The 143,545-nt window shown below is 31.7% G+C and overlaps 14 protein-coding genes, 1 non-coding gene and 1 pseudogene across 32 annotated transcripts; 4 read left to right on the forward strand and 12 right to left on the reverse strand.

The window, feature by feature from the left end:
• Window positions 1-1,508: 1,508 nt before the first annotated feature.
• Window positions 1,509-3,779, reverse strand: LOC114185043 (F-box/kelch-repeat protein At5g60570-like). 2 transcript variants are annotated; one of them, XM_028072534.2, is made up of 3 exons: window positions 3,590-3,774; window positions 3,290-3,372; window positions 1,509-2,953 (listed from the first exon to the last, which is right to left on the reverse strand). In XM_028072534.2, exon 3 carries the CDS (start codon window positions 2,912-2,914, stop codon window positions 1,820-1,822), a length of 1,095 nt encoding a protein of 364 aa, XP_027928335.1. In that variant the 5' UTR covers window positions 2,915-2,953; window positions 3,290-3,372; window positions 3,590-3,774; the 3' UTR covers window positions 1,509-1,819. The 2 variants fall into 2 exon arrangements, with proteins under 2 accessions (XP_027928335.1, XP_027928334.1); XM_028072533.2 differs by having other exon boundaries at window positions 1,509-3,372; window positions 3,590-3,779.
• An 11,910-nt stretch (window positions 3,780-15,689) lies between these two features.
• LOC114185167 (serine/threonine-protein kinase GRIK2-like) lies at window positions 15,690-21,441 on the reverse strand. Of its 3 annotated transcripts, none has more exons than XM_028072729.2 (13): window positions 21,033-21,439; window positions 20,655-20,846; window positions 20,148-20,533; window positions 19,547-19,621; window positions 19,421-19,465; window positions 19,060-19,134; window positions 18,155-18,242; window positions 17,886-18,010; window positions 17,326-17,421; window positions 16,675-16,741; window positions 16,467-16,582; window positions 16,282-16,360; window positions 15,690-16,171 (listed from the first exon to the last, which is right to left on the reverse strand). In XM_028072729.2, the coding sequence occupies exons 3-13, from the start codon at window positions 20,463-20,465 to the stop codon at window positions 16,014-16,016; spliced, it is 1,242 nt and encodes a 413-aa protein (XP_027928530.1). In that variant the 5' UTR covers window positions 20,466-20,533; window positions 20,655-20,846; window positions 21,033-21,439; the 3' UTR covers window positions 15,690-16,013. The 3 variants fall into 3 exon arrangements, with proteins under 3 accessions (XP_027928530.1, XP_027928531.1, XP_027928532.1); XM_028072730.2 differs by having other exon boundaries at window positions 20,148-20,543; XM_028072731.2 differs by lacking the exon at window positions 19,060-19,134 and having other exon boundaries at window positions 21,033-21,441.
• A 683-nt stretch (window positions 21,442-22,124) lies between these two features.
• On the reverse strand, window positions 22,125-28,254 carry LOC114185367 (beta-galactosidase 8-like). Its single transcript, XM_028073053.2, has 19 exons — window positions 27,797-28,254; window positions 27,627-27,722; window positions 27,362-27,474; window positions 27,220-27,286; window positions 27,055-27,147; window positions 26,659-26,802; window positions 26,428-26,516; window positions 26,148-26,253; window positions 25,967-26,054; window positions 25,623-25,741; window positions 25,195-25,356; window positions 24,776-24,978; window positions 24,591-24,685; window positions 24,216-24,325; window positions 23,926-24,039; window positions 23,527-23,628; window positions 23,131-23,342; window positions 22,704-23,040; window positions 22,125-22,620 (listed from the first exon to the last, which is right to left on the reverse strand). Exons 1-19 carry the CDS (start codon window positions 27,959-27,961, stop codon window positions 22,513-22,515), a joined length of 2,523 nt encoding a protein of 840 aa, XP_027928854.1. The 5' UTR covers window positions 27,962-28,254; the 3' UTR covers window positions 22,125-22,512.
• Window positions 28,255-35,315: 7,061 nt separating this feature from the next.
• Window positions 35,316-36,385, forward strand: LOC114183648 (fasciclin-like arabinogalactan protein 11 pseudogene; annotated as a pseudogene).
• Window positions 36,386-46,760: 10,375 nt separating this feature from the next.
• LOC114185598 (fasciclin-like arabinogalactan protein 11) lies at window positions 46,761-47,838 on the forward strand. Its single transcript, XM_028073429.2, has one exon. It carries the CDS (start codon window positions 46,856-46,858, stop codon window positions 47,687-47,689), a length of 834 nt encoding a protein of 277 aa, XP_027929230.1. The 5' UTR covers window positions 46,761-46,855; the 3' UTR covers window positions 47,690-47,838.
• Window positions 47,839-53,607: 5,769 nt separating this feature from the next.
• Window positions 53,608-56,286, reverse strand: LOC114183080 (uncharacterized). 5 transcript variants are annotated; one of them, XM_028069932.2, is made up of 4 exons: window positions 56,113-56,286; window positions 55,715-55,973; window positions 55,172-55,571; window positions 53,608-54,932 (listed from the first exon to the last, which is right to left on the reverse strand). In XM_028069932.2, exons 2-4 carry the CDS (start codon window positions 55,866-55,868, stop codon window positions 54,029-54,031), a joined length of 1,458 nt encoding a protein of 485 aa, XP_027925733.1. In that variant the 5' UTR covers window positions 55,869-55,973; window positions 56,113-56,286; the 3' UTR covers window positions 53,608-54,028. The 5 variants fall into 5 exon arrangements, with proteins under 5 accessions (XP_027925733.1, XP_027925731.1, XP_027925729.1 ...); XM_028069930.2 differs by having other exon boundaries at window positions 55,172-55,574; XM_028069928.2 differs by having other exon boundaries at window positions 55,172-55,574; window positions 56,069-56,272.
• Window positions 56,287-65,177: 8,891 nt separating this feature from the next.
• On the forward strand, window positions 65,178-67,822 carry LOC114184067 (NAC transcription factor 56-like). The gene is made up of 3 exons (XM_028071303.2): window positions 65,178-65,513; window positions 65,825-66,111; window positions 66,858-67,822. The coding sequence occupies exons 1-3, from the start codon at window positions 65,339-65,341 to the stop codon at window positions 67,431-67,433; spliced, it is 1,038 nt and encodes a 345-aa protein (XP_027927104.1). The 5' UTR covers window positions 65,178-65,338; the 3' UTR covers window positions 67,434-67,822.
• A 265-nt stretch (window positions 67,823-68,087) lies between these two features.
• Window positions 68,088-71,136, reverse strand: LOC114183243 (syntaxin-71-like). 4 transcript variants are annotated; one of them, XM_028070180.2, is made up of 9 exons: window positions 70,481-71,136; window positions 70,271-70,396; window positions 69,408-69,567; window positions 69,230-69,315; window positions 69,055-69,123; window positions 68,909-68,953; window positions 68,757-68,819; window positions 68,589-68,665; window positions 68,088-68,467 (listed from the first exon to the last, which is right to left on the reverse strand). In XM_028070180.2, the coding sequence occupies exons 1-9, from the start codon at window positions 70,634-70,636 to the stop codon at window positions 68,455-68,457; spliced, it is 795 nt and encodes a 264-aa protein (XP_027925981.1). In that variant the 5' UTR covers window positions 70,637-71,136; the 3' UTR covers window positions 68,088-68,454. The 4 variants fall into 4 exon arrangements, with proteins under 4 accessions (XP_027925981.1, XP_027925980.1, XP_085528972.1 ...); XM_028070179.2 differs by having other exon boundaries at window positions 70,271-71,136; XM_085672846.1 differs by lacking the exon at window positions 68,088-68,467 and having other exon boundaries at window positions 68,585-68,665.
• A 262-nt stretch (window positions 71,137-71,398) lies between these two features.
• On the reverse strand, window positions 71,399-72,004 carry LOC114183244 (uncharacterized). Its single transcript, XM_028070181.2, has one exon. It carries the CDS (start codon window positions 71,884-71,886, stop codon window positions 71,572-71,574), a length of 315 nt encoding a protein of 104 aa, XP_027925982.1. The 5' UTR covers window positions 71,887-72,004; the 3' UTR covers window positions 71,399-71,571.
• Window positions 72,005-72,889: 885 nt separating this feature from the next.
• On the reverse strand, window positions 72,890-77,377 carry LOC114185948 (MLO-like protein 6). The gene is made up of 15 exons (XM_028073924.2): window positions 77,128-77,377; window positions 76,988-77,045; window positions 76,651-76,877; window positions 75,661-75,777; window positions 75,488-75,548; window positions 75,196-75,284; window positions 74,934-75,008; window positions 74,684-74,778; window positions 74,537-74,586; window positions 74,394-74,434; window positions 74,117-74,290; window positions 73,971-74,006; window positions 73,743-73,810; window positions 73,598-73,658; window positions 72,890-73,500 (listed from the first exon to the last, which is right to left on the reverse strand). Exons 1-15 carry the CDS (start codon window positions 77,236-77,238, stop codon window positions 73,117-73,119), a joined length of 1,647 nt encoding a protein of 548 aa, XP_027929725.1. The 5' UTR covers window positions 77,239-77,377; the 3' UTR covers window positions 72,890-73,116.
• Window positions 77,378-79,392: 2,015 nt separating this feature from the next.
• Window positions 79,393-81,083, reverse strand: LOC146886532 (uncharacterized). The gene is made up of 5 exons (XM_085673493.1): window positions 80,749-81,083; window positions 80,538-80,664; window positions 80,179-80,457; window positions 79,989-80,090; window positions 79,393-79,908 (listed from the first exon to the last, which is right to left on the reverse strand). Exons 1-5 carry the CDS (start codon window positions 81,081-81,083, stop codon window positions 79,393-79,395), a joined length of 1,359 nt encoding a protein of 452 aa, XP_085529619.1.
• Window positions 81,084-81,233: 150 nt separating this feature from the next.
• On the reverse strand, window positions 81,234-82,335 carry LOC146886533 (uncharacterized). The gene is made up of 2 exons (XM_085673494.1): window positions 82,268-82,335; window positions 81,234-81,870 (listed from the first exon to the last, which is right to left on the reverse strand). The coding sequence occupies exons 1-2, from the start codon at window positions 82,333-82,335 to the stop codon at window positions 81,234-81,236; spliced, it is 705 nt and encodes a 234-aa protein (XP_085529620.1).
• A 1,981-nt stretch (window positions 82,336-84,316) lies between these two features.
• On the reverse strand, window positions 84,317-89,079 carry LOC114184765 (MLO-like protein 6). Of its 2 annotated transcripts, none has more exons than XM_085672977.1 (15): window positions 88,831-89,079; window positions 88,677-88,734; window positions 88,384-88,598; window positions 86,961-87,077; window positions 86,812-86,906; window positions 86,507-86,600; window positions 86,326-86,400; window positions 86,039-86,133; window positions 85,900-85,949; window positions 85,762-85,802; window positions 85,497-85,670; window positions 85,348-85,383; window positions 85,205-85,272; window positions 85,052-85,112; window positions 84,317-84,973 (listed from the first exon to the last, which is right to left on the reverse strand). In XM_085672977.1, the coding sequence occupies exons 1-15, from the start codon at window positions 88,948-88,950 to the stop codon at window positions 84,551-84,553; spliced, it is 1,722 nt and encodes a 573-aa protein (XP_085529103.1). In that variant the 5' UTR covers window positions 88,951-89,079; the 3' UTR covers window positions 84,317-84,550. The 2 variants fall into 2 exon arrangements, with proteins under 2 accessions (XP_085529103.1, XP_027927877.2); XM_028072076.2 differs by having other exon boundaries at window positions 86,507-86,595; window positions 86,812-86,872; window positions 88,831-89,077.
• Window positions 89,080-90,126: 1,047 nt separating this feature from the next.
• Window positions 90,127-90,198, reverse strand: TRNAP-AGG (transfer RNA proline (anticodon AGG)). Its single transcript has one exon. It is a non-coding gene; the product is annotated as a tRNA-Pro (tRNA).
• Window positions 90,199-112,630: 22,432 nt separating this feature from the next.
• On the forward strand, window positions 112,631-118,275 carry LOC114185706 (auxin response factor 4-like). The gene is made up of 12 exons (XM_028073579.2): window positions 112,631-113,512; window positions 113,643-113,699; window positions 113,834-114,019; window positions 114,122-114,206; window positions 114,303-114,393; window positions 115,001-115,165; window positions 115,985-116,104; window positions 116,205-116,283; window positions 116,379-116,541; window positions 116,650-117,407; window positions 117,497-117,687; window positions 118,008-118,275. Exons 1-12 carry the CDS (start codon window positions 113,174-113,176, stop codon window positions 118,189-118,191), a joined length of 2,418 nt encoding a protein of 805 aa, XP_027929380.1. The 5' UTR covers window positions 112,631-113,173; the 3' UTR covers window positions 118,192-118,275.
• Window positions 118,276-119,903: 1,628 nt separating this feature from the next.
• Window positions 119,904-139,257, reverse strand: LOC114184847 (E3 SUMO-protein ligase SIZ1-like). 7 transcript variants are annotated; one of them, XM_028072192.2, is made up of 19 exons: window positions 139,028-139,257; window positions 138,703-138,799; window positions 138,230-138,310; window positions 137,607-137,649; window positions 133,921-133,993; window positions 133,273-133,432; window positions 132,954-133,084; window positions 132,342-132,410; window positions 131,693-131,780; window positions 131,537-131,612; window positions 131,253-131,326; window positions 130,965-131,072; window positions 128,300-128,461; window positions 128,097-128,201; window positions 127,934-128,014; window positions 127,403-127,832; window positions 126,602-127,312; window positions 120,599-120,699; window positions 119,904-120,487 (listed from the first exon to the last, which is right to left on the reverse strand). In XM_028072192.2, the coding sequence occupies exons 2-19, from the start codon at window positions 138,724-138,726 to the stop codon at window positions 120,437-120,439; spliced, it is 2,568 nt and encodes an 855-aa protein (XP_027927993.2). In that variant the 5' UTR covers window positions 138,727-138,799; window positions 139,028-139,257; the 3' UTR covers window positions 119,904-120,436. The 7 variants fall into 7 exon arrangements, with proteins under 7 accessions (XP_027927993.2, XP_027927992.2, XP_027927988.2 ...); XM_028072191.2 differs by having other exon boundaries at window positions 119,904-120,450; window positions 126,602-127,832; XM_028072187.2 differs by having other exon boundaries at window positions 126,602-127,832.
• Between the last annotated feature and the right edge of the window lie 4,288 nt (window positions 139,258-143,545).

A 143,545-nucleotide genomic window follows, 5' to 3' on the forward strand; every position in this document is an offset into this window, starting at 1 on the left:
GAGTAATTAAATCATTTAAAAAACGAATTTCAACAATTGAAAAAAATAAACGATTTATTAAAAATTAAGAATTTGGTCTATGAAGGAGGTTCCATTCTAATTAATATGAATTTAGAAGGAAGAAACAATAAGAATATTAAAAGAGAGATCGAGACGTGAACATATAAATAAGGACAATAACATTCTGATTTGTTATCTTGACTAGAACATGAATGATTTCTTATTTTGATAATCTGAACATTAAAGAACTGCATTTAAGTGTTTGACCTAATATTTATCCAATTTCATCTAAAGATTCCTAATGTGGTTCTTGGCTCAATTCTTTTTTTAACTTTGTCTATTGGATTTGCTAGTTTATTTAAAGCTTGGCATACAAAAACTTCTTGATTCATTACAATCCTTAATTTGCATTTTTTTAAAACCTAAAATAGAATCAAATAAGCAAAATAACAGTTAAATCTAACAAAACCAAAACAGGTAATCTCTTTAATACATGTCCCGTTAAAATAAAAGGAATTGGATTATGATATATGGACTAAGTTGCATCGTCATTTTATAGAACAGGATTCCAAATCACTTACTTGAAACAGTGAGCAATTTATTCACAAACTTTGAGTGGAGGGAAATTTTAGTTCTTTACAGTAAAAGTGAGCAGATTCCATTCTCAAATAATAATAATAACTAAAATGAATCCCATTCTCTAACTCACTGCTCTCTTACAGTGTGAATGAAAATAAAGATAAAGAATGAGAGTTACACTTCCAGAACATCTCATTACAGTAAAAGAAAAGTATGACAAAATTTAAAATGAGCGTGTAATATGCATGTGCAACTATGATTAATCAATAAATAAAGTGTTTGATGATAATTCACATAATCACGTAGTTGGTTGGCGGGGAAAGAGGTCAAACCATGTATTCATTCATATCTCAACATCAAATTGATGATGAAGAGTGTACACGATGTACTAAGGACTGTGAAGCATTAAATAATGACGCTGTGGACAAAGGGATGAAATAGAGTAATGAAGCATGGTCCCAATTAATCTTGCAAGGCTTGAGAAGACAAATCATTTTAACGTCACATTGTTGATTAAGTTCATACCACATAAATGGGAAGAAGAAAACTAGACCTTAATTCAGGAAGTACAGCTGGAGGGATAAACAAGGAGCAGGAACAGATTATAGACATGAGGGGACCTCGTTTTCATGTTACACAAAAAGGTAGCACCAAGAAAATGATATCAAAATAGCTGGTAACCTTGTTTTCACCTATGCTTCAAATGCAACATTCAAATTTTGAGCCAAATGGTGAGAAAAATACTAGCAGCGGTCTCTCTCATTTCACCTTTTCTGAACACCTTGGCTACAGCCTACAGTCCCAGAGAAACTAAACTCATAAAACTCTGGTCAGACAAAACAAATTTCCCCTACAACACACTAGATTTCTCTAGTCATCAACGACGGGCACGGATTGTGACAAACATACTATATATATATACAACATGATTGAAGCAACAAGCAATGAACATTAAACAATGAAAATCTTTCATTTATTGGTTTACATATTTGGCTAAAAAAGATAACAGAACATATCTATGTAAGCCTACTCAGTAATCTGAAAAGCAATTTAGAATTATGGACCAGGAATGTGAGAAATACATCCAAATAAACCGTGTTAAAAGAAAGAAACCAAATTTGGAAAGCTATCCCTGCAACAATTAACTCAGTAAATGAGGTGATTGAACATGGAGGCACCCTTCAAGGCTAAGTCAGATTGTGGATACCAGCATCCTCTGTTGAGTCAATCTAAAATTATCTCAACAACCCATAACAGCACAATTATACACGAAAACCCCGACGTTTTCCTTCACACCAAGTACCTGCCAATCTATGGTGCCATTCCTGACCCCTGACTTAGGACACCATGAACTCAGCACAATTGCTTCACCTTCTGGACCCCTTTGTCCACCCACAACCAAAAGTTGCTCTCCACAGGCCTTGAAAGCTAACCCCCAACCATTAGATGAATCTGCCCGGACCGGAAGCCTCCCCAACTCATTCCATGTGTTCTTTTCCTTGTCATATTTCTTCACCATGTTAGTTACATGCTCAACTGCGTATAACTGATTATCCACAACTGCCACAAGTGGCGGTGCCTGAACACCCTCGTTAACATATGGATACATACCCTCTATTTTCCGCCAATTCCTTGTCTTAAGGTCATATTCCTCTCCACAAGTTAATGAAACGGTTATACTCGACATTCCACCAATCACGTAGAATTTGCCATCCATAAAAAAACCAGAACACAATCTACGTGGAGTGTGCATGCTCGGTAGAAGTTCCCACATACCTGATGAAGAGTCATACAACTCAGCTGATTTTAGAACATTTCCATACTTATCACTTCCTCCAGCAATAATAGCAATTGAACCAAGACTACTAGATCCAAACAAACACCGAGGTTGGTTCATCCCCTGGCACTTCACCCAGCCACGGCAAACCATGCTATACTTCCAAATGGCAAACTCCATCATTTCCCGACCAAAGACTAACAGTTCGCAGCCCACGGCCAAGGACTCCTTGTCCGCATGGTTAAAGCACTCATCACAAGGTATCTTAGGTAATGACATCCACTTGTTTACTTTGGGGTCAAATGCCACCCACCCTCTCGGATCACAAACCATATACACCAAATGTTCCACAGCCTTCAATTGTTTCCTCAACCCATATAGATACCCACTATTGATCAATTTATTGAACCTTTTATTAATACACGATAGTGAGGTGTAATCGGATCCACTAACCCAGGCAAGACAATTCAAGGCAACATCATCAATTAGACCAGGGAGAAGCGAATCATTTGGTCCAGGTCCAGAAAAACCATCATTCACTCCTTCCCCCCTATCCATTTCCAAAAAGTTACTCACTTTCTCTCCATCCTCCTCCGCCTGCAAAGAACAACCCAAACGTAATTTCTTTGTCATGACAAGGAATCCTCAGCACACCCCAACACAACCATAGCAGATGGAAAATCAACCATGAAAGGCAGAAGAAGCAAAAACCATTATTACTATTATTATCCCCACAATCCCTTCAATTCATCCGCCGCTTTACCCACAAAAAAAAAAAACAAACTCATCACACAATCTACATGCACCAATCTTTAATCACTCCGCCTACTCCGTAATTGCCTTACAGTAAAAAACAAACCACCCCTCTTGAAACGAAGAAAAAAAAAGCACAACTCTGGCGAAAACAGAGAGAGAAAAACGCGAGGGCAATACCGAATGAATCACGCGAGGATTCGAAATTGAACGCCCCCCAGCAAATTCTCCTGCCTGATTCCAAGCTAGGGAGAGAGAAGCATCTGCAAAATTCAGGAGAATAGTAAATGAAGCAAGCTTGTGCGAAACGGTAAGGGCATGGTGAAAAAATGAAAATTGAGGAAAAGGGTGTGGTCTGATCCAATTGAAGTAGCGGGAGCCAGATTCGGATCCAAATAAAAAGATTAATTTAGAAAAAAAGAAAATGAATGATTTTGTGAAACGGGGAAGAGAGGAAATAGAAATGTGGAAGAAGGGTACCTTAGGATCTCAGAAATGGAGGAATTGGTGTGTGGGGCGTGAAGGCATGGTGTTGCCGGAAAGAGAAGAGAAGAGAAGAGAAGAAGAAGAAGAAAAAAAAAAAAAAGAGTGAAACAGAAAGTGGGCTTTGGCTTAGATAACTTGCAACTTTGGACACGGAATGGAATGAGTGAGGTACTATGTGCGAGTTACCAGCTATACCTTATAAACAAACAAATAAATATAATAACTCTAACACAACACATTTTTTCTTCTTTCCTTTTTTAACCCCACCTCTTCCTGTATTTCCACTTTCTCCTTCTTTTATTCTTATTATTATTTTTTATTCCTTTTTTTTTTCGCAGTAATAACAATAAATAGTGCAATTATATATGATATATAATTAACACAATGCTCGTATAGATAATAAAAAAAATTATATAATTAATATATATTCAATATATGTCACTAATACTGTACCTTAACTATTATGCATTGGGTGCGTTTAAAGGACACGTAATAATAATATTGATTGTATATATTGTATTTAATGTATCCCCTTAATATATGATGTATATTATATACTACAATTAATAAATAAACTTATGTTATTGATATATTATAAGACAAAAAGCAAATAATATTATTTTGTGTTTATTAAAGATAATATAGTATTTTAGATATAAATATATTTTAAAATTTTAAAATAAACAAACATTTAGTTACGAAATAGTTAACATATAATAAGTGAATTTATATTATAAATGTATATTATTCATAATTATTTTAATTAATAAAATATAGTATTATATTATTGGCATATTTTATATTTATATTTTAACTAATAATGATTTAAACATTTAAAAATATCACTTAAGTAAAACTATTTTGTTCTAGTGACTTATTAAAAAAATGTTACAACAACATCTTCATATATATTGTGTAATATTATTTTGAGTGAGAGTTTATCTAATTTGAGTGTCTTATCAACGTTTGAGCGATGGATTAATTAAAACACAATTTAATCTTAGATTTCTATAAAATATATTTTTTTAGAAAATATTTGGTTGTAAAATTTCAAGAAACAAAACTCTCTGAAAGTCCTTAAAACACAATAAATTGATGAGTTTCCTATGAAAGAGGATAATCACAATTTTTCATTTGCTTAGGTTTTTTCTTTTCCTAACCTGACCAAGGAAAACTATTATTCAAGTATCCAACACGATTCCAAATTTTTATTAGTTTTTTTTAAGTTTTTTTTTTTTGAGAATTAAAAATACACCGATGTTACTAACTTAATTTTTTAAAATATATTTTAAAAAAAATCAAAATTAGCGTCTATCGATATACTTTAAAAAACAATCCAGAAAAATTCAAAGAAAATCTAAATTCCAACTAGTCAATAATGTGATAACCTTCTTCATTTAAGGTTGAAGTCCTGGTTTAATCATTCTTTAAGCAACAACTCAGTATTCAAGTGAGACGTATAAAAACAATAGTTTATGTATAAAACTAAAAAACTAAATTTAACCAAACTAGTCATTTTAACAAGTTTAAAACTCAACTTTGATTCAAGAAAAACACATTTTATTTAAAAATAAACAAAAAATATTTAGTTTGATGATTCCAAATCATTTCCAAATTAAAAAAACAATCCAAACATCAACACTCATCAAATTAAATTTCAATACAAAAATTATAAATGTAGTATCAATAACTATTATACTCAAAATAATTTAAAATAATTCTTTATATGAAAAATTGTTTGTAATAGTACTTGTTTGAGTGGTCTTAAATTCACCCGTTATATAAGATTTTGTGTTTCTACTTAGAACATTAAAGTATTCAAATCACAAAGAAAACTTGTTAATTTAATTAATCATAATAAATAAATATGTTTCGTTTCATATTTTAAAATTATTCTTGTCATTAATATTATTCTTTCTCTTTTAATAGCTTGACAATACAACTTTTAATAGTACATAATAAAAACTAAGTCCACCTATGGTTATTTTGAAATGATTTTTATCTTAGCTCAATCAAAATATTTCAACTTTCCATTGACTAGAGTATTTTTAATTTAATTAGAATACATTTGGTTTAATCTTGAATAATTATAATTTAATCTTCATTAAAGCTATATGAGTTTGTCTTTACTAATAAGGAAGCCAACTTTGTTCACAAACTCAACATCAACTAAGACTTTTCTTTACTATTTAGTCAATATATCTTTTCAATAATTGGATTAATCTAACATGATTTATCTCTCGATCTCTCAATCTATATAATTCATGTCAAAACATATATATGAACAAAAATAAATATATAGTTATTAAAATTTAAAACCGATGAAACAACTTTAATCCACACAACATTAAGAAGTGTAATTGCAATGTACTATTCAATCTATTTATACAAGCCACTCCTAATCATCATTCAATACATTAACCTTATTAATAAAAAAATTGAATAGCAATTAGGTTAACGTATTTTGACCAGTTTTGAAGCGATAGGGTTTTGAAGTGAGCGAAACTTGACGAGGTCAAACAGTTGAAGTTGTTGGGTGAAAGTAATGGGTTGGGTTCAATTTTCAAAGGCTGTGTCGTTCATCAATAACATCAAAATTTTTGGTCAGCGTTCCAAGTGCTTCAATTCTTGGATTTCTGTTAATATGAAAAAAAAATATTTTTAAATACCATGTTGAATAAACTTAGGATCCAAGATATTAAGAATTTTGATGATTGAAACAATGGATGAGGCGTGTTAAAGAAAGGTACAGGTGCAAAAGATAATAACGTAAATGATTTGAATTTTGAAATAAAAGAGTGAACTTTGGTTTGGCACGGTACTTTGGATTTTGGGAGTAGAAAGCGATGAATAACATCGACAAGTAGTGTAACACATGGGATTGATGTTAAAAAAAAAAGAAAACACTTATTTGATAATTAATATAATATTGGAATGCGACATCATGCGAAAAAAGATTAAGATTGAAGATTGGAAATTGGAAATTGGCACCAAAGTTTTGACTAGTCGATACCTATGTCAGTTTGAGTCTCCATTGCTTTGCAAGCCCCAAATGTGTACCCAAAAAGTCATTCCCCAAACCTCATTTTCTTTTCGAAAAATGGAAAAACAACATACGTTTGTGTCTGCGTGAAATGAATCCCAACTTGCCACGTTTTTTCATAAACTTTGATAGCAATTGCCTACCCGAGGCCACTTTATACATATATACTTTATATTTTCGAATTTTCTAACATTATATTATATTATTATTTTTGTTTTCATATTTGTATGTGTTGGGTTTCTAAGGAGGGGATTTCACTACGGAGAACAAACATCAATGAGACATGAGTCCAACCATATAAGGTACTGAAACCATTCTCAACCAAAAACCTTAAGACAATGAGTTTATGAGTCATTATTCTTATATAATGTTCTACTTTCTTAATTTTTGTCAATGTGAGACTTAAACTCATCACTTAGATTTTTAATATGGTATTAAAATAGATGTATATGTAATCTATTATGCTTAAATATCTTATTGATAGGTATGTAATATATACATTACTTTTTATTTTAGTTTTTGTGTAATACTTTTATTTTATAGTACCTAAGAAATGTAATTTTATATTATTTTATTTTTCGGGTAATCTCATGGTGGAAGAAAAGGCAAATCTAGCAACATATCGAACAAGTATTTTTAAATAGCTATTACGTTAGGAACAATATTTTTCTCGATGACATGAAATATTGTTCAACATTAGCATGGGAGAGTTTTAGGAATAAAAGATATTGTAGAATCTATTTCACTTGTCATATGTAGAACCAAAATATTAAGAATACTAATAATAAAAATATTTAAACCATTTTAGAGACATGAGAATAAAAGTATTAATAAAATTTTGACAAACTTATCCAATTAAAGAGAGCAGGCGTGATGTTTCAGATTTTGTGTTGGTATGTCATGCCTTCAATAATAATAATAATTATTATTATTAAAAATGTAAATGATTATTTGGAAAAGAGAAAACAATCGTGCTTAAAAGAAATAATCTGAAAATTTGTAGGCAAAAAAATAGTCTGTCTTTTGTAATTTGTGGAATATTTATAAAAGAATCAATTTTTTTTTGTTAAATATGTTTTGGTCATTTAATTTTTAGTAAATTTTGAAATTAGTCTATTTTGAAACTTTAGATCAATTTAATCATTTATTTTTCAAAATATGTGAATTTAGTCATTTTAATCAAATTCTGCTAAGTTTATTTGATGTTTTGTACGTATTTCAGGATTGTATTTGAGTTCTTTATACAATTTGACACATTTTCGCTTTAATATTAATTCAAATACTATTATGAAACGTACTTGAACTGTCAAATAAACTTAATAAAATCTGATTAAAAAAGGACTAAATCCACATATTTTGAAAGATGAAGAATTAAATTAATCCAAAATTTCAAAATGAACTAATTCCAAAATTGACTGAAAGTTAAGGGACCAAAAATATATTTAACATTTTTTTTCAAGTAGATCTGTCAAATATTATTCTATTTACGAATAATATATATATATATATATATATATATATATATAATATTGAAAATAAATTATATAACTACAGATTCATGTTTAATTTACATAAACTTATACATAAATTACTAAAAATTATTCCTATAATAATTATTTATAATTTTCATCTAGATACTTATTTCAAATTTAAATCATGGAAGAAAGGGTTACTTAAGCATTATAAGCATTGAGTGGGGTATACCTTTTAAAAAACAAGTCAAGATACAAGGTATGGATGATCGATGAATGCGTGTTTGGATGTGGATGGAATTGAAATTTTAATTTTGGATGAAATTAAATTTACAAAAATAATTTTAGATAAAATCAAATTTGAAATTATATAATTAATATTTGAGAGTTTCTATTTTAGAAAAAAATTTCGTAAATCTTAATATAAAACAAAAGATTTATTTTACATAATTGATTTTTAAGGTGAAACGAAGTATATAAAAAATTGAAACTATGTTAACTGATAATTCAATATAATTATAATTATAACTCATTCAAGACACCTATGAAGTAGATATGTTAAAAACTCAAGATTTATGAATAGCAACTTTGAATTTGTAATTTTATTTATAAGTTTTTAATGAGAAGGATCTACGGAGTACTAAATTAAATATAATCTATTAATTGTTTTTTTTTTTTTTCATGATCTATTGACATTTTTTGTTATTCTATACTGACGTACTTGACACTAATTTTTTTTATATAATTTTATTTATAAGTTTATAACGTGGGCCCACAACATGATAAGAAAGTATTAAGCACTTCCCATTATCATTTTTCATTAGACGACGTCGTGGAAAGATTAATTAATAAATGTGATATCTGCATAAATAACACACCATAATGTTGATTTCCAAATTTAAGAAGATTTTCTCCTATAAAAATAGGAATTCCTATGTTATTATATAATTGGTATTATTTTAATACCAATATCAATAGAGAGGATGGACTAATATTCATTATTATTATTATAACAATTAAGTTTAACCAAATATATGAATACTTTTCAGTAACTTCACTTCTAGTTGAATAATGATATTTTATCACACGATACATTTGTGTATTTGATTTAATATTTAATTAGAGTTTGAATATCTCATTCAACTACTGAATCTAATACTTACACACATTTTAATATATGTCCTCAATAATCTTTCACACATATCACATGCGCACCATATAATCAATCACACCCAATACAAGTGATCATCAAATTATACTTGTTAGTTTACAATTTGTAATCACTAAAACACATCATATCTCAAATAATATATTTAAACCTTTTCATTCACTTATATACACATATACATACTATTTATCAACTTAAAAGCATATCAATATCATAATATAAAATCATTTAAGCAAAATTCGTGCAGACAAAAAAAGTTGCTCTATACATTATTCTTTTTAGAATGAGATAACCATTTTTTACACGATAAAAATTTACTCGAGTGAGAAAGACATAAGAGAAAATGATATATTCTTTTGTCTTCTTTTTCGAGATAAAATATATAAGAAAAAAAAACTTGTTTCAAGAGGATGTCATGTAACTGAAGTCATCATTATAAATTGCAAAAAATTTAATTCTCATGAATAGGATAATCATAAGTAAATTTCACAACAAATATTAAATAGAAATCCTTTAATAGATACTCATGAGTAATGAGTATGGATATATGATTATATATTGGTAATAGGATGAATACAAGTATCATGATATTCAATTATGAATTCGTTACATGGTAATAATTTTTAGTGCATTTTATTTAAGATTCTCTTAAAAATAAAGTTAGTAGTTAGAAAAATATTAACCATTGAATAATATTTTAAAACAAATTTTAAATATTTATACATTTTTATTTAGACCTATCAATTTGAAGTTATTTTAAAAAATATGAATTTTTATAAATTTGTATTTTAGTAGAACTCATATTTATTTTTAGAAAAGATTAATTTTATTTATATTAATATTTGATTGTAAAATTTTATCTTAATTTTACTTTAAAATTATTATTATTTTATCTAAGTCTTATTTTAAATAATTTTATTTAAATTATAAAAATAAAAATAACATTTATGGTTATTCATGAATATTCCCAAATATAAGAAAATCTGTGAATATTTTTTACATATACAATAAATAACAAGATGAATAATAAAATAGTTATTTTATACAAGACTATCTTTAATAACAATAAAAAAAAATAAAAGTGATAAATTTTGTAAATAAATAATTCTAATCGGATCTCAAATACCTCATATAACATTATCAAATATTAATTAGACACTAGTAAAATTTAACTTAATTTGAATTAATTTTTATTTACTATAATGTTTTATCTCATCAGATCCAAACTTAAACTTAAAAAAAGAAAATTAGGTTGGAATGAATTATTTAATGTATGGAGATCATATTTGTGTTCTTTCTTAACAGTATTTGTATAACTTACGATCAGTTTTTATTTTTCCCTCTACTTTCTATACCACCAAAACTGTTTTTTATTTCATTTTCCTTCACAAAGTAACATAAAAACCATAAACCTTCTATTTATTCAATTTCATTCCTTTTTCCTTCATTATTTTATTATATCTTTATTAAAAACCAAATAAAAGTGTATACATAATCTTTTTTTTCTGCACAGGAAATATATTATTCTGTGTTATCACATGCATAATTTTATTTTCACTTTTCTTCATGATATACCACATAATGTATTTATATGATTAGATACATATAATAGTTTTGTGAAGCATGAAAAAATATGAAGGGAGGAATCGGTAAAAGCAAGAGGAACATGAGAAGGTGGAAGAGAATCTAATACGTTTTCTTTATTCGAATAGAGTAGAGAATGTGAATGAAAAAAAATAAAATAAAATTATATATACACTAATAAACAAAGAGTCAGGATTATGTTAGAAATGAGCTTTAAGCTTAACTCAATATCATAAAATCTTGTACCTATTTATATATATTATGAATTAACTTTATCTCTAGTCGATGTGAGACTTCTAACACACTTTCTAATTAGTGGTCCAATATCGGGTAGAATAAAATGTCAAAAAAAAATCGTTAAGATAAACTTTAATTTTTGTGTAAACAATGACTTTGATACTATGTTAGAAATGAACTTTAAGTCTAACTTAATCCCACAAAACCGGTTTGTAAAATAAGAATTGCATCCACTTATATATTGTATATTGTGAATTGACCTTATCTGTAATTGATGTAACATTTTCAACAGTACCATTTGTCAAAGTTTGAAAAGGCTCTCGTTGCTTTTTGACAATTCATTGTGAAAATGAAAAAAATAAAAAGAAAAAGAAAAGTGATAAATGTGCAATAAAAGTTTAAAAATGTAGAATATCTGATATTTTAAAGGACAAGTTAAGATTTTATTGATTAATGGAATACATAGCAACATAGTTGAGCCACGATAGCGATACAACAACTGACATAATTATTTTTAGGAAAAGATGTTCACTCTGTCTCTCATGTCGGATCTCTAACTTTCTGCAAATACTATCTCTAAACACTAATCAATTTAATTAATCTTACCATTATTATTATTTTTTTTTTACTTTTTTACTTTTTTACTTTTCCAGTTTTAAACTATGTATCCAAATTTTAGTTCTATATCAAACAGGACATTTAAAAATGCTAATTTGTTGGATTTGTTTTTCATATTAAATATGAAAATCCAATATTTAATAAAGAGATGAGATAAAAATGATTATGTAAATGCAAGTAATAACTCCATTTTGTAATATCTATAGGATTCTACTTTTTTTGTGGATACATTATTTTTTACAAATTTATTCTTTCAGTAATGTTATTTTAAAAAATATTATATTTTTAGTTTTATTCTTTAAATAATCGTTAATTTAAATTTAATTATTTTTAAAATTAAAATTATTATTTATTTAAATTCAATTATTTTAAATTAAATTAATTATCTACAATAAAAGAGCAGGACACACATGCATGTGTTAGTGTTTTTACCAGTAATTATGAGGATGAATTAAATGAAAATTTATTTTTTAACAATAAATTATTTTAATAAATTCTGAATAGAGTTTACTAAAATAGTTTGTGGTTAAAGATTTTTCTAATGACTAACTAAATCAGTACACTTTTAAGCCTCCAAATGCACTATATGTTTTTTATATTTTATTTTCAGTGGATGATGTTGTCAATACATTTAATTCATTTGCTGTTTGGTTGATGCCCAGTAAGTTGTAAACAAGATTTAAAAAGTGTAAATGTGTTTGATATTTTATAAATAATGAATGAGAAATCTATTATTATTTTTTATATATAGATTACCACATGTAGTTTATTTTGATCGTTTGTTCAGTACCTCCAATTGTTAAAATTAAATCAACAAATTACCAATTTATTTTTTTTATTTAGTTTAGAACCGATCTACTATATTTTAATTCATCTTATTGGTTGAGAGTCTTTATTTTTTATTTTTAAATGGAATACAAATTCAAAACTCTAAGATAGAAGGGAGATATAATTAAATGTTATAAAATAAGACACTAATTTGGATATGAATTAAAATTATGAGTCATTATTATTGGACTAAACTTGGATACAATTTCAAGGTGCTTTTGGTATTGTTTTACTTAGATAAAAATTTAAATAACACTAAAAACACTTAAAAAAAACATATTATTTTTGTCCATTTTTATATCGATGCCATATTATTTTTTCAAAAAAGTCAGTTCCTAAAAAAAAAAATCTTTTAGATGCATTAAGTTAAGTGATTGAAAAGTCTCAAGGGATTGCGTGATTAACATAAATACCAAACAATGTGGTTAAGTACCTTGTACGAGAGATAAACTATTTTAATTAGGAAAGAAAGTGAAATGAATTTTCAGGTTGTATGAGGAAAAGATATTAAATGAAAGAAAAAATTTAATTTAATTTATTAGATTTTATAAAAAGTAAAAGAAAAGAAATTAGTACATAACATAACATTTTTAATAAAAATATGTAAAAATAATGATATTTTACTCCTTTATAGTAAAAAGCAATTCTCTCTCACTTTCTTTTTCTGATTTTGAACAGACTGCAAACAAATATGAGTCTCACCTTTATTTTTTCTTTTTAATCATTTAAGCTTCCTTGCAGATGATTCAAACACCAGAAAAACTATAAATACTACCACTTTCATCTTCTGTCTTTTTTTCCTCATTCATCCATTCAAAACAAACCCTAAAGTCAAAAGTATCACTACTAAAAATTCTCATAAAATTCTCATATTACATGAGAATTCTTTTGTGATTTGTTAAAAATATTTACAAGAAAAAGATTCTTTTCTACTATTTTTTCTAAGAATTTTAATTGACAGATAATTCTTTTGTGAATAATTGTTTCTTACAAAATTATAAAATTCGCAAGTATTTTTTACAAAATTTATTGCGAAAAATGTTTTATACAAAATATTTTACAAAAAATTCGCAACAATTTATTTTTCATAACAAAATTTATAAGTATTTTTTACAAAAAAATATTCAAAACAAAATTAGTAGGAAATATGAAATTTTTTTAGATACTTTAATATCATTTGTTTTATTAATCGTAAGTCATAAAAAAAGTATTTATTTATGAATTAAATATGTTTTTGATCGATATAAAATATTGATAGTCTTTAAACTTTAAAAATAAATAAATATAATTCATTTTTTTAATAACGTTAAGTCTTTATTATATGTTCAACGTTGTTTTAAATTGACATGTAAGTTTAAGTTGTTGAGGTGTCAAATGTTAAAAATAACTCAAAAGTCAATTCGAAAGAAATATCATTTAACATATCATAAAATAAAATTTTTATTAACAAATATTAGTCGTTAGTTTTTTATAAATGAATCCTCACTTCTAAATTAATCTTATTTTTCTAAATTATTAGTGATGGATCAAACCCACGACCTTTTCTCTTTTCTTTCTATCTAACAACTAAATAACACCCTTTGAATAAACTAGGTTTGATACTTGGACAGAAGAAGGTTTTATTTTAGATTTGTAGAAAGCTAAACGAAAGCATATATTATAGTGACAGAGAGACATGCATGGTAGTAGAAAAATGATCCATAAGGTTAGATGGTAGTAGCGTGCGTGAAATACTTAGTTACTAATACCTTCTTAAAAACAAAAAACCTTATCACTTGTTGTTCTAATCTAATCAGAACATTACAGACCACATGTTTGATATCCCCTTCATTTTGTTCAACTTTCGTTTTCATGTCAACATCATTCCACCATCCAACAACTTTATTCTTTCCAATTAACAAATTCGAAAACTCACTATTCTTCCTCTGCACCAATCTTCACTCATTATGTCACGTCAGTTCAAGAAGAACACAAACTGTAACTGCTGTAACTGTAACTGTAACTGTAACTGCTGTAATAACACATTGTACTTCCACCTGTCGTATTGCTAAACATTTTTTTACTGATAAGAAAATATTTTATTGTTCATATACTTTTTCTGTCGTCCAAATAAATCCTGAGATTGGAGGATTATTCAATCAGAATCCAGAACTTTAATTTAGAGTTAATGTGTGTTTGTCAAAACTGGATTATACTTTTCGTGTTTCACATTAAATTCACGTTCAGCATGTTTCAAAGTTGATTTAACAGGGTCTTGGTCAATGATAACGTTTATCCATATGCACATACAAATCTTACATTACAGATTACTGTTCTTTGGACAAGAAGCTTTTCACATAAACTTTTAAAATTGTGTTTGATAGATATAATTTATTAGATTTACTAAAATTAAAATTATGATGTATTTGAATGCAGAGAATGTTGATTCGGCTGACAGAAGTCTTATCAATCAGTCTCAGGTTGACGTGGTTCGTTCTCTTTTTTTATTCATCTACTTTTACCTTATCCCAACAACATCAATGATCATATACATTTATTTTTTTAGTTATTCTCAACGGCTCTTGTTTAATCCATTCTTTCAATTCTTCTATTCGTTGCACCTTCTAAATAGTTGTGTATGTACTGTTATGAAGGTTAAAGTATAGAGTAGAGAGGTGTTGATATTTGGTGAAGGAAGGTTTGAAAGTGAGGAAAAATGGAGGTTTGGATAGTGTTGAAACGATAGCATGCATCGGGTGAGGCAAGGGTGAGTGAGAGAGACGTAGAGAATGGGAGTTGCAGTTATGGTTGAAGATGTTTAAATTGGAAGTCAAATGGTAAAAACCCTAAATATAAAAAAAATGGGTCTACTCTTGTTTGTTTGCGTGGATGAAGAAGACTTTTGTTCAAGAGTACCACGCGTTTACGACAACCAGAACCGAACTTATGCAACGAATAACAACTTTATCCCATTACAATAATACCTTTTAAGTTGGAACTTCTCACTTCTCATCCAAAAGCAGATTAAAAGTAAATACAATACAGTTTGGCAATAATCCACTGTCAGAAAAAGACCTTAGGATAAATTTGACAATCAAAGCCTAAATTCAAGCTTAGCGTGGATCGTTGAACAATCAAATTCTTTGAATATTAAACCAAACCATGTAAGCAAAACACTCCAAGGAATGTAATATATGTATTATATATGAATAGAATATGAACTGAGCACAATTCGGCACGTGTTTGAGAAAAAAAAAAAAAACTCATTCTATGCGAAAGAGCCGTGTACAAGACCTCTATGTCCGCAGACACCAAATGCATCTTTTCATAACACAAAAATAAACATGATTTAGTTGGCTACTTATCGTCGACAACATGAGCTGTATTTGCTTAAATTCCAAGGGTCGATCCTTTGGAGATTTCCTTTAATCATAACATCGATAAACTAATGGGCCTTTTCAGACTGTACATAAGAAACCCAACTTAAAATCATTGTGGATCAAGCAAGGGTATATTGCTTTCATCAAAATCTGCAGCCATCAGGCTCTTGCGTTTGCACCAACATAAGTACCCAGGGAGTGGGCCATCATTTCCAATAACCCAGACATGCTCGGCAACATCGCCCAATGTCATCCTTTTTTCTGGGTCTGCATAAGTTGGGAACAATATAAAATGAATAAAAATTAGGATGATGATAAAATTACGTCACCGAAAATGATATATACAGTTAAGCCTGTGAAACTTGAATACTGCGTACCTTTGCACAGTAATCCTTCTATTAAGTTCTTTAACTGGGGATTAATGTCATCTGGCAGAACTAAAGGATCATTGACTATCTGTACAAGGAAGAAAACAGCAAGCTCAGATTTCTGTGATAGGATACAAACCCGTAACATGAATTCTACGTGATAATATCTGAGGTTAAGTTAATATATGTCATACTTTGTCATATGTATCTTGAAGTGTATCTCCAAGAAATGGGTATTCACCCAATATCATACAGTACAAAGTAACTCCTACGGCCCAAGTGTCAGAAGCTTTACCATGATAAGTAAGACCTAAATAATATCAACAAAACTGCAGTTAGAACATGTACTTTTCATATAGTCCATGGAGAAGGGTCTTGCAAGCTTGAAAGCAAACCTCTAACCTAAACAACATTCTGGTGCAGTGAAAACAGGAGTGCCAGGTGATCGACGAAGTTCATCATTTCCATCCTGCAAAATGAAATCAAGGTTAGGTATTGATTCCTAATTAGTTGAGATTATATCTACACTTGTGATGTCACCAATATACCACAGGAATGTGCTAGGAGATGTCAAACACATTAGTTAGGAGAAAAAAATTTCTCCCTGATTGATCACTTTCAACTTCCTAGGTTCTGCCCCCATTCTCATACCAGCTAGATTGTTATAGGTACCCCCAAGAAAGAAAACTAAGTGTCAAAATAACAGCTATGGACCTATTTCCAGCGATAGTTTCAAGAGTGGAGTCAGAATCCTATGGATTTGTTGCAAAGACATGCGCTATCAGCAAAATGAAGTAAAAGAATCAACAAAAATGAGGCTTCTGACTCTTAAATTATGTCATTCACATATTAATGACTTCCAGCTTTCAAGGACGCCTTAACAAGATACATTCACCAGCTTTCCTTCAACCAATCAAATTTCAAACTCCCTCATAAAATGATGTCCTTTCAAGTATCAAATTTCGAATACACAAGTAAAATAATATGAGAAGCCTGGAGTAAATAATCAGCTTTCACATCTTTTCAAGAATTTGAGTTTAGTAATTACATCACCTCAAAAGCCTGGCTGACACTGAAATCCACTATCTTTACTGTGCCATGACGAGTAATCAACAGATTATCAGGTTTTATATCCCCATGCACTATATTCTGCATTAAAACAAATATCGAATCACCATAGTAACATAGTCAAACTATTTTAAAGCATATAACATCAATGAGCCCGAGCGTGTCCAATAAATGAGATGCTGGTTCCAGTTTTTAAGCACGCATATCTAATATATGTATTTCTATTAATATGCAAAAATATACTTCAGCCAACTATAGGCAAACAAAAATAAATATTAACAGCTTCAAGTTGACAGAAAAAACTGATTTTAAGTCTGAGAAGAATAACATACATCAACGAACAAGAAACTGAGCAGTGTCTATTTGCAATTCAATTCGTAAATGTTTTTCTTTTTATACAGAAAAAGCATAGAAATGTGAAAGACATGAACTAAAGTAAATATAAAAACTACAGGCATATGATTGAAGATAAAAATGTGCGTTTGGGATAGAGGGGGGCACTGAGTCATCATTAACCACAATAAGATTTGGTTGAGAGATAATACGTGAGCATGGAGATATCTTAATCCTGAGACTATATCACGCAAGTATTTCCTAGCAGTCTCTTCACCTAATGCACAAGGACGACCTGTACCCTCACACACCCATTTGCTTTCCACATATTCAAGTACTGTAAAAGTAAAAAACAGTAGTTAAACCAAGTACTTAATAGAGATTCTTATTAAAACTTGAGGTTCAGGTTAAAAAAACATAAGAACAAATTACAGGAACAATCTTCTCTAAATTAAAAAACCAAGACACTAGTATTGGGTACCCATGTAGAAGTCGTCTGACTCTGGGTCATCAATAACTTCAATGAGATTGACTATATTAGGATGTTCCACCATTTTCATAATCAGTACCTGAAAATAACGTATGCCTATTAAAATACTGAAGAGACAGTAAAGAACATCCCAATAAATGAGTTAAACATTATAATAAATCATAAAATAAACAACATAACATAGGAAGAAAAATAAAAAGCGAACTCTTGGCAAAAGATTATAAATATTAAAATTTATTGGAAGAACCAAATTGCACATGACTAGCTTTTGGGGTTGAATTAGGTTAAGATTCAAAATTTAAGAACATATAAGAGCCTGTCCTAAATCCGACGTGGTCATTTACCATATTATCCGCACACCAAGCCCAATAATAAAAGGCGTGAGATGGAGTAGAAGTTAAAACTCAAGTCTCACATTAACTAGGAATAGTGCCTAAATAGAATTTATAAATGGGGAACAACCCTCATTCTATGAGCTAGCTTTTGGGGTTGTGTCAGACCCTAAGCTAAAATTCTAAGAAAATAGAACATAAAAAATTTGCACTCGGAAAGTTTCCATTTTCGAAAACTGACCTATATGCATACTTTGGTATAAAAAAGAATACAGACGAAAATATATTCCATAAGAACAGAAAATCTCTAGGAGCAGAAAATTTAGAAGTAGTTTCAATATACTGTTAGTGAAGTTAAAGAGCCATATGAAGCAGTTGGTGGCCAGCAAATAGCTGCCAGGTAATAACCAACATGTTATCAGGTTCAATGAAAATTCACACTTGGACTATATTTCTACCACAAATTATGATTGAAGGTGTTAAAAAGAAAAGGCCAATGATCCAACCATGAAATGAGAACTCCATACTTGTTCATAGAAAGATACTAAGGATATATGTATATACCTCCCTTAGAACATCAGTCATGGCAGTCTCAAAGGGTGCAACGCGAAGCTTTTGTAAATGAGATTTGTGAAAGGACTGCAGTTGAAAAAAGTTAACCTCAATAAATGACTATCTTTGCCCTTTTTCACGATAATGACATTTCACACATGCATGTTGCGATGAATAAGTGAGCTTTTTATTAGAGTTCTTATGTTCTTCTCAGTCTCTTAAAGTAATATAGTATGCAATTTCTCAGTCACACTAGCTGGCTGAATCATCTACCAGTGTCACACTTCCCGATTATCAGGAGCAGCGACTACTGCCCTGTTAAAAACCTTCTATAATAAAATAATCTGCATATTCACTCAAAAAGTGTTCATACCTTAATTGCATAGTGATTTCCGTCTAAGGAACTTCTATAAAGAGCCTGCAATTTGTATAAGGGAAGGGACTCAGGACAGTGGATCCAATGAGAATAGACGAAGCATAACTTAAAAACTAAGCTTACCACTTTGGCATAGCTTCCAGAACCAATTTTGTACTCTCGGATGTATTCATTTATCATCTTGTTCCCATATTCATCCTGAAGGAATGAAAGCATTTAAATAAAGACCGTGATAAAAAAAGACGAAGATATTCATCACAGTACAGACGTTTGCCCGAATACAGTTAACAACTGTCAGGTAAGGATAGACGAAAAATTCAAGACCAAGATTACCATGTAGGATGTAAAGTAATCTCTCTAAATCTATGGTTACAACTTGCAAATGCAGAAAAGTAGAATAAGTCAACAACTAGACATAAAAAAATTTACCCCAAGCATTTCAATGTTTAGTCTTAATACAATGTCATATGACCAAATATGTAAAATAGTGTCAAACCCAACTTCCCTTTATCATGTAGGGGTCATTCAAAAGTAAAAGCAATTCTTTTCTAACTATATTAAATAAATTTCACAAATATTCAGGCAAAGGTTTGGATACCATAAAGTGATGAAAACACACATGACTTCACTGTTCACTCGCATATCAAAACTAGTCAACCTAGTCTCGACGTTTTACGTTTGACTATAAACTGAGAAAAAACTAAAAAGCTATCTCCACATATACCTCTGAGCGAACAAGTTCAATAGTCTCCTTGACAGGAAATGGCCTACAAACCATGCCATTCTCAGCTCTAAAGTTCAAAATATCCTCGGAACGGTTCCGAACAACATGCGCCTCATTATCATCTCCACTGGTGGCGTTACTAGTAACATCACCACTAAACGACTCATCACCTTCAGTTTCTACATCATATAATAGGCCATGGGAGAGGAAATTGCTGATGCTACGCTTAGCCCGACGCCGTCTAGGTTTTTTCACAAATCCGAAGCAACCACAGCAGCCAATCATTTTGGAAAATGAAAATCTCTTATAATCTCCCATCACAGCAGTAACTCACCTCAAACGGCCAAAGCCAATATATCCTAATAACTAAATTGTCTCTGCTGACCCTGCAAATTGCTTTCACAATAGGAATCTCATCAAATGGGTAGGTTATCTCAACACAGCTGCAAGGATTAAGCACAATCATAAAACAGGATTGGACTTATCCCTTAAAGAGATGATGATTACCTGATACGAGAGGAAGAGAAGGGCCTCAAGCCCCGTTTATCATTACTATTCTAAGGGATGCCATTCGGCTAGGTGGAGAAAACGGCTACAGAAATTAAAGCCGCAGCGATTCACACCCAACATTGTGATAGCTCCAGTTTATAGTAACGGTTGCAGGCTCAGCCCACAACTCACCACCAACAATTCGTTGACCTTTTACACAAACAGGAACAGGAAAAAAATTTAAAAATGATTAAAAGTAAAAACTACAGATTAATAAAATAACATTGGGAAAATAGAAATAAGAAAAGAACAGAAGCCCATCAAAGAGAAACGTCAACGGCTGAGTCTATTATTATTATAATTATAAAAAATATAGATAAAAGTTCAATAATTTACCCCTCCCTCTTTTCCTCCAGGGGGAAAATGACAAAATGGAAGAACCCTATCCCTGCGGTTCCGAAAGTCTAGAATTCCAGCACGAATCGACGGCCTTTAGAGTAAGACTCGGAACCCTAAATCCAAAATTGAATCGAGAGAGTTGCAATTACCACAGAAGGAACCCGAAGGAAACGAAAACCCTATTACATTTGCAGTTGTGGATGGGGAGGAGAAAAGTTGGAATCGAAAATCGGAATGCGGAAAAACCCTAGGCGGAGGAAATCGATCGGTCGGGAAGGGAGAGAGTGAAGAAAAAATGAATAAATACAGGGTATTGTGAAAGTGCGAAGCTAAAAAGAGGGGCAGTATAGCAATTAAAAAATTTGTTCAATTTTTAGGAGGAATCCAACAACGGTAACAGGTTGGCCACATTGGGCATCACTCATTTTTTCAGACTATAAATACAATTTATAACTGTTTCTTGCATGCCATTTCTCATTATTAGAACACGCCATAAACGCATTTTTGTACTTTAAATAAATTTTAATAGTTCATCACAATTACAATCAAAATCCAATTTTTTCAACTATTAAATTTTAATAATAACTCATATCCATTTATATCTGTTTCTACCAAATCACTTTTTAGAGGTCGAAATTTTAATCTTGAAGTCAACTATTTGGGGAGTTTGGTTTTCTTTAAACTCAAATATAAGATTTTTTTTTCTGTGCAGCTTCTACCAGTAATGTAATATTTTGTTACACATGTCTCTATTATTTTTGTAAAAATAATCAATTGAAAAGTGAGTACATTTAATTTAATACTTCAAAAATATAAATCACATCTTATATAAGACATATTCTTCAGGAACAAATTGTTCACATGTTGTGTAATGCATATGTACGCCTCCAAGACAAATTAAGGGTGTACCATAATGTTTCTCATCGCAATAATTTGTTCAATGGAAGGTTCTTGTTTGGTACTGGTCACATGCACAAACGTTTTGCATTTATTATTCACCAATGGGAGGTTCTACTTGTTAGAAAATGCTCACAATTTCTTGATGACACTGCATCGCATGGTTTGATTTCTACTCATCAAACTCGTGAATTTCAAATGCTCAACACATCCTTTTACATTTCAGTAAATTTTTTACCATAGATTACGTCAATCCAACTTGTCTCATGAAGAAAAGTCTATATTCCTAAGTTTCAACATTTTACTGTTCACTTTCCTCACACCAATCATGAGAACAACTTGTCTTGCAAGTTGACAAATCAGTCATCTTTTTCAGTAAAAGCATAAATAAAAATGCCATTTGTGGCGTATCTTGCATCAGCCAAGACTTTTTTCTTTTATTGCACTTGACTTGAGACTAGACTGTTATACAGTTGACAATTTTTCATGGATGTTCCAAGATTGCAAATCTACCGTGACGTATTAGTAGGAATCATCTTGAGACAATTGAGGATTGTTCTTGTAGCAAAACATTCTCTGTCTATGCACAAGAAGCTTCAACAGCTAAACTCTTTGCAACTCCTCTACAAGGATCTCCAAATGTATCAGTTGACACTCCAACACTACAATTTCTTGATCCAATGCAGGCCTGTTTAAAATCATTTGATGAGTCAGTCTAAACCAAAGCAAAAAACATCAATGTCACAAGAGGAAGAGGAAGCTAAATAACACCTTCTGCACAATAGACAAAGTCTTGCTGCTGCTGCAGCGTCCATGGTAGAAGTTCCCACAAGTTCCAAGGGGGGTTCCGTAGCTTGCAAATTTAATGGAAGAGATGACCTGATTCTGCTGAGGGCATGTGAGTGATAGCACAGGACCTACTTCTCTTCCTGATTCTGTGTACGAGTTCCACAATTCTACTGGTGGTGGATGAGAATCAGATACATGTGCACACAAACTTTCTATCTGTTTTGTGACAAAAGATATTTGTGTTGGATCACCTCCCTTTTCCTCAAGCAAAACAAGGGTGTTGCCACTTGGTTTCAACCACGATCGTGGTACATGATACCTGCAGGATTGGTGAGTGCCTCAGTGATATCATCAACCAAAGATTATTTTCATTTTTCAACTTCACTCTTTTATGGTATCCAACACTCACAGTGTCTGTGATGGTTTTCCACAATTCCTGCGGCATTTGGATGCACTGTAAGGTCCTCTGTAATTGCAAGATTCTGTGCAACCAGCATCTGAAGCTACAAATATAGGCCAGTATCGGCCAATGCTTTGTCCATTCACCCAAGCCTCACCTTTCCTCATTCCAGTGAAGTCAATTGCAACTGGACTTGTGCCGGATGGAGCAGCAAAGGTTGTCTAATCCAACATGAACTACATTAGTTAGTAGCAGAAGTAGTGTTCCCAACATTTTAATTATTGTATGCTAATGCAAGTTGAAGATAGACATTGCTGGTAAAACTATATGAAGATATGGGAGTTGTAATAATTCTAAATTCCCTTATTCGTAACCAGTAAAACAAGGAAATGAAAATCAGATTACCTTGTACCAAGTCAAAGGTTGGTTCTTAGGGAAGGTAGACTGCGAATTCCACTGTCCAGAACTTCCACTAGACAGGCCTAAGTCTTCACCTTTAAGTCCAACCTGCATCAAAAAAATTAAGACTGCATTCTATGATTTTAACCAAAACAAAAATATGGAATCCAGTTGACCTCAGTTTTATATCTTCTAGTCTCTTGAACTAAAAAAATAGCACTATTCTTCTTCTGTCATGAACTTATTGATCTATGAAATTCATTGGCGGGAACAGAGAAAATGACTGTAACATACAAGTACACTTTATGGATAGATTTAAGTAATACATGAATCTCACCAATGTTTACTTGTTTAAGTTATGTACAAAGGAGAAAGAATGGAGTTTAACCAAAGGAGAAAACTGACTTGATATGTCCACTTCTGGGAGGAGAGATCAAGTGCACTGGCATTTGCCAAACCTTTCAGTATCACTGGACCAGTGATACCTGCTCCTGTTAAGTCAAAAAATGCTCCATAGTTCTGTTGTGTGTAAGGTTTAATTAATCGATGTTAGTGATCAATGATATAAATCACTGGACGAGCAAGTAAGATAATGTGGAACAGAAACTAACAAGCCAATGCATAATTGCATACTATAAAAAAATAATTTCATATCTTGTAAATTTGTATATGCAGTATGGTGTGGAAAATTTAACCTGAAGTCCCACAGTTAAACTCAAGAGATCAATTGTGTTCTTTCCAGCCACTAGGGTGACAGGGATGTCCACAGTGAACTTGGCTTTGCCACTGTTGCCTGCTTGACTCCCTGAGTAGTTTTCAATAATATGGCAGATAATTAAAATTAATTAATTCAAGAAGAACTTAATTGAAAGAGTAAACTCTGAACATTTCAGGAAAGAGCAACAACGAGCCTGCAGTCCTTAAAATGATACCAAGGTCAACATAACCAGCAATTAAATATGAATCTCAATTATATAAAACAATAACATAAGAACATTCAGGAAGAAAGAGTTGTAGATACATAGTTACCCCGATATATAATCAGTTCTAATTGTTTTACTATTATTTACCTGCAAGCTTCCCATTGATGAAAGCATGAAGACCATGACCAAGTGACTCAATATGAAGGGAAGTTTGAGAACTAGCACCATAGTTATGATCAATGCTTTAAGAAAGAACAAAGAACAGTGTTAACATGGTAGAGAGAACTATAGGTCAGAGGAAAAGTCTTTCAACATGTAGGCCTAATATCTACCTTAATGAGTACCACAAGTAATCACTTTTATCAGCTGTTGTATTTATTTGCTCCAATAATCCAGTTTGTGAGAATGGATCGGCCTTTGAAATACCCACTGGTTCACTTATCCAACTCCATCCTGCACTAGAAGTTTCTGAAGAACCAGCATCTTCTTTTGAAGATTCTTTTGTGAAGCTTGAAACTGAAGAAGCAGAATTAATCTGCCATGAAAAATGTGATTTTAAGTATATGCTACTTGCTTTTTGGACTAGCCAAAAACAATTTTTTTTTTACTATATTCATTACACTTTCATATTAACTCCAGCCAATTAAACTATTTATTAGATTGGGAAAATCAACCAACAACACATTTAATGTTTTGGAGCCACTAATTAGTGAAGACACGTTAAAATGAAAAAGAAGTTGATGAGATTAACCTTTGCAGTGTTAAGCACTACATTCTTGCAGTCTGGTAAGATGCTCACAGACCATGCAGGCAAGTGATATGAGTTGCCACTGAAATTTACGGTTGCATCAGATGTGGTGCCTACATTAGCAAGGAAGGCTGAGCATACAGATCCTGTCTTGTAAACTGCAGCCTGTGGTTTAGATAGTAAAAAATACATTATGGAGAGACAATTTTTTCATAAAGTATATACGTGGTAATGCAGAACAAAAAAAATAAGCATCAGTATGCAATGGCATTATTGCAAAAGGAGGTAACCAGTGTAACCTGTGACAATGTGTCAGTGTACCAATTCAAAATTAAGTTAGCATTTCACTATCACGGGGCATTTCAAGGGAAAGAAACTTACAAAAAATTTATATATAATGGACCAAAATTTTGAACATAAACCACTCATACCTCAAGGTTTGGACCAAGGGATACAATTGATGGATCAGTAGCTATCAATGCTTCTTCACAAAGCTTTATGGCCTTATGAACATCTTTAAGGTGACCCCATTTAGGCTGTCTAACAATTCCTGAAGCATATGGTAGAGATATTTTTTAAAATCCCACACAAATTTGTCGACTGTAATTTGTCTTACATAAATAATTAATAAATTGTACATCATACAATATTGTTCATCCAACTTCATCAATGCATATGGAAGCTAAGCTTCCCTCAACTGACAGTTAGTAGCACGATTGTGATGTCTGCAATATCAACAAAATAAATGCAATGTGAAGGAAGAGTGAGGGCATACCATACTCATCAATAGGTGCATCATAATCATAACTTGTAGCAATGAAAGGTCCACCAGAAGTTCGGTCAAAGTTGGTCCCTCCATGGTACTGTTTCAAAGCAAGCAATATTAACTGTATCATATTCTTTCTGGAAGTATCATATCAAATGAAATGCAGACACCACATTTAAGGTTGCATTACCATATAGTAATTTTGAAATGTTCCTCCTCGCTGAAAAAAGCGTGCCACAGCAAATGCAAGATCTTCCACAGGTCTGAAAGGGACAGCACCACCAAATGAAAGAAACCTACCGTTCCAAAGAATTTAAAACAACAGAAACAAAGCCTTATTCCAAAAAAGTTCAAAAGATAGAGGAAAATAAAGAAAAAAATAGACTCTAATATGAGATACAAAAACTAATCAGATGACATTTCAAGGTCATTGAAATAACTAACTGATTCAAATAGAAAAAGATGCTAACCATCCACTCCAATTCTCAGTCCACATTTTTGGTTTTGTGTTAGAGTTTGGTGTAAATTGATCGCAGTAAAATCCATTGCATGTATTAATCTGCGGGTTGTTACAGTATCAATAAAGTAAAAAGAATGTAGACAGAAGAACAACCTGCTTTCTCCTTCAAGGAAGACAAACAATCTAGTAAAACATAAACCACCAACCCTTGATGTTGAAAAAGAAACAGGAGAAAACTTACAATTGGATCAGGAGCATCAGCTTGTTGACACATGACCCATGGAACCCCTGTATCAAGAGATGTAGCCATAGTTGCTGCCCACTTGATGTAGGATTTGCCAGCAGCACCGTAGGAAGAATCAATGTTTCCATACTCATTTTCAATCTGGCAATTGAAAGTACTAATATTATCATATTGACAAACTATGGTAATTTACAGCCATACCTCAAAATCTGGATGTTAGTAATTCCTTTTAAACAAAAAGGTGTTTTCATTAAATGAGACTAATTTGTATGCACCACCAATGTAAAGATTTTTGCCCTTGATTAGAAAGTGTTAGGTATGACATAAAAGATAGTTATTATAACAATCAATCCAATTATGATTAAATTCTTGTTAGATTAAAAGAAGAAAAACCTGAGATAAAATAATAGGTCCTCCCTGTGACGCATATAGCTTCTCTTGCTTCATCATATCCACAATTTTGGCAGTGAACCGCTTCATTTCTGCCTGAATACAAAGTTGTTGATGAGTAAACTCGAATCCAAGGACAGCACCACAGAACAGAAGGAGGAGAGTTACCTTGAAGGGTTCATTATCAGTTCGGAACTTGATTCCAGGAATGAAGTGCAACCAAACAGGGAAACCACTGTTGAAAAATGAAATCCCCCAATTAGACATGAACACCCCCAGAAAATAGAACACAAAAAGGAACAAACTTTACCCATAGTTCCATTCAGCACAAACGTATGGACCAATGCGGAGATGCACATAGAGACCTGCCGCTGCCACTGTCTTCACAAATTTCACCAAGTCCTTCCTCCCATCAAAATCATACTGCCAATTTTTTCTTATTAGTCTTTTCATCCAAAACCACACAAAGAATCTGCTCAACATTTCATGCTTCAATAAATGCAATGCTGATACTGGAAGCCGTAGGAGAATGCAAAATTACAATAAATACAAAATGGAAAGCGAACAATCATAACCTGTCCTCGAACCGGTTCGTGTATGTTCCAAAAAACATAAGTCTCTATCATATCCAATCCTCCATCTTTGGATTTTTGAATAAGGTCTGGCCACATCTGCAACATTTCCCTTCTAAGTTCAAAAACCACGCAGAAGTCAGAGAGAGAGAGAGAGAGGGAAAGAAAAAAACCTCTGGAGTACTACGAGGGTAATGAATGGAACCGGAGATCAAGACCCTGCGTTTGCCATCGATAACTAATGCTCTGTGATCATACTGCACATTGGCACAGAACAACCCCGGAGTGTGAATACTGAGAAACCAAAACAGAGCCAACACAACATGCGTCGCTCTCATGTTTTGTCTTGTAGATTTTTGAACGGAGAGAAAGGAGAAAACCCAGAAGGAAAGGAGGAGGCTTTATTGAAACCAAAATGGCAACAAATAATGGGGTTGCCTTGTTTGTTAACACAATGCAAAGCGATCTTGCTTTGCTTGATTTGTTACTTGTGCCGGGCCTCACATGCGTGTGAAATGCAAATGCTGCTTTTCGGAGAGAGATATAAATGGGAAGTAAAAGTGGTTGAACTGAAAGAGGTAATAAAACTTGGAGAGAGGGAAGGGAATCAAATGGGAGAAGAAGTAGAGTGAAGAGTTGAGCTAACAAGAAGCTATATATGTAGATTAATGATTTATTTGTTATTTGTTATTTATTCTGCTTGAGAAAAGGACACTCCATGTGTCAGATTTGTGTGTCAACAAAGAACAAATGGTTGTCGGTGAGATTGTCGTTTTGGTCTGTCGGCGAGTCAATGGTGAAGAAGGGTGAAGCATAGGGATTGGGGTCTTACCAATGACGCATTTTATAGCAATGGCGGTCAAAAATGGTAGTTAAAAAGGAAAAAGTAGGATATGGTGGAGAAGGAGGAAACCGTAAATGGTGAATTTCATGACTCAGGACAATAATAAGAGGTATATGTTATACATTACAAATTGCTTAAGTTAAGATTTGTGACAAAATCTAAGTATGGTTTAGGTAAGAGAGACACAAACACAGGTATAGCAGCTGTAACGAGGAATGACCAACCTGTTTCAGACCATATTTATTCACCCAAGTTTTTTGTTCCTTTTACGGTATTTTTTTGGATTCAGTTGCATTGCATGAAGCAGCGTTTTGTTTGTCTTATGTTAACTTTACTTTCCTCAATCAAAAATAGTCTCTAACATTGAGTCTCTGCCAAAAACCACAGCTTAAAATAAAAACTAATTATTTTTCACCTTTTATTTCCTTTTATGTTCTCTTGTAACCAACCAACAGGGAAATAATAAAACACAACTATGTTAGAAATAGTTAGTATAAAAAAATATATAATCACTCTTACAATAAGTAGGGTAACATGATCTAATTAATTAGACTGGTAAGAGAAAGATGCAACTTTTATTCAATAATGACCCGATTGACTATAAAACTTATTAATCGCATTTTATACAAAAATTGTTTCTTTTATTTAGTAACAATATTTTTTGTTTTATTTCACACAACCAAATCATAATACTTATTATAAAAGTAAAATCTTCAAACACTTATTCATGTTTTTTATCAATAAAATTCATTAGACGAGAGTCTACACTTATTATTCTCATTCTCTAGTCGATAATTGACTAAACAAGAGAAATAGTTGACTGAGGAAGGAAATTTTTGAGCAAGAAATCATATTGACATGAATAGCTTTATTTCTTTCATGTTTTCATGTTTTTTTCCTTAAAATTAGGTTAAGCCAAAATAAAGAATTACTTAGCCACTCTTAGTATATTAATATCCTTATTTGATTTGCTTTTTTGTTACTCATATTTATCTTTGTTCTTATAACTTTTTTTCTTCACCAAATTATATGTTAGATGTGTTAGTAAAAAAGAGTATAATTAATCACCTTTTTTTTCTATAATCATATAAATTAAACATAAAACCCAGAAAGTTATACTAAATAGTATATATATGAATAATTGTAAAAATATAAAGACGAACGATTTATAAAAGAAAAAAATATGCACAACTCATGCATGAAATCACTATCAAAAAATGATAAGTCAAAGTTTCTTAACCATTTAATTGATTATTGGAATTGAACTAAACATCCAAAATGGTACCCACCATGACATCATGTTGTTGGAAGGAAAAAGAAAACATGGTTGTATATTTGTCTACTACGTACCCTCCACTCAAGACTTTATGGAACAAAACCAGATATTTCATATATGAAAGCAAAACACAACAAAAATTCATGACAATTTTACGTTATCTTTTATGAATTTAAATATAAGTTAAAAATCTCGTATTAATAAAAATTAAAAAGTTGATTACTATATAAAAAATAAAATAAAATTCACAAACATTAAACTTTGAGATTTTATATTAGAAGTTCTATCAATTCTCTTCTCTATAATCTTATCGATTTATCTCAATAAAAGAAATTCTAACTGAGACAACAAATTTCACCGAACAAAACTTTACAACAATATTTATACGTTGGTCTTTTAGTTTCTCAAAACAACCTCAAATATTGTTTTATTTGCTTAGCTCTGCAAATTTTTTAAATTCGCAATTGAAAACAGAAAATTATTAGATTAATAATTTTGTGATTTTATTTTAAAAAAATAATATAAAATGATATGATTTTATAATTTTATATTCTATTATATTTTCATATATATATATATATATATATTAATAAAAAATAAATAAATAAAATAAAATAATAAATTTCTCCCAATAACATATATTTTATATCTTTGATATATCTTATATCTCTCATATTTTCACAATCTCTACAAATTTTCAATATTCATATTATTCCATTCCATTTTGTAATAATATGGTTTTTAAAAAGTTATAAATCTATATTCCAATTAAGTTTGCATCAAATTCTTAATATCAAAATGCAAACTTAAAAATATTTAAAAATATTTACGTTCTTTTCTATTATTTTGATCAACTCTAAATCAACTTTTATTATTTATAAATGGAATAAAATTTATGTAAAATTAAAAGTAAGCACACTACTTATTTTGTATTAGAATAAATTAACTCAGTATTAAGATTTAAAAGTAAACACTAACTACTTTGGTATATACATGTATATTAAAAAGATTTAATATTTCAAATAAAGGTAAAAGTAAAATAAAGATATTCAAAATTTTACATTCTGAGTGGAATTTAAAATTTCAGAATAAAAAAATCATACTAGCAGGGTTGATCACTTACTTCAATTTCATTCATCTACTACCACACCTAAATGACAATGATCTCTTCCTTATCTTTTTTTTTTTTTTTTTCTGAATATCTTGAATTTATGATCTGAGTATGAAAGAGATTAATTTGCAAGAACCCATGGATGAGTATTTCTTAAGCAGCACACCCACCATTCAAATATTTTTATTATTAGGGTTCATACTTTATCACCTAATTAAATTAAAAAAAAAAAAAACGAGATCGTGGGACCATGAAATCAAAGCCACACAATTAAAAAAACAACTTCTCCTTCACAATCGCTTCTCACATCGTATTCAGCACTAAATTTTCTGCAATTCCGATATATTCATATTAAGAAGACTTAAATCTCTTGATTTCACACTGAGGTTCAGTTTATATCAAAACTAGAAATATCTTTTAGAATCTTTTTATTGAAAATCTTATTTTTTAACAGATAAGTTCTTCGAGATTTTTTAATTTTGTATCCAATAGTTTCACAATTGCATTTAAAATTGTTCACTAATCTTCAAAAACTGTGGTTTTAAAGTTTTGTAAACAAAACTTTGGAGTTCCTTTCAACCTTATAAATCCATTAAATTCTATCAGATCTTGTACTATATACATTTTTTATTTTTAAAAATTTCCAAATTACAACGTTCGTACATAAGATCTAAAATTACAATATATTTTTAATTACTTCAAAATACTTTTTAAAATGCACGACTTTAATTTTAAGGTTAAGATATCTTTTTTGTACTAATTTTCGTCAAGTTTTGTCAAATAAGTATGAATTTTGATTTTGTGTTCAAATAAGTCTCAATTTTCATTAATTTTGTTCAATTGGGTCATTTTTTTATAACATTGTTTAAATCATTAACGGCCGTGAACAGTGACTGTCATGTGTCACTTCGTGATTTTTTTGAATTTTTTAAATTTTTCTTTAAATATTTTATTTTTTTTAAATGTCCACGTGTCAACCCAACAGCGTGTCACGTGTCAAAGTCAATGTTCTATATATAATTTGGTGCTTATATTTGTTATTTTTATTTAATTTTTATATTAAAATTCACCAGTTTTATTAAATATTTTTATATAATATATTAAAATTCATATCATTATAACTTTGATATAAAAATTAAATTTGGTCACATCTTCAAAAGAGACAAAATTGATCAATTTTAAACAAAATTGAGACTAAATTGAACAAAAATAACAAATATAGAAACCAAATTAAATATAAAACATTAAATTTGACACATGGCACACTACTGGATTGACACGTGGACATTTTAAAAAAAATAAAAAAAATCTAAAAAAACCACGAAGTGACACGTGACTATAATTGTTCATGCTCGTTAATGATTTAAACGGTGTTAACAAAAAAGACACAATTAAGATTGATGAAAATTGAAACTTATTTAAACACAAAATCAAAATTATGACTTATTTAATGACGAAAATTAGAAAAGAAAAGTATTTTAACCTAATTTTAATTTGATGCATACATCACTGCAATTTTAATATACATGGATGGATTTACATGACAAATAACAACTCTGATGGAAATTTGGATAATTACCAAATGCAGTAGGGACAAAAATCAATGATATTCAATTTTACGTAGTTCAAAAAGCTATTAACATAGTTTTTTTTCTTTTTTTTCTTGACAAAGTTTTAAGCTATAACAAAAATATTTAAAATTTAAGAAATTAAAATAATAAAATAAGATAAAAAAGAGATATAATGTCTCTCTCGTTCTCGTACCAATTTTGAATACTTCCATTCTTGTATTCCTTCATTTCCGTCTCCTGATAAATATTTTGTATTTGACTGTTATTTTTAAAGTTTAAAATAACATTAATTATTTATTTATATTCTTACATTTATCTTATTTTTAATTAGTTTCATGTTATAAACATTTTATCAAAATAAAATTTTATTATACTGTATGATTATTCATAAAATTTTAAACTGGCATTTAAAAAAAGTAGCTTGGATATGAAACAAACTAACATAAAAGTATGAATTTTAAAATGCATTTCATTGACTTAAATGTCACTTCATTAAAGAAGCAAGTGTGTACCAGCCAACAATAGTTGTCATTTTTTTCTTCTTTCATTTTTCTTATTTTCGAATAATATTTGATTTCTTAAATTAAACATGGAAAAAGATGGATATCTATATTGCTCCTCTTAAATAACTCATTTTTAATGTTCTTTTTGCTTTTATTTTTCTTTTGTTTTATTTGAAGAATTCTCCTTTGTTACACAACTACCAATCATCTTTACAAATTGTTTAACTTATTCATTATTTATCAAGTTTACTTAGATCTTTAATTTATTCTTCCATTATAATTTCAATTATAATTTTTTTTCTTATGTAAACATTAATTTTATCAAATTAATTTTTTTAAAACATATATTTGATCCTTTTTGTTTTAAATTTTTATTTGTTGTTGATTTTATTATTTAGTAAAAATGTTTGAGTATCAATTTTAATTATTCAATGATGTAAATTCTTAGTTTATAAGGTAAACTTGAAAAATGTATTTTTTTTTTCTTTTCTCCTTAGTGTTTTAATTTTAATTACTCCTCTTTCACCGTACAAGTTTTCATTTTCTCTTCAAATTTTCCCTTCTCAACATTTACAAAGTAATATATATTATAGTTATTATTAAATTTCGTGTATTATGAGTTATCCGATCAAGAATGAAAGATGAGAACAATAATAAATGTGAAGTTTTACCATAAAGAAAGAAAGACTATAAATGATTATGGATATGAAGTAAAGAAAGAAAGACACAAAAAGCATAACAAATTTTGTTGGCTATAAAATAACCACAACAAGCTCATTTTAGTTTCAGATCATTTTATTTAATATAGAAACATCTAAGAGAAGTTCAATTTTTTATGTAATTGTCTGGGACCACACTTTTTTCCACCAATTGAAGTTGATCGAATACTTTCTTTCTTTTAAGTAATTCATGGTGTAAGCATTAAGCAAGTGAAGCAGACATGTCACATGACAAAACTCTGTTTGTTAAAACTTATGTTTTCTGGTTTGATTCCTCAAAAAGGAAAAAAAAAAAAATAACGGTTCTCTGCTTTGTAAAATATTCATTTACATTGCTATGGCCGCAACATTCTTATTGGGGCAGCTTCAGCAACTGTTTAGACTTTGATTACCTATTCCAACCAAATTTTGAAACCTTAATTATCTGAATTAGTCATCAAATTGGTTCTGATAATACCTATTCTTAAAACCCACTTACATTTTTAATCCAAACCAGGAGAAGCTTGTTACTGAATCTAATTTTATGTGAATCCCCTTTTCCGATTAAAATGGAGTGCAGCTGAAGAGTGGGATTCAGATCATTTCCTGTTCCTATATAATGAGATATGATTCGCTGTGCAGAGATACATTATTTCTATCTCATAAATCATTCATAATGAAAAGTGCTCGATTACCTGATACATTATTTCTCTCTCTTCACTATTGTTCTTTAAGAACATAAGATTCAAATTGGTGTCAACTCAAATCAAGCCTTTAAAGCATAGTTCGCTGACGTCTGACCAAGATAATTATATTTTATAAATGATTAAAGATGTAACTTTAAACCAGTTATAATTACTTTTATTTATATCAGTATCTTAATCAAATAACCACTATAGCGACTTAAATTTCCTTACTTGAACGGTGAAGATCAGGTCAAAATGAGTGCTTGTGGTGTTAGTTTTAGGTATATATCAAAGCAAACAGCAGTTGCTAATTTTAACATAACTAAGTTGTCAACCTTTCAAACCTCATTAAACTTTGTCTCATTGTTTTAGGGGCTGATGGCCATGATGTCAAAGTATCTATACTAGATCATATGATGCAAACAAAAGAAAAAGTTGCAGAGAGAACGGGTAAAATAACTACCACTTCCTTCTTTGTATATATGCATAGGACAATGAGAAAATTCTATGAACTAAAGCAAATAGCGCAATGACCCACAGGCATTCAACACCGACCAAGTAGCAATGCATCATAGGTTACATGTTACCGTCCATGTAAGATTCATCCAACTCTCTCCACCTGATGAATTCATCATTGTTAAAAAGTGAATTTTAAACTAATTCAACCTTACAAAATTTATCGATAAGATGAGAAAGTTCCAACGATAGTAAAACTTCCTCAAATCGGAAAAATAAAGAAATAAATTAGGGACTTGTTCCTTAAGATATCAGCAAAACAAACACTTTGATTCTCTTACCTATTTCAGAACAATTTCCAACTTACAAGCGAACGCAAAGCAATCATGGCCATCTTTTTTTGCCCCCACACCCCACTTGAGATTCCACTGTTTTTCCTGCATTTCCAAGCAAAATCCCTCTCCATTGACACACACACACCACCTTTCAATAATGTTCATAATCTAACACCAAAGCTTTGCTAAATGCTAACCAAACATTCCACCTAATTTCAACCTCATCCTCATGAACACCTCAATAAATTCCACTCTTCCATTCACTCACACACTCACTCACTCACTCACTGATTCTCATAACACAAAACATGGTGATGATCACGATGATGATCACGAAGATGAAGAAGAAACACCCTCTCCTCTCTCTCTCACTTCTCCTAACGCTTCTCTGCTACACCACCACCGTTTCAGCTCAAACCCCAGCACCAGCACCATCCTCATCCCCGACAGACATCATCAGAATCCTCAAAAAAGCAGGAGGCTTCACCACTCTAATCCGTCTTCTCACCACAACGCAGGTCTCAACCCAGATCAACGCCCAACTCCTCAACTCAAACAACGGTTTAACACTGTTTGCACCCAACGACAACTCCTTCCAAAGCCTCAAACCTGGCTTCCTCAACTCCCTCAACGACCAGCAGAAGAACGAGCTCATCCAATTCCACGTGCTTCCCACTTTTGTTTCCATCTCAAACTTCGACACTCTGAGCAACCCCGTCAGAACACAGGCCGGTGATGACCCTGATAGGTTGGCCTTGAACATCACCAGCTCCGGGAACCAAGTGAACTTGACAACGGGTGTTGTTAACGCCACTGTTGGTGGCAGTGTCTACTCTGATCACCAGCTTGCGATTTATCAAGTCGACAAGGTTCTTCTTCCCAGGGACTTCTTCGTTCCCAAGCCTCCACCACCTGCTCCTGCACCTGCAAAGGCTAAGGCTTCTTCTGCTAAGACTTCTTCTGCAGATGGTCCTGCTTCTGCTGATACCCACTCTTCTGCTATCAGTTTCAAACTCAAAATGTGGGTGTCTCTTGCAGTTGCAGTTGCAGCTGGAGTATTCTCGTTGTGACCGTGACACCTTCATGAACCACGTTACTTGGGTCCAATGTTGTTGTGCTTTTTGTTCATTTCCACCTGCTTTTTTGTGATTGGTTGGATTCATGGGGAATCGTGAACTTTTTGTAGCACTTTTCGATGATTTTCTTCTTTTTCATTTTTGTTTTTGTATTCGGTCCTGGTGAAATATGTATTCGATTTTGAAGGTATTTCTTTCTCTTTTTACTCGTTCGTGTCTCATGTTACGTACATCGAAATTTTTGTGTAGTCTTGGAAGATGCCAACAAGTAATCATGTTCAAATGCTTAAGCACCAAGTGTGTCTGTCTCGCTAAAAACCAGAACCATTTGTGTTTTCCACTTTTCAGAAAAACTAACTCTTTCTGATAAACATCGTATCGTTGGGTTGGAATATTTACACAAGCAAAATAATATTTTAACTACTAAATTTTTATAACTTTTTCTTACAACATTAAGTGGTATTTTTTAAATGGTTTCCTAACTTTTTATTTTTTTTATTCTCAATATTTCAAAATCATTTAGAATATAACACCTCATGTTATAAAAAAAAATTATTAAAATTTAATAGTTAAAATATATTTCTTTCCATAATCAATTTTTGTTGGATAGGAGAATAATGTTGACAAGTTTTCTAAGATAGTACAGTGATAACAAGTTTGGCTATTTAAGTTCCTTTTTAGTTTGAGAAAATATTCTCTGTTTTTTATAAGTTGTAATTTATGTTTTGAACGTGTCTTCTTCCTTTTTCCAATTACGAATTATTTGTATAAGTGTATATATAGGATGTTTGACTTAAACATGATTAGATTCAATCTCGTAATTGAAGTGGTAAACTTAATGTTGGTGAATGAATTAAAATATATTCAACATTCACTAAAAGTCGCAACGAAATTAAACTGTTTTTTTACCGTATTTATCCAATAGAATATAATATTTTAATAATTTTTTTTTTCATAAAATTTGACAAAGTTTATTTTTTAACATATATTAATTTTTTTTTCTTTTTTCCAAATCATATCAAACCTTTCTTTATTAATGTATTGTTACATACGTATTTTAAAAAAATTGTCCATAAAATTTTGTTAAAATTAATTTTCCTTATCTAAATCATCAATCCTATCATGACCATAAAATCTTAAACTGTTTCTTAAATATAGAAAGTAATCAACAGAGGGGAAAAGATACTGCTATGCTTATTTCAAATGTCCTTTAAGTATTTTTAAAAAATAAAAACATAACCGTTTTTAGATAATAAAAGAATATTATTAAAGACTTAAGTCTTACTAAATTTAGGTATTTTCGATTAAATCTTTATTAATTTTTTTAGTCTATTGAATACTTAATTTTTTTATTTATTTTTTAATTAAGTATATCTAATTTTAATCTCATTAATTTTCCATTAATTTGTATTAAAAATATATTAAATAATGAGATTATTAAATTTTCTTGTATGTCATCATCTACATTAATAAAAGAATATGTTATTTGGTATGTTTTCGATAGCATATTGTTATTTTCCATTAACTTATTATTTTATATTAAATATAATATCCCTTTTATTTAACAATTTAATTAAAAAATAAGTAAGATGATAATGCAAAAAGAAAAGTCACATTATTTCTATAACAAAAAAAATTAAACAATAGAAAAGTACAAAAATATTAGGTATTTGATAAAATAACAAAAATTAAATAAAAAATAATTAAATTTATCATATGAACTTAAAATTTAATTAAAAATATTTATTAAGCAAACATATTCTCATCTATCTAATTGAAAAAACAAAATATGTGTTGTGTCCTAAATGTATGAATCATTGAATTTTATGTATTTTATCAAACTGTATCTCCATTTCATTGTAATGGCCCATCTTCTCAAATTATTTGTGTGCCTACATAGAACACTTATTTGTTACCAAGCTGTATGAGGGCTCCACTGCTATTTTTGTTTCCTTTCTTTCTTTGCAGAAAAATTTCATAAACCGCAGCTCACCACCAAATCTGAATTTCATATTTTATACAGAGTTACATACCGCAATCTAAAATGCATGGCTAGAGGTATTAATTTAGCTCATAGTCTATGGATAAGCTCTAACCCACTCTTCATTAAATCCTTTTTTTATGGAGCACAAACGAGGGGACAAAAATAAATTTCCAGCTCCCAAAGCTCCCTTTTCAATGGCTTAGGGTCAGAATTAAGGTGGGTTAGGTCTCCAAAATAATACTAAATTAAGCCAGAGTTAATGATAGTCGAACGACTCGGACAAGTTCGAAGATCCAGACAGGCTCGTCAAGCAAGATGGGCACAATCACCCAGACAAGGTCGAGCCCTAGATGGGTATGATGACTCGGGCGGGCCCAAAGACCCGGACGGGTCAAACGATAAGGACAGGCCCAACAACCAAGACAAGCCCCACGAACTAAATGAGCCCGACAAACCGAACGGGCCCGACTATCCGACTGCGCCAAATGACCTGGACAAGCATGACGACCTAAACAAGCACGACGACCTGGACGGGTCTGACCATTCGGATGGGCCCAACGACTAGGATAAGCATGACGACGTGGACGAGCCAAACGAGCATAACAACCCAAACGAGGTCGACGGCCAGGACGAGCCTAACAACCTAAATGGGCTCGATGAGCCAGACAGGCCCGATGATCTAGACGGGTCGAATGAACTTAACGAGTCAGACAACCTCAACGAGTCAAACATAAACGACGAGACGGACGGGCTCGACGATCTGGACAGGTCTGACGAACCCAACGAGTCAGACGACCCCAACGACACAAATGGGTTTGACAACTAGGATGGGCCTAACAACTAGAACAGGCCCAAAGATCTGGACAGGCTGAATGAACCCAACGATTCGGACAACCCTAATGAGTCTGACAAACACGACAAGACGGACGAGCCCGACGATCTGGACCAGCCTAACAAATCCAACGAATCAGATGGGCCCGACGAGTTGGACGAACACAAAGAGACTGACGGGCACGACGATCCGGACGGATTGGAAGATCCGAACTGGCCCAATGACTCAGACCTGTCCGATAAACCGTACAAGCAAGACGACCCGAACGAGCTCAATGACAGGTACAGGTCCGACAACTCGAACGAGCTCGGCGTCCTAAACGAGCCCTAGGATCCGAACAGGCCCAACTATCTGGCCGGGCCCGACGATCCAGACGAACAAAATGACCAGGGTAAGCATGACGCATTTCAAGATTGTATTAGTTGTTTATACTATTTGGACACATTTTTACTTTAATGTTAAGTCAAATACTATTATGAAACACGCTTAAAATGTCAAATAAACTTAATAAAATTTGATTAAAAGGACTAAATCCACATATTTCGAAAGATGAAGGATTAAATTGGTCCAGAGTTTCAAAATGAACTAATTCCAAAATTCATTGAAAGTTAAAGGACCAAAAACATGTTCAACCCATTTAAATTTGATTGGAATCATTTGGCTATATTAGTTCAATTACATTTGTAGATCTAAGCTTTGTTAATAGGCCGACAACCATAAATGATACAACACAACACTTTTTTTTATTAACCTTATGAAGCGTCGCCTGAACAAACACAAAAGTTTTATTTTTTTTTATTTTGGTTAAAATACCTTTTTGTCCCAATTTTTGTCAAGTTTTTTCAAATAAGTCCTAATTTTGGTTTTCTGTTCAATTTGATCCCAATTTTTGAATTTTTTTTGAATTTTTTTTTTGAATTTTTTGAATTTTTTTAAATTTTTTTAAATGTACACGTGTTAACCCAGGAGTGTGCCACGTGTCACTTCGTGATTTTTCTGAATTTTTTTTAAATTTAAAAAAAAAAATTTTAAATGTCCGCGTGTCAACCCAATAACGTGCCACGTGTCAAAGTCAATGTTCTAAATTCAATTTGGTCCCTCTCCAAATTAAAACCAAATTTAATTTTTATATTAAAATTCACATTTTTTTTAAATATTTTTATATAATATATTAAAATTCACATCATTATAACTTTCATATAAAAATTTAATTTGGTCACATCTTTGATAGGGACCAAATTGGTTAATGTTAACAAAAATTGGGACCTAATTGAACAAAAATAATAAATATAGGGACCAAATTGAATATAGAATATTGACTTTAACATGTGGCACACTATTAGGTTGACACGTGAACTTTTAAAAAAAAATTCAAAAAAAATAAAATAAAAAATTCAGAAAAACCACGAAGTGACACGTGGCACGCTCTTGGGTTGACACGTGTACATTTAAAAAAGATATTAAAAAAATTTAAAATTTTTTTTTAAAAAAAATTAAAAAAAATAAAAATAAAAATAAAAATTCAAAAAAATCACGAAGTGACACGTGGCAGTCACTGTTCATGGCCGTTAATGATTTAAACAGTTTTAGCAAAAAAGAACCTAATTGAACAAAATTGACGAAAATTAGGACCTATTTGAACACAAAACCAAAATTAGAACTTATTTGAAAAAACTTGACGGAAATTGGGACTAAAAAAGTATTTTAATCTTTTATTTTTAAAAGTGTTGGTTTTTGGGTGGGTTAGGCCCACACTATTTTGAGTCCGATGTTATAGCCCACCCACAAAGTTAGATTGCTTCCATATATGGAGGGTGGGGTGAAAACTAACGGAGAACAGACGCATTTGCGTTTGTTTTCTCGTTTAGTTGTATTTTTAAGTTGGACTCTAAATTTTTGATTTTTTTATTTTTTATAGGGAAAAAATAGAGAATGTTGTACCTTTTTTTTCTTCAATAAGTTTTTATCCCAACAACTTTTTTCTTAATAAAAATTTGATGAGACACATTCTCTTATTAATAGACACATAAGAAAGATTATTATGAATTAATGGATATTATTAACAATTCTTGTATGTGATGAATCTAATATCTTCAAATTATATTTTATAAGTGTTTTGTGAACAAAGAATGAGAAGAAATTTTGGTAAATACTTTTGCTGTTCTTTACAAATAATTGTTTTTCAATAAAAATATTATTTTTTATTTGATATTGTTCTCTTCCTGCTTTCCCTTTTTTTGTCCCGGCAACCGTCTAAACGTTGCCGCCATGACATTCGTTCTCTCCCCAACCATCTTTTCGACGGGGACGACCATCCTTCCGATACTAACACGGGTGCGTTGATTAAAACTGTAACGTCTTTTCTTCAAGAAGCATTTGTGTACGACAAAGAAACCTATTGTCGTCAATGCAGAGAAAGTTCGACATAAGTGAAGATAGGTGCAATGATATGAAAACTCAACTCGAAAAAGCCAACGAAGAAAAGAAGTTACTGTCGTAACATTTGAAAGAGGCATGTTTCGGGTATAGGGACATAACACCTATCTAAAACACTCAATTTGTCTTAACTCTCTTCATGTTGCAACTTCTTCTGTTCGGTCTCATTTTTTTCTCTCCCGTTCAGTTGTACAGACGAAGTAAAAGTCATACGATAATAATTTTCAATTCATAAAAAAATCATGAAATATTAAAATAATAAACAAGGAAATTAATTAAATAAGAAAACCCATAACTGTATTTCTTTTTAGATACAAATACAAATATAATACTTGAATAACTAAAGGGATTTTTCGGTGTTTAAAAAAATAATATTTTTTATTATTAAAAATATATTTTTATTAGTTATTGAAAATAGTTTTTTAGTTGGCATAAGAAAATATTCAGTTTAACTTAGATTTGATTTCATATATTCTTAAATTTTTTTAATTTTTTTTATTATAAATAATTGTATTACAAAAGGGTTTGTGCATAATTTTCTCCCCCAGAGTTTTTTTCTATTTTCGAATTTTTCTATTTCTAAAATTTCTAGTTCTGTAATTTTAAATTGTTAGTGAGATGAAGATGTTTGATCCTTTGGACAATATTTATATTTGCATATCCTATAAGTAGTTATTAATAATCTTTCCAGGGATTCTTCAATTTTATTGTCAGCTTTACAGAACTATAAGATTCAGTTAGGTGAAAATATAACTAACACTAAATTAATGCGTATTATTTGAGAAGGTGTTATATTTAGGTTGCACCGCCGTGTGTTTATGGAAATTAAAAAAAAAAGTGTGACTACCTTCATATTATTTCAATTAATTTGATTTCAATTAAATTTGTAACACCCCATTTAATTAAAAAATAAAATTAAAGGAAGCATCACACTGATTAATAAAAGAAAAGCGGCTCCGGACATGTACATGTACAAAGGTAAACTACGGTAGTTGATGATACACCCAAAAGCTAAACCAGAACATGGACCGTGGTCCTAAAGGAAAGTCCAAATAAAAGAACTCCAGTTTAGGTAGACTATGCAGCGGCATTATCTCTCCTTTGTTGACCACGAGTATCTCTCGCATATGCTCCCATCAATAAATTGATGATTATTGCAAAGGTAGAAGAACAACATACAAAGCAATTAAACAAACAAAGGGTAAGCTAGAACAAAAAAGATTTTTATCATGCAATCAAATATGCCTTCACAGTCCAATATACATATATCATCCAAGCATGTTATGACATTTCAATCAATACACTAAGACTCGACTTGACTCATCCGGATACATACAACCTGGTCGGATTCAGCGGATGCTTGCACTTGTGGTGGATACCTCTGCTCACCCCCGAGCTATGTGTTACAAATGTTACAATGAATCAATTCCCTCACACACAAGGTTAGCCCTTAATGGGTTTCAGGCCTCCTACTACTCTCACCACAAGAGTCAGTCCGCTCTAAGTGAGACTAACTAACTCCTTAGAGTGTCAGGATGCAATCCTTATCTTGAATCCTTACCAAGTTATATAGATGGGGCACCACCATGGACACCCATAAATAGGGGCCATGAAATTACGTCCCTACCACTGAAGCACGACCCTGAAATCTCACCTAGAGATTCCAAGAAATTATGCACTGACACAGACCGATCATACTCAATCAATCAAGAAAGATTTATCATACATATACATATATACATGTCACATACCAGCTCTTCATAATCCACCTCTTTCATGTTTCCAGTGAATCCATACCAACTCGTTATTCTCAAACCATAAAATGTGGAATTTCATCTCATGCCAATACCATGCCACTTTAAATATCAACCATCTCATTTGTTTCACATGCCAAGATCACACATTCTCATCATTCACCATCCATGAATCACATCACTCATACATCACTGTTCATCACATATTTTACCATAACAATTATATCCAAGCAAGTGCCAACCATCCAAGAACAAGAAATAACCAAACACCACACTTCCCTCGCCCAACTCCTCGCTCAGGTTGAAGGATCTCGCTCAGGCGAGAGACTCTCGCTCAAGCGAGCCCCCTTCGCCTAGGCGAGGGCTCAAAAAGGGGGAACAGTAACCTCACGTGGGATCTCACTTAGGCGAGACCCCTCTCGCTTGGGCGAGATGTTCGCTCGCTCAGAAAGAACGTGGGTCGCCTGAGCGACTACTCGCGTGAAGTAGCTGCGACTACTCGCGTGAAGTAGCTTGGGCGAGCCTCTGTTGATCTCGCCTAGACGAGACATGCTCGCTTGGGCGAGAAAACCAGTGCTCACCACTGTTCTCTCGTGCAACAGTCCAATAACACAGCCCAAACAACACAATACGACATTTTATAAGCTCAAAGCAGTAAACAATCCATGAATCATGTAATATCATCAAAGACATCATGAAAAATCAAAGCTTTAACAAAATCCTAACTTTCCTTACCTGGAAATAAGCTAACAAGGACTTCTACACCCAATAGCCGAGCACGACAGCTCACAAAACAGATTTATGAACTGAACAAGATAGCGAAACAGATTTTTAAATGAGTTTACTACGAAACCTTAACTGGAAAATACGAAAATATGCCTAGAGAGGAGAAGTATGAGTTGGAGAATAACTTACATGGAGAAAGAAATGAGGTTGAGCTACTTGACCAAGATTGGGGCTAAAACCCTAGCAGAGCCTCTATAGGAAAAAGGGGGAATGTGAGAGTATTGTTTCTGCAAGAATGACATAAATGAGAGGAGTTTGGCTGTCTTAGAGGCCTTGGACACCCTAGGACAAGCCCTTAAGCCCATTAGATTAGGGACAATCCTTTAAAAATTAGGACAGAATAAAAAGAGAGTTTTACAAAATTCCTTTATTATAATAATAATAATAATAATAATAATAATAATAGTAATAATAATAATATCATCGTTAATTTGATAAAAAGATTATATTAACTCGATTAAAAAATCAAATCAAATTAAAAATATTGAAAACAAGAAGATAAAGTTGTAAAAAAAAACCCGTAATACTACGTAAGTACCCAAGGGATTGATCCAAATTTGAATGAAACAAATAAATAAATGAGACGGATGAAAAAAAAGTGAAAGCAAAAGTTTGGTAATGTGTGTTGTTTTAGGCTTTTTTCGTGATATTGATGTTCCATTCCTGATAAAACTTAAGATTGAACTGAGTGTTTTGTGAATTCCAAAAGAAAAAAAAGGATAATAAAAACCATAGCCGAAATCGGTTTACCTTTCGATGGGCCTAAAGCCATATACAACCTTCGCCACAACATGTAAACCTTCCCTATCTGCACATTGCATAAACACATGCGCATGAAGCATAAAATACACAAATCAAGGTGCAACAAATCTCACGTAAACATGGAGGGGAAGATTATGGGAGTTCACATTTTTTTTCCATTTCATCAAATGAAATTTGTATTTATATAAATCATGCACTTCACGTGTTTATGCACTTCACATATTGATTATGCTTTTTAATATTCAAATATTAAAGAAGTATTTGTTTATGCATTTAAATATTCAAAAATAAAAAAAGTACTTTGTAATTTCACGTGGATAATGTTATTTATATAGTTCTTCTAACAGTGTAATAGGACCCATCAACATTAATTAAAAGATTATTATATATTAGAAGAATGAAAACATTATTATATACTATAAAAATGAAAATAACAAAGAAAGAATCAATCTTTTATTGAATGCATAGCAAACTAATTATATTTTGGTTTGTCGTCATAGCAGCCTCAGTAGATCAACAGGGTACATGATGCAGAGCAAGAACCCTAATTGTTCAGTGAACACTTGATCTGAAAAGAAAAATAGAGAAAATTACAATTGGGAAGAAACATGAAGTTATAAAGTGATTGCTTATATAATCAATAATACCAGAAGAATGAAAAAAAAAATCAAGTTGACAGTGAGTGAGGAATGCAAATTTATCTGCTTGTTGAGTCACAATTGAAGTCGGTCCTTAAGTTGAGATGCAACGTCAATCTCCTTACCATTTGTAGTTAAGGTTAGGTTTTCATTTGCCAATCCATCAATGTTAGTTAAAAAAACAGCTCAACATTGCAAAGTCCAATATAATGTGTGTCATCATGTGAGTTGGTGACCCAACCTGGCCTACCACAGTTTTAACTTGGGTGAATAAACCATAATTACATTTGTAAAAATATAAGAGAAAGAAGAATAAGATGAGTAATATGTGTTGAGCACGCATCATGTACCTCATGGTGACATGTGTTAAATAATTCTTTAAGTCAAACAAATCATAACTTTATATTCTGCTTTTGTAGTAGATCTTTTCACAGTATTTTGTTTTGTGCTCTTTCAAGAGATCAAGTTATTATCAATGGAGACACAATATCTTAAAATATACACTCTATCAAAAGGAGATCCTACCTAATCAACATCTCAATAACAAACAATTTTAGTATGATTATTCGTGACCATATAACAAACCTTTTAACATAAAATCCTTTAATATACGAATATGTATGCATTCTAATGATATATACATGAAAAATTAAAAAATTGACACACCATATATTGAGTGCAAATGAAATATCACTACGAATAATAATAACATATATAATTCAATTTTTTGATTAATCTTTTTATAGTTCTGAATATCTAAAAAATACTCTCCTAAGTAGGAACTTGAAATTGAATTCATTAATATGTCAATATTTTGAGTTTATCAATCTAATATTCTTCCGAATATTTAATACATACTTCCTTTGAAATATAATTTGAAATATAACACAGTTATTTAAAAGCAACACATAATACTATGTTAATACTATATAACAACATTTATTCGTATCTCATCGTCCTTTCAACTTTTCTTTATCATTCAATATTTCTCTTATTTTTGTTGTAAATATGATATTTAGACACATTTGTTAAGACTACGAGATGATAAAAAAATGAAATAAAATCAGGATTTTCTTCATTACAAGAACTTAAAAGGGTTTATTTAGATTTTCATAACGCTTTCTAAATTAGACGCAATATATATGCATCTAATAACTCAATGTAATTTAATAGGGCCTTCTCAATCAAAATAAAACAAATAGAAAAGTGCTCCCTTGTTTCAATCCTAAATGACACCTTACCTTAATCTTTCCAACATAAACCATACACACATGCATCCAACTATTCTCACATCTTATTCACATATTCATCTCAAATGATCCAACACCTTAATTATATCCCAAAACAACAACACAACTCACAACAATCCACAATATATAAATCCCCTCCTTTCATCTCTCCAACACATCAACCAACCAACCAAACACACACTCATCATTACAACCACCCAACTAACACCCTCTCACAACCTTAATTTTTCCAAAATGACAAAACACCCTCCTTTTCCCACCTCACTTGCACTTCTCTTCTCCCTATTGCATGCAACCGCTCTAACAGCTCTATCTCCGACCACCGCACCCGCCGCCGCCCCAACCCTACCCCAGCCGCCTCCCACCGACAACAATCCCGGCGCCACCGACATAGCATCAATCCTAACACAAACGAACTCCTTCAACATCTTCCTCCGCCTCATGAAAACCACGCAACTGATCAACCAACTCAACTCCCAACTCCTAACCATAAAATCCGGTGGCTTAACCATTCTCGCACCCGAAGACGGCGCCTTCTCGGAGCTCCCACCGGGCTTCCTCAACACGCTCTCCGACGGTCAGAAACTGAAGCTCGTCCAGTTCCACGTCCTCCCGGACTTCATCTCCAGCGCCAGCTTCGACACCCTCACCAACCCCGTTCGAACCCTCGCCGGAAACAAGCCCGGGAAGGTGGAGCTCGACGTCATAAGTTACGGGGGCATCGTTAACATCTCTACGGGACAAGTTAACACCACCATCAATGGGATCGTATACATGGATAAGCATCTTGCTGTTTATAAGGTAGGTAAGGTGCTTCTTCCTTCCGAGTTTTTCGCTACTAAGAAGAAGACAATCGTTGCTGCACCAATTCACCCGCCGGCGCCGGTCACTGAAACGGCGAAGGCCCCTGAACCGGCAAAGGTGAAGCCGCCGTCCCCCGAAGCATCGCCGGCGTCGTCGACCCAGGTTGTTCCCACTGTGACCTCTGGAGGTGTGAGAATTGATGTAAGTGGAACTTGGGTGTTCCTTGTTCTTGATGTTGTCTTTTTGAGGTTTCTGAATATATAGGAATGTGATGTGTCTGAATATACCAACCAATTGAAGAACTAACTGTTATATATGTTTTGATGGGGTGATCCTTCTGTCTCTTTATGTATTTGAATCTTTATGAATTCATAACTCTTCAAATAAACGAGTGTTATGCTACTTTACTTCTATGCTTTGTCTTATTCTTCTAAAGTTTTGTTTTCTTCTTAGTAGCCGAAACAAAATTTATTTTGTTGAAATTCTTATGTTTGCCAACTCTAATATCTTCATTATTTCATATCACTAATGTTAGATGAATAACCATAAGAATTATTGAAAAATACTAGCTATTAAAACGAATTTATATTTTATTTTTTAATAAATAAATTTAGCAGTTGAAATTTTTTTCACACTTAACAACACTTCAAAATTAACTACATGTACACAACGTTTAAATTATTGAACATGTCGTGAGACGGAATTTGGTTAAAAATAAAAATAAATAAATTATTCACGAAGCTTAAACATATATTTCAATTTAACACTTGAATAAACTTATCTTAATTGAAAAACATAAAGAAAGATTTAACATACTAAAAAAAAAAAATCCACACTCTCCCTCACACACACCTCTCTCTATATGTGTGTGTGTATATATATATATATATATATATATATATATATATATATATATATATATATATATATATATATAACCGATTTCTCTTTTTCAATTTTAATTTACTTAGACCAGTTGATTTGTTACCATTAACTATAAGGTGATATTATAAAGTTAACTATATATTATTATTCTTAAACTATTTTTTTTTAAAAAAAGTTATGATCGTAAAACATCACTTTTAAATAATGGCACGTGAAGTGTTATCATATTTTATCATATGACAAAACAATGTTTCACACCACATTATAATATAATATCTAAATGTTATATGTTAAAAAGAATATTATACATATTTTTTATAAATTAAAAAAACTATATATATTTTAAGAATGAAACACAACTTACAAAAAATCATTAATTTGAAAATGAAAGATATATTTAATCCTTTTGATAAGTAGTTATTATGTTATTTAAAAAAGTGAAATTAATTTTTTATCAGCAATTAAATCTGATTAAACTTTCCATGCACAATGATCACCTGTAATTCCATATAACCATTTTCTCCTTATTGAAGCAAATTACTTAACCTATCTATATTTTTAATCATGTAATTTTTTCGGTGATAAAGTATTATATTTAGGTACAGTTAGATACTTTAACATAAAACATTATTAAAAATATTTGCATATAGGAGGATATGAAAAATATGGGTCATTTTCAAAATTTATTTCATATATATGATGCACTTCCTTTAAATAATATCCAAACGGTTCTGTGACTTGACCTCTAAACCATTAGCCATGGATGCATCACCTTTCATCCATTCTTTCTATATCAAGTTCCAACCATAAATTAATTATCATTATTCTCCCCTCCTAGACTTTATATAAAAAGAAAACCTATTTCCTCTTTTTTCATCACATAAAAAAAAAAACAAGCAACTTATCATTATTGTCAACAAAATACTTACCATTCTTTGTTTATTCTATCACTAACATGGTTAAATCTATCCTTTCTCAATTGTCCTATATTACACACTTTTTTGCAAACTCCAATGTATAAATTCTATAAGTTTTCTTGTGATTCACAAGTTGCTCAATTTCAAACTTATTTTTTTAGATACGGAATAAAGTTGATCATGTTTTTTAGATTAAAATAATAATAATGAAGTTGTCATTGTATTCAACCCACCAAATGGTGACATTTATTGTAACTGCTACAACAAAAATCATTTTAGACAACATAAAATTATGATCTAAATTATAAAAACCATGGTCTAAAGATTAGACCACATTTTTTTAGGTGTGGTATAGGTGAGTGTAGTTATAGGTAATAGACAACGGTTTTTAGTACGACAATGTTTTTGAAACCGTTGCTTAAAATCCTTACAATAGACAACAATTTTTCAGGTTGATTTTAGACCTCACTTATATTTTTAGACCACATTTTTACTGGTTTTGTCCACATAGTTTAAAACAACAGTTGTATAATCATGGGCTTTCATGATATTTATACAACATTTATAAAAATGTTGTTTATTATATGTTTAGGCCACATTTATTTAGTTGTTATCTAATTTAGTGTGGTCTAAACTACAAAATGTTGTAGTGTGCCCTTACTAAACCAACTGTAATAACAAACTATTACAACTAGTAAAACAAAATATTATTATGGTGTAAAAGAGAGAGAGAAAAAAATGAGAATAATTTTCATATTTCATTTAATAAAGTCCAATTTATTTGTGGTTGACCACAAAAATGACACGAAATGTAGTTTCTTTTCTAGACAACATAAACAATACATAGTGTCATGAATTCCTCTAATCCATTATAGCATTATATAAAAACATTAAATAATGTCATATATACAAAAAATAGTTTTAAAGCTTTAAGTCAAACCCATCATCTAGTGTAAACAACATTGGAATAATGATCCATTCTTCAAGAGCCGCATTTTGAAATTTTCAATTTAAATTATTTTTCTTAAATATTGGAGATTGAGAGATGAGAATAAAATATGAAATATGACAAGTAGACAAAGATTTTGAAGAAACCAGGGTACCCTCATTTTGTCTGTAAACTATAATAAAATTAATTATTGTACTAGACATTTATAGTCATTGATGCAACCACATATATATTCATGGAATAAAGGGCAATAAAGTACTGAAAAAGATTAATTAATAGTTGAATGTAGTTTATTCATCTTATAGGTATATGAATACTATTTTTTTCTATCTTTTGTCCTTGTTTCATTTTCAATCTGTGATACAATTAATCCACACCATTAGGATAAGGACTCGCTTCATGTTCTTGAAGACATCAATAGATGTTTCTGAAGATTATCACTCTGCATAAACTTGAAGACATGCAAACAAATCAACTTCGTATTTATGAAACAAGAGTTGACTCTGAATCATTTAGGACTTGTGAACCTAATTAATTTTACATCAACATCCACCAAGATTCTCACAGAAAATTATTAGAACCTTGAATTAATCTATAAGTCTTTCATTATTGCTATATAGAGCTTGAGAGAAATTTTTGTTGCTTGGGAGGACACTCATACATGTGGTGGTTAATTCTAAAAGGAGAAATCACTTAAACTAGTTTAGTAGTTTAGACTTTAATGAAAAAGGTAATATATTCTTTCCTTGTTATACCACAATGAGTCACATTTACATATAATTCATGCCAAGAAGACTTTTGATATAAAGAATCCTTGGATATAAGATTCTTCACTCATATTTATACCTCATGTAAACCGCACCAAGACATATTCTCCAATACCACTATTGAATTTATTGAGAAGAATTCAATGGAGATACACAATAATGATAAGATTTGAGTCCAACTAATATAAGGGTTAACACCACTTTCAATTCATGACCTTAGTATAATGCTTTTATGAGTTACTTACCTTCACTACAAAAAAATACCATATTATCAACAAAATTTTATTGACAAAAAAAAATTTGTAGGAAAAATTGGATTTGCGATGAATTTTACTAACGAAAAAAATCAATCAATAAAGTAGGATTTATCGATAAATTGTGTCGACAAATTTTAGGATTTTAATTACCAACAGATATTTTTGTCAGTAATCCTTTAGTAAAATATATTGATAATGCATAATTTTTATTATCAACAAATATTTTTTCTGATAAAATGGACGTCAAAGTTTTTGCTACAGCTTTGACTATGTCGTAGTAAAATCCATCTACAAATCAATCAATAATAATTTTTCTTTTTAAGTCTGTCAATGAATTCTTTGATAATTAAACTTTCTGAAATTTCATTGATAAATTTATTATTAGTTTAATTTATCGATAAATTGGTCAGTAATTGAATTTTTTTTTAAATCTGTCGATAACTCCATCAACAAAATGGCCGTCAATTTTGTCACAAAATCTGATGAGGAGTGTGTTATAAATTAAATGAAAATAGATGAGAAAAAGAAAACAAAAATGAAAATAGGGAGGAGAAAGAGGAAGTGGGGAAGAGGAGGAAGAGAAGGTGACAACAACAATTCCAACATAAACAACTTGAAAAATTAAAAAAACATTATGAAAATTTAATTTTTCGGAAGAAAAAGTTGTACTTGAACGGTAAAAAATAAAAGAGTGTAATTTGGGAAAAAAAAAATATTGATAGCATGCACGTCAATAAGATTCAAAAGTGATAAAACAAAGCCTCTTAATTATAAGTCACCTCTACCTTAATACATTTTCCTTCAAATGAAAATATTATCGATTAGGAGTAACTCGATCTTAAATTAATTAATTTCATAATTTTAAGAGTGTAGAATTACATTATATTCTCACCATTCATCTTTTTAAGACATCATAGTCAAGATTAGTTATCCTGAAAGCTTTCAAGAAATTAACGATGATAAAAAATAATTTATTGTAAGCAATGTTTTAAAAGAATTTCAACAGTAGAATAATTAAACTATACCAGAAAACAAACCGTGAACTGAAATATACTTAGTTTATGTTTAGGTCATAATATTTTATGACCTATTTTATATTTATGGTGATTTTCTTTCGAATCAAATCAAATGCTAATAAAGTTGACACTCAATAAGATATTCTCTAAACTAAATTTGACTGTTCATAATATATTAATTTATAAGCTACTTACCTAAGTTTATATTTTTAATTTGTTTTTTAGAAGAGTTTTGTATACTCGAAATTATGTATATACCTTTTAGATATACGATTTAATTGACTGGTTATTATTCAGATCATTCAAGCACTGTCTGCGAAAAAAACAAAACAAGAAAAGAAAAATCAGTAAGGTAAGCAAATTCTGTTACAGGCTGAAATGTCAGAGATTACGTGAAAAACTTTGTCATGGAGAGCTTTGAGAAAATGAAAGTGTATAAGAATCGTCTCCTCTCTTAAATTATCAAACGAAGGAGATGAGGAAGGTCATATACAAAATTTCCTTTATCTCATGTTCAAGTCTTGAAAATAAAATTTTACTCTGCAGGTCTAAAATTGTTGTCTAATCTCCATAATTAATATATTTGATATACTTATAATAATATCTTTAAATAAATTAAAAAAACTGCAACCGAAAAATTTAATTGCAACATTCTTGTTTTTTTCTTTACAAAGTTTGCATGCACGTATCATCTTGTTGGAAGTCTCACGTCGACCAGAAATAAAAATAATTCATAATATATAAATGGGTACCATTCTTATCTTTAAAACTGATTTTGTGAGATTGATTTAGGCTTTAAAATCTACTTTTAACATGGCATGAAAGTCATCTTAGAAAGTGAGATCTTGACAAATTAATTAATTATAAAACATAATTTTCTCTCAAATTTAAGTTTTATTGCAACAACGTCACCACAATTTTAATAATAATTAAGTATAATATTTGACACACTGTTTTGTTCGATACAACATACATAATATATATATAAGAGAAAAATAGAAATGAATTGATAGAAATATTGCTTAAATAAGAAAAGTAGTACACACATGACTTGGTTTAACTGTTAAATCAGTGGGCATGCTTTTGTACATGAGATAATATATTTGTGTGTGAAAAACAACAAAAATGAAATAGCTGGAAAGAAAGCTTTTGCCTCTTTGTGAGTATTTTATTGAGGGGAGAAGTAGTTCACGGCCTCCCAAAGGTCACTGAAAACAAATAAAAGTAGGTCATGGACAACACTTGCTGTAGCTGCTAAAGTTGCATCGTCGTAAAAACACGTAACAAGGCCTGTGTTTTTATTTTTAAAACACTGTAGTGGTAAAAACATCGTGTAACAGTGTTTCCAAAACCTATAACTTGGAAACTTGATAATGAAAGAGAATGAATCGTAAGCATAAAAGATTTTGAAAGTGGAAGTGTTTGAGCAGCATATATAAGATTGAGGGAGTGTGTGCGTGTGTGTAGTTATTGTTTGGCCTATAGTACACACAGCATTATGAAGTAGGATATGCAGAATGTATGAAACTTAAAGAGAAAGAGGGAAATAAAATTGTTACTTAGAATATACAATAGAAGAAGCTAGGTAGCATAGAATAGAGAGAATATATATTGTCTGTTCCAAAACGTAATGGCCCCCACATCCTTCACGGGATGCTTCTGTGATATCGATTTCATCACGTGATACCTCCCTGTTCACTGTGCATGCTCACCCAATCACTCGCTGCTCGCTACTATCGTCACTTTGAGGTACATATCTTCTGTTCATTCTATGCTCTCTCCATCGTCATCATCATCTTCATCATCATGCAATCAGTAGTGTCCACGGAACTGCCTTTGCACCTTCATCACTGACCCATCTCCCACACCCATGAAATCTTTCGTTTCGGTCTTTGAACTTGAATCTACTTGCTTCTCCATTATTTCTGCTTCTCCACTTTCCCACTCTTCGATCCTCGGCATCACCATATGCTCCAAACTCTTCCTGCAACTCAAGGAAAACCCACTTCCCATGTTGCTGCTTGCCTGGGAATTCACCATCAGGTTGAAGTTTTCAGACTCGTTTCCTTGCTTGAAAATCTTCTGAATTTCTACCACATTGTTGCTTGACGTCATGTTCGGGTCTAACAAGCCAAAGCTAGAGCTGTCGAAGGGTAAATTATCATTACCATTACCATTACCACTCATCCTAGTAGATTCCATGTGACATGGGTACAAAGAGCTCACGCTATGCGACAACTCCCCTTTGTTTTCTTCTTGCTCTAGCTTTAGTCCATGATGAGGCACAGAAACACTGGCACTTGTAAAAGATGCTTCTGGGTATCGGTAATTTGTCCACTGTGCCTGTGACGACGCTGTCCCGAACATGTTGTTTGTTTCCGGCAACGTTGTTCCAGGTGAGAATACACTTGAATTGCCGGGAACAAGGCCAAGAGGATGGTTCAGTTGAAGATTTGTCTGGTCTAGCCATATCGGTAATCTTAGCTTATGTTCAACATGTTCCGCGGCGTCACCAAAATTCCCCATGTATGATTCTGAACCTGGCCCACCAAACTCTGAATGAAACCCGTGTAATTGTAGACCCTGAGGCATTAGTCTCGGGCCTTGCGCGTTCATCAAAATATCGTTTCCGAGGTTTGATAAAATTGCCGGAAGTCTCCCACTTTGTTCCACCATAGCGTCACAGAAAGCTCTATGCGTTACAAAGCTGTCCTTCCTGATTTGTCAAACAACTACAATAATTAATTCCCCATCTACCTCAACATTCTCCACTTCTCACCTCAAAAACATTAATTGCATTTAATAAACGTCCCAACACATACATTAAATTCAAGAATTAACCATTTCATTTCCTGTCATATAATAATTAAACATGCAGCAAATGAAGTGGAGACATATAATTGAATGAGGTTGATATGATGATGAAGAATGTGTTAACAGTGATAGTGTAGATACCTGGAGAATATTGTGCCACAGTCACATTTGTACTGTCTAGTCCCACAAATCTTGTTATGGGCTTTCCAGTCAGATTGAACAGCGTATTTCTTGGAGCACTTTTCGCACTTCCACTTCTTCTCACCGTGCTTTCTGCTGAAGTGTTTCTTTATCCCAGTGAGGTCTCCCAAGGCTCTGCAAGGGTCATGGTGCACGCAACTCTTCTCTGGACACACGTACACCTTCTTCCTCACCACCTCTTCCTTCGATCTTTGCCGCAGCTTCCACGGCAGATTGTGCCCTCGCCGATGCAGCTGCAGGTTCTGGTCTCTCTGGAAACCCTTGTTGCACACTTCGCATATGAACCGGTTCGTCGCCATCAGCGACTTTGGCGACAGAGCAATCACTTCTGCATTCGGATCTGCTATATTGGGCCATTAATTTACCAACCCGTGATTAATTAATATAATTTTTTTTTTGAATTATATATAAAAAGAAAAAATAACATATACAAGACAAAGATGGAGATTGACATAAGAGAGAAGGACTTGGATGATAACTTGCCTGGTGTTCCGGGTAGGCTTCTTTTTCTCTTAGCTGATGATGAGTTTGGATTAGGGTTAAGATTAGGGTTTGAGTTTGGGTGGTGAACTTGAACTTGAACCGAGGAATCTCTGAGGTTGGAAGGGACAGTTGTTATTGCTTCACCAGACATCATGTTTGAAACCGAAGAGAATTGAAGTGTCCTAAACAAGCAACCTCGCAAATTCCGAAAGTACAAGCTAGCTCAAAAGTTTTGAAGCAGACAACGGTGACACAGGCACTGCAAAACAAAGTGGCATAACATGGAAGAAGTTAAAAAACAAAAAATTGGTTTAATTTTGCGATTTGAGACAAGAAAAAGGTACACATACATACATAGATATAGATGAGAAGAAATTGAAAATGGTTGTTTGACGTACATGTGAATTGCGGTGAGAGGAGAAATGTTAGAGAGTTTTTGGGTGAAATTGAAGAATTGTGAAAGAGAAGAGAGAATAAGGAAATAGTTAAAATGAATTGAATCTGATTTCTCTCCTTATCAACACGGCTGCTGAGGGTGTCAGTCAGCCATAGACTATGCTGGACCACTTTCTCTGTCTCTCGCTTTCGTGCACCATATATACCAATACCAATACATATACCTACTAATCAAACTAACACTGCTACTCTACCAAGTCAAATTAAACCACCTTCACACCGGTTTCTACCCTTCTTTGAGTTTTACCCGATTTACATTCACGTTAGATTAGAGATAAGATGATTTTATAATATATAAATATCGGTCTTTTTAGATTTAAAGTTAATTCTTAACATATATTTCTATTCATTTTAATCTCTTACACCTATCTATATATATATATATATTTTGTTCATTTTTGTTTATTCATGAAGCTTTGCTTCTTCAGCCTGCCATTTCCTAGACTGCTAATGTTGTTGGAAAAGAAACCTTCTTAAATTTCACATATTTAACTATTAGGTTTTCTCTCGTTAAAATATCATTTACCATAGTTTTTTTATTTCTAAATATACATATGATAGTTAATTTATGTTAGTTAAAGTGTCATCTCAGCAGTTCTTTAGATATTTTTGTTATGGCATGCAATAATCATTTCACTTCTCCACGTGGCTAAATATGGTAAAAGTTTAGATCTTTAAATAAAAAAATAAATAAAATGACAGATGCTCTATACTTGCACGCTGTGGCTAACAAATTGGTCCACGTGATAATATAATTAAACATGTATTTTATGAAGATATATATGAGTTGGAATCTTGTTATGTAGAAACCTTACTGTAAATATTCTGCATATATATATATATATATATATATATATATATATATATATATATATATATATATATATATATATATGCTCTAGCTGGTTGATGAAATCTGAGGTTTATAATTTCTGAGGAACACATATTCTGGGAGACAAATTTTCCAGCACAGACACTTTGGCAAAACATGGGATGTCATGTTTCTCATATTTTCTTTCGTGGCTGATGATGCAATCATCTTTTTTTATTCACCAGTTAACTGTTTTCTTGTTTCCCGGCGGTTCTGTCCTTTTTATACATAAAAAGATAAATTATAATCTTTTGTAAAAAAATTATAATATGATCAAAGCATTTTTTTTGTATATATATAAACTGTTACATCTAAGTACATGTACTACCTTTCAACATAAAATATGTATATTAATTTAATATACCTAAGTTGAATATAGAAACAAAGTTAAGTCCATTAGTTTCAGATTACATGCAACTATGAAAACATTAATTCATAATAATGTAATAGGAAATTTTAATCTGAAGAGAAAGAAGGAAGAGAGAGAAAGTGATGATGGTGTCCGTGAGGCTTAACTTGTTGGGAATGGGAATGGGAGCCCACAACACAAAACCATTCTGTGAGAGAGAGAGTTATGAATCTGAATATGAATTTTTGTGTCTATGGCTCAAAAGTTGAAACATGGTGGGCTAGCCAACATGAGACAATGATAAAGGATAAGAGTTTTCAATTTTTAATGAGAAAATTATACTTTCACAACTTTATTTTACAATCTAAAGTTATTGTTTTTTAATATTTTTTAAGTAATTTTTCATTTTTTCTATATTCCAAACTTACTTTTAAAATATATCAATTCAGAAAATTATCAAAATTTAGATATTATAATATTATTGTTCTTTTTGTTGTTACAACATGAAGTAAAATTTTAAAATTATAATAATAACGACAATAATAATTATCCACGCGCTTCTTTATTTCTACAGCCTCTCTAAAATATCAATATTTCAATGTAAATCAATTTAATGGATATTTTACAATTTAGATGCGGTTATGATTCTTAGATTCGATTCGATTCGAATAACCATGCTCACCAACTCTTCTTTCACCCGTGTTTGATTTCATACAAAATAAAAACTAAAAATTAATGATTAGTGAGTGATATAAATAAATAGAATTTCATTGTTATTTAGATAATAGTTAATAAACATGAAAAAATTGAAATTAGAATAATATAAATCAAACAAAATTATTAAATATGATAAATAATTTTTAAAACATCAAAATGAAAGTTATTTAAAAATAAAATAATTATTTTTGTAACAAATTTAAAATTATCCCATAGCTTTTAGTAATTTTTGTTTATATATATATCTTAGTTTAAAAATTTATATACTTATTTCATTGATAAACTCTTGAGCGAGTTGCTGTCTATTACTTCCCTTTTCTCTATAAATTCGCTCCTGTGGCCCACATCATCGATCTCGTCTCCTGCGGAATTTCTTGTCTTCTTTCTTTATCTTTTGCATGTTCAGAGAAAAAAAACAATGTATTGTGATAAAATATTTCTAAATTATATTTTTATAACGAGAGTATATGTAACTGTTCGAAAATTTTTCAATAACTCTTATTGAATTATAATTTTATTTTTATTTTTTATCAATAAAGTATATTGTTTATAAGATTTTTTATATACATGACAGTCTGTGTTATGATGATGCTTATCATGACACCTCTCTCACTAATATATATCTACAAGTTCTTTAACACAAAAAAACAAATTATACATTAACTCATGAATACTCTCTCCTTAGTTTATACAGGAGTGAAATTAACCAATCGTTACCATAATTGAAAATTTTATTTAATATTGACTATTTTAGAAACAAGTTTTTTTCAAATTGTCTTTTATTAGAACAAATTTTAAAAATAAAATCACTAACAAATTAAGATATTTATAAGATAACTAAATAACTAAAGTTTATATACTTTGGGTCTATTTTTTTTATAAATTGAATAAAACAGAGTCTTAAAAAAAATTTAAATTTAAATTTAAAAAGGTATTTATAACATTAAATTTTTCCCATTTACATAGCATAATTCACATCTATGTATGTGAATTTAAAAGAAAAAAAGTGTAACAACAGTGTCTTTACTGATTATGCTTAGGGAGGCAAAAATAATGTAAAATGGTAAAAAGATATAACTTTTGACAAAATTTTCCTCTTGTGGTTGAAAAAGCTCTTTGTCAAATTATTTACACTCTTCATGCACACGTAAAGCTTCTTTATTAGACTAAATCAAATGTCTTGTTTTTTTTCTTTTATAATTTCAAAATAAATTTAGGAGTGCTTCAATCCATATTTTTCTAATTTTTATTTTTAACTCCTGTGAGTATTGTAACTTTTTTTTTCTTGCATCAAATATGTGAAACATTACTACTCTTTTTACTTTTAAAAATTCTAACAATTTCAACAAATAAATAAAAATGAAAGGAAGATATTTTGACAAAAATGTCAGTAGCTGTCAGAAATCATATACCAGGAATATTGAGGGTTTGTCCTCTTCATAAGAAGAATATTAAAAAAAGGTAGGAAGGATGAAATATAGAGGATCCAATGCCATTTTAAATAATATTCAATTATTTAGCTATAATTATATGCAAATATTAATGCAGAAAAACGAAAAACGAAATCTTGTATTAAAAGAAAAACCGTAAGAAAATATTGTATGAAAGTTAAGTTAATCTATGGTACATGACAGCAACACTAGATGTGCACGTGAACTTCATAAATAAATTATTAACATTCTTAAAATGCTCCTTCTTGTCTGTCACGAGTTTCAAACAAATCCGAATTTTTTTCAAATTACAAAGAATATTCACATTTATGCATTCTAAACACTGTTCAAGTTAAAATATTTAATCTAAATCTAATGCATAGATGTATGCATCAGAATAAGTTAAAAAGCTGCTTTAAAAAATGCTACTAAATTAAATATGAGAAGGTTGGTAAGAAATTTCTTATATTCACATAAATAGTTTGCTACTTCATCAAATCTGCAATCAGACAATTAGTTATTGGTTATCTTTTATGTGAAGAAGCTAACAAATATGAGGTACATTTTTTTAACTGATTTTATTTATGCTATAGATAATGGCTTTCTTAATGCTATATTAGATGTTTTTCATATAGTTATTTATAATTATTTATAACTATAAATTACACCTAATTTACAGTTCAATATTATAAAAATATTTGATTGTATTTCAGTAATATTTTACGTAGTATAATATAAAACTGTTTCTGGTTAATATATTAATAATTATATAATTTAGAATATATATATATATATATATATATATATATATATATATATATATTATTGTTGCGGTGGCAGCAATTGTCCCGTGGCGGTGGACCGAGTCACAATTAAATCATGACGCTTGGGCTCATACGCTCTTAGGTAGAAAGAGTTGCGTCCTGACTAATAACTATGACTTTTGGTTAAGTGGTAAGTGCTCGATCCAACAATGTTGAGCGGAAGATTGTTGCGGGTAGTAGCAATTGTCCCGTGACGGTGGTCAAATGGTAAGCGCTTGATCCAACAATTATGACATTGGTCAATTGGTATTAGAACCAAGGTCATGAGTTCTATTTCCAATAGATAATTGCTGAGGGAGAGTGATCAAGTGGTAAACGCTCAATCCAACAATTATGACAACTTGAAGTAACCCATTTCAATTTTATCGAATGCTTGGTTTTGATGAATCCACCAAAAATTCAAATCAAACTATACTGATTAAATAGAATCAGTATCAATTTATCTTTACCCTAAATTTAAATAAATTAAAGTCATAAATACCTAAGAAATGTATCCACAATTTTCAGCCTCTAACAAATTACAAGAATTAGCCTAATACGGAAAATAGTAATATTAAACCGTCCCAATAGAAGATTCAATTCGTAAAAAGAAAAGGACTGGGTCACTTACAGAACCGGGCCTTATGGGCCATCACTTTTCAGAGCCTGGATTCTACATTTGGGTCAATATCCTTTTTTAATGCACCCACATACTTTTCATACGCATCATCATGGAGATGGTTAAACTGCCCTCGTAAAAATAAAAAATTTTAAGATTATACAATTTGAAAAGAAAAAATAATTTATAAAGTTCATAACCAAAATTTTTTTCGTATAAAAAGATAACTTAAAGATTACATGATACAAAATAATAAAAACTTCTACATTATACAAAGTAACACATATTTTTGTATTACATGATATATATATATATATATATATATATATATATATATATATATATATATATATATATATATTAACTATATATATATATATATTAACTTTTTGTTAAAATTAAAATTAGTCTATCTTCAAAACTTTAGACTAATTTAGTCTCTCATCTTTAAAAACATGATAAATTTAGTTATTTTAACAATACTTTATTAAGTTTATTTGACGTTTTATACGTATTTCTCAATCAACATTGAAGCAAAAATGATTTAAACGATATAAATAACTCAAATACTATCATGAAATGCATTTGAAATGTTAAATAAACTTAAATAAAATTAGTTAAAATGACTAAATACACACATTTGTAAGGTTGAGAGACTAAATTAGTCCAAAATTTCGAGGAATGACCATTTCTAATTTTCACGTTAAGAGACCAAAAATATATTTAACTAAAAAAAATTACAGAATGCCCAATCTAAATCATTTTTCAAAGATAAAATGAAAATTTTTATATTCATAAAAGTGCAAAAAGAAAATACCAAGTGGAAAAGGAAATTCACTCAGGTAAATATTGTTTGATTACGTTTAAAATTTAATTAACGGTGTTCATAATCATAAACACTCAACTTTAACGAAATACCTAAATATCATTATTACTTAGAATGAAGATATATCAATAGCAAGGGGCTTCAGTCATTTTTGGGAAGGACAGCATAAAAATGGATAATGAATTTCTCCATCTTTTGTCTTCTCAAGGTAACCATGTCTGCATTTAGAAAATGAATTATTAAGATTTTGAATAAAAAACGATCATTTTACGATTTAGGAAAAGTAAATAAGATTACTTTTGCGTAGGATGTAGTTGTCAACGAGTGGGGACACAAGAACATGGATTCCCAACAAAAAAAAATGAAAAATTGAAAAGGAGCTTGTAAAAAGTTATGAATCTTTTTCTTTTGGCCATTATGATAAATAATGATTTCAGATAAATGTAATGAAAATTGGAAATAGAGAGATTTGGGTGCAACCTCAATTTTCCTCCTATTTTGAATTTTGATTATGGCATAAAATTTACAAAATAACATAAATAAATTAATGTTCTATCACTATTAACGTGTTTTATTTTATTTATTTATTTAGGACTCAAAAGATAAGTATTGCTTTAAACATGATGAAGAAGAATTGTTTAGATAAAAAAAAAAAGAATATAACTTAAACCCAAAATTTTAGATTCTACCTCAAAAATAAAAAATAGAAAGAGTCTATTCACTGTATATCATATTATATTTTAATACATTATAAATTAAAATGTAAAATTTAAAAAATATATTTTTTCGTTCCACTATGATGGGAGGTGCAGGAAGAAATGATAAAGGTGTTGAAAGCAAACACATTAATATAATTTAATATAATTATTTTTACAAAACCTATAAACATCACTCTCACACATTAGCAACTGCTCTTCTTTCTCATCTTTCCTTTATTTTAAATTAATGATTTTAGTAACTTACTTTTAGGTTTTAGATTAAAATAAATAAATGATAAAGACTAAAAATAATCTTCTATACATATAGGAATTTGTATCTTTAGTGATATATTGAGTTAATCCAAAATTCATTTGTTATCACGTTAAAATTGATTAAAAAAAATAATACAAAACACGAGAAGACTAAACTAAAAATAATAAAAAAATACAATCCACAAAATATAGACAAAATATATTTATGATTTTTTTTTAAATAAATACATAAAGATAAAATATAAAACATTTATATTGTTACCTATAAATAAAATTATACTAATTAACTCATCGGCACAAAGATTTCTCTTACAAGAAATACGATAAAAAGTTTTGAATTGAATATGCTTAAAAAAATTGCAAACATTAAGATCATTTCATTCTAAGAATCCAAAGAATAATTTATTGATATAAGAAATCATAACAAACTAAAATATAATTACTCTATAACAAAAATCAAGATTATCGAGAATCTAATTAAGCATATTTTTATCTCATTAACTGTCAAATAAGAAAAAATACATAAATTGAAAAAAAAATGTTAAGTTAATCACTGATTTACCTTTTAATGATATTACAATGAACAGTTAGATTTAACTTTGAAATTAAATAAAAAAAGAAAAGAAAAACATTCTTGAAAATTAGTCTCTTCATAGTGTCATGTAATGTTAAAAATGTTAATTAATAAATTATACGTGTTTATTGGAGAAATAACAGCTGGAGAAAATCCAAGTTGTGTGAAAAGGACCATGCAGGGCTATAGTTTCATGATTATCGTGTTCATTTGCCATGTCAATTATATGGGTGCTTAATTAGTGGGTGTCACATGTTATAACTAATTGTTTTAAATGATAGTCTCATAATATCAACAAATGAAAACTAAATTCATCAATAATCTATAATTTGTAATATCTCTATACTTTTTTGTTAATATTTGGATGGAATATCTCTACACTTTCCAATATTTAATATATAAATATATGATTCATACTCATTAGATTCAAATGTCTCAAATTACATACCAAACTCGTAGAAACGTCAAATTCTTATAATTTCCATAATGATAATTTATTCGTTATTACTCAATAAAACTTTAACTATAATTGGCACCTATTAAATCAAGTCAGTGATCTGAGAAGCATATTTCTTATGCCATTAGAGTAGATACTTTTAATCATTAAAATTAAACCTATAAACCATGAAGTAAGGTTTGACCAGAGTAAAAAAAATAAAATGCTTGGCCACTAAAATAACTTAGTGATGGACGCATGAAAAAAACCTCCTAGGATTCGAGGTGTTTAAGGACAAAACATGAGGAAGAAACTCGATTGGAACTAAGTTTTGTGTGTCAACGTGAACCAGAATATTGATTATTTACAACTTATGCGAGGTAGGTTCCAAATCAAAAGCTGCTTTCGCTGGTGACGAACAAATTGAAAAACCTGGGTATCATCGGTTTTTGTTTGCGACCAAAATGTTTGTGAAAAAGTTTGAATGAAGGTAATACTTTCCCTGTTGCTTTTGATCAGCTCTATTTTTGTTAACGAGATTCTAGTTCAGCACGACTATTTTACATTTCTTAATTCGTTAGCATTTGAATAATGAAAAAACAATAATGTCACAGACTCATGTGTTGATGTAGTCCCCATTAGACTTGGTTTATGTTTCAGTGCTAGGAAATGGGAAAAAAAGGACAAGAAATGAGGACAAGGCTAATATAGAAATGAGGAAGTTTCAAGGCATTAGAAGACTTGACATTTGAAGTAGCTTTATTATGTCTTTGTAATAAGACAACTCGCGAAGTTCTCCAAGGACACAAGCTTAGCGCAGAAACCTATGCAATCAGACTCATCACCATGCCTTCAAGTTTAAATACTACATAGTTGTTTAGAGTTGAAGGGGGTTCTGTAACCTTAGCCAAACAAACAGTGAGAAAAACAAAAGCCTTAGGTACCCCTTTGGATTTTTTATTTTTTAGAAGAGGGAGGGAGTTATTATTTACTTTGATTAATAGAGAATCAGTATCAGAGGGTATTTAAATTTGTCGTCTGCATTGTGTAATCCAATCAAACAAGCAACGTATCTTAACCTGTTAATCTGCTTCATTTTGGATACATTTTTCTTTTTGCACAAGAGTCCTGTCTTGCGAAAGTGACACTAACTTATTATGTCACAAAATTAATTTTATATCTCAGTTTTAACTTTGTGCAAAGCTCAATTTATAGCAGAACTATGCATTGTGGTGATGAGGTGTTAAGCAGATTGTGCTTTATCTATCATGCGCAAGTTGCTATCTAGTACGTAGGTGAAGGTCAATTCATTGAGTAAAGCCAAATTGATGGGTTTCTCTGTCTTCTTCTCTCAAACTTTACTTGCAACTAATTGGTTCCTGTCCCTAGTATCTTCTCCACAATGTTGGTAATATCTGCATGGGACTGGAGCCATATTATATATAATGCGGATAACTAGATAAAACTTTACTCTCTTATTTAAACCCAGCCAAATTGGTATTATCGGCACTTGTTGATTCCCTTGGTCTCTCTCTCTTTCTCTCTCTTTTGCTAAGAGCAAAGTGTTCTTTGATGGAGGGAGATCAACTGGGTTCTGGTTACTCTTTTCCACCAGGCTTCAGATTCCACCCTTCTGATGAAGAACTCATAGTTCATTACTTGCAGAACAAAATCTGTTCACGTCCTCTTCCAGCATCTATTATAGCTGAGATAGATCTCTACAAGTATAACCCGTGGGAGCTACCCAGTTTGTCCTTCGCCATGCACTCACTCCTTCTGTTTACCAAGGGATTAGATAAACTTCTCCGAAATGCTTTCAAAGAGAAGAAAATAAAATGAAAATTTTAACTAAACTTTTCTGCATCTGTTAAACTTTATGCTTAAACTAGCTGCTTCAAAAGTTTATATTATAAACTAGTTTTAGCTTATGAGACTTTTTACTTTATTTTCTTCTCTTATAAATGTTTCTGAAAAAAGTTTATTGAGAGACTTCCTAAGTCATGTTGATGAATGCAGTTGAGAAAAATGAATCCTTTTTTTTTTTTTGTGATTTTGCAGATAAGTCTTTGTTTGGAGAAGAAGAGTGGTACTTCTTTAGTCCAAGAGACAGAAAGTACCCTAATGGATTGAGGCCAAACAGGGCAGCAGCATCAGGATACTGGAAGGCAACAGGAACTGACAAGCCAATTCTTTCTTCTAGTGGATCAAAGCGCATAGGAGTGAAGAAAGCTCTGGTGTTTTATTCAGGTCGACCTCCTAAGGGATCTAAGACGGATTGGATCATGAATGAGTATAGATTGATTGATACAATCACCAAATCCTCCAGGCTAAAAGGCTCCATGCGGGTAAGTATTCTTGTAAACAAAAATTTTGGTTCCATGGGAAGAAGAGTTTAAGATAACAGGATATTTATAGCAGAATTGCTTTCAAACAGGATCTTGAACCACACAAACTAGCAATTCCATTTGGTTTCGTTGTTCCTAGCAGTTGGTTTAAACACACATGATTACTACTAGTAACTTAAAATTGTTGAATAAAGAAATGCAGTATATTAAAGTCTAAATAAAAACAATATCTGCTCAAATCTTTCCACCGAATTAAATACTTGTTTGTCCAGCTAAAAGGGTCGGTCTGATATCCCTATGAAAATGGAGATAAAAATTCCATCATTAAAAACATCACTCCCAATTTTCAGGAGATATAAAACTATTGTAAGAATGAACAGTACTTTAACTTTTAACATAATTAAGTAAACTTCAACCATTCTGCTAAAAACTCGTAACAAAGCATAGTAAAGTATAATATAGATTCCATTGAGGAACAGCATGAAACGGGCAACTTCTCAAAGGTACGAATTTAGAGTTCAGTTTTATGCACTTACATTAGATTTACGGATTACTAAAATGCTATATGTTAATGGTGGACACACCAATCATTTTAAACCAAGAAAAAGATATCTAGGATCATTTTTCTACTAAGATAACTTGTGAGGTCTATTCAAACTATTTTCAAACGTGTTTCTGAAACTTCGATACCTTATTCATAGTACATGAACTTCATGCAATAATAAACTTGTCTCTTGTTGTCACAGCTGGATGACTGGGTACTTTGCCGGGTTCGACATAAAGGCTACTCTTCGAAGATATCAGGTGAAAATCAAGAGAATCCTAGTGAACTAAATCTGTCTGCAAAACTACCTAGGAGTGAAGAATATCCAACAAACATGAACTGTCGGGCTGACATGATCACTGATTATCAATACAAAGACTATCAGATCATAGCCTCTATTCTTGTTGGTGCACCTGTATCTCCCACTGAAAACATGCCAAATATGAGCTTTAAGGGCTGCAAAGGCACCAATCTAGTTTCAGTTTTTGAAGATGGTTTCACTAAAGTGAACTCTCAAACGACATTTCCTTCTTTCGACAGTTACTTCAACCCACTGACAAGAAAATCCAATGAAGATGAACCGTATGGAAATCTCATCTCTTTTAACAGGAAGTTCAACGCTGAGGACAAAATGGACGAATCACCTAGCAGTAGAGAATTGAACTGCTATAACCAAAACCAGCCTGAAGATGACATTTTCAGTGGTAACCCACCAGACAATGGCATCAATTTTCAAGAGCTTAACGATTTAGTCTTTACAGGAAGGTACCCTCAGTGATGAAAGTTCTTATTATAATTTATAAGACAGTTATTACTTCACAGGTATGACTTAGATGTAACCGGAAGGATGATAGCACCAAATATTCAAGCGAATGATTGATCTTTTTCTTTATGCATGGCTAACATGGGGCAGTATAGAAGTTTCCATGTATTCGTGAAATTACTAGGAATCAGTGTAAATAATGCCCCAGCCAATTAGCTTCTTGAGCGTGACCTGTGTCAGTTCAACCAGTACTTTATCCTACCTAGTATAATCATAGCGTGTAGAAACAATTTGTATCTATCCAACCCTCAGGAGTTGCTTTTTATTTAAAAGTCACATGTAAGTAACAAGAAAATCCACATGCTGCTGCGTATTGCAATACCTTCTCAGGAGTTTTTATTTTACTTCTAAATGACTTGTATCATTTCTCACACCACTTTTAATTTTGGCTTTTGTATGTTTTACTATAAAGGTCAAATTTTACAAAATTCCAATTTTTATAACTTTTCATTTGAACTTTAATTTTTACCACTCAAAATTAATTTAATTATTATAATCAATTTTATTTTTTTTATGAACCAGCATAAATCATCGTGATCTTCACGTAAATGATCGTATGCATTAAGAAAATTTTGCAGTTCACTTTGCACCATTTGTTTCGGTCACTGATTTAACATAAATGGTAATTGAGATCATATTTAATAATAAAAGTTGTTTTTGTGAGAGGTTATGTAAGAATGGTGTTAGAAGACTGGTGTGCCCCAAACATCAATCTTCTAACTTAGTATGCAGAGACTTACATGCCAAGAGAAATAGTAGGCCAGACTCATGAAATAGAGCGATGATATATTAAAGTGGCCATTAATACATCAAGGAGTTACAAAGCACATTGGTAAAGTATATGTTGCCATTCTCCAGCAGCTGAACCGTGATGTAGTGTTGGAAATTTACAGTGACAGCCCTCAGATAGCGCAAGGATGTAATACCATGTTACAACCGGATACCAGTACAATAAGGGAAATGATTCAAAATCAAGTCACCTCAGAGCACTGAAATAAAGAGAAGATACTGTGTTAGCCAGGAGATGAGGGAATACAGAATTAGCATAAATAAATAAATTAAGAAGCACTCTTGCTAGTTTCGGTTATGATGAACACAATCGCAGCTTACTTGTATAAATACATAACGATTCCAAGAAGAACACAGAGTAGAATGATGTCGATGATGAAGTTTCGACTAGACCTTATCTGGAGAGGAAACAAAAAATTGCAATTCAGTTGAAACTTGCAATTTGAAAGTTTTCACAGAAAGCAGAGTGCAATTAATCATGTCAATTACATCGTTGAGAGTTTTCTTCAGCTTCACGTTAGTGTTCCTCAGTTCGTTTGTTGTCTTATCCACCTGTGTAATCAGATCACGCACTTCATATGCATTCATGACAATATTATTCTGTGAAAACTACCTATCTGTCTATCTATCTGAACAGATACCTTTTTGTCAATTTCGTCCATTAGTGGAACTTGCCGATCCAATTCCTGAACATAGTTGGGGGAAATATGAGAAAAAGATTACCCTCTTAAAAAGCCGACATCTTTCAACAAAACTCAAACAGAGAAAGATGCATAACAGAACAAACCTCATTCATATCTTGGGCCAGATCCTTCAAGGTATCCAATCCCTCCGATATGATATCAAGTCCTTCATCCTGTACAAATAAAAATTTGACTCATCAAGACTATAGATCAATCTGTGGCAAATACCATAAAAAGACTACAACAAGGTAATTGGAATACTGAAGAAATCTTGCATACCTGTTTCTTCCTGCGCATTTCATACTCTTGTCGGAACTGACTGGATTCTTCACTTTGTTGGAAATATTCATCATCAAGTTGTCCTTCTGAGGTTAGGAATGAAAGAGGCGATCATAATTAACAATGAATTCAGATGCTGATGATGGTAAATGCATTCAATACTAGTAATGCCGATCACCTGAGTCAAACTTGACATAGGGCTGAGTTGAGTCAGCACCCCATGCTGCAGTTTGAATAGAAGCACCAGAAATACCATCAGGTATTGCTTGGATTCTCTCGGGCAATGCCAGAACAAGATCCTGACGAACGGCCATATCCTCTTTTGTGAGACCTTTAACCTGTTAATGTTAGCATTAGATTTTTAAATGCAACCAAACCCTTGCTTCCATTATTACTACTTGAAGATAGCATAGACCCAAGACACAAAGCAAATTGAAGCATATCTTCCCTCTTCTGAAAATAGATTTGAATAGCAGTTATTTTATTTTCATTCATCGATTTCTCGCTGAAACGTATATACCAATAGAAGGTGGACCATTAAGCACATTTGAAAGATTTCAGAAAGACAATATCTTGATTTAGCCAACCCTCAACCAGTGACAAAGGGACTCTAGTGAAAGCAAAACTCAAAAGAGTGGAACTTATTTCTTAAGCTTGTTCAACCAGACAAATAATTCAAATTCATTACCAGAATGATCTGCATCTCATCCTTCTGAATACTTTTATGTAACTTGCGTAACAAGTCATTCCTTTTTCTCTATTTGGTGTACAATAACTAAACGGGGATTTTTATGAAACTACTCAAATCTCCCACCACATTGGCCATTCCTTCTAAGGCCATAAAAAAAAATGTCAATATGGTATTTTTGTTTAAACCATGATCAGTTGGAATTAATTTTCCGTCTGATAGAAAAACAAGTCCTTTGTTTTAGCATACATTAAATGCTAATAAAACTGCACTTAATACGGCAAAAAAGGTGAAGAAACAAAAAAGAGAAACGTTAGAGCTGATGAACAGATTGTGAAAGAAGGTTGGTGGACCTTCTTATTCACCAATTTGCGCAGTCTTGGAATCTCGTCCATGAGTCTGCCCTTGGTCCGACGAACCTCCGCATTCAAAGCCGCAGAAACAGCCCTGTTGGACTCCGTGGAAGCAGCCTCCGATTTCTGCATTGAAGCAAAGAGGGTGAATTTCGAAGAAAAGCAAAGAGAAGAAGAAGAAAAAGAAAAGGGAAGGGAAGAGAAGGGAACGTTGAGAGCCGTCTGAATGCTGGATTCGACGGCTGCATAGAGACGAGCAAAGGCGTCGTCGCCATAGGCGTTTTGCTCGCGCTGCTTGTCGATGTCGTATTTGTCATATTTGTGACAAATGGAATCGACGCGGAAGAGAATGTCGATGACGGACATTGTTGCCGCTGTTGTGGATTCTCCTCAGGTTGATTCTGTGTGGGGGAAACTCTGCAAAATAAGGAATGGCAATGGATAGCGTGACACCATGGGGGAGAGAGAAAGTTGTTGAAGTTCTTCTTTTTGGTTACTCTCCACTCTTCCATCTCAAACGCTAACGCAAACCAGCCGTTCAACGCACAATTCGCTGCCACAACCCTTCTCCACACATTACCAATGTCAATGCATGCATATTCCTTTCTCTTACCTCATTATAGTTACCGTTACCTTATTATTAATAAAGTTAGTTAATTTATCTTCCTTTTTTTATAAATTTTACCAAGCAAAATAATGTATATATGAAGGTTATTTTGTTATCCTATAATAGGAAGTAATTTTGTAATAATTTTAGAAACTAAACCATTTCTTTTAATAAATTTCAGATTAGATTAACTTTAGATTTTTCTAATAATTATTTTAAAATATACTATAATATTTAATATTAGAAAAACTACCGAGTTTCACTCCGATTAAGAAAAAAACATCTTTCATTGTGTTGAGTTAGATTGAGTCTTCTGGAAACCAACCGCAAAAAGATCTCTATCCGCGTGTAACTCTATGACAAACATCAAATACATGTCTTTCTAAATGTGGATTTCTTCACCAAAAAACCTAGTTTAATTTCAAAGTCCCTCAATTGAGATTCAGTTTAACGGTGTGTTCTGAAACCATTCCTGCAGGAAAATATCTCAATTCGATTTCAGACTAGGAAAAAAAAAAACATAGCAAACTAATTGATATATATGATCAAAAAAAGAAACAACATAGATCGAAGTTTAAGGGCACATTTGACTTCACAAGAACAAAATACTGAAATTGAAAATGTGAATAAAAAGCCGAAATTAAAGCAGCCAGGGCGTGGATCAGACCCACAGATCCGAGAGAGGATCGTAAGATCAAGCGCCGCCAGATTTGGAGCGGTAGAGTTTGCCGAAGACGTGGAGGGCGGTGACGAAGCCGATGAAGCAGAGGCTCATCACCAGCACCACCGTCGGTGAAATCTTCAGCCCGGGAGCGTCGTCCGTGTAGAACCTCAGCATGTTGCCGCCTCCACCGCCGCCGACACTGGCGCTGGTGGAGCTGTTTCCACCAGCAAGGCGGCGACGGCGCATGCCGGCGGTGGCAGCAGCGGAACCGCGGGGAGCCGCGATTCCTGGTCGGGTGGCGGTCGTTGAAGTGGAGGACTGAGACTGAGAGGAACCTCTGGCCATGTCGCAAACACAAGGATGAAGAAGGAAACAGAGAAATTGGGAGAAGTGGAATTTGAGGAGAGAAGAAAAGGAAAGAAAGAATTAGGGTTACAATAGTAAAATTAAAAGGGCGTCATAAAAATTGGGATCTTTTTCATAATCATTTCATCTTAGTTTTGATAAGAAATTTAGTCTTTATTTGTAACAAGATAAATAGAATAAATTACACACTATTATCTTAATTATTTTGTTTTATGCGTGTATTAATGAACTATTTTTATTTTAAAACACGAAAGAGTTGGATTAAGAAATTATTAAATCGGGTAGATTTGGTAGTTGATCGGCCCCCATAAACTTGATTTGGATCTCCGCGAATAATTCTTCATAGATTTATTCTATTTAAAAATATTAAAAGAATATATTTCATTAATTTCAATGATTTAATTATTTTATGTTTTACCCTTTTCTTGAAAATGGTAGATTAATTAGATATTTACAATGAAGTAATCTTATAACTTATATTTACTTATATTTTAAATTATGTATATCTTAAACTAAGTTTATTTAAAATAATCATTGATACGTTTTAAAAATGGATATATTAAAATATTTAAATTCCAGTGAATATTTGTTTTAATAAAGTCATCACAATGAAGTGATTTAAATATAACTCAATCTTGATCAAGAATTACCTTCTTTGCACAATGAATTTTTATATTATTTATAGTAAATAAATGCATATTAAGCATTTTTTTTATTGTGAATGACATCAGTATCTAATTCAGTGGAAAACTATAAGGATAAATAACATATATGTCAAATATGAAACTCATACATTAAATAACCTAAACAAGTTTAGACAATTTTTTCCATCAAAATTTTAAAAGAGAATTTTTTTTTTTTTTTAAATTACAAAAGTAGGAAGCAAAACTTAAAAGATGAGTTTTTTCATAAGTTAGAACTAGCTGATACATAAATCTAAAAAATATATATCTAAAAAAAAATCTCTATGGACAAATTTCTAGAAAAAAAAATCTTTTTTCCTTCTTATTTATTTTGTCTCTATAAATTCTTGCGAAAAGCTTTGTCCATTGAAATTCAACCGGAGGAATTCCTACAACTATGTCTATAAAACTATACATAAAAGATCATTATTACAACCTCTCTTGTGTTATTTTGAGTTTTTTCACATTTTATACAAGAGTTTAAAACTCACGCACCATAAAATCTAAGTGCTATGTAAAATTTTAATCATTTATTATCAAATGAAAACTCCTTGCTATGTTCAATATTAATCTCGTGTTGACTCCGGTCATTGACATTTTCTGGTGGGCCATGATCCAACTGATCCATTTCCATTTCCTGATGATGCACCTTAGATGATGGGCCTAAATCGATCTCATAGGGATGCTGGGCCTCAGAGTTAGTGGGATAGGTGTCCGTTTCACTGTGCCAACGGCGTAAGAGATGGGCCTGAGACACAGAATGATCGGGGGTTGTGGGCCCTGACAATGGGGTTTGCGTCTGTGATCTACGGTTCTGTTGCTTTACGTGTTTCTTGGCTCCGTGGTGCCAATTCCTCAGAGCCATGGCTACTCGTTCGTTGAATATGGTTGATTTCATGGTTGAACCCATCTGTTCCAACACATCACCAATCAATTTTTATTCATTCCTTAATCCTCTTTCAGAAACCCTAAATTAGAAACGTTAAACACAAACTAAACTAAACTACCTGTGTGACGAGGGCATAGAGAGGAAGAGTAACGTAGCTGCAGAGGAATTGAACGAAAACCCTGCCACATCAACCACGTTAATTTTATTCGATTAACTTAAGATTAATATTTGCAAAGTTTTAATTAGCATGAGTGTGTTCTCACCCCATTGAGATTTTGATCACCACATCCTCCGTCTGCGAATGGAAACAAGATTTCATCCCAAACTGAAGCTGAAAAAGAAAGTTCCATAATTCATATAAGTAAGTGAAAAACACGACAGTGCTATTCATCAAGAATATAAATAGCAACGTTAGATATGTTATGTTATGTATCTTAGTGTGGAAAATTTTCGTTTTCATTGGTATGTAGAAAAAAAGAAGCACGACTAACCGCAGTCCATGAAAAGTAGGCGAGTTGGAAAGAGTTCTATTCCGATGAACATGCAAGAAAAAGAGACATAGAAGACTTTGGATTAATTAAGAATGTTTCATTTGATTGATGTTGATGCTTTGAACAAATGGTGTACGCATTGAAACCTGAAAGAGCACGAAATTGACGAGGTAGAGAATGAGTCGAGGTTTGTTAAACCAGAAGAGATCATCCCCAGGTTGAACCAGTGGCACGCCCTTTACAACCTCTCCACGTTCTTGAATTCTTTGACCCATCTTCGTTATTATCACTTGCAGCTTAGTTCCCACTAATAGAACAATCTGCATGCATTTTCACCACGTTAATTATGATTACAAAAAGTAAAATATTGTTAATTATTGATTAAGCTAAGGCTTAATTAACGTTTAATTTGCATGTGCTTACAATCAAAGGAGCAAATGGAAGCCACAGATAAGAGTACCAGCCTGATATCATATACAAAAATTATGTAAGGAAACGTAAGTTATGTACTTACCTTCATATATCATAAGAAATTATTAAGCTTGGTGAGTTATTATAAGAAGTACCATGGGTGTGAAACAGGAGAAAAAGCACTGTGATGAACCAGATTGGAGGACTGAAATATTAGAAAGAGAGGAGTTAATTAATTATACAATAATTTTACTACTTTTGCGATAAGTAATTCAGAAGAGAGAAAGAGACAAGCACAAAACCTGATTTCAACCACCACTTTGAAGTCTTCTTCCAAACTTCTTTTGATATATTGCCGAAAATCGAATTTATGGCGACTTTGAGGCCCCAAATGTGCCTAAAGAAATTCAAGTTATATTTCATTAAGAACACATTTCATATGTTTCATGTTAAGTTTGCAATTTTGTTATGTTTCTCATAAGTTATAGGGATTTTTTTCATTAGAGACTAATTGTAGTTGGTGAAATTAGTAAAGGAGTGTGATGTGATTACCATCATAAATCCATGCCTCAAGGTCAAGTAATCAACTTTAGGAACTGAGCGTACGAACTGCCTGAAGAAACAAACCTGTACATAGCAATAAGGTAAAGAAAACAAATAGCTGAGGATGTGTGATAAAAAAAGCTCGCTACAATGAAAAAATGATCACGACATTTCATATATAAGCTCTAATATGCAATCTTTGAGATTGATACTCTTTTATGTATACATGAACTTGGAAAAAAAGAAGAAACACAAGCTTGAAATGACTTACAATCCAAACAAGGATAGTATGTTGAGTCCAGAAACTCAAGTGTCTTCTTCCAAACGATGTTTCTCTTGCAAATCTAAACCGTTCTGGATCTGTACAGTAAAAACAACAGACAAAATGTGAGTTTATGCACTACTTTTAACGGTTATACTTTAATTAAAATATCTTTATTACTCATTAATGGTAGTTAAGACTTAGAAGACATATATAATAAAGTGAGGATTTAATCAACCAAATTTTTAACCTAATTCTTAAATGTTTTGAACTTTGAAGAGTATAGTGTGCAGAGACAAACCGTGTGAAAATTGATACTGTGCTGTTTTTGTTTCCTCTTCCCATCGTTTCCACCTTCTCATCTATTATTGATTTATTCGACAAAATGAGTAAATCAGAGCCAAGAGTTATAAACGTTGTAAAAGAATCAAACATACATGTTTTCTTAATTAATATAGATATTTTATTGGTTACCTTTGCCCTACCCAGAGCCAGAGTGAGAATGCAGTAAAGGACGTGAAAAACAGCCAGCACGAAGATGAATATATGAAGTTGATGAATGCCCTCTGATGAGACAAATGGGACTTTACCCTATTTCACAATATAAAACACATTATATTTTAAATTTAGATTAGGAATTGAAATATGATTTTAAAATCTTACGTCAAGTATAAGAATGAAAAATCTACGAAATTATTGTTTTAAATTTTAGACTAAAAGTAGATTCGTATTTTTTATAAGAATTCAATCATTAATAACAAATCTTTTTTGTATTTTCTTATGGAGAATCATAAATTAGTGCAAATACAGTATTTTTATTCTTTTTCAATATTTCTTGTTGAAGATAAAAGTTTAACAATATTCATAGATTTCTAGGATAGATTTTATTTTTCTTGTTCTGAAGAGTTCCTTTAGGATTCAAGAACACGGTGATTTTTATTAAACCAAAAATAAAATAAAATGGTACAAAAAGTCAAAACATTATTAGTGCTGGAAATTTCTAGTTTCACGACAAAGAAAAATGCTCATGGAAATCTTCCATGACCGCGGACATTTAATCGAATATGAAGAAGTCAACATCGCAGTCAAATTAAATATCATTTAAGAAAATGCTGACAGATTAAAAAAAACGATTTCATTCCTAAATAAAATCCCTTTTTATATCTTTACCTACGTCTGTTATTCTTAAAAATATAAGAGCACTATGATACTTTGAAGTTATAATTTTTAAAGGTATACCAACAAATTTTGAAACACACTTGAACATATATTATTTTATCTTTTAATTTTTTTATAAATATAAAGCTTAACCTTTTAATGATCAAAACACACTTTTAAAAATAGATTTTTAAGTTCTGGTGTAAAAAAAAAAAAAAAATCCTTTCTTAAAATTTGACAGCAGCACTAATACTTTGAAGTTATATAATTTCTTAAAATCTGACACAGTAAGATATATATATATACCTGTGCCGCACACTTGTCAGTTCCTCCGGCAGCCAAAAGACGGCGTTGATTTTGGTGATGATCGGAAGCGAAAAGGTCCGAGAATAATCTCCGGGCATCGGTTTTGTGGTCTCTTTGGTGGGTGCAGGGGTGGAATGTGGCAGCAACCTTTTCTGATATACATATCCTCGATATTACACTTTGTCCCACCGTTAGAAGCAGCGATATGAACCCCAATAACATAAGTTCTGAATCCAATCAAAAATCCAACTCAATACTCATTAATCAAGCTTCAACTAATCCCTCACACACGAAACTCGAAAGGTTCAGATTCACACACACACACACACACACACACCTGATTTGATCTTTTCAAGTGACTCATGCAGCGCTCTTTTGTGCTTCTTCTTCAACCACTGCTCCAAGATACACGGTGCAGCGATTATTACAGTATTCATAATTAAGATTAAACAGTTACAGATATGAAATATAGATAACCTTTCCTATTAGGTTGAAGATGTATTCGATGATGATAGATACAGAGAGCAAAACGAAGCAAACAACGGCCACCGCCCAGGTCGGAGTTTCCTCCAAGCTTCTTCCTTCCATCTTCTTCGCTTATTGCCTTCTTAATTCCTTTCAATCTATATAAATAGATTGCAGATTATGAGTGCCAAGTACAAACTTAGCTAGCTCCCCGATTTTGAACGAAAATAAAATCTATGTCCTAGTTAGTTGTGTAGTGTGGTGAAGGTTATCACAACGTTAGAAAATTGTCCTTTTATAATAAATTGTATACATGATAACTTTATTCATTTTTATAGTAGTTAATTATCTTTAAAATCGCATAAATTTAGATTTTTATCAAACCAATACTATTATATGGACTGTTCTGATTGATGATTTGACGTGCTTAATTTTGTAGAGAGAGAGACTTTTTGTTACTTAATTTGTTGCTTATTTTACTCTATATATATATTTTTTAAGAAAATAAAGATCAGAGAAGTCATATCATCAAATTATGGTCATGATGACTCACAAAACTTGACCAAAACGAATTAATATCCTAAAAAAAATTGAAATTTTATTATATAAATAACATGTGTTTATTACTTATCTAAACAACATTTTTAACAAGGTTTAAAAGGCGAAATTAAAAGAAATATTATTCAAATTATGGGAAAAAAATTATATTTTATATTAGACTGGTTACTTCAAAATTAAGGGGTTAAAAAGGTATTTAAAATATTATTTATTCTGTACTATATATTTTGATTGATGGTAGACCGTAATAAATACTAGTGGTAATATTTGAAGAAGGGAAAAAAAAAGTGAGTATAAGACTAAATAAATGTTGTGTGTATTAAATCACTGGAATGACGTGCAGAGTGGACAAGCGCACGTAATCTTCCAATCAGATGCACTGAATCCTGATGATGCAGGATTCTTTAAATTTTTTAAATATAAAATTATGATGAATTTCTAAACTCTGAATATAGTTATATTATATATTATTAATTAATTTTATTTCTAGCTAATATATAAGTTTCAACCCAAGAACCTGACGATATTGTCTTGTTTACACTGTAATTTCTGGGTTGATAAAAATTTCTGGTTTACACTACAATTTGGTCCCTTTTGTCTTGTAATTGGACAAACAGTTTGGTTGAAGACAGTGACTGCTTATAATTAGTTTGCCAACTCTGACTTACCATATTTGAAACTGGATAAGGAATCGTGTAGGAAAATAAATTAAAAAAAAAAAAAAAACTGAATCAATGTCACATTTATAAAGTGAAGACATATGCAGTATACTTTTTTTTCCTCCGGTGATGCATAGTTAACTTTTACTTCAGTAAATTAAAAGAATTTGACTATATACCAAATATAATATTAATATTAACTTAGATCATAAATATGAGAGTCCAAATATCAAATATATAATTTTTATGATATGGGTAGGCACTACAAAAAAAATGTATTTTAGCGACCACTGAATTTGGTCGCTAAATAACATAAATCAGTCGCTAAAATCATCTGCGACTAAATTAACGACCGAATATATGGGGTAACAAAAACCTTGGTGGCAAAAACAATAGCGACCAATTTGTTTTTAGTCGCTAAATAGCTACTGAAATATCGGTCGCTATTTGGTCCCTAAAAGTTGGTCACTTTCCTAAGCATAAGAGACCAATTTAGCAACCATAAGTGATATTAAATTCGGTTGCTAGTTTGGTCGCAGAATGTAGGTAGTTAGCGACCAACTATTTCGGTTGCTAAAGTATGATTATTATATTTATGTACATGTTTTTTTGGTCGCTAAATTGGTGGCAAAGTTATAAGACAAACAGCGACCAATTAAATCGGTCGCTAAAGTATGATTGTTTTAGTAATATTAAATTTTTTTGGTCGCTGAAAGGGTGGCAAAAAATTTTGTGAACAGGGACTAATATCTGTTGGTTGCTAAATTGGTGGCAAAGTTCGGAGACTAACAGCGACCCATAAAATCGGTCGCTGATTAGCAAAAAAATGAAATTTTTTTTATATTATTTACAATTTTTACCTGGTTAAAAACAATATTTTTACCTGTTTATGAATGATAAAATTTGATCTAGCTAAGTAATAACAAACTACATTACATAATATAGTAAAGTGTAGTACATACATCACAAGTGATAAATATATAACATGATCCAAAAGAACAGAACAAAAAAAGTTTGAAAGTGTGCAACATTGAAACACACCAAATAACTAAACATGAAACTAATGATCGCCTGGTCTACTATCACTGATATGGTCTACTCTATCCTCTCCAATATTAGGAGGATCAGTAGGACCTGGCACAACATTCTTCAAATGAATATGTTGCAAAATAAGTTTCATTTGTTCATCTTGTTGGCGCATACGTTCATTTTGTTCATGCATACGTTCACTCTGCTCGGCATGATTTTTCAGCAAGTGTTCAACCTTTTCTTCAAGTGTCTTCTCCTTGGCATTCTTTGCCATAAGTTCAGCATTCAACTTTTGAATAGTGTCACGCATTTCTTCTATTTGATGTACTACTGGAGCTTGGCTAGTAGAAGAGTGAGCACCTGCAGAACTATAAAACTTTTTGCTTAATGTACCAAGTCCATACACATTCCCTTTCTTACTTTCACCTCCAACAACACTAAAGTATATTTCATTGTCATCAATAGAGGGAACATGAGAGTTTTGTGAAGATGAGCCTTCATGCATGTGTTCTTGTTGGACTTCTTCTCGGCGCTGCTTATATTTTTCCTGAAAATAATAACATAAACTATTCTAAAGAAGGAAACACACAACAATCACTAAATTATAACATTAAATGTTAAACATACTGCAAGGTCACGGGTCTTGTCATTGACCCATTCTCCAGTCTTTAGTTTCTTTGTTCTTTCTACAATCTCCCAAGCAGTTGGTTCTCGTTCAAGTTGCCTAGTCTACATATATTTAAACACAAGTAAAAATTTAGCATCTTAAGTCTAATATATTATATTTCAATTAACTATACAAAAATATAATAAGTACCATTTTCTCAAAATGAGTTGCAGTAGATATGGAACCACCACAGTAGGGTGTGACTCCTTTCTGAACAGCCCTATTTGCCTTGGCTGTGACACTCTTGTCTTGGAATTTTGTTGAACTCCAATGAAGATCCAAGGCTGCTCGAACACTTGGTGGAATCCAAGTCCCCTTATCCTGACCATTCCTAACTTTGTTCATTGCATTTTTTAAAATACGTGAGCCTTTCATTTCAAAAACAGATCTTATAGCTTTCTCTTGTTCTGGATCCCACCTATATTCTTTCTGCATGAAAAATCAGTTAGCAAACACACATAATTGAATAATAAAAATAACATTTCAAATGTAATCATAATTCAACTCGCCTTAAATTCTCCAAACCATCTATCTCTAAGCTCAATTCGAACCTTCTTCCAACTGGGATTTGGTTCATCAAATTTTTTTTTGAAGATCCGTGAGATTATAGTAGATGGGCCATTTGCTGGAATAAATCTGTGTTCAAACATATTGTCAAAATAATATATGTAAATATTGATACATTGAAGAAATTCCAGAATGAAATTAAAATATACTTACTCTCCTTTATCTGCATGAAGCCAAGGCCTATGATCAAACACATTGCCAGATTCACACTCGGGTGTAAGTGAATCATGTATTGGCAAAGGTTGATTCAGTGTGGTCTCTACAAAAAAGCTAGTAGGAATGGACTCTTCTATTAAATGTTCAGCATGTTCTTCCTCAACTATAGGAAGTGATGGTCCTTCACATATAGGACGTCTAGACTCCATGGTGGTTGGATGAACAGATGAAGTGGGAGAGTTGGTGTTAGGTGAAGCCCTATCATCAACACGAACACCTCGTCCACCACGATTGGGTGGTCTACGACCACCACTTCTACCCCTTTGAGTCATCTGCAAGTGGAACTTATTACATATACAACATGTAAGAAATTAAACAAAGTGGAACAATGAATTGTTAGTAAACAAAATAAGTTAATTATAATGAAAAGACTCAAACCTGGTTGTGTTTTCTACACCCAAACGTGTCAGATATTTTGCCTCTCATTCACTACAATTATTAGAAATAACAAACATATTAATGTAAAAGATAAGTAACACGAGATATGCAATTAATTGTAATGCATGAATTACCGAAGAGGTATCTGTTTCATCAAAATCACTATCCATGTCACCCTCGCTCGAAATGTATTCATCCTCATATTCTTCATCCATGTTTGTTTGATTCAGAAATTGCATATCTATTTCTTCTCCTTCGCTGTCAACATGAGCAAGAGAATCATAAATGACGTCTGGATCTACATGTAGCACTACTTGGAGTTGTATTAGCTCATCATCTTGGTATGGAGTCTCATGCTCAACCTGACTTACTATATTATCAGAGATTCTACTGCGAGCTTTTGTCTTGATTACACCTAACCAACCTTGGTGCCCCTCTGGATATGATGTGTAATAAACTTGCTCTGCCTGTTGTGCAAATATGAATGGATCATATGCTTTATTATATCTCCTTGATTGGTTCACTTGAACGATTCCATACTTATTATCTACTTTGGTTCCTACATTAAGAGTATTATCAAACCATTCACATTCAAAAAGAACCAATTTCATGATTGGCATGCCAGTATACTCCAATTGAATGATATTAGACAATAATCCATAGAAATCTGACTCTAGGAACCTTCAGGACACTATGGTCTAAATTAAAAATAATGATACCTACGGCTACGCATTAACGCTATAATGTCAAGAAGTGGCTACAACTCTTCTTTGTGATAAGTTGAATTTGAATTAATTCACGAATAGGTTACCCTTTTTAACTCTTTTTGGTTATATTTTTTTCTTTCGGAATTTCGTGGAATTAATTTAGCAAGGAAAGAAAGTGCGTTAAAATGCAACTAGGTGCAGTATAAGTTATAAACCCACTTGCTCAAATTAAAAAGAAAAAAAAAAGGCATAGAACTGATCAAATAAGTATTCATGAACATTAAAAACTAAAATCTAGATAATGACTTGATTGGAGGGTAACTTTGTGTATAAGGCTTATATAAATAAATGCTGCCACTTAGTTGACTGACCTTTGTGCCTGCCAAACAAAATTCCCATCTAGATTGTATGAATAAACTTTTATGAGGTTTTGAACCATGGTTACCTCCGATTTTCATTTTCGAAAATATTTTTATTCTTATTCTTTTTATTAAATATATTATCAATTTCACTATTTAAAAAATATTAGTTATGAGGTATTGTCGCACACCTACATTATTTAAAAATATTATATATATTAATAAATTTTTGAATTTACTAAATTTCATCGATATACTTTACTACGAATATGAGTTTCTGTTAGGTTTTTAAAGAGGGGGTTTCATAGGGGAGATACAACACCAATGAGACCTGAGCCAAACCATATAAGGCACTGACACCACTCTCAACCCAAAACCACCACTCTCAACCCAAAACCTTAAAGCGGTCAATGTCCACTTGTTAGGTTTACAAAGGGGGTTTCACTGGGGAGATACAACACATCAATGAGACCTGAGCCTAACCACATAAGGCATTGACACCACTCTCAACCCAAAACCTTAAGGCAATGGGTTTATGGGTCTTTATATTCTTATATAGTGCTCCACTTTTTCATTTCTAGCCAATGTGGGACACTCGTCTGAGTCGGTTTCAACCATCGGCTTTGATACCACTTGTTAGGATTACGGAGGGGGTTTCACTAGGGAGATACAACACACCAATGAGACCTGAACCCAACCACATAAGGCAGTGATACCACTCTCAACCCAAAATCTTAAGGCAATGGGTTTATGGGCTTTGATCCTTATATGGTGCTCTACTTTCTCAATTCGGTCAATGTGGGACTTAGACTCACACTTGGATTCCTAACAATTTCGACCTTAAGTTAGTTGAGATTATTATAATCAATCACTCAGTTCAAAATATTATCCTTTTTAAATTTCGGAATTCTATCCCAATTTTGTACTCAAAAGAAGCATTGAAGGATTAAAGGAAGAATATATATATTTGAACTATCATAGGTCTTGATTAAATGTGAATGAATTTGGTGTACAGAAACCTAACAACATCTTGAATGTGATGATTGATCTCAATGATACTATCTCAACAGACTTAAAGGTCGGAATATTAACATGGACGAAAATGAGGTTCTGAAGACAAATTCTCGTTCTCCAAGGAAATGAAAAAATGGTTTCAAAGATTAACCTTCCTTTGAGATGATGGATTTTAGAGAGTGAATGAATGAATTTGTATAGATTTGGAGGTAAAGTTTGAGTTGCTTTTTTTAAGGGATTTGAAGGTGAAAGTGAGTAGATTTAGGAGTGAAGTTTTTAAAAATATTTAGAGATTAACTTATATGATAGATAAAAAAGTTTTAATAAATTAATTAAAATTACTATTTTGACCTTATATGTTGGGTCTTTTGAGAGATGATCACCAAGGAGGTACAATATTAATAAGACATGAGTCTAACTCACACATAAGGAATTGACACCACTGTCAACCCAAAGCCTTAAAGCTTAGTTTATGGGTCTTCATTGTTATATGATGCTCAATTTTCTCATATTTACTTAATGTGAGACTTAGACCCACACTTAAATTTCTAGCAAAAAAAAAATATATATATATATATATATATATATATATATATATATATATATATATATATATAAAATCATGTAACATGGAATCGGTTCTTCCGACCTATAATCATGTAAACACTAATATAGGTATAATTGTAAAAGCAAAGATTCATTCCCAAATCACCCCGCAATCAAGATTGGAAAAACTCATCATCTTGCAAATTTGTTCCTTCTGTCACCCTCCAATCGCATGATAGCATATGAATAGGCACTCGTGGATCCGTGCCTCACAATCCCTTTGAATAGTTTATCCTCTCAAAGGAATTCAGCATTGGTCTTAATTACGAGTATGAAATAGTGGTTTCATAGAAAAACATTCGTTATCCTTATACCTTGATAGAAGATTTATTCCAAATACTTAATAATGACATATCATTTAAAAATTGAGATCAAATATAATTTAAATATTGTGATATATTGTGATAGGTCTTTTAGAAGCTAAAACATATAGATGGAAAATTTGCATTAAGAAACGTGGCATTTTCAAAAAAAAAAAAAAAAATAACTAACTAATTTACCTTTCAATGAAGGGATACATAACCAAGAAAGAAATGTTTTATAAGAAAAAAAAAAACGCATAAAACAAAACAATATATTAACCCCCACGTTTTGCTTCCTTGGAGTTATACAAAGATGAAATGCTACTAAAATCATGATCACCTTTGTCGTATTGGCATCTAATAAAAATTGTTGTCATCTTTTATCGAAAGAAAAATCTTTCTTGTCTTCAATATCAATATCAATCTGGTTTTGATTAAGATCTGAGACCTGATCCATGTCAATTTCCATCTCCATCTCCATTTCCTGCTGTTCAATGGAAGAAGTAGCTGCAGCATTAACCTTGGAGGAAGGGGGTGAATGGATCCCATAAGGAAGATGTGCCTCAAAATCCAACCTTATCGGAGAAGATGGATAAGTCACCATTTCACTGTGGTACCGTCTCAGCAGATTACCCTGAGACTTAGGATGCTTCGGTGTTGAAGGTCTCGTTGAAAATGGACTCTGCGATCGTAATCCACGCTTCTCTTTTACGTTCTTCTTCGCTGTGTGGTGCCAATTTCTCAGAGCCATCGCTACTCTTTCGTTGAAAATCGTTGCCTTCATCGTTGAACCCATCTGTTCAACTCTTACAAATTATAATCACTCTGATCACTACAACGTAAAATTTTATAAACACAATAATCATTAAACTACCTGCGTCACGAGAGCATAAAGAGGAAGAGTAACGTAGCTGCAAAGGAATTGAACGAAGATCCTGCAACACCATCCGTGTCAATTTTATACAATAAACGTGAGAATATTATTTGCAGAACAAAGTTTTTGAATGAGTTGCTAAATTGGACACACCCCATTGAGATTCTGATCACCACGTCCTGCTTTTGGGAATGGAAACAGGACTTCATCATAAATTGAAGCTGAAAAACATAGAAGAAAACAAGATAAAAATGTGAGCAGAATTCAGATAACTTCATTTATTTAGCTTTTCTTACCGCAGCCCATGAAAAGAATGCAAGCTGAAAAGCGTTCTGTTCCAATGATCATCACGCCAGAAAAGAAACATGTAAAACTTGGATTATTAGTCTCTAATTCATTAAGAAGTTTCATTTTGACAAATACTTGATGCTATTGTTGAACATACCTGAAAGAGCACAAAATTGATGAGGTATAGAATAAGACGAGGTTTGTTAAACCAGAAGAGGTGATCCCCTGGTTGCACCAGTGGCATTCCCCTTACAACCTCTCCACGTTCTTGAATTCTTTGACCCATCTTCGTTATTATCACTTGCAGCTTCATTCCCACCAATAGAACAATCTACGTGCATTTTCACCACGTTAATTATGAATACAAAGAATAAAATATCATTATTATTGATTAAGCTGAGGCTTAATTTGCATGTGCTTACAATCAAAGGAGCAAATGGCAGCCACAGATAAGAGTACCAGCCTGAACATATATACAAATGAGTGCGTGGACACATAATAATGATCAATAAAATGATTGATTCAGCTTAGTGAATTATGCGATGTATTAGTTCACTCACCGTGAGTATTAAACAGGAGAAAAAGCACTGTGATGAACCAGATTGGAGGACTAAAAATTTGAAAGAAAGCATGCTTATGTATGGCACTTGAAAATTCTAAAAATATAGAACAAGAATAAGGACACAGAGATGGTAAAACCTGATTTCGACGACCACTTTGAAGTCCTCTTCCAAAGATCTTTTGATATATTTCCGAAAGTCGAATTTCTGGTGACTGTGAGGCCCCAAATGCGCCTAAGGAAATTCAAGTTATGTTTCATTAAGAAGACAAGTTCAGAGAGTTTATACCAACTTCGTTTGGATCGTTCTGGTTCATATTTTTCAAAATTTTAGTCCAATAGATTTCATACAAGAGTTAAATAAGATTCAAGTTAAGTTTGTAATTTAATGTTTGCTGCAATATACTTATGTTGGTGATGTGATTACCATCATAAATCCATGCCTCAAGGTCAAGTAATCAACTTTAGGAACTGAGCGTACGAACTGCCTGAAGAAACAAACCTGCACAGAAACATTTGATTTGCAAAAGGTGTGGTGGAATTAGAAACTTCTGCTCCAACATAAGGACAACATTGGTCAATGGTCAGGGTCATAATGGTATACTTACTATCCAAACCAGGACAACATTTTGGGTCCAGAAACTAAGGTGTCTTCTTCCAAACGATGTCTCTCTTGCAAATCTGAATCGTTGGGGATCTGCGCTAAATAACAACACACAAATATTGCACTTATAATTGTGACCATTTCTGGCTTGTCTAAATTACAAATATTTCATTGAAAACTTGTTTGGTTGTTAAAGAATTTTCTAAACAACTTTTACTCGTATCACTAAAAAGACCATTAATTTTATTCACAGTTACATTTTTCTCAAACTAATATTGAAAATGCATTTGAATTATGCAGAGGACGAACCGTGTGAAAATTGATACTCTGCTGTCTTGGTTTCTACTTCCCATCGTTTCCACCTTCTCATCTATATATGGAGTTTGAATTGAAGAACATAACAACTGAGATAATATAAGTTGATAAAGAATATAAATAGATATTTTGTTGGTTATTACCTTTGCCCTACCCAGAGCCAGAGTGAGAATGCAGTAAAGGACGTGAAAAACAGCCAGCACGAAGATAAATATATGAAGTTGATGAATGGCTCCCGATGAGACAAATGGGACTTTACCCTATGCAGTTTTGCAATAAAAAACACATTAGTTAGGACCCCTAACCTAAACTAGAATTTCTAGAGATAAATAAATTAAGCAATTCAAGTATAGTTATTATTTGCATTATGTCTTGCCCTGGTTTTCATACGTATACTTAGATTTTTGGGATGTGCTTATAAAGGGTTGATTTTGACAGAAAGTTGAGTTTTGAAATTAGATTTAATATATTTTAGAGAATAGATTGGGTGGTGCTTCGAGTTGCTTCAGTTGGTCTAGTGTTTTATATTCTTTAAAAGTATTGTGATTAATAATAAATTTTTTTATTTAATGGATAAATTTCTAAAACATTATATATATATATATATAGTTTAATACCATTCTTTTTCTTATATTTGTAATGGTGCATTCGATATATATCTTCCCTTCATTTATTTTTTAATCAATATGGTCTTTCAAAGCTAATATCTTTCTTCTCATTTTACTTGTAAACAATAAATACGTAAAAGGAGTGACAGACTGTATTAGTATATATCAATTTATATTTTTTAAATGACATAAATATTTAGTTAACAAAAAAGAACCATATTGAATATTTAAAAAAAATATAAAATCAAATTGAGTAAAAGATAAATAGAAGAAAAATCGAATCATTCTTATAAATTAGGAGTTAAAAATATTATTAAACATATATATATATATATATATATATATATATATTATTCGAATTTAATATTTTGTATTATTGGATTTCGAATTTAATATTTTGTATTATTGGATTTAGTTATAGAAATATGTAAATATTACCATATTACATTATATATATATATATATATATATATAACTAAAGTCTTATTAATCAGGTTGGAAAAAGATAATCTCAAGTGAAATATATTCCTTACTCATTCCTTGTTAAACTTAAAAAGTCAAATTTTTAAATGAAGCAAAAATCACTACCCATATATATGAAATGAATGAAAGTAGTTAATTTTTTTCTTCTTTTTTGAGGAGGGATTGATCACATAGTGGATTTTCTTCAAACTAAATATAAATATAAGGTAATTAATTAATAATTAATGGTGGATATTTCTAACCCTGTGTTTGCGGCAAAGAACAGTGTCCGTTCCTTTGTTTGGTTGAAATTTTTTGGCTAACAAGTCCCTTATCATAAACATGTACATTCATGTTTTCTTTGTAAGGAAATATAAGGAGATGAATATTTCTGTCAATAAATTATAATATTGAATAAATTTAACGCATAACAGAAGTGTATTAAAAAAATATATGTATGCCTGGAGAGAGGATCTAACCCTACATACATAAATACCTGGGCGGCACAGTTGTCGTCCGATGGTACCGACGCTAAAATGTGGCGGTTATTGTGGTAATCGTCGTCTTCTAACGGCGGAGGGTCTTTTTTCTTCCCTCTTGTGTGAGTGCAAGGGTGAAACGTCCCTGCAACCTTTTCTGATATGCATATCCTCGATATCAGACTTTGCCCTACCGTTAGCAGCAACGATATGAACCCTAATAACATAAGCTCTGCATATTCATGCAATCTAACTTTTAGTTTCTTTCTCACTCAAACAAGTTAATTCAACGGTTCAGACTGCCTCAAACCTGATTTGATCTTTTCAAGTGACTCGTACAGAGCTCTCTTGTGTTTCTGCTTCAACCACTTCTCGTATCAACATACACATACACAGTGTATTAGGGTTCATAACAAAATAAAATACTTACACATATGTAACTAATAATATGAATATATATATACCTTTCCTATTAGATTGAAGATGTATTCGATGATTATAGATACCGAGAGCAAAACAAAGCAAACGGTGGCCACCGCCCAGGTAGGTGTTTCGTCTAAATTCCTTCCTCCACTTCCTGCCATGCTTCTCAAGTTCCTACTTTCTTTCTTTTTTTTTCTTATTATTTGTTCTTATTCTTGTCGCTTGTAGGTGTATAAATAGGTACCATTACTTTAATCCATTCAAAATTCCCTTCAATTGCTGAAATTCTCCAACTTCGTATTAAAATCCATTTCTTGTCAACTGTTAATACATTTTTACTTCTATGTGAGATATAAGTTCACTTATATTAACGTGTCATCATTCAAAATTTTATTCGAGATTTCAAATTTATTAGAGATTAGAAAAAAATTATAATAGATAGAGAAATGCAAATATAATATTGGAAATTGATTTTGTAAAGTTAGTTAAATTAAGTTTAAAATTCTACTTTTAATTATGAATAAATTAGAAAATACATGATAATGAAATTTTCGTATCAACGATAAGATATTAGCATTAATTTGGATATTGAAATCCAAAATGGTAGTAGCTGAAGTCTACGTACAAGTTGTGTGCGTAGGTATTAAATTACTAGAATGGTGACGTGGGAAGTTGGTTACTGCATGAATCCTTGAAATGAGAGGTATATGTTTTGGACCAATGCTTCGTCAATTTTCCATTCGCAGATCCAAACTTCATTTGGAATTCCTCAGTTAATTAACGTTGCAGGTCACAAAATTAAAAACAAAATTAATGAACAACATTGTTGCTGGTTCCCAGAGAGAGATGGAATTAAAATTTCTGGTTTGTCGTACAACTTTTTCTTCTGGTTAATTAACAAACTGATCCTTCTTGAAGACTGAGTTCAATGAGCGTAATTACGTGCCAAACTATACTTTAATCAACCCGGTTTAGAGTTACTAATCTTAAAGTATTCAGATAATATAGTTGTTGCAACCTAGTTGACTCACCTTTGTACCACTTCCATATACGTGGATTTCATAATGTATGCACCATGATTTGGCATGTAACACTATTACTTGCCTAATTAAATACTAATAAATGCTCAAAGTATCCAAAAGAATTCCTCACGCACACAAGTTATTTTTATTCATTATAATTTCTTTTGTGTCAAGTTATTTGTATTAAAAAATGTCAATTGATTAATTTAAATAATAAACTATTATTTGTGAATATTCGTGTTACACATCTACTTTCGTCACAGGGGTCGCTGTAACTTGCTTATTAAAAAGAAGTTTAACAAAATCAAAAAATTTGGGGCATTCCGAGAATTGAACTCGGGACCTCTCGCACCCTAAGCGAGAATCATACCACTAGACCAAATGCCCTTACATGTTTTCTCTAGAAACTTGTCATAATTTGTTAATCATATAAACATATACTATTTTTGAAAATATAAAATTTGTTATCTATTGATAATAATGATTTAACAACCTAATGTTTTAAACAATATGGTAATTGACTATTGATCATTTATATTTATTCATAGTACAATTTTTTTTTTATTACGCTTACATTTTAAATGTTATAAAATAGCATGAATATGTCTACTTAGATAAATATATTTACTCTTTAATACTTGCATCTTATAAGAGTACATGTTGTAAAGTGTTTACACATTTGTTTAGTTAGTATAATTTACTCAAATATTTTGTGTAATTTAATCTTGTAATTATTTCTCTTATTAAACTAATCCACATAATTTTTTTTTTACAACTTTGGTACAATTTATTTTTAATTGATAAAAATGAATATAATATATATATATATATATATATATATATATATAATAGTAAATTATGTTTAAAAACAATATTTAAATAAGTTACTTAAAAAAGTTTAAATATGTTTATCGAAACTTACACATGAAACTAAAACTTATTTTTTAATCTAAATTTTGATATATTTTGATCTCAAAACTTTAAAATGAATTAATAAAGTCTTTTTATCCAAAAACATTAAGATTTTTTGTGTTAAACAATATTTTAAAGTGACATTTACACTTAAATGTATTCAAACGCTTAAAATAATTTGTAAGTAAAACAAAAATAAGAACAAAAGAAGACATGAGTGTTAAAAAGTATAAAAAATACTTTCTTCCCATAACATACACCTTTATGGGTATATAAATTGCATATTCAATAATAGAACAATTATTTCTTTTGACTAACATTTATATATAATGACAATGGTTCCGTCGCAAAGTGTCTAAAACATGAACATAAAATTCTATTGTTCTATGTCAAAATATAATTATCATAGTTCATAAAGCAGTAAGATAAGAGTTATATAAATAAGCAACAAAATTTTGACTAAAATAAATGCAAAGAAATATATAATTTATTTTTTAACGTGATTCATGCGCATGTATTGTCCACCAAAAAATAATTGAAGTATTTGGAATTAATACCTCGTATATTCGGATAGGTATTAGAATTTGTACACATACATAAATATTGAATTCTCCATATGAAAATCAAGTGCATATCTAATTTCAAGTTGACAAGTTAGATTTTTGCCCATTGATTTAAGTAATGTCTATGACTTTTCATTTCGGAATAGATGACTATTTTTATTGAATATACCTGCCAATCAAAACCAAATTATACGAAATAATGCATTAGAATTACACAACACTATATTTAGGTAAATAATTATACTTTGAAATAGGAGAACTTTGTGTGAATCTGAAATATCTAAAATATTTAACAGATTTAAATGTGTAAAAGGTATTCGTACGAAATTCTTTTTAATTTTGAGTATTTAATATCTATTAAGTAATTTTATGATAAACACGTGAAATAAAAAAAAAAAGGAAAAAGCATACAAGAGTAAAATTAAAAATAATAATTGGTATTCTTTTTTAAATCTTTGAAATAAAAGTTTAAAAAATAAATTCCCAAAGTATAATTAAATATTAATAATAATGCAGAGTTGAATAGTTGTAAGTCAATGTAAGAATTTGGAAGTGAAAAGTAGTGGTGCTTCAACAACCACGTTGGAATTTTAAATGTCCTACTTCATTTTCCATGCATTCATTCGTGGTTTCTACTTGCATACTCCATTTGAAGCAAGTTGCTTATCAAAGTTCTTAAATTAAAAAAATTGATATGCTTTTTTATAAAAAAGAATCTTATATAAGCAACTATAGATAAAGTTGTTTAGCTATAAAGAAAATAACTTTTAAAAGTTAAAAATATATTGTTGTTTGATTATAAGTGATACCATTAGAAGAAAAAAAAATATTTTAATGACATTTTGAAATTATAATAAGTTTATAACAGTTTTATAATTTTATTTGAATTAATTGTTATTAAAGTGCAGCAAAACATGGATTATTTCAACTCTTATTGTTTCCTTAACATGCAATGAGAATTTTTATATAAACATCATCTAAAAAACCAAAAATAACGACTTATGAAAGTAGCTTTTGTCGTTGTCAATAAAAAAAAAAATGTCTTTGTTTCTTCTCACAATGTATTTATTTTTTATTTTTATCTTTGGATTTAATTTAGACAATCATCCACAAAAATCATCATTTAAAATAGGTTAAAATAATGGTTTGTACAATAATCATCAGCATATATATTTTTTGGGTTGTTTTTGTTTTGTAGCGTTATAAGCACCTGCATTTCAGAAAATTATCTCCCACACATTCAAGCACAAATATACATCACAATAAGAATAACTTTTTCTTTAAGAAATATTATGAAGACATCTTTATGAACTTTTTCATAATTTAAACTTTAAGAACATGATAAATCAATATATAAAATTTTATTTTTGAAATTTTAATATATTGAAATTATTTTAATCAAGGTTAATTTAAAAATTCCCTTTTGAGGACAAATAGAAGATAATAATAATAATAATAATAATAATAATATATTTATTATAATCAGGATAAACAAAAAAGAGAGAATAATTTCAATTTTAAAATAGGAATAAATGATAACTTATATATAAATAAAAATTATCTGAATTGATTTGCATTTGCTTTGGAATCTTATATCATTTAAATACTCATAAGATTATAAAATTAATAAAACTAAGCGATCTATTCAAATTCAATTAGTGAATTATTCCTTAAAACTCATTTGTTTGGTTAAATAAACATAAATAGCTAGTATATATTACTTTTTTCATTAAAATTGTTTTTTTTTCTTTCTAACATTTGTGAGTTAAACTTAAACATTCTTTAATAAATAGTAAATGTCATTTCAATTGTTATATTGTGAAAATGTTACTTAGAAATTTTCATATAACAAAATTAATTAGGTTATAAATGAGAAAACTCAAGATTAATGTCTTTTTAAAGAAATCAAGCTCAACCTTTTAATCAATATCAATTAAAAAAAGTCAAACTTAATATATCAATTTCTTTCACAAGTAAGTCCAAATTCCAAAAACTTAATTAAACAAGGTTTACGCATTTTTTTATGACCAATTAAGTAAAATATCAAATTTAGTTCAAAATGAAAAAGTACATTCTTATTTAATTTAGTCGAAGTCTAATTTTCTTTAAAATACTTAAAATCTCATAAAAATTTCACTAAATTGCAATTCACTATTTTTTTTTACATTTCAAATCCGTAGATATTTAATAATCCTTCAAAATTTGTGCTAAAAAGTTGATAACATGAGCCAGAGGGAAAATATTTAATATTATTTTACAATGCAGATATTTAATTAATTTAAAAACCTATAACATAGAAAACACATATATAATTTAAAACTAGGGAAACTTCAAAATAATGAAATTAATATTTTTCTATCAAAAAATAACGAACTGCTATTTTAATTTCTTTTACGTAATATATATACACACACATATTTATTTGACTATTTAGATATTTTGCTCCTAGAAAAAAGTTGCTCTTAAAAGATCACTAATAAAACTTACCTCTGCATATGTTGAAATGAAGTAATACAATATATATTAATGAGTTTTTTTTTTAATGGGGAAATTCATTTATAATATAATATGTGATAAATAATAATTTTCGAAAACCTTCACTCTTAAACTTAACCAGCTAGTTTAAAAATTATATTTCGAAAATAAAAATAGAGAATTTAATGAAATCAAACTTTGACATTGATATCTTCATCACCAATATTTTTATTTTGGCAACTTAAGTTTTTAAACAAATAACATAAAAATAAACTGTTAGTCTTTTGTTTTGTCCTTTGAGCAAGTGGTTCAGCTTCAAATGTTTCAGTCAGTTTGAATATTAATTGTATTTTGGAGTGTGAATAAAGTTATCCAATCTCATAAAAAATCATCAAAACAAAAAGAAATTTTGATTATTCTTTTAATTGTATCGAATTTGTGTTTAAATATAATTATAAAAATAAATTATTTATTTGAATATAATAATAATTATATTAAATTTGTTAATCTAAATAAATAAAAAAACAAAGAAAACTACCCCTGCGTAGTTGAAGAGAAAACAATAAAACACACTAAATAAGATTTCCAGTAGCAGTGTACTGTTATAGATAAGAAAAGTTTAATGTTTAACCTGCAAATGTGAAACAATTTTTTTTTTTTTGTGCTTTCTTCTCCAAATTTGGTTCTAATAAATCATTTATCGTCTATTTCCCTCTCTCCCTGTTCGTTGTGCTTTCATCTTATGTATTGGCTATAACAAATTATACAATATACTGTTTAATGTGTTGATTTAATTAGCTTTTACATACATTATTAAAATATTTGCAATTTTGGACTAAATTTCACTTTATATTAAATAAATTTACATACATTTGTACAGAATACGTTATTTTTCAATCTTCCTCTAAATTTGAAGTTTTATTAAAATTTTAATTAATGTCATTAATCGTCCTTTATTTATTTTAGTGTTTATATTTTTATTTGTTCCTGTAATTAAATTGGATTTTTTATTAAATTTTAATTAATGCAGAATTTAGTAAAACTTGAATACAAAATACAGAAATTATAAATGATATTTTATTAAATACAAAATTTAATGTTGAATTTTTATTAAATTTTAATTAATTGATATGATATTTCAAAAATATAAATTTTTGTGGATAGTCAATTTTCAATTATAGATAAATAAATGAAAAATTATGAAGAAAATCAAATAAAACAATATGCATGAAACTGAACTTGAAATGTAAAGGAGTGGGTTGAATTTTTAAAAAACCTTTCATAAAATAGAAATAACTGCACAAATATAATAACTGAAAAGGGATTTTTTTTTTTCAATTTTTTATAGAAATATAATACATGAAAAGTTGTGTCATCTTTGCCAATGTGTCAAACATATTCTGCAGATGATATTCCTTAAATTCATTGTTTGTGAAAATATTGCTGTTTTGGGAAACCACTAGAGGAAGACTTTGTTTCAAATGTAGGTTTTCATCTTCCTCTAAATTCAATGAAAGGAAACAAAATTCAGAGAATCCTAAATTGAAATAAATAACCAATATAATACAGAGAAAGGAGAAAAAAAGAAACCCTACATAAACAGATAAAGGACAACAAATGGTTGAGAAAGAAATAAGAAAGACCTTGTGAAAGTTTTTGAAATAGTGCGTCAGACAAACAAACGAGAATGGAGAGAGAATTATATTGTGTAGATGCAGCTTTGTTTTTAATAACTGACACAATTTTTCAAATTTTAAATATAAAAATTTATCCTCTTGTCCACATTTCGTAATATCTGTTTTATACTTAGTTATTTTAAAAATTATTTATTTTATAAATAATTTACTTTTAATCATTTTTCTACAAATCTCTTTTGTCTTAAATCATTATTTAAATTTTCTTTTACAAATCTTATTTTTTTATAATTTTATATTTAGCAACTATTTTAAAAATTATATATTTGTTGTTGATCTTAACTTTCTTGAAAATTAAAAAATGCGAATACACAAACGCGACAGCACTATGTTTGCTAGTAAAAGTAAGGAAAATAACTATTAAGAATAGAATTGAAATAGTAATTGTGGACATTAAAATAATATATTTTCTTTATATATTATTATAGATGTTATAAGTTTTAAATATAAAAAAGAAACTATTAAAAATAGAAGTGAAAATAGTAATTGTGGACATCAAAACTATGAATTTTTTATATATATACTAGCAAAAACACAGCATTATCTTGTGTGTCCGCGTTTTTTAATTTTTATAGAAATTTGAGTTAAGATAAACAATATTTACTTTTAAAATATATAATTAATTTTTAAAATAGTTGTTAAATAAAATAACTATTAAAAAAAAATAATGGTTAAAGGTAAAAGAAATTTTTAAAATAACAGTTAAAAGTAAATTATTTATAAAATACTAATTAAAGAAAATTAGAAAAACAAAATGTGGACACAAAAAGATGGTCTCTTTATTTATTTATTTATATATATATATATATATATATATATTTTGTTATAGAATTAACTCTTAAAAAATTATTTCCTAATTTATATATAAGCTATAAGAATTAGTTTGTAATTAAAAGTAATTTTGAAGAGATAATAATATAGAAAGGTTAAAAAATAATAAATAATTAGAAAATATAAATAAATTCATTAAGTAATAAATTATTCTTCTTTACTTTATTATTATTATTTTTTGTTTCATTTAAAGAACTTTTTTGTTTCGTTGAAACAATTTTCGTTATTTCTCAATGATGATTATTTCTTAACAACCATTTCTCAGGCAAGTGTACTGGTACGTAGTAGTATCAACAAGTGTCGTATCCACAAATAGTTAGCAAGTATATTGGTAGTTTGATTTTTGGTTTTTTGGTTTTGATAGAGTAAGTAAAAATAGATAGTAGTTATTAGATAGATTAAGTCGAGAAGAGGTTATGAATTAATTTCATCTCATCTTCTTCTACTACACCACTATCATTTTGTTTACTTATTATGCAAATCATTCAATGTCCTGAGAATACTCTTTCTATGCAAATCTAGGTTCAACCCTAATACACTATAACCTAAGGACTTCAAACCCAGTGTGATTCCTCAAACTCTTGGTAGAATGAATCATTGCTTTAATGTGCAAGACTATCTCCTTCAGCATCCCCTCTAGTTACTAAATAAGCACCAGTACATATATGATCATTGATTGGAACTTAGTTTGAGATCAATCTTTCAACTCAATCCAAACCATTGAAATAGGAAGAGTCGTCAATTCATCCACACAAGTTGAGACAAGTCTTCTAACTCAAATCAAACCGGTGAAATAAGATGAGTGATCAAGTCATCATTAAGTATAAATTAAACAAAAAAAATCGAATGAAAGCAAAGATAACTATCCAAGAAGTATAAATGAATAGAATCAGAAAATTACATCAAATCTGGACATGAGGGAGTTCAACTACTCAGAATATTACAATGCAATTCTAGCACAATCTACACATAAAAGCATCTCCCTCGTGCCTCACAAACCCTTTTCTATCCTACTACTACATTTTCTAGCCTCAACTTAACGCCTCTAATGAAAACCCAAGGTCTTTATTTATAAAAATTTTGGGTAGTGCTCAACCACAAGGATTTTTTCACAAGTGAGTTTTCTTCTCAACTCAACCCCTTCTCCTGGTTTTTAGCACATGACATTTCCTTCTTGACAAGGTTTTCTTGGTTGCTCAACCCCATGAATTTGTACTCCAGGTTTCCTTGCAAAGAAGGTTTTCTCATGAGGTTCAGCTCTATTTGTTGTGCTCAGCCAGAAAGTCCAAATATGTTGTTCTGTCTTTTCTACTACCATGGCTCAGCTGATTTTATGATATTTTCTCCTATTTTTATTGAAAAATAGCAAAAATATCATTATAATTCATAATACTCTATTTCTCAATATATCATTCTGTATTTTGAGCTCAAGGAGGTTTGTTCTATATACAAATAACATCATTTGATACATGATAAGTGTCAATTTTAGATAGAAAATTTACTTATTTTTGACACATATATCACCCAACCATTAACTATGTTGCTATTTGAAAAGTTTTATTAGATCTCTAAGGTATTTTTCATCATATCATACCCTTAATTATATATTTGCTTTCCTTTATGCAATTTCATTCAATAATCTCTCAAATTGTTTCAACGACACACATTTGGTAATTTTTTAATATTTTTATTTATTGTTTATTTTTATCATGTAGAATACTATTTTGATATATTTAATATAATTATTTTTTATTTTCTAACTCATTATCAATCATACTATAATTTTGTCACTATAATTATATAAGTAAATTTTATTTACTATAATATAAAAATTTAATGTAATTGTCATGAATTTTGTTTTATTATTATCTAACATATATATTGAAGTTTAAAAGATACAATATATATGTTAAAATATAATTATTATTAGTTTAATATTTGTTCTTTAAGTGATTTTGATAAGATGATGTATTATAACTTTTATATACTATAATATAAAATTTTAATGTAATTGCCATGAATTTTCCTTTATCACCATCCAACATATATTCTAGTTCAAAAGATACAACTTTTATGTTAAAATTTAATTATTATTAATTTAATATTTGTTCTTTGCGTGATTTTGATAAAGTGAAGTATTATAACTTTTATCAGTGTATAAAAAATATATTCATTAGAATTTAAAAAATTAAAGTAAACAAACATTTAAAATATATTTTAATTTATTTTTTTTTTGCTTTTATATTTTTTTAATAATATTTTTAAATTTTATCAGTTAGGTTTCATTAATGTTTCCAAATTTTATCAACTAGATGAAATACAGCTCTTACATTTTATAAAATCTTTAAATGGTAAAATTTTTTCTGTATATTTGAAAAGAAAAAACTTTTGAAGTTTAAACAAACAAATACACACTTTGATGGATAAAAATAACAAAAGTTTGTTAATAACATTCAAATGTGATCGGTCATAACTGAAAAATTATATATAAAAAGTCCTTATTAGATTATTGATTCGTTAAATTCTCGAAAATATTTTTCTTTTAAGTTGTAAGAAGAAATGTTTAAATAATGATATATAAAGTAAAACATAAAGAGGTTATCGATAAAGTGTGTATTTGTTATTTTCTTTTGTCTCTTAAAAATCTCACCTTAAAGTAAAACACAACTTAACATTATATTTTGGATTAAATATGTTTTTGTCTTCAAGGGTTAAATATGTTTTTGTCTTCAAGATTGAATGAATTTTGAAATTAATTCATCTTTAAATTTTTTTACTAATTTGATCTTTCATATTTAAAAATACGTAGATCGAAGAAAGAATAATTTCAAAACTTACTGAAACTTCAAAAATAAAAAAAATTTAACCCTTATGTTTTATTGTCTTTTTTATTTTCTTTGCCAATATATTTTAGTTGTTAATTAATGTTTAATTATTTTTAAATTTTAACCTATCTTATCCAATAGGCATAGAGTCCCACAAAGTATATTCAATTTCATGATTACAAAATATTTTCAAATTCACCTGTTGGATAAAATATCCATATATTAACGGCAGGTACGATCGTTAATACTAAATATTAACAGAATATTTAGTATATCAGATAACATATCATATTTGTTATTATGTAAGGTTAACTGTTATATTGTTAGTATTATCCTATTACCATAAAGATTTATGATCCAAAAAGGTCTTATAAATATGCGTAATATCTTCCATATTTATTATATAAATTAAACGCATTAGAAAAAGGACAAAATTGACGAAAATTTGAACCAAATGAATATTTTAACTTAAATAATGATAATAATCAAAGGCAAAATAGTAATCTCCTATTTTTATCGATTAAAATATTTTTTTTAATTTATTAAATATATCACATCACTCGGTAACTTTTATAAATTTTTGCCTCAATTCCTTTAAATCACACCCTCTTTTCTCTAATCCAAATTCACATACACTTTTTTCTCTCAAATTCACTCTTTTAAAAAGGTATTTTCAAATCCAAACACACCCTTAATCGGTACATACATGACACGCAAAGTAATTTATCGAAAGTTTTATAACGAAACGAGCGGACTATAATGTTCGGAATGAGTGGAGCATTTAGAGCAAAATCAAAATTAAAATTGATATTGAACTGAATAATACGGTAAATAATTTTTTTTTCTGTCCAAAATTCTCACAGTTATTATTTCATCTTTAATATCATTCCCTTTTTATTTTCTCATTCTTAATTATTTTTAGCATTTGTTTGCATTCATGTATGATAACATTTGCTAATAATTGAAAGAAAAAAAAAATCTAAGATCTATTTTTTTTTTCGCACTTGTTACAAAAAGAAGCTAAAAAGTATGGAATGATAGATTGAGTCGAACAAATGTCATTTGTATTCCTCTTGGTTAAGTTACGTACCAGTTTAGTTTAAGTCTTAATGTTTACTTGTTGCACCCCTTTCCTCTGTGTTTATTAGTGGGCTTTTTCTCGTACTTTTAATACTTCTTCTGGCACCCTCTAAAATTTTGAAAATGATCATTTTATCCCTAAATTTTTCAAAAGAGCCATTTTATCCTTAAAATTTTCAAAATGACCATTTTACCTTCCATACAAGTGACTTCTGGATTACATTGGGAAACTTTCCAGAACAAACTTTTCAAAAATTTTGGAACAAAGATTTGGAGAGTAAAATTTATGGAACAAAATATTTGGAATGCAATTTCCATAATACCTGAAATATTTTTGAAATCAGGTTTTTAGAATGAGATTTCTGAAACAAACTTTTCAAAATATATATAATATTTTTAAATAATACTTTTTTCAATATTTTCTCTTTCCTTGCTCTGTATCATTCTTTCACTCTTCTTCTTCCTCTCTAATTATGGGTGTGGTAGCATTGATAGTGGTATGACCAAGAATATTTGATTTTTTTTTTCTCTTTTATGGGAGTATAATTAGTAATTATGGGATGTAAGAAACAATAACCTTAAATTTATAGGCAAATACAGACTTTCTAGAATATTTTCAACTACATAAAATATTGATATCAGATTTAAGTCAAAATCTTACGACAATAAATTTATAAACTTTCATTCTTAAATAATACCTATCTTCTTATTTTTAACCAATATAACACTTAAACTCACGTTTAGATTCCTATCATGTAATTATCGACCATCACACAAATCTTAGCTATTACTCCTTAAGTTTTCAATCGTTATCACTAAAACAGTAACAGACAAAATAAGTTATGACAGCTTCTGACTTATTATCGTAATAAAAGGTAATCTGAATTTGTTGATTAATTAAATTTAATTAGGATAATGTTGTGAAGATTTGGTGGTAATGAATGATGGTGAAAGATATCTAAACCTTAGGGTTGGTGAAAATGAGTATAATATGGGAAAGAGAGATAATGGGAAATGAGAAATGGAAGTTGAAGAATGATGGGATGTGCCCACCAGGTGTTTGTTTTTTGGAAGTAAGCCGAAGATGGGGCAGCTTTATAATAAGTCCTCATTAGACACTAACACAGTGCCATCCACCAATTATTTTGCCTTCCCTTTCGCTACTTCGTAGGGTATATACTCAATACATTATTATCCAACCAATATCTTACTTCAACTTTTACTCATGCAAAACTAAACTTAATCAATAGCCACACAAATTCCATCTTCACAAAATACTATCATATTCTTTTCTTTGGATCTTTAGATTCCAGTTTTATAATAATAATAATTCTCACTGTTCATTTAATAGACACTTTTCACGATTAATTCGATTAGTCTTAACTTTTTTAATAAGTTTAAAATGATTTTATTAATAAATAAGATTTTTAAAATAAGAAATCATATATTTTAAGGCTTTTTATTTGACTAAAAATATATATTTATTTTCAAATGAGAACACATTTTTAAGAAGGGTTAATGCGGGTCGGCACACATCATTTTGATCCGTCGTACATCTCCTCGGCAAAAAGTGATTTGAATCTCTCTGTCTTACATAAAAATTGTAGACTAATTTTGTCTGATTTTCTCAGTAGATCGACTTGCATAAATTTTGTTTATTTTCCAATTTTGTTATTTTGAATTAATAAACGTAAAAAAACATAGTTTAAAGATAGCTAATAAAATATTCATTTAAAACAAAGTAGAAATTATACTTTTTGAATATTGATTTGTGAGATATCACTATTAAGATTCTTTTATTATAATGACGAGCATTACTAATCCAAATGATTAGGTCCACAAATTTACCTGAATATTTAATTAATAATCCTTATATTTATATACATCTAATGATTACAAATTACTTTAGTTGATTATTGATGGGGAAAACAATAACAAACAATATACCAGAGAATGCAGCGGATATAATTTCCCCTAACTTGCAAGAATCTATGAGGAGCAATAATCAAAGAGCAGCAATAATAAACCACCAAAAGCACAAATAAAGGCACCAAGATTTTTAACGTGGAAAACCCCTCAAATCAAGGGTAAAAACCACGAGTCGTCCAGACCAAAGAAATAGCTTCACTATGATCAACAAGAGTACAAAAGAGTCTTAATCAATAGCACAAATTAGTGCCAACACCCAACCAAATAACAAAGCAACAAAGCTTTCAAATAGAGAAGAACAAGAGAGGAAAACCTCTACAAATCACTGCTGCAGTGCGAAATTAATATCTCCCAACTCAGACCTCGTATCAAAGATCCGACCGGTCAGAATGAAGAGCAATGAGTTCCGAACCTGCTGTAAAAATTTCAGCCCGATCCAACGGTGAACGAATCCGCAGCGCCGAATTTACTGCGACAGCTCTATGAAAAACGTGAACAGAATTTTCCCTCTACCTCTCCCTCTATGTGTTAGGGCTTTCAGTGTGTTCTTACTCTATTGTTCTGCCTCTCTCTTTATTTTATAGCCTCCTCTCCACTAGGTTTAAGTGAGACATGGGCTTCTCAAATTTTGGGCCTTTTCTCCACATAGGAAGGGAGCCCAATACCCAACAAATCTCCCCCTCACAACTATGTGGAGATAACCGCCAAACCGGCGATCTCACAACAAACTTCAAACTTTCCTCTTGGCAATGCTTTAGTCATCATATCAGCACCATTATCATCTGTATGAACTTTTTCCAACTCCAACAACTTAGCATCCAAAGCATCACGTATCCAATGATACCTCACATCAATATGTTTGGATCTAGAATGAAAAGTTGGATTCTTACCAAGATGGATAGCACTTTGGCTATCAACAAACAATGAATAGTTATCTTGCCTAAAACCAAGCTCCTGCAAGAATTTCTTCAACCATAACACCTCCTTGCATGCTTCAGTAATAGCAATGAACTCTGCTTCTGTAGTAGACAACGCTACACACCTTTGTAGTCTTGATTGCCAAGCCACAGCTCCCCCTGCAAACTTTATCAAATAGCCCGAAGTGGACTTTCTGGAATCAATATCCCCAGCCAAATCTGAGTCTGAGTAACCCATCAAAGTAGGTTTATCACCTCCAAAACAAAGCTTCATATCAACTGTACCATGAAGATACCTCAAAATCCATTTCACAGCATTCCAATGCTCTCTACCTGGGTTTGACAAAAATCGACTAACTGTACCAACAGCATGTGCAATATCTGGTCTTGTACACACCATCGCATACATCAAACTGCCCACCGCAGATGCATAAGGAACTCTACTCATATTGGTCTTCTCAACTTCATTTGAAGGACTCTGTTTAACACTCAGTTTAAAATGAGTAGCAAGAGGAGTACTCACAGCTTTAGCATTTTCCATCTGGAATCTCTGCAACACCTTCCTAATGTATTGCTCTTGTGATAGATAAATCTTCTTTTCTCTCCTATCACGTGAGATATGTATGCCAAGAATCCTTTTAGCAGCTCCCAAGTCTTTCATGGCAAAAGACTCGCCAAGTGTCTTCTTTAACCTGTCAATTCTGGAAATATCTTTCCCAACAATAAGCATGTCATCAACATATAATAACAGGATAATAAAGTCATCATTAGAAAACCTTTTAACAAAGACACAATGATCAGAAGTAGTCTTCATGTAACCCTGCTCACACATAAAAGACTCAAACTTCTTATACCACTGCCTTGGAGCCTGCTTCAAACCGTATAGACTCTTTCTTAGTCTACACACATAATCTTCCTTGCCTTTAACAAGAAAACCATCAGGTTGCTTCATGTATATCTCTTCCTCCAAATTACCATGAAGGAAAGCTGTCTTCACATCCATCTGCTCAACCTCCAAATCAAGAGTAGCAGCTAAACTTAGCACAGTTCTGATGGATGACATTTTCACCACAGGTGAGAAAATCTCATTGAAATCAACACCCTTTTTCTGTCTGAAACCTTTCACCACTAATCTGGCCTTGTACCTTGGAAGTGTAGAATTTGAATCTTGTTTCACCCTGAAAATCCACCTAGTTTCCAATGCCCTTTTGCCCTTAGGCAATTTCACCAAGTCGTAAGTGTGATTATCATGCAAAGATTTCATCTCATCTTGCATTGCATCCAGCCACTGTTTCTTCTCTTCACTATCCAAAGCCTCTTCAAAACACTCAGGTTCTCCACCGTCAGTCAAGGTTATGTACTCATCACAGGAATACCTTGTAGAAGGTTGTTTTTGTCTATTAGACCTCCTGAGTTGGACTTGAGGTGATTCAGGTATATCACCAAGATCGTCATCATCATCATGTTCCTCTTGAGCATCATCAATTGGAACCTCTACTCCACTTCCAAACTGTTGATCATCAACATCACCATGTTGCTCATTGTCTTGAGCTTCCGTTTCAACATTCTCCAAATTGTGAGTGGGCAACCTCATCGGATTACCATCAGTGAGATTACTGTCTTTCTCGGGTGTGGTCTTCTTCACCTTATCAATGTCTTCAATGGTCTGATCTTCCATGAATTGTACATCACGGCTTCTAACAAGCTTCTTCTCAACAGGATCATAAAACCTGTAGCCAAATTCATCCTCACCATAGCCAATAAAGATACATTGCCTTGTCTTTTTATCTAACTTGGATCTTTCATCCTTAGGAACATGAACAAATGCCCTGCAACCAAAGACACGCAAATGATCATATCTAACATTCTTACCAAACCAAATTTTGTCTGGCACCTCAGTATTCAAAGCAACTGCGGGACTGAGATTAATAACATGCACAGCTGCAAGCAATGCCTCTCCCCAAAAGTGCTTAGGCAACTTTGCTTCTGAAAGCATACATGTAACCCTTTCAACCAAGGTCCTGTTCATCCTCTCCGCTAGACCATTCAACTGAGGAGTTTTAGGAGGAGTCTTCTCGTGTCTAATACCATGCTGCCTGCAATAAACATCAAAAGGTCCACGGTACTCACCACCATTATCACTACGGATGCATTTCAGCTTCTTGCCTGATTGCCTCTCAACCATAGCATGAAATTCCTTGAACTTTTCAAGTACTTGACCTTTCCGCTGAAGAGCATAGACCCATAGCTTCCTGGAACAATCATCAATAAAAGTAACAAAGTAAACTGCACCACTAAATGACTTTACCTTTAATGGGCCACAAACGTCAGAATGCACCAATTCAAGTAATTCTGACTTCCTTGAGGGTGGATGCTTCTTAAAAGATACTCTGGTTTGTTTACCAGCCATGCAATGAGAACATTTCTCCAATTCTGCATTTCTCAATCCCATAAGCACATCCTTTTTAGCTAAGCAGTTAAGCCCTTTCTCACTTATATGACCAAGCCTCCGGTGCCACAAAGATGCCTCCATATACATAGCATTCACACTGTCTTTAGCAACCAAAGCTTTAGTCCAATACAATTTAGATTGTTTCTCCCCTCTGGCCATAACCAAGTTACCTTTAGTGAGCTTCCATTTACTAGAACCAAAGTGATTGTCATAACCACAATCATCAAGCAACTGCACAGAGATTAAATTAAAACGGACATCCGGAGCATGTTTGACTCCTTTAAGCAACAACTGCACTCCCATGTTGGTTTGCAGGCAAACATCACCAACACCAATCACTTTAGACTCACCATCATTACCCATCTTCAACACTCCAAAATCACCAGAAGTGTAAGATGTGAAGAACTCCTTCCTAGGTGTAACATGCAGTGTAGCACCACTATCAATAATCCACATGCTCTCATCAGATACAAGATTAACGGACTCAAAGTCACGAAGAAGAACAAGATCACCATCTGTAGCAGTAGTGACACGATCATCATCATCATGATCATTCTCTCTCTGTTTGCCCTTCTTGTCTTTGTTCTCCTTTTTCCACTTAAAACAGTATTTCTGAATGTGTCCAGTTTTATGACAAAAATGGCACTCTAAATTCTTGTATCTTGACTTGGACTTGCTCCTACTCTTCTCTCTACCACCTTTATGTTCCTTTTTCTGACTTCTCCCCCTAGCTTCTGTAACAAGCATCTCAGACTGAGATGAAGAACCATGTGCCTTCCTTCTCATCTCTTCATTAAGAGCACCGCTCTTTGCCATCTGAAAAGAAACAACACCATTCGAGGCAGAGTTCGTAATTGAAACCCGAAATACCTCCCAAGACTCTGGTAGAGTATTAAGCAACCATAATCCCATAACTTCGTCATCAAACTTTATGCCCATTCCTGACAATTGATCTAGGAGCCCTTGAAACTCATTTAAGTGATCAGAAATAGAAGAATTCTCCCTGTACCTCAAATTCATCAAGCAATTTAACAAATACAATTTATTATTGCCCGACTTAGAAGCATACAAAGACTCAATCTTCTCCCACAAAGCTCTGGCATGTGTCTCATTAGCAATATGATTATAAACATTATCTTCAACATATTGCCGAATAAAACCACATACCTGTTGGTGCTCAAAGTCCCATTCTTCTTCAGACATAGAATCTGGCTTCTGTGTAGCAAAGACCGGAAGATGCAATTTCTTGACAAATAATAAATCTTTCATCTTGCCCTTCCACAAATGATAATTTGTACCATTCAAAGCAACCATCTTTGCATTTGCCTCCATCATTCAAGCAAGTAAATATAGCCCAACCAAGAGCTCTGATACCACTCTGATGGGGAAAACAATAACAAACAATATACCAGAGAATGCAGCGGATATAATTTCCCCTAACTTGCAAGAATCTATGAGGAGCAATAATCAAAGAGCAGCAATAATAAACCACCAAAAGCACAAATAAAGGCACCAAGATTTTTAACGTGGAAAACCCCTCAAATCAAGGGTAAAAACCACGAGTCGTCCAGACCAAAGAAATAGCTTCACTATGATCAACAAGAGTACAAAAGAGTCTTAATCAATAGCACAAATTAGTGCCAACACCCAACCAAATAACAAAGCAACAAAGCTTTCAAATAGAGAAGAACAAGAGAGGAAAACCTCTACAAATCACTGCTGCAGTGCGAAATTAATATCTCCCAACTCAGACCTCGTATCAAAGATCCGACCGGTCAGAATGAAGAGCAATGAGTTCCGAACCTGCTGTAAAAATTTCAGCCCGATCCAACGGTGAACGAATCCGCAGCGCCGAATTTACTGCGACAGCTCTATGAAAAACGTGAACAGAATTTTCCCTCTACCTCTCCCTCTATGTGTTAGGGCTTTCAGTGTGTTCTTACTCTATTGTTCTGCCTCTCTCTTTATTTTATAGCCTCCTCTCCACTAGGTTTAAGTGAGACATGGGCTTCTCAAATTTTGGGCCTTTTCTCCACATAGGAAGGGAGCCCAATACCCAACAATTATTTGTCTTTCCATTTAATATTAAAATATATACCTTTTTTACAATTTAAATTTATACAAGTTACGTAGGTCGATCTGTTTGATCTCGTCATTGGTCTATACAAATTGTGGGTTATGTAGGACGAACAAAAGCAGGTAAGTGAATTTCAGAATTCAACTTGTCATGCACTTTTTTTATGGACTGACTTGAAGAAGAAAAAAAAGGTAAAACCAAATCAGTCAATAAGTGGGACATAATAAGTAAATAAGTGAAGAGTTATCTATTACTTTTCGTACATTTTTTTTTTAAATTTACTGATCAATCTTCTTTTGTCATCTAATGTGATATATTTCTTATGTACCACGAATTTGATTATAAGTTACATAAATCAACCCTTATTGCTTGCAGTACGAGTTGATCTGATGACCCACTCCATATTGTAATCCTTTTTTTTTTTAATTAAAACATGTTTTCAAATTATGATATTTTACATATAGCATTGAATTATATGTACCTATAACATTTTTTTTGTATACATAATAATATGAAAATACTAAATAATATTAATATTGTAAATATTAATTAAATAATTTTTAAAAAAAAAACACAAAAAATGATATTATTATGTATTCAACGTGATATCCATTTTCTTTTTCTCCAAAGTCGATTATTAAAAAAAATTATACTTATATAAATTTCAAATACCAATTTTACAAAATTTAAATAATTATAGAAAAAGTAAAAATGACTAAATGTGTATCTTAAAAATAACTTGTCAAATTAAGAACCAAGAAAAGGTTAAATATTTTTTTAGACTAGCTAATAAAGTAAATCTATTTTAATAATTTTAAACGTGGATAACTACGAAAATAAAGATAAGTATTAGGACAAATATAAAAAATAAGATGTAATATATATGTAAAGAGAAATGATACTTTGACAAAGTTTGATTTGACAAACTTTGACAAACAATCAATTTTGTCATATCCAATTTAAAATATGGATAATACTCATATTCATATTTTTACTTAGTCAGTTTAGATATTTTTCTTTAAAATTGAAACAATTTTAAATAATATCTATGAAACAAGTTTTTCCCATCCCTAATTTTCATTCCGCAGTAAGTAAACAATAAATTCTTTATCATTATTTGATTTTTACTTTTAGGCATAATTTTTAGTTTCCTAATTCTTTTATCACCCCTTTTGTATTTAATAAAAATGTAGACATAACCATGCCAGAAATCTAGAAAGCAAAAAGTTGGGCGTAAAAAATCATATGAAGAAATGCACAATAAAACCTAAAAAGATGGAAGCCGATAAAAAAAAAAACGTTAGAACCAACTTAATCATGAAAGGCCCTAACTTTTATTTTATATTAACAAAAATTTAAATTACCATCACTTTCGGTAAGAAAAGATTCCTTAAATTGCAATACTCATCATTAATTAACAGTGGGTTTAACTTCAAACATAATCAATCCATCATTAATCCCCTTTTTACCAAGAAAATTAATAACCTCAGAAAAGGGTCATTAGATATTTAACAAAAAATTCTAAAATGTTTAAAAAAGGGCGCATGCACTTAAAAAGATGGAATCTCTCAAACAAGACTGTTATTGTCAGTGTCCTAAATCAAGATAAAGGCCACAAACACACACACACACACAGAGAAAAGAGAGAAAATTATTGTTGAACTGAACAGTACCAATAAATGAGGTGTAAGAAGTAGGAGAAAAGAAATTAAAAATAAAAATAAGAGAGAGAATAAGAAAAAAATGTTATGTTGTGTGATGTGATAATAGAAAAGGGATAAAAATAGAATGAAAAAAAAAATAAAAAAAATAGAGGTATCTATAGATAGATATATGAAAATTATTCTCATTTGGTGGCAGACATCAAGAATTGCAGACTATATATAACTAACTTTAGTCTTTGTTTAGAGTCTTGTGGTGCATATTTGCGTCCTTTTTAGGTTTATACTTTATACCCAAATTTCTGAAACCATTTATTCCCTACTAATGCAAATAATGCTGTTACCTAAATAGCAAGAAGTGAGGAATAATTGACCATTTTCTCTTTAGTTCAATCATATATCATAACTGTAAACAGTTCTGAACTATGAATCAATGAAACAAGACCACATAATCATAGTTTTTAAAGCAGTTATTAAGAAAATTAACAGTGTGTATTGTCGGTGACATACATAATAACAAAGCAAAACAGAATTGGTGTTTCTGTTTTCATGTTGGCATACCCAAAAGAGAAATAAGAAGCCATTTCCAGTATTTGAGTCAATATAACCCCACTTTTGATGTCGACTAAACCAACTTTTTTTATGAAACTTGCATGACTTTAGCACCAGGACAGACAAACCTTTAAGTCACGTCCATATCTAATTGTCTACTATCCCTTTGTAGCCATGTGAAGATATGCATACATGTATATTCTATGTCCTTTTAAATACCAGAAATACGAATTTTAAACTTAACTTGGTCTCAAAATCTCGGTTTATAAAATTAGATTTGCACTCAGTTATATATTATAAATTGTATTATTTCTAGTTTATGTAAAATTTTCATAACAAAGAATTATGAAAACTAAATACTCAAAATTATATATTACATATAGTACACAATAAGGAGTCATCAACTTTAAAGATTATTAATGACTCCTGGTGACCGCTTAGGAGTTCTTTAATATAGAGTAAACGATCTTGAAAACTACGGTGACCGCTTACTGTGTACTAAGGAATTCCTTAACATCATATATATATATATATATATATATATATATATATATATATATGATGTTATTGAGAAATAAATTTATCGTGTTATTAGAACATTAATACTAATGTGATGATATATAAAAGCAATCCATCTATACGACAACAAAGTTGGAATTTCGAAAGCATCCTTTGGTGGAAGATTGCAGCTTTTAGTAACTGGAAAGAGTATATAATATAACTTTACAATGCATACACGTTGTGAATAGAACCCTAGCTATAGTATATATGCAGTGTATTTTTACTATTAAAGGAAGAACAGTGGTTTACATTTTGTTACAATGGTTTCATTAAGCATGGAAAAATATGTTAACATCTTAAATGTTTAGTTACTTCACACCACCAACTTTAGTAACTCACCAATCACTATAAATAATCTGCGTATTGTACAAATATCTATATATGATAGTTCTTTAACCTCGTCGATAGTGACATATGATTGCGTTAACACCTTTTTAAAATAACCATTTAAGAAAAGTAATAAAAGTAAAAGAAAGTGGAATTAACCCGTGCATGCCAATGTTTAACTGATATTACTTTATGAAAAGATGTTACTGAAAGCATTATTAGGAATCACTTATTATGGGAGTGTTTTTTATTATGTGTGCACTGACAAAGTGATACATTTGAAAGTGGAAAATGTTGATAGTTTTTCAAAAGCTCTTGAAAAGCGTTGTCTTATTTTATGTTCATCAAAATTTCTTATTCGGAAGAAACTGTTCTAACCCAACTGTTATAGCAGCTTCTTTCTATCTGATATACCATTCATTACAGAGGAAAACAAAAATAAAACTTATTATGTTAAAAACCTACTAATTAGTATTACTGAGATTTATATTTATTTGACGTTTTACCTGCAAGAATGAAGATTGTTGAATTATATTTAATAGCCGAATGTGGATAGAATTCAAAACCTACTAATTGCTGGAACCTTTCATTATTATTTTACACTAGTTAAGCAACCGTTAGTCAACAAAACCTAGTTGACCCTTTTAATTGCTTGCTATATAATAAAGATATATGAATGTAACGTGCAATAGTTATATATTATCTATCATACTTTAGCATCAGAAAAGTAGCATTTAAAGATCCTGTCGTATTCGATTCATTTCAATCTGCAAGTTTTCCCAACTGTTGAGTCAATTCCATAGGTGTCCCATTGTCGATGATATAGTTATATTTATATTTCATCATCATAAAATATACATTTTAATAACTCAAACCATTTTCACTATTCTTTTCAAACTATGATTCAATCATAAACTATACAATTAATGTGAGTAATTTATGAATAAATAAAAGCAAAGAACTGTGTAGTGTAGGTTATAAAGCAGAAAATATTTTGAAGTGTTTTGTAACATGTTGAATAAAACAGGAGTGAGAAAGAAAGCAGTTATTTGCAGATAGATTTAATTTTATTTTACCCCCGGAGGGGATGGTATGGTACAGAAACAAAGTGATGGAGATGAAGGGTCTATTTTTGACATAGAAAAAAACAGAAAAATGAAGGACAAGTAAGTAAGAAAGTTGCAGGCGCGTGAGTTGAAGTTGAAAGCTTGATGGGTAGAAACATATGAAAAAAGGAAAGAGTGATGAGACGTGAGATATGTAAAGGAGAGAGAGAGAGAGTGAGTGAGTGCTCTTTCCTTCTCTTTCTGAAGTCTGAGAAAGTTATTAGGATTAGGAGTCCTAACAACTAACAAAACGCCCACCCCAACTCTACACTGTATGTATATCCTACACATACTCACTTTTCTTGCTCTAACTAAAAACTTTTTGTTGTATTCAAATGAATGCATGCATAGTGTTTGACCCTAACATCAAGCTTTTCATTCACATGATCATATTTTTATCTACAATTGTATGTTAGAATTCGTATATACTGATAATACATGCTAATTAAACCGATTTTTATGTATAGAGGGTACTGATTTTATAAAATGAAGCAGTGTGGCTGAATGTGTCGGATATCACACGCCAAGAAATGAAATCAGCCGAAAAAAGGTGGGATTATTTTTTTCTATTAATGGTTTAGGAAATAATATATTAAGTCTGAGTGGACTGGATTTGAAGCATGGTATTGATTGCCATAATATTTACGTACCTAATAAAATGTGGGGTGGGTTAAAGTGTCAGGTTGAATTTTCTTATGTTCGAGAGGTGTTTGATGAATTGAATGAAAGGGGTGTTTTTGGTTGTGTTGGTGGAGGGCCTCACAGACAAGTGAAGGAAATTATTAACAAAGAAGAAAAGATAAAGGTAAGTGCAATGCAATGTAATGCAAAGCAAAGGAGAAGAGGGTGGGGAAGTGTGGGTTCTGTACTGTCTTACCTGTCCCCCCCACCCAACACAACATACTCACAAACACATACACACTCTCTCTCTAACACTACTCCAACTACAACTCCAAAAGCCACTACCACATTGGCTTTTGTTGCCTTTTGTTGCTGTGCCTCCTATGCAATTGTCTATGTCTGCTGCTTCTGCTCCCTCTTCTCAGTACCTTCAAATGGGGGTGGAATCATACTTTGAATTCCTTGTTATTATTTGATGGATACTCTTTTTCTCATATTCTCTTCTCTTCTTCCCACCATGTCCTCTCTTCCACCCCTCCCCTGTTTCTTTTTTCTCCTTTGTGGTGTCCCTCCAAACATGAACTCCTTTTTCATGATTTGACCTCATTTCCATTTTGTTACAGTTCTCACTTTCTGGATTTCCTTTTCTTAGACCCACTTGATTGCACCCTTCGCCTCCTTTATCCTCTCTTTCTTTCTCTCTTGTTTTTTATTCTCTCTGGTTCCTCCATTGAGTCCCACTCTCCACAAGAACCAACAACCATCACACTGGGGCGTTCATGGAAATTGATCTGAACTATGCAGTGACTGAGCCTGAGAAGACCGCGTCTTGCAATGGCGACTGTGACAAAGGTGCTGCTTGCGTTTGCTCTCTGTCCTCTCCTACTTGTTCATCTTCTGGTTCCTCCTCCGCACGTGTGTCCTCCTCTTATCTTGAGCTCTGGCACGCTTGTGCTGGCCCCCTCACTTCCCTCCCAAAGAAAGGGAATGTGGTGGTGTATTTCCCACAAGGGCACTTAGAACAAGCCTCATCTTTCTCTCCCTTTTCATCAATGGACATGCCAACCTATGATCTTCAGCCACAGATCTTCTGTAGAGTTGTCAATATTCAGTTACTTGTGAGTTCTCAAATTGAGAGTGAACTTGAATTTTACCTGCTTAATTCTTTTAAACTTGCACCCTCTTGCATTGGTTGTATTTGTATGGTTTAATTGTCTTTTCTTTTTTTTATTTTTACACTATGATTAGGCCAATAAGGAGAATGATGAGGTTTATACACAGGTTACTTTGCTTCCCCAGGCTGAGGTTGGTTTTTGTCCTTATTCTGTTTTTGTGCATAATTTTTGTTCCCTAGAAGGATGAGATTTTTTAATTAAATTCCTTGAGCATTGTTTATAGTAGAAGGGCTGTAGTGGCTTGAAATCTTGGGTTGTGCTCAGTTGGCAGGGATGTATTTGGAGGGAAAAGAGCTTGAGGAATTGGGAGCAGATGAAGAGGGAAATGAAACAACACCTACAAAATCAACTCCTCATATGTTCTGCAAAACACTCACAGCCTCAGACACCAGCACTCATGGGGGGTTTTCTGTCCCTCGCAGAGCTGCTGAAGACTGTTTTCCTCCATTGGTGTGACATCATGCTCTAGTTTGCATTCAAAATTTCCAACACATGAAATTGTTTAGGAGTTGAGTTCATTGCCTTGATGTATTGCTTTTCTGCTCACTGCAGGATTATAAGCAGCAAAGGCCCTCTCAGGAGCTTGTTGCCAAGGACCTGCATAATGTGGAGTGGAAATTTCGACATATTTACAGAGGTAAATGAAAAGAAACAATAAACAACTGTGTCCGGTTGGCTTTATAGTCATAATGACAATGAATGATACAGAAAATCCTTGTGATAATTTTGTCAGGTCAGCCAAGGCGGCATCTTCTCACTACTGGCTGGAGTATTTTTGTTAGCCAAAAGAATCTTGTTTCTGGAGATGCAGTTCTCTTTCTGAGGTGTGTTCAAATAGGATTTCGTTTTATGAATAAATAATATAAACATTCATAGTGTAAAGATTTTTTATACAGTCACAGTATCAGTTCCTCAATTACAAATGCTTATGAATAATAATTTTTGTTGAACTTCTAAAATAATTACCTTAAAAGTTGTATCAAAAGGTGATTTTTTATTGATTAACAACATTAAAACTTTTTCAATGAGCGTGCATGCCTACTACACTTTTACTTTAATTGGTATTGATAGGTATGTTTTTATACATATTGTTTTAGCAGTCAATTGATAGGAAATACTCTCACTGAATTTAAAGATAAGCTAAAAAAAATTGGTTATGTAATTTAGGAAATGTCTTTCTTTATTTAATGAAATCAAGAACACTAAATTGAATTTAATGAACATTTTTAATCAGGGTGAAATTAAGATTTTACTTATATTTGATTATAGATCTAATACCAATTAGCATAAGAAATCAGAGAGAGAAAAGTTCTTCTCATAGTAGAACATACCATAAAACCTCTGATGCTTTTTGTTCACGAGGAAGCATGGAGAATGAGTGGTAATGATATTATTATGGTTGTTCCTCATTGCTTATTAATATCTTTGTAGGGGTGAAAATGGAGAACTGAGATTGGGAATCCGAAGAGCTGCTCGACCAAGAAATGGTCTTCCTGAATCAATTGTTGGTAGCCAGAATTATTATCCCAATTTCCTTTCTTCTGTGGCCAATGCTATATCCGCCAAAAGCATGTTTCATGTTTTCTACAGTCCAAGGTACTACATTCATGCCTCAGGAATTTTCGTCTGGCAAAATGTTAGAAGTTAACTCTCAAAATTACTTAGCCTTTCATAAACATTGATTTGGTGATGTTGTGATAACTTATCTGTCAATTATTAATAAACTCATAGTTATAATTGCAGTGAAGTGATAGAATATCATAGCTCACCAGAAAATAGTAAGAACCGAATAAAAGCATTGGTGGTTCTTACATAGAAGCGCTAGAGAGATAGCTCAGATGTTTATTTAATGTATCGTAATTATCTGTTATTCTTCCATCTTATCAATTGTGAGAGAATTGGGGTCTTTCAACACTGGGAAGTGCAGAACCCTGGAAGTTCCACAAGTTGAGGAAATCTCTTAGTTTATTCATAACATACCAGGTTACTATTAACTTCATCCTTTCTTGGGAAGATTAGTACCATATGATTATGGATGCAAGGATAGTGAAGATCGAAGAGTTTTAGTTTAAGGAAAAAATGAGAAATGGCTACGGTCTTACTAGTTTTGATCTTTTTGGACGGACGGGAGGGGAAAATGATTTTCATCTTCTCAGTCTTTGAAGAAATAAATAGAGGTGATTTTCCCTACGAAGAGGAACATGATAATCTCTTCAAGAGAGTCTATATTGTTAGTGCTCAGTTATATTGTTCTGCTGTGTCAAATAGTAAGTAGCCTATGCTGAATAGGATCCTTACATTATATGTGAGTAGGCTTTATCTGTTTCTTGTTTGATAAATGATTTCAGCGTACTCAAGATTGGCATAAGAGTGTAGCAATAAATTGTAACGTGTTTGAACTTTTGTATAATACAGAGCAAGTCATGCGGATTTTGTTGTGCCCTACCAAAAGTATGTCAAAAGCATAAAGAATCCAGTAACCATTGGGACAAGATTCAAAATGAAATTTGAAATGGATGAATCTCCGGAGAGAAGGTCAACTACAACATAGTTATTAAACTTTAACCATTATCTACCATGAACAAAAAAGGGAAAATAATCCCAAGGAATATGACATTCTCTTCCTGTGTTGCAGGTGTACTAGTGGTATAGTGACTGGAATGAGTGATTTGGATCCCTATAAATGGCCTAAGTCAAGATGGAGGTGCTTGATGGTACAATTGCTATTTTTTTTCTTTAGAAACTAGTGAATCTACGGTACATTACTACAGACCAAATGGTGATAGTTTGTTACTGTGATATCTGACAGGTGAGATGGGATGAAGATATTGAGATTAATCATCAAGATAGAGTATCTCCTTGGGAGATTGATCCTTCTGCATCTCTCCCTCCCTTGAGCATTCAATCCTCCAGAAGGCTGAAGAAACTGAGGCCAGGTCTGCAGGGTGCTTCACCCAGTCACCTCATCACAGGTATGTATGAATCACAAATCCTAATGCTGATATAGCCAAAGTGTCTTAAATCAGTAAACTTCAGGCATTCTAATTCTCCTCTATTTACATATTTTTTGGCTTATGCAGGAGGCAGTGGGTTTATGGACTCTGAGGAGTCTGTAAGATCATCCAAGGTCTTGCAAGGTCAAGAAAAGTCAGGTTTTATGTCACTGTATTATGGATGTGACACAGTAACTAAGCAGCCAGAATTTGAGATCAGATCTCCAAGCCATCCAAATTTTGCATCATCAACTGGAGTGAGAAAGATTGCTGCTGGTGAGTTTATGAGGGTTCACCCTCCTAGTTATGCAGGATTCACAGAACCTAACAGGTTTCAAAGGGTCTTGCAAAGTCAAGAAATATGTCAATTGAGATCTCTGACAGGAAAGGTTGATTTGAACTTTGGTGCCTGGGGCAAACCCAGTTGCACAAATCACAACCTGCAACAGGCAACCAAACCCAACTTTCACTCTTTAGCACCAGAAGTTATTCAAACTGCATATTTTCCTTATGGTGATATTCACAAAGCTGGCCAAGGTAGCAGCACCAGCATGTCGTGCTCTAAACCTAACAATTTCCAGCGAGAAAATGTCACATTTAACTCTCCTTCCTCTCAGTCAAGGATCATGAGAAATGAAGCTGGAAGACCAGAAGTCACAATCCAAAATGAGCAGAAGCTGCAGGACAATATTTCTGGGGCTGCTTCTTTAGGGACAAACATGAGGATTTCAAATGATGAAAGTTTCAACGGGAAGGTAAATGCTTGTAAACTATTTGGATTTCCCTTGTCTGGGGAAGTCACCACCCAAAATTTACAGAACTCGGCTAAAAGAAGTTGCACAAAGGTGAGCGATGATAGCAACAGAGTTATATTGTGATATGCGTTTTTCTCTTTGACAATTTGCCAACACATGTAACATAACACTGAATGAAGGTTCACAAGCAAGGTAGCTTAGTTGGAAGAGCCATTGATCTCTCAAGATTGAACAGCTACAGTGACCTGCTGATTGAACTAGAGAGACTATTTAGCATGGAAGGCCTTCTAAGAGATCCTAATAAGGGATGGAGAATCCTTTACACTGACAGTGAAAATGACATCATGGTTGTGGGAGATGACCCGTGGCAGTAAGTAACCATCTTTCTTCACTCTTATTTGTTCTAATGAAATTTGAATTCTCTACTGGTTTTCTGTAATGTTACTCAGCTGTGCTTTTAGAATCGATTGATGAACACTGATTTTAGCGATTTAAAAGACTTTTAAAATATCAATATCAGTTTATTTTAATGCTAAATAGATAATAATACTGTCAAAAAACCAATACAGAATCTGAACTCTTTCAAATGCAGCTTTACCACCTTTGAGACGGTTATCATAGGCCATGTAATCCCATGTAGCATTCTTGGTGAAATCCACTGAAAAACTGCATTTTTCCTTTTGTCTGCAGTGAGTTCTGCGAGGTGGTCTCGAAGATTCATATCCATACACAAGAAGAAGTTGAGAAGATGACAATTGGGATGATGAATGATGATACCCAGAGTTGTTTGGAACAGGCACCAGTGATGATTGAAGCTTCAAAGTCTTCTTCTGTGGGTCAGCCAGATTCTTCTCCAACAGTGGTTAGAATCTAGTTTTAAGGTTGTCTTAGGTATTGTGATGTTGCCCTATTTTTATGCTATATGATCAATACTATTTTGCACATATGTTGATTGATACCACCATCAATTGCACTATCTATGAACTAACAAGGTAAGGGCATACTAAAAATAAATCGACAACAATGTCTCTGAACTTGCTGAATAAGGGCACCATATTGCTTGGTACCATGTAAAGCCATTTACAAGTAACTTTGGAGTAAACTGTTAAAACCTGCACGGTGTAATATCCATATAAGTTTATTTTAATCATAATATTTAGGTTATTAAAGAAACATTTTCACTAGTGTTATCAGGTTAATTGAAACGCCAAAAGATTTAAATCTTCTATAAAATAACAATTGAATGTACAATGTTCATGAATTTTGTTTTTATCTTAAAAAGAAAATCCAACTTATAATGCATTGTTATTTGAAAAATTCATTCCATATCTACCATCATACTAAAATAACATGAATACTTCATACTAAAATAAAATGAATACTTTTATTTAACTTAATAACATCTCAAACGGCTAGTTTAAATATAATATATTAAAGTGATAGAAATTTTATACTCATTTATTGCTCATTATTCATGTTTATTTCAAATTTGATTTGACTGAAATGTAAAAGATTAATTTATGGTAGTACTAAAATATGTCCAACTTAAGAAAAGATGAAGAAGAATGATTGAACTAGAGTAAACTTAGATCAGATAGATTCGACGTATCTCTCAGTCACACTTACACAGGTTAGTTCTCATACATTTTAATAAAATCACTAATTATTGAGTTATCAATAATAACTTAGATTTTAAGTTCAATACTAAACATCAATTTCTTAAAAGTTAAAAAGACTTCTTTTAAGATTGACAATATATAAAAACTAATGAGTTAAATTTTATTTATGACAATTAAATTCAATAAGTGATGCAATCTAGATAAAAATATAGAAAAGTGTTGATTTTTTTATCCAGAATTATCAATGTAAAAAACGTAACTTTATTCATATGTAATATGTAATATAAGATGAGTACAATGGAAGAAATATAAATTAATAAACTAATAAAAGACAATGCCTACAAAATAGGATAAAAACATATATATCCTTTGAATTAACATGACATTTATTTAAAATAAACTACACGTAAAAATCTTAATACATTAGGTTGGTTAACTAGTTCCAACAATTATGTCTTCAACAAAAATACTTTCGAATTAGAATTTGAATTTAAATCTTATTATGATTTTCAAAGCATGAATAAATTAAATCACGAGATAATATATATAATACTATAATTTATTAAACAACTTAAAAAACTTATCTCTTGTCTTTAGTGCAATTTACTCAAATATCTCAAATATATTCTCTCTCATCATAAAACACGAACATCAATTTCATCGAATGACATAGTTTAATAAGAACGTAAATCCTAAACTCCACTCGTTTAATATGTTGGATAGTATACTAGAAACCTACTTCACACTTCAACTAAGCCTCTTGTAACTCTTCCTTGAAAAAAATTATAGGAGTAATTTTTCTTTTTTCCCTAATACTATATATTTCCACAATATTCATGATAAATGTAAAAAAATCTCTTTTCAAATCAACAAGCATTACAAACTATTTTAAAACAATTATGTCACAATGGTGCAAGATTAGACAAATAAAGTACTTCCTTCTGTAGAAATCAACTGTTTGGAAATATTAAGTAAACTAGAACATCAATTAAAATAAACGAGAATTTAACAAGTTTTCTTCCCCTGTTCCCAAACAGGGCAAAAAATTTGCGCTACATTGAAGATCATATTTCAAATATGTTACTCCAGCTGTGCAGACAGGAAAAATGTTTATCCTCTCCAGCATATACAATCGAGGAGGTAACTTTAATGCCTAAATATATTACAAATATTGGCAATCATATATTACAAAATTGGGTGACTACCTGGGTGTGAATAAGATTAAACTACTTTTGATTTTACTATTAAATCTGCTGGCTTAACATTTACAGATTAATTACTGTCAGCAGAAACAAAATTGCAGATACAATAATCTTTACAGCACTATATACCAGTAGCATCAGTTCCTGGCTGAAAACTGGGGAATAAAAGCATGCCCCTGACCCTTTCATTATGTCATATGGACAACTTGAATATCAAGCATAAAAAATTGAGAAACTTTGCAGCCTACACCCTCACCACCAATGGAAAAATAATACCAGAGGTGTGCCTCAGACCACATTATTTTCCATTTCCTGAGGACCAAAAATGCTGCTCAACTTTCTTCAGTTTCTAAATACAAAATGTGGGGTTAAGAAGGACGTCTAGAGTTAATAGAAACACAAGGTTCTAATACCTCTACTCGGAATCTGAATCAATAGAAAGATACGGGCGGGGCCTTACTGAACGTTTTTGACGAGGAAAAGAGAAAGGGCTATCTGAATCAGATCTTTTCCGAATTGCCTTGTCAGATCTAACATCATTCATACCAAGGAGTAAAGGAGCTGCACAAGGAGCCGTGGTAAGTCAATAATGGGAGGAGAAAAATATATACCATTGCATATAAGAATCACTGAGTTAGGACTAGAATATGGTAAAATCAAATCAATCTTGCAAAATGTCTACAGTTACAGACAAAATAGCAGAATTAAACATCAGAAAGGAGACAAACCAGAAAAATGTACAATCACAGCTGACATGTTCTGTCAAGAAGTTATCTTCTCCACGATTATAGATATGGTTAATTACAGTACATAAAGATATGTATGGAAAGCTTGATAACAGGTAGTACAATAGTTTCAGCAAACTTTGATAGAATAGACTTCAATGCCAACTTGAACTATGTAAATAAATTATTTTATTGATAACAATCACCCAAATTACACTCTCATCCTCTGTTTGTAATAATGTTATAATTGTAGAAATAAAGAGTTTATATAATCAAAGAATATCTAGATTATATATGTACTATTAGAAACATTTTCTTTTATTCCCGTATCCATATTATCATGAGAGGATATCAAATCTCCCCCCTTTTTTATATAGATTCATTTCTTCTACAACTAAATATATTGTACTATACATATCCGAGACCATCTCAACCTATATATCGGGATCCATATCGGCTAATGATTCAATTCCATGAAAGATTTCTAGTGATCAATTTATAGTTGTCCGATATGGCTTATCATTGTGATCCATTTATTTGCAAAATAAATCAAGTTAAGGGAGAGAATACATAGAGATTGAAGGAAAGACGAACTTCAATGATAAGCCACAATTGGGCAAATGATTACATATCAGCCTACCATACATTTCGGCTCTCAAAAAAAATAGACAAGGTGAAAAAAAAACAAGATAACTACTTTATGGTTTCAACATTAACTTCTTCAACGGTAGCAGCAGATTTTGGAGGCGAACTCATATTAGAGGGAGTTCCTTTGTTGTCGACATCTTCCTCAACATCTTCAGCATCATCCTGTCGGCATCAAAGACAGACATATCGGCCAGGTGAACCAATGTTTTTTTATGAACATCTTTGTTCACATCAAAGCGTTCGTCACCGGCATCGATGTTGTAGAGGAGCGCTACTTGGTGAAGTTCTTTCTTAAAACTTTTGGGTTTCTAACAACTCCTCAACCACGCTCTCTCGAGCTTGCTTCCCTTCAGCAATCATCTCCTTGGCCTTTTCTAATTTGCCCTCGGTCTCCAAGCAACGATTTTTCCAAGATTTCAGCCTCGTGCTGATTTCTGACAAATCATTCTCCCATTCTTCCTTCTCGATTTTCATAGCCATCATCGGGCTCTTCAGCTCGGCCAACTCATAGGCTATCTTGATTTTTCCACATCCTCTGTCTCGTTTTTTAGGAGAGCAAACATTTGGTGGCCGAAAACCATTGATCGACTATTATATTTCAGGGAAGCGTTTATTAGCGAATTTGGAGAGTTGTCACCCAGCAATCGTTCCTCTTCCTCAGATAAGGATAATTTATGTTTTTCTGAATATCTATGTTGCCCACCAACAGACTTCCATTGTCTTTATGGTCAAACTGAGAAGTCCCCACATACTCCCCAAGGTTAGTCGACTTGTTTTTCGTTATCTGATTGCCTCCTTATTGTGGCCGGGGTGGATACGTTTCTACTATTGGACCTTTTTTAGTACCACGACTTGGACCACTACCATCCTTTTTCTTGTTCTTAGTAGCAATCTTCTTTAGGTCAAAGAAGATGTTCTTATTTCCAGTCTTAGCTTCAGCTAACGACATGATTCTTGCCAACACAGAGACATTCAGATTACATAAAACATCGGCCATAACTTCACAAAGAAAAGAACATACCGAACATGCCGGTAAAGGGATGCAGGAAAGGAAAACTTTCACAATTTGTCGAGTAGGAAGTTAGCAAGGTAATTCATCCAGGTATCCCAATATCTTCCTATCCTCTTTTGGCAAAGAATCCCTCGACCAATAAAAAGGAAATTTAGGTTTTCCACCGACGTAGAAGTACTCTCAAATCGGTTTTAAATTTCTTAAAGGGTGAAGAGAAAGTTGAGTAAACAGGATCACGCTTGTCCTTCTAAAGATAGCAAGCTAACCATTTTCCTAGGTCAGGTACTATAAAAATGAAGCAATACCTGAGGGGTTGGATTCGTGTTAAAGAGGATACAGATAACCCTAAAAGCCTAGAGAGAAGCCCGTGCATTCGGGTGAAGTTGGGTAGGAGCCACATTTAGGATATGTAGCACTCCCATGGTAAATTCATCTAAGGGAAGGTGCACATGTAAATGTGTGAAAAATCATGCATACATATAGAAAAAGTCATGTGGGTAACTGTCTCAGCCATGACAAACATTATTAATGGTACTCACACAGTCAAACAAAACTATGTCGTCAGACACATGCTCCTTGAACATATATAAATACTATTGCGGTACCACTTTAGGGAAGACGACACCTATATTTATAAAAATGCCCTAGAATACTAAGACCTACCCAAACATATCCCCATCTTAGTGGGAGATCATGTTTGGCCCACTCGAAGGCAGAGTTACTTTCATTACCTTCTATAGGACCCTTGTTGGAAGATGACGCCCCTGATGAGGATGTCGTCCTCTCCTAGTCACTAAGACTTATCTCGACACCACTACCAGACATGTTGGATGCACTAGAGGAAGACATACCAGTGCAGCAGCAAAGTGCACAAGTCTCTTAGAAGAAAGGATGTATTATCAGAGGAAGGAGTGGGTAACTTCCATATGTTGAAATGACTAACCTTTTATAGGCAAGAGTGAAGCATCTTCAACTTCTACCTTTCCATCTTCAACTGTTGGTGGTCAAGGGATTTTTGCCATCACTCTTCTCAAGGTCACCTACCACTAACAACCTAATAGCCTGGTAACGTTTCAATCAAGCCTCTTCACCTACTATATCTGTAGGACGAAGTGACCAAAGAACATGAAATTTTCTCTACATTCCTATGCATATCGGCTAATGTTACCTAGAACATCTTGATATTCAAGAGTCTCATTTGGATCGATGGGGCTAGTGTATTGTAGGTATCTGAGACCATCTCGGCCTACACCCGATGTTATCTCAGGCATCCTAGATATGTCATCTTGGCCCATCATGACCGAGATCCTTTTGCTTTTCATATGATTGAAATGATCTTGGTCCATACCTACCCAGGATCATCTCGTGCAAGCCATGAACACCCACGACAACCGAGATCACATCGGCCTCATCACATTGTAATAGTAAGGATTAATTATGAGATAGTAAATGTTGAGAGCTAAAACGTATTAGTATATCATTAAGCAAGTTAATTATGATAATTATCCATGTGGTCAAGACCCAACCAAGTAAGAGCCCATAAACCTAATATAAATAGCATAGTTCAGGAGGGAATTAACTACGTATTCATTATTACAGAATTGGTGATCATGACACACACCCCTGACTAGAGTGTCAGAGTGTCTTTTGCAGGAACACCCCATTTCAACTTAAGACGAGGCCTGGATTAGGATACATCTCAATTAGGAGGTTGAAGAGTAAAGACAGAAGAGACCCCATTTCAACTTAAGACGAGGCCTGGATTAGGATACATCTCAATTAGGAGGTTGAAGAGTAAAGACAGAAGAGAGGAGGAGCTTCTCGTTCACAGTGTGCTTTCGGTCCTGAAAGAACATAAATCATTTGTGTTGTCTCATAAACACATGTTTCAGCTTAGTATAAATACTCTAGAGCCTTGTACAAGACCATGCCAATCTAGTAAGCCTATTGTTTCGGTGCCACCTCTAGTGAGTTTTCTAGTAAAGCTTCCGTCAAGGTAGTTAAAACTGAGACTATGGTTAGGATAGTGAAAGGTTCACATAATCGTAATTCGTGGGATCACATGAATTGTAGATTTTACTTTCTACAAACATGATACACACATAACCAATAGTAGAAAACTTGTTTTAATGTTCTTAATATTACATTTTATTGGATTTGGGTAAAGAGATGAACATGCATGTAACCCATGCAAGTTCCAAGTACCTTAATTGGGTTTATTTTTATTGAAACCCATTCAACCAAAAAGGTGAAGGAAGGTGAAGGGTGCACTAGAAAACATCCTTAATTTTGAATTGGGTTTGGATTTTGTTTTAATTGAAACCCCATTCATGAAAAAAGTGGATAGGTGTTGCAACTGCAAAAAATGGTGAACTTTAGTTACATTAGTCTTTAAGCATGTGGTATTGCGGCTAACAACACACATAACAAGGTGAGTTTTCAATTACATTAACTTTTAATTAGGCTTAGGTTTTATTTGAACTAAATCCAATTACCCAATTAGGAGGCGAACAAGTGGCACAACAAGCAATTTAGAAAAAACAATGATCCACAAAATTTTATGATTTTGTTCAACCATCCTAACAACTTTGTTGTCCACGAGGCTTGGGATTTGAATCAGAAATGTGTAAAATCATCATAGGATCTTACGATTTTACGAGTAAAATCTCGATTTTAACTATAATGGTTTCCACACAACCCTTGCTTCTCCAACAAACACAAGGATGAAATTGTGCCATTTTGATGCATCCAAGCAAAAGTAAACCCAAGCAACCAGTCCACATGCCCTTATCTCAAGTTCCCGTTACAACTCCGTTCGAGGCGTACGGCGATGTAGATGGCTGACGACCTTTCGAGTAGGTCGCTTTCTTTGTGTGCTCCTGCCCTTGTGGTGGCTCTATCACAGTTCATTTGGTGGTTCAACCCATTGTCCCCTCTCCTTAAGTTAGTTCATTCTTTTTTACCCAACTTTCGAAAATATGAAAATGACTTCCGACGATCAACCTCCATAACAGATTCTCCCATCTTTTCTAACCATTTTGTAAGTACAAAGAAAATGGACATGGACGGGTCTAACTATTCCACTAGGGATTCTGAAATCGGGTTATTGTTATCTTAACATCAATTGAATTTCTTCCTACATAACATCATGAACAATGGGTAAAGATTGATGCTCAACTATGTAGTGTTATTAAATCCACTATTCACACCTCACTCAAACCTAGTTTTCATCCCATGGGTTGTATATCAATTTGGAGTGTTCCCTTTATAGAAATTAAATACATCATCTGTAGTGTGTGCCAAGATCTCTTAACTTTCTTGCTTGACCCATCATGTGTAGTGTATCTATTTCAATATATATGTAAAATAACATTGTTATCATATGTCGTGATAAAGAGGGTATTGTACAACTAAAACAATATCTAGCTCAAAATTTCAAGATAAAAATGCATGGACACCTAAGGTATTTCCTTGATATAGGGGTGGCACAGTGCAAAGATGGATTTGTCATAATGCAGATAAAATATGAATAATGACATTTACTAAGTTTGTGGACACAAATGGATCCAATGCCAAACTTGTATCTAGTCAAGGAGAACAAGTCCTAGGAGATACATATGATTAGTTGGTAATCTAAATTACCTCACTTTGATTCGTTCCAACATCACCTTTGGTGAGCATAGTAAGTCAATTTATAAACTCTCATAGTCAAGAACATTGAGATGTGGTCATACGCATCCTAAAATATATTAAGAAGGTTCTCTAAAAAGGCCTCATTTATAAAGATAAGGAAAATACTCAAATTCTTAGGTATTTTGTGATGACTGAGCAAGTTCATATATTAATAGAATAAAAGACAATATCATTGTCAAGAATAAGTAAATGGTTATTTGCCCACTTGAAATATGGATGATATTATCCTCCACATGTGTTTGTGTGTAACTAAAACTTGAGTCCAAACATATGAAAGTTGCACAAAATGATATCCTCAGATAAAATCAGCACTCAAATTGACAATTGAATTCCTCTAAAATAAGAAAAAAGTAGTGACAAAAGCTTTAGGCCAAGAGTAACGAACCGGTATCTGTCAAGGAATTTGTGGCACCTTCTCCAGATGCAATTTGCGGTCTGGAATTCAATCCACTTGCAGTGGAAGTGTCACCATTACTGCCACTAGCACCACCTCCAAGACTAAGAGTGATCCAATCCTCCGTAAAGACACCATTTGATACGTCTGCATGATCACTCAATTCATGCTGCATAGATGATTCTGCTGGTTTTGTAGGTAGAAAAATCTGAAGGGAGGGATCTTCTCTGGGAAATGCCAGTGGATTGTCAACCAAGCCACCATTTAAATCATCCTCAGGTCGAACTACCGAGGAATCTGGGGTAAGAGTGCTAGATCCCAAAGCAGTATCCGGGGCCAACATATAACCATTCAGGGACGATGAGCAATTGATGTTACCACTCTGCAAACCAACCAATGTATCTGACACATCCTCCACTTCAGAACTAAATAATTGGAATCCTGGGACTGCTGGAGTTCCAGATTGCAATGGCCAGAGGGAGGACATCCCAAAATCATCTTCACTGGGATGACTATTAAAAACTCCCAAACCTGCATTTCCACCAGGATTGTGATCTTCCGTATATGGATCAATAATTCCAGGCTCTAGCACCGAGTAAACATCAACTGCAGCACTAGTTTGATTATTGTTGTACCCAGTTATAGGAGTCGGAGACATCAATACATCGTTGTCTTCTTCTGAATCACTAATAACAATAACTTCTGCATCACCAATTGGAGCAGAAGCATTATGAACAGAATATCCATATGCGGAATCAATATTACTGTTAAACACAGAATCAATCTCAATACCATTGGTAGTAGAATAATCAATATGTCCACCACCACCCTGATTTACGCTTGGATCATCTTCATCCCGGCCACTTCCAGTGTCACTGCTGCTCATTGGAATAATAACATGTTCAATATTTTCAAGATCCTCATTCAATCTATTATTACCAGAAGAGGTGTTTGTATTCTCAGGTTTGCTGACTTCCCAAACACCGTTACTATTCTTCCTAAGTTTTAAACCAATAGGACCATCTGAAACACCTTCCTGTTTGAGCTTTAAATTTTCCATTTTCTTTATTTCATCAGTAGAGACAAAGAGAGATCCATCAGGACGGTGCCAATGAGCAAGAGTTCCCAACTCCCGTCGTTCACTTTCATTCTTAACCTTGACACGCCAAAAACCATCAGGCTTCACCTCGATCTCTGTAATCTCTTCTCCACAATTTTTCATCTATGCCAGCAAACCAGGATACATAATAACTACCGAGTCAACAAACTCAATTATACGCTTTATCAAGAGAGAAATAAAGATAAAGGGGGACATAACACTACCAGAGTAGTGATGCGATTGAAGTAAGGGTCAATGATGATATTCTCCAGAGCATAATTTTTAAGGCATATGGGACACTGCCACTGCAGAAACATTTAATGCTTCATCAAAAAAAATTTAAAAACAGGTGTACGACAAAGCAAGCTCAACTTTTGAGAACCATACCTTCCTTGATCGTTCATTCATTTCAACAAAAACTTCAAGATCGAAACAGCCCATGTGAACACAAGGTTTGAATCTTCCTGCAATCTTCATTCTAGAACCACTCATCTATAAATTTAACAATTACAAAAAATTTAGAAGACTTTCAGGAAGTGAATCATAAAACTTCATGGCAACTAAAATAATCCAACACGTGAAAGCCTTACTGGGCAACGAAGATTGATGCTAAAAGTATCTGAAACCACTTCCAAATCACTATCACTATCAGCATTATCATTAGCATTTCCACCCCCAACACAACAACAAACACGTGCAAGAGCATCTTCAAAACGCTCACCATCAGGCTCCTCTGGAATCATGCTTAGAATCTAGAACCAGAGAACAAGTAATTGATTTAATAATACATGTATAATAGTATTAAATGAATATATAGACTTCAAAAATTAAACATACATGTCAAGGGCATTTCAACACGACACAGATAGAAATGTCACATCCTTCGTGAATTAAATTTTATTTTTCAAAGGAATAAAGTTTGATATTTTGGCTTTGATGCTTAGCACTTCCCTGTGTGGTTGTTTCACTAGAGTAGCCGACTCCGACTCAGTAAAAGAAACCCATAACAGAAACGGAGAAAGGAAAATGATTTCATGGTTTACTGAAAAACAGCATAACAAATAGAAAATTGAAAGATAGCCCACGGTTGCCCCTTACAACTAGGGATGTCAAAAAAATCCATACTCACAAGTATCCGTAGATAAAACCCACAACGGGTAAACAATAAATATTGTAAACGGGTATAAGTATTTTTTTTATACCACATATACCCACATGTTAATGGGACAAGTAATATCCGTACATGTGGATATCCATATACTCTAATTTAAATTAAATAAAAATTTAAAAAAAACATGATTAAAATATTAATATATCGATTTTCAATGGATTGTTTTTATCCATTGGTTTTAAAAATTTCATTTCTTTGTAATATGTCATTAACAATATTTAAATGGGTTATCTGGACTTTGTTTAAAATTTATGAATGTTATGTATTTTATTTTATTTGAATTTACGATTGAAATATGTTGTTAAATATTTAAATTTTTCTTTTGTAAATACCCACGAGTGTCCGTGGATATTAAAAAAATATGTGAGTACCCGCATAACGGATACCCGCACGGATATGGGGACGGGTACGGGGCGGATATTTATCCATCGGGTAAGTTACGAGGGAGCAACTATCCATAGGATAATGATATTTTGATCCACTTTTAACACCACCACTCATATCACCCTTCAATTATCTATTTTAATTTTTTTAGTGGTGTGATGTGATGATCTAAGAGTGATTGGAGTGCTAAGTTAAAAGTGGGTCAAAATATCATTATCCCTACCCGTATCATGCCCGCTCCATTGACATCCCTACTTACAACTAAGCTTTGACACTGCTCTCTTTAACCAAATGCTAACAAATCTCAATCCATCCCCTTCGACTCCTAATTATGCCAAGCTGCCTTCTCTAACTAATTCTCAATTCTCTACATTCAATAACTGTTGAGATTTGGGATTCTGTAATCCAGAGATTTGGTACCTTCATGGTTGCTGCATTTAAGGACCCTTAGATTTAGGAAAATGTGTTTTGTTCCTATTGACATGTACAAAAGATGTCATTTTATTTTCACCATTTCTTAAACAATCATTATAAACAGGATGCATATGGAAAATACTGCCTTTTTACAAAATCGAAACAAAACACAATTCATTCCATGCACTGTATTTCTACATGTTCTGGAGGTAACCGTATCCTTAACTCCTTGTGCTTTCCTTTTGCTTGTCTACTACAAATTTATTTTTCCATAAGAGAAATATTTGTAATTAAAAGTAATGTCACTCCCACTAAAATCCATGCACACTCTCCACATTTAGTGAATGAGGGGCAAACACAATTCAGATCACACTTAAGCATATAAGAACGATAGATAAAATATTGGCAGCATAAAACATTTCTGCTTTGTTTGGAAACACCAAAACTTCATCAAGAAACAATTTTGGGTTATGATAGACATGCAGCTTGATTAAAACAGAACCCTACCAAATAACATAAACAAAGATCAATACGTTAAAATCTCCAAAAGAAGCCAATCCAAAACAAGTGTTAGCAATATTTCTTCACCATATTTACTAAGCAGAAAACTGGTAATCACATAAAAATAAAATAAAAAACAAATGAACAAGATTCATATATTATATTTTTAAGAGTTCGGTAGACCCAACCATGCCCTTGTTATTTATGAGAAAGGATGTTAAACATCATACAAAAAAAAAAACAATAGTATGCCGATAACTCCAAAGCATGGAACTAAGAAAGCATAAGAACTCTGACAAATACAATTTTCACGTCAGAAACAATAACAAGACATACCTTTTCCGAATTAAAATGAGTGCTAAATGGCAATATAAGCAACAGCTACAATGTCAAGTCAAGCCATAGCACTACATAAACTACCCTGCCCCCCAATACTTTCCGAATTCAATAATGTCCTTAGAATTGAAAAAAACTGAGAATCACATTAGCAATCCAAGTTTTGCTAAATTTCATTTTTCTTTTTCAGAAATAAACCCAAAGGAAACAACCAAAAACTTTTGACTGACATCAATATAAGGAGATTCAACATCAAACTCCACAATTCAATAAGCTAGGATTGAAGGAACAAAAAGTAAGCCAGAATACTATACTTAAAAATTAAGCAAGTTTAGAAAGCAATCTTGATTGAATAATCTTGACTATTCCAATAAGTTCTAGACCGAAGGAACCAGAAATCAGCCAGAATACTATACTTAGAAATTAAGAAAGTTTAGAATGCAATCTACCTCTGGCATGGTGAGCCTTTTAATAATTCGAACCCCTAAACAGAATATGCGAGCATCCACCACCGTCAAGGAAATCCTATTAATTCCATCCTTCGAATATGGTGTGATCTGACACAGGAGAAATAAAATAAGAAATTGAATAAACTACTACAAATGAAATTTAATTAACAAAGAAGAAAAAATTGATCTAAAACCAGCACTCAAGCATAAATATCTACATTCAAAAAAGGTATAGAAAACAAGATAAATTTCTTAATTGTTACAAACAATAGAAGACAACAAACTCACAACTGAACCAGAGTCACGACCATTAGCCCCAAGCATCTGTGAACCGGGTCTGTTAATTGCACGAACAGGAAGACCTACAGGTATATAGTTAAAATTCAATGACAAAAATACAATTCAACCATAATACATGAATTCCATGAAGAAATTTGGATACTTTACTAACAAAATACGTACTTCTAATCACACATAATTTAATGTGCAGACTAAATTAAGACCCAAGACATGAAACAAAAGTCTAAAAAGGAAACTAACAAAAGAGAGTAGATTAAGACTAGCACACATACCGTTGACTTTTAAATCTGTATGTTGTGGCCATTGCATCCTGAATGAAACCTTGTCATTCAAAAGCATACACCAAGCCTAAATATGAAAGAATTGTCATACATTAATACCTAAATAGCCAGTTATGCATCAAACTACAAGCACTAAATCATACCAACCTGAATATCATACTCTGGTTTCGATACCAACTCCTTGTTTGCTTTCGTGAGTTGAAACGTTCTTTCCACACTTTGTACTGGGCTGGTTCTAAACAATTCAAATAGAAATATGGTTAAACCATTCAAGCACAAAATTATATTAAAAGTAGGTTTAAACAATAAATCTGTGATGGATTTGATAATGACTTAAGAAAACCATGAGACAAGATAATAAAACACTCAGGAGGGGAATTTAGTTCCGAAAGGTTAATGTCCTGAGAGAACTTTCAAATCAAAAGAGCAAACTCAACACCCAAACAATTTTACTTCACACAATGTAAATATAGGAAACAGCGCTAATATTGGTATCCCTTTGAATAGAACAAAACAACCAACACGGAACATACGTAGAAAGAAACCAAAAGCTATACACAAGACACCCGAACTTGCATTAGAAGAAAAGAATTAAATATAACACAACTCCACCCTCACCACTAAATTAAATGGAAAGTAGTCAAGCCTGAATGAAGGAGAACCCAAGCAAACAATTGTAATTGTAACTTACGCAACAAATTCTCTTATTGGCAAATAACAACTAAAACAGACATTCAATTTGCTCAAACACAAACAAAACCAGTAGCACAATGTCACAAACCAATTACACCCTTACCCATCAGTGGGAATATTGGTTGTTGTCAACTTCACCGGAAACAAAAGGTGTGTGACTGAAACACAAAACCTGTAATATAAAGAGAAAAAAAAAATTGAGTGATGGGCTAAAGAAAATGGCAAATAATAAATGCATACAGGAGAGTATCACACACAGAGGAAGAGCTTTTTAAAAGACAATAAACATAGCATTCATCTGAGAATCATAATAATATTCTCAAAATGACATTGTTCTACAAAAACCGAAGCCTAATAATGGAAATTGGAATCTCTATTCATAACTAGCAGCCACAACAATGTTAGCTTAGAAGAATGAAATACCAAAAAGTGAGTATCTCTACAACTATCAATATGCTACTGAAAGAATCATCAACAACGAAGTTACCACAATAAAACATGTTATTATCCATAAGTTCAGTCAATTGTATCACTACAGGATATCAGAGACAACAAATTGGATGAAAACGGAAATAACACAGGCCCTTGATAATACAAAATAAAATGGCATGTAAGTAAAGATTACAAATATTTAGCATTGAATGGGGGAAAAGAAAATTTTTGAACTATTATTTATTCCACTCCATCTACTGAAATAAGAAGAAACACAACATACGGGTCTGCACGATCAACTCGACATATTTCACAGTAGAATTTATCAGGAACATGTGGGGTTCCATCCGTAGGTTTCTCTGGAATAACAACACAGTTTATATGCTGCGACACATCACACCTTGTATCTGCACACTGCATTTAGACGAGAAGAAAAAATGTTTCCATTAACAAACATAAATTTATATGAGATGTTAATAAAACAATTATATCAAAGAGAGGGGGATTGGGATGGAAATGACCAATAAATCATAGGGGCGAGAAAAAAAGGCATATAATATTTAAATCATCTGGATAGATAACATATATATTGAATATTACACCTTGACCAAAGGGTCCGTATCCAATACATTTCCACAAAGACAGCGAATCTTAGTATCTGATAGAAAGGAATCCTCCATTTCACTTTTAATTTTCACATTACTGCTATCAGAGCCCTGTCCCTTCGATGACAAGTCAATGGCCCCAGAAACCTGCAATTTTCTGGGCAAAATGAAAACACAAGTCACAAGAAAAATAGTAAACCAAGGAGATTATAGTATATGCCCGTAAAATCAACTTAACATAAACGTAGAAACACATCATCAAACCATGAGTAAACTACAAACTGATCAAAGATGAGCTTTATTCGGATAAGTTAGAAATGTTTTTTAGAGTTTCTCTACCAAAATAGAGGATTTTTCCAGTAGAGAACCTCTCAAAAAACACTTATAAACATAGACACACATCATCAAACCATGAGTGAACTACAAACTGATCAAAGATGAGCTTTATTCGGATAAGTTAGAAATGCTTTTGAGTGTCTCTACCAAAAGATAGAGGACTTTTCAAATAGAGAGCCTCTCAAAAACACTTATAACTTCATATTCAAACATTCTCCGAAAAATTGTTGGCCTTCCTTTACATTTATCTGAAGCATAATAAGCTAGACAAAAGAAAATATCATCAACAGTGTTGTCTCTAACACTAACCTATATGTGTCCTCCACTAACTTGGCCACCCGTTGTTTTCCAACTGCATTCTTCTTGATCCACAATTTAGATACTGGGAAAAAGTAACAATCTGTGAACTCAGTTTACAGGGGAAAAGATAGAGGCATATCTGAAAGGCAACTTCACAAAATAAAATTATATGCATAAAAAATAAAAAATCCAAAATACATTCAATTCAATAAACTATGGCTTATAGAAGTTGCATTGCCACCACTCTAAACTAGTGTTCTAAAACTTGAGTTCGACCAGTTTTATTCAAATAATTGAACTGGTACAAACTTATTCAAATTGGCTGGTTCGCAGCACACCAAGAGAACTGGACAGTTTTTAAAACAAACAACCCATCACACCCAGTAAGGCGACATGCCATCACCCAACCCTTGCCAGTGACTAGTTTGTTGCCTAGTTCACATTACAGTGTTGCAGGGAAGAGATAATGTAAAGAAGGAAAAAGATTTTCCAAATGTTAGAGAGCAGAGGAAGTTCCCAGAGATTGTTACTAGCACAAGATAGTGAAATGAGAAACTGATATGAACAGTTTAACTGAAAACAGGAGAATTAAACCTCCAAGGTTTGGCTCTAGCAAAGAGCTCCCCCTTTTCTTACAATATATCCCTATGAATGCACATTAACGATCTAATTGATACCTTCTAACTAGTTTCTTTTATCTGTCCCTAACTAAGTTTTTCTTCCCTTCTATCCTAATGATACCAGTTTCCCTTCTACCCTAATTATACCACCAGAATGAAATTCAACCATCTTCAACTTGAAAACCTCTGGAAACTGGAATCAAATCAGATTTTCAACCACCTTAAGTAACCTTCTTCAATGACTAGATAACCACTTATTATGAACCTAATCAATGTGGTACCCTGATGAGAAATTTATTAAAATCCCGGAACAATGCTGGTTGAGATAGTGCAAGATCAACTTCTGAATTTAGCTTGGCAAAATGCCAATCTTTTCTTCTTGAATCCTGTTATTAAGGTAAAAAATTATAGCCAGTTTGCAGAACTCAAGTTCTGCGCCTTCCTCTTTCTCCATATCTCTGAATATCTTCATCCCCCTATTTATCTAATTAGTTACATCTACTTAACCAACTAGTCTAATAATCCCTAAATAATTGTTCTTCCCTCCTACCCTACAGGAGTCTAAAGGTTGTGGATATGCCAACTTCCACTGCTTGATGATATCGTCTCAACAAGAAACATGAACAGTATGCACTACGCACAAAGCGGGTTAGCTTCTTCGTGACTAGTCCTCATTGCATTGAGACTAAAGTTTGACGAGCCTATAGGCCAAAAATGGTCATCTATTTCTAATTATTTTTCTAATTTATATTTTATGGTCTTAAGCAGATGATAGATGCTTTACATTTATAGATATTTTTTATACTGCATTTTCTTTACTTAAAACTTTATTATAATCAAATATTATGCTAATCTAACTACTTAGAACTTTGCTTTAATCAAATGTTATGCTAATTCAACATAGTATATATCTACATTCCTTTTGAGAAAAAGAGGACCTTTGAAGAAATTGGTTTTTGGGTACCAACATTCAGCAGTGGGTCAATTTTCTTTTTTATTTGGCCTTTTGTATGCTTAAGCCCACAAAACCCAAGCCCAAAAACCAACTTTTTTGTAACCCCAGCATTGATAATAAAGAAAACACCTTCGCTGACTTGACATCATTGCACCTTCTTCAATCTAGTACAAATGTACATCCTCTCTCACCCAAGCCCGAGTTGCATGAATCACTACAATCAGAGCTCTTCTCCACAACTCATGAGTTTTGGTTCCTCTGCTTCTGCTACTCTGTTTGTGTGGTTGATTGGTTCTCTTTCTATGGAAGAAATGAGGATCTCTTGAGGCATTATGGTTTCAATTTGAATGATCTATCTTAGAGATCTAGTTTCAGGTGTTGTTTTTTGTACCAGTAGTCACTTGGCACTACTATAGTGTTGTGTTTTTCATATATTTTAGAATCTTAAGCTTCATGTTATGATTCCACAATTTACAATTTTGTATCCTCTTTCCAAATCTGAATAGAATCTCGAGTTTAACTACTTATGCTATGAGGAAGAACAGCAAAACAAGAAGTACAAAGATACTAGACAGGAAAGCAAAGCAAGAAGCCAATTCCACAACTCTATCATCTCTTACACTTGAAGAATCAAAAGCAATGGATAAAGGAAATGAAGGATAAAGGAAATGAAGGGCAGCAACCTTGAAGAATTTTGGAGACTATGCTATTTATATTAGGTCAAGGCAATTCTCTAGCATTGCTAGGCCCACATGAAGCCAGCATTGTTAAATAAACTTCATTGCCTAAAGTTCATTTTATTCATAACTTATATTTGTATATTTTATAAAGTTTGACCAATGTGACCCACTCCTAGCGGTATATGGCTTGTGTTGTAGTTGTTGACTACACAGTTGCCAATTCCAAATAGCAGCCAGTGAAGTTGACCTGAAAATGCTATAGCAGATAGTTTCTGCTATAGAGGAATTAAAAGAACAGAACCGTGCAGGAACAGAACAAAGCAAGGCAGCAAAGGACATAGTCAGATGGAAAAGTTGACAGGTTTTCCAGAAAATTTCTGAAGGTCTCAGTATGATTGGAAACTATGGAGAGCAGAGGCTGCATAAGTTGGGAATGCCCACCTGTCACAGCTGGCAAGGGAATGTTGTCAAGTATAGGTGGGTATCCCTCATAAAAACAGTGGGTGCTACTTCACAACAGAGTGCACACAACTGACTGACAAAGTAGAGTTCCAGTTTTGATTCCAGGGAGGGAGGGGAACCCAAATTGAATCTCCCAATACAGCCATTAATCACTTATTTCATGGCTAAAATGGTTTCTTGTGACTCACACCAACAGTTCTTGCTCCAGCCAGGATTTCAACAACTTCATCCATTCAACTTTCGTACCATGCTTGAGCCACTCCATAATAAAGTCTCTATTTGGCATTGTTATTAACTATGGTTGACCAATGTGACATATTGAGCTAGAAATTCAGCTGAGTTGATGATGAGACTGAATTTTAAAAATGTACATATAAAAAGACAATGACAAGCCATAAAAGGAATTTCTCTGTACAAACACAAAGCCAAAAGAAATGAGAAAACCCAAACTCATCAGATTAAGGGCATATTTGGATAAGCTTCTCCATAAACAATTCTACAGGGGGAAATGAAAACAAAAAGTTATAAGCTTCGCTGGAGGCTAAAATTAGTTTATGCATAAGTTAAAGGCAAATTTGGAGAAACTAATATGAAAGAAATTCTACAAATTAACTTATATATGAGTTAATTTTAACTTCTAAAGAAGTTTATTTCATTTTTCCTTCCTGTTTTCTTCTCCTACAAGTGTTTGAGGCGATGTTTATCCAAACAAACCCTGAGAAGGAAAGTTTACAATACATCTGACTTGTATAAAAGAAAATTAAAACGCTAAACATATACAGCAATTAACCACTGCAATAAGATATTGACATTGACATACAAACACATTTGAGACATTTGTATGTTAAGGAGTTAAGTTAATAACTCTAACATGTAGGTATTCAAATAAATAAACTTTGACACAACCCAAGCAGAAACATTACAAAAAGGTTGAGTCACCATGTGTGTACATCATAGAGAGAGTATAAATAACCATACCTTGGTCCTCTGAAAGAATAGACAATATCCTATCAACAAGATCCTATAGAAAATGAAGCATTCATATTATTATATTGTCCAAAAACCCCAAAAGATGTTACTAAGTCAAGCATTAAAAAACAATATTATTGCCCAAGTTAAAATTTAAAAACCAAAACAAAAAACATGAAAGTCTATGCCCCTTCGACAATATCCATCATTTCAAAGAGTTTCAAACGCAAATTCTTCATTACTAGGATACATATAAGTTGAAACTATGCAGCCTAAATAAAAGAATAAAGAAAGGGGGTAGATAAATAAAAAAAAAAAAAAAACACGTAATCAGAAAATGAACATCATTCAATGATGCCAACTACTCTAGCACTCAAGATTTAAAGAAAAATCCTAAAATTGAAGATACATCTTTTCTGAGTTTCAAAAGCTATTCTTCATCACAAAAAGACGTATAAGTCTAAACTGTGCAGCCCAAATAAAACAATTTAAAGAGGTAAGGAAATCTCATAAAAAATAACAAGTAGTAAGCCAATGAACATCATTCAATGATGCGAATTAGCACTCAAAATTCAAAGCAAAATCCTAAAATTCAAAATACATGCGTAATAGAGATTTTTTTTTCGTCTCACCTGCTTCTTTCCCTGTTTTGACAGTCCCAATTGAGTGAGCACATCTTTGAGCTCTTTTAAACGAAAATATTGCAATTTTTCCTACAAGAAAAAATCACGAGACCAGTAAAGTACAACATCATAGTTCTTGATTAATAATACACAGCATAAAATCAATACAAAAAAAGTGAATACTAACATTTCCCTGAATGACATACTTAACAATGATCATGATAAATAAATCAAAATAAACAAAAACTGCAAGTACATTCAATGAATAAGGTACAAACTATATTTGTTAGAGAAAATTCTAATTCTAAAATCTAGCACTATAAGTAAACTTATTTTTTAAAGAAGACTCCTTGTTCTTCTTAGAATCCATTCCAAAACTAAAATTGTCAATTACCAGCAAAATCAACACTGCATTCTGCATTAGTATAGTACACTAAAAAACCAAAATAACGATTTTCAAAAAAAATTAAATACAAGCACACCTTGCAACTAGCTACCAAATCCATTTTGCACAGAATCTTCAGCAAGGATCGAAGAGCAATCAACAAGCAAAATCCCGGAAGCTAGCACATGCTACTCCTGCAGTGATCACTCTGCTCGAATTAAGTAAACCAAGCAAAACAAAAGCAACCAATAGAATTTAAATAATAAATTGAAAAGATTAAGAGCGAAACAGATATTGAGGGTGATAATGATAAATTGAGCACAGATTAAAATGCACATCATACATACAAATAGGAATCGTAGCACAGAACAAGAATAAAAGAAGGAAGAAAAACAGTAACGATTAGGGTTTTGGAAACTTACTTGGGTTGATGTGAGTTTCTTTTACAACCACAACAAATCCTACACTTGAAACTTCGGACTTATCGGACTATATGCAATCCGATTTTTTAAACCAGAACACGTCCGGGTTAGGTTTCAGTACGCTAGGTTTCAGTAAGCGCGTCTAAGTTCAATGGACACAATCCTTTTCTGCTTTTCTGTATTTCTTCAGGTTCCTCTTCCCTGCTACAGTTTATATAGGGTTTCATCAATGTCACATTAGACTGATTTTTATACCAACAAAAAGAAAAACTGTGTATAGTGATAATTGTAATATATGTATGTTTATTTATTGATACTTATAGTTGCACTTGTTCCTTAAAATGTTTTTTAATGATTAAATAATGTTTAAAATAATTTTTCTTATTCAATTAAAATGTTTTTTTAAAATATCTTTTTGGATTTTTTTAACTAAACATAGTTAATAAAAAATAACTTTTAAGTAACTGTAGTTGTAACTATAGTTTCAATATTAGTCTGTTTGTATTCTATATGACTTGAAATGACAAAGTTTGTGCACTAATTAAGATATTGAAGTGAACTTTTTTTTTAAGATATATTGTACACTAATCAAAATATAACATTTTTAAAAAAAAACAATCATATGCTATCAATTATGTTGTAATCACATATGTGAAATAATAGAATAGATGATGAAGTTTAAATTAGGTCAATTATAAATAGTGTCAATTCTGAAAAATATTAATATACAAATATAAAAAATATTAAAATAACAAATGAAATAAATTAATTTGGTATTTTATTAACATAAAAAAAAAGTTAGTTTAATATTTTATTAATAGTTATGTTTTATATTATAATAAAAAATATAATTAAATAGAAAATGTTAAAACAATAATTTAGAAAAAATATTTATTTTTATTTCAAAATATAACTTGTTTCTTATTAAAATTTTATGAAAAAAATATTTTACTTAAAAGATTAGTTTAACTCTAATTTATATTTTTAAAGAAATTATATCAAATTATTTTTAAAATTCTAATTTTTAAATATATTAATGTAAAAAATATATTTTATTATATCAATCAAATCAACAAAAATTTCTTTTCATTTTTTTTTCAATACAAACAACTCAACGTTTTACGAATTCTTTTGCCTCCTCTTGAATCTAAAGCCTAACCCATACATTCAAAAAAAAAAACAAAAATAGTGTTTAAGACCCATTTCTTTTTTTGTCTTAACATGTTTGGGCTTGGTTTTACTAGAAAGCCCATAGCCAGCTCCCTTGTCCCTATAAACCCCAGCTATCCATTCATTTTTTATTTTGTCTCCCATCCCAAAGACAACTCCCTTACTCTTTCTCTTTTTCTCCAACAAGGACTCTGTTAGATTTTGAGCAAGTCTCTCCCTCGAGCTAGCAGAACATCCTTCCTCCATGTAAGTTAAGCTTAACATTTCCTTTTCTCCTCTTCCCACTCAATTCCCTTGGTTCTGTCTTGGGTTTGTCCTTAGAGACTTATTCTCACCCTTATGTTCGTACTTTACATCTCTTTAGATCGTCTTTGGAGTTGTGGTGCTCTTCCTTGGATGTTTGTGTTGGTTGGGTAGCATTTTTCCAGGTAAGGGAAGTTAGGGTTTTCACGTTTTTTAAGTATATTGCTTTTGTTTCATGTTTTAAAGCTACTTGGATGATGTGAAAATTAATTGCTTGTGTTTTGATTTGGGATTTTGGCTTTGCATGCGTGGATGTAGGTGGAGATCTGCTCTGCTCGCTTAAGCGAGTAGTTTTTCGCCCAAACAAGGTGTTCTCGGCTAAGCGATGAGCTCTCGCCTAAGCGCAAATAGTAGAAACTCTTTCATGCTCTCTGCCTCGCGAGTTGTCGCCTAAGCGAAGACCTTTTCGCTTGAGCGAGACAAATTTCTCCTAAGCGAGATGGGCTAACTTAAGCGAGAACTCGTGGTGCACACTGTTTGCGATCTCACCTAGGAGAGAGCTTCTAACTCGAGTGAGAGGTTCCTGTCGCTTGAGCGAGAGCTTTGTACCTTGAGCGAGATTGACAACAGTATTATCTTAAGTACTTGGTTGCTTCCTTGCTTGCTTGATTTACTCCTTAGAGCTTAAAGTATGATACCATGTATGTTTTATGTGATGTAATGAGCTTGAAATTGATCTATTGGTATGAAATGAGACATTACTTGGTTGGTTGGTTATGCATTGGCATGAAATTATAATGCTTGAGATGACATGTGGAATGTTGTTGGTAAAAGAGTTCCATGGGAAACTCTCGGTGATGGTGTGGTTAATGTAGTCCTTGATATAGGAGATGTCTAGATAAAGGAAGGTATCCTAAACTCTAATAATCGTTCACACTCACATAGAGTAAAATGAATTATGTGGTGAGGGTGGTAGGAGGTCCTAATTTCGGGAGGTGTTTGAGCCTGATACAGAATGGGATTAACCTTGTGTGTGGTTGGGTGATAACCCCTTGTGTCTAAACTTTGCAGAGTTTAGAAACTAGCCTAGGTGCATACTTCCTTTAGAATTATATATAAAACGCATAATCCGGATAATTGAGTCAAAAAGTCTAATTGTTTTCTTTCACATGTTTTGTGTGCCTAATGCTTTGCATGTTTATAACCTATTTTAACATTTGCTTGCTCAATAACATGTCAAAATATTTTACTTTACCTTACCCTTTTATCTGTGTTTTGTGTTTTGTTTGACTTTTCCTTTTTGCAATGATCACCAAATCATTGGTGTGAGTAGATGTGGAAACTTCGGGTGTTGTCTAGGTTTGGTTATGTTGTTTTTATACTTTTTGGGAATACAATGTATTGTTATTTTGTAAATTTCTTGCTCTACGAACAACCTTTTGAACAATTGTTCCATTTTAAACTTTATTTATGACATGTGTTTGTGCTTTAACTTTTCCTTTATGGATAAGTGTAATGGTTGATACCTATCAATATTGTGTACTCTATTTATATTATAACCATTTGATGATTATTTATTGAAATTATTTTATATTAAATGGGATGTCACATATTTTATTTTTTTTAAATGATAAATATGTTTCTTTGTTTAATTCCTTTAAAATTAAATAATTTATTTGTAGTCCCTCCATTTTAATTAGAAAGATTTAAGTTTTTTTTCTATAAAATACTAAAGTCACCTCACTTTTTTAAAAATATAATAACTAAACAAAAGTATCAAATTTTCATATTGGGATCCAGTTTAAGTTTATTCAAAATTCAGAAAATTAAGTTAAATTCAATTCAAGTTGGATGATGAGTAATTTATTATTATTTCAAATCAATCAGATTTTCAAGTTGATTTTATTTTTTATTAAATTTGAAGAAAAAATATACCAAACTGTAGAAACTATGAATGAGTTGAATATTTTAATTAAAACTCCAGCTGGTCCTCTTTGTATAAATATTATAATATTATAATTATAATATAATAATATTTTATTTGGAAATTAACATTAAAAAAATACATATATATTTTTGAATTAATCGACTAATGCCATATTTAAAATTAATTAAAATTTTAATATTAAATATACTTGCAAATTTGATAATTGATTCATCAAGTACATTTTATTGAGAAAAATGTTATTATGTAGAATGATAATTTATTTTTTAAAACAATGAGATATTTGGTTTCATCTATACATATGTACAAAAATTAAGATAGTTAGATTATATTATTGAGATTTTTAGAATATTTTGTCTTCAATACATAATATTTATAAGGATTAGTTTAATATTAATTTTTATTTTTCAATAGTTAATTTAAAATTCAATTTTAAAATCTAAGTACCATCTTAATATTAAGGAGTTTAATTGTTTTTTTAGAGACTAATGTACCCTCTTTGTTCGATCGTCCTACATTAAGCAACTCTCCTAATTAAAATATATTTTTAAAAGTTTGTGCAAGATAAAAGAAATATTTATTTATATAATTTTTGTTAAATATGAATATATTTTTCTGACGTCTGATGTTAATTTATATAAAACTAAATATCTTGCAGGTCATGTATAATTAAAGAAAATATATAATTTACTCAAAAGAAATAATTATCATTATATATAAACTAGTGAAAAATACATCCGCATTGTGTATGTGTTTATTTTTTTATGATAAAAAATGATAATAAAGTTTTAACTATAAAAGTAAATATAATTTTTTTTGTAGAAAGATTTTATTTCTTTTGTAAATAATTTATATTTATTTAATTTTTAAAAAAATGAGTAAATATAAAAAAAAAAGTTAAATTTCAAAAAATACCATTTGAAGGATAAAATTGGAAAAAAATGTGAAATCAAATCAAATTTATATATAGATATAAAAGCTAGATATATAAATATAGATGAGAGGAATTTAACATCATATCAAATTAATAAACTTTAAAAATAAATACAATATTTTGTTTGAAGAATTGAATTATCATATATTTTAAACTAATACAAAATCTGATATTAAGTTTAGTGATGAAACTTCTACTCGGAGTTCGAACTATTGGATGAAAAAGT

This window comes from Vigna unguiculata, chromosome 5 (genome assembly GCF_037176805.1).
Source record: "Vigna unguiculata cultivar grain cowpea cultivar isolate G323 ecotype 2 chromosome 5, ASM3717680v1, whole genome shotgun sequence".
NCBI classification, from domain to species: Eukaryota; Viridiplantae; Streptophyta; class Magnoliopsida; order Fabales; family Fabaceae; genus Vigna; species Vigna unguiculata.

Excerpts from the sequence above, each read along its gene's own strand:
- LOC146886533 (XM_085673494.1), bottom strand. The coding sequence starts at position 82,335 with ATGGTTCAAAACCTCATAAAAGTTTATTCATACAATCTAGATGGGAAT. Across the intron at positions 81,871-82,267 it reads TTTGTTTGGCAGGCACAAAG|GTTCCTAGAGTCAGATTTCT; the intron begins GTCAGTCAACTA and ends AGTGTCCTGAAG.
- LOC114184067 (XM_028071303.2), top strand. The coding sequence starts at position 65,339 with ATGGAGGGAGATCAACTGGGTTCTGGTTACTCTTTTCCACCAGGCTTC. Across the intron at positions 65,514-65,824 it reads TAACCCGTGGGAGCTACCCA|ATAAGTCTTTGTTTGGAGAA; the intron begins GTTTGTCCTTCG and ends GTGATTTTGCAG. Across the intron at positions 66,112-66,857 it reads GGCTAAAAGGCTCCATGCGG|CTGGATGACTGGGTACTTTG; the intron begins GTAAGTATTCTT and ends TTGTTGTCACAG.
- LOC114183244 (XM_028070181.2), bottom strand. The coding sequence starts at position 71,886 with ATGGCCAGAGGTTCCTCTCAGTCTCAGTCCTCCACTTCAACGACCGCC.
- LOC146886532 (XM_085673493.1), bottom strand. The coding sequence starts at position 81,083 with ATGACTCAAAGGGGTAGAAGTGGTGGTCGTAGACCACCCAATCGTGGT. Across the intron at positions 80,665-80,748 it reads CTTCATGCAGATAAAGGAGA|ATTTATTCCAGCAAATGGCC; the intron begins GTAAGTATATTT and ends GTTTGAACACAG. Across the intron at positions 80,091-80,178 it reads CAACTCATTTTGAGAAAATG|ACTAGGCAACTTGAACGAGA; the intron begins GTACTTATTATA and ends AAATATATGTAG.
- LOC114183080 (XM_028069930.2), bottom strand. The coding sequence starts at position 55,868 with ATGATGTCTGGTGAAGCAATAACAACTGTCCCTTCCAACCTCAGAGAT. Across the intron at positions 55,575-55,714 it reads AAGCCTACCCGGAACACCAG|CAGATCCGAATGCAGAAGTG; the intron begins GCAAGTTATCAT and ends GGCCCAATATAG. Across the intron at positions 54,933-55,171 it reads TGTGGCACAATATTCTCCAG|GAAGGACAGCTTTGTAACGC; the intron begins GTATCTACACTA and ends TTGACAAATCAG.
- LOC114183243 (XM_028070179.2), bottom strand. The coding sequence starts at position 70,636 with ATGTCCGTCATCGACATTCTCTTCCGCGTCGATTCCATTTGTCACAAA. Across the intron at positions 69,316-69,407 it reads CTATGTCAAGTTTGACTCAG|AAGGACAACTTGATGATGAA; the intron begins GTGATCGGCATT and ends TCCTAACCTCAG. Across the intron at positions 68,954-69,054 it reads TGGCCCAAGATATGAATGAG|GAATTGGATCGGCAAGTTCC; the intron begins GTTTGTTCTGTT and ends AACTATGTTCAG.
- LOC114185043 (XM_028072533.2), bottom strand. The coding sequence starts at position 2,989 with ATGACAAAGAAATTACGTTTGGGTTGTTCTTTGCAGGCGGAGGAGGAT.
- LOC114185367 (XM_028073053.2), bottom strand. The coding sequence starts at position 27,961 with ATGAGAGCGACGCATGTTGTGTTGGCTCTGTTTTGGTTTCTCAGTATT. Across the intron at positions 27,723-27,796 it reads ACCCTCGTAGTACTCCAGAG|ATGTGGCCAGACCTTATTCA; the intron begins GTTTTTTTCTTT and ends GAAATGTTGCAG. Across the intron at positions 26,803-27,054 it reads GACCTATTATTTTATCTCAG|ATTGAAAATGAGTATGGAAA; the intron begins GTTTTTCTTCTT and ends TTCAATTGCCAG.
- LOC114184765 (XM_085672977.1), bottom strand. The coding sequence starts at position 88,950 with ATGGCAGGAAGTGGAGGAAGGAATTTAGACGAAACACCTACCTGGGCG. Across the intron at positions 86,134-86,325 it reads TGAGGCATGGATTTATGATG|GCGCATTTGGGGCCTCACAG; the intron begins GTAATCACATCA and ends GAATTTCCTTAG. Across the intron at positions 85,803-85,899 it reads TCTCCTGTTTAATACTCACG|GCTGGTACTCTTATCTGTGG; the intron begins GTGAGTGAACTA and ends ATATATGTTCAG.
- LOC114185948 (XM_028073924.2), bottom strand. The coding sequence starts at position 77,238 with ATGGAAGGAAGAAGCTTGGAGGAAACTCCGACCTGGGCGGTGGCCGTT. Across the intron at positions 76,878-76,987 it reads ACTTGAAAAGATCAAATCAG|AACTTATGTTATTGGGGTTC; the intron begins GTGTGTGTGTGT and ends GATTGGATTCAG. Across the intron at positions 73,811-73,970 it reads CCTACTTTTCATGGACTGCG|CTTCAGTTTGGGATGAAATC; the intron begins GTTAGTCGTGCT and ends TTTCTTTTTCAG.
- LOC114185598 (XM_028073429.2), top strand. The coding sequence starts at position 46,856 with ATGACAAAACACCCTCCTTTTCCCACCTCACTTGCACTTCTCTTCTCC.
- LOC114185706 (XM_028073579.2), top strand. The coding sequence starts at position 113,174 with ATGGAAATTGATCTGAACTATGCAGTGACTGAGCCTGAGAAGACCGCG. Across the intron at positions 115,166-115,984 it reads CATGTTTTCTACAGTCCAAG|AGCAAGTCATGCGGATTTTG; the intron begins GTACTACATTCA and ends TGTATAATACAG. Across the intron at positions 117,688-118,007 it reads GTGGGAGATGACCCGTGGCA|TGAGTTCTGCGAGGTGGTCT; the intron begins GTAAGTAACCAT and ends TTTTGTCTGCAG.
- LOC114185167 (XM_028072729.2), bottom strand. The coding sequence starts at position 20,465 with ATGGGAGATTATAAGAGATTTTCATTTTCCAAAATGATTGGCTGCTGT. Across the intron at positions 19,622-20,147 it reads TTGAACTTGTTCGCTCAGAG|GATGAATATGGGAACAAGAT; the intron begins GTATATGTGGAG and ends TCATTCCTTCAG. Across the intron at positions 19,135-19,420 it reads GAAATCACTATGCAATTAAG|TCCTTTCACAAATCTCATTT; the intron begins GTATGAACACTT and ends TTTCAACTGCAG.
- LOC114184847 (XM_028072187.2), bottom strand. The coding sequence starts at position 138,726 with ATGGATTTGGTAGCTAGTTGCAAG. Across the intron at positions 131,613-131,692 it reads AACCAGAGTATGATATTCAG|GCTTGGTGTATGCTTTTGAA; the intron begins GTTGGTATGATT and ends TTTCATATTTAG. Across the intron at positions 127,833-127,933 it reads TCAATCGCATCACTACTCTG|ATGAAAAATTGTGGAGAAGA; the intron begins GTAGTGTTATGT and ends TTGCTGGCATAG.